Source organism: Sinohyriopsis cumingii, chromosome 15 (genome assembly GCF_028554795.1).
Source record: "Sinohyriopsis cumingii isolate HCF-2022 chromosome 15, ASM2855479v2, whole genome shotgun sequence".
NCBI lineage: Eukaryota > Metazoa > Mollusca > Bivalvia > Unionida > Unionidae > Sinohyriopsis > Sinohyriopsis cumingii.
In genome coordinates, this window is record NC_142975.1 from 94,196,104 (window position 1) to 94,340,282 (window position 144,179).

The 144,179-nt window shown below is 37.8% G+C and overlaps 2 protein-coding genes across 2 annotated transcripts; both read right to left on the bottom strand.

Moving 5' to 3' along the window:
• Nucleotides 1-25,592: 25,592 nt before the first annotated feature.
• LOC149782337 (adenosine receptor A2b-like) lies at nucleotides 25,593-46,681 on the bottom strand. The gene is made up of 2 exons (XM_089933716.1): nucleotides 46,487-46,681; nucleotides 25,593-33,230 (listed from the first exon to the last, which is right to left on the bottom strand). The coding sequence occupies exon 2, from the start codon at nucleotides 33,205-33,207 to the stop codon at nucleotides 32,032-32,034; it is 1,176 nt and encodes a 391-aa protein (XP_089789842.1). The 5' UTR covers nucleotides 33,208-33,230; nucleotides 46,487-46,681; the 3' UTR covers nucleotides 25,593-32,031.
• Nucleotides 46,682-54,617: 7,936 nt separating this feature from the next.
• Nucleotides 54,618-110,161, bottom strand: LOC149782338 (uncharacterized). Its single transcript, XM_089933717.1, has 8 exons — nucleotides 109,786-110,161; nucleotides 106,687-106,894; nucleotides 89,272-89,462; nucleotides 81,889-82,049; nucleotides 75,196-75,378; nucleotides 71,005-71,139; nucleotides 57,901-58,215; nucleotides 54,618-55,426 (listed from the first exon to the last, which is right to left on the bottom strand). The coding sequence occupies exons 1-8, from the start codon at nucleotides 109,973-109,975 to the stop codon at nucleotides 54,923-54,925; spliced, it is 1,887 nt and encodes a 628-aa protein (XP_089789843.1). The 5' UTR covers nucleotides 109,976-110,161; the 3' UTR covers nucleotides 54,618-54,922.
• Between the last annotated feature and the right edge of the window lie 34,018 nt (nucleotides 110,162-144,179).

Consider the following 144,179-nt stretch of genomic DNA (forward strand, 5'->3'; position numbering starts at 1 on the left):
GAAGGAGAATAGTGTAAGCCAAACGGTAACGGTACTTTTAGACATTTTAGGAGAGTTAAGGAGTCTCGAACAAATTTATCTGACTATTTTATTACGATCCAAGAGAAAAAGACCTTCCCGAGCTAAGCAACCCAGCCCTGCTGCTACGCCTGCGATACCACCCCTAGTGATTTCTACCAAATCATCATCGACATGAACCAGTCCAGAAGTAGGCCTTGGCCGTGGCAAACAAATAACCAACGGTCATTTTTAGGGCCACCCACTTCTCTCGAAAAGAACTAGTATTTGAATTGTCAAAATCAATTAAAAACTCAAAAGCCCGTTTTTACCCATGATGTACGTGTGCGAGTGTGCGAGTGCGTGATTGTAGGTCCATATTCTAAAAATCAAAACCAAGAGGCACTTACGTTTTCTGTTTGGTCTCTTCTGGCACAAATTTTACAATACAGTTCACAACACAACACAACACTTTAAAAAGTTTTGTTCTCCTCTTCCTCCTCACTCTACTATTCTTCTTTTCTTCTGATGTTTCTCTTTCTACACGTTTCTGGGTTCTTCCTTTAGGGAGGGCACCTCTTCTTCCTGTTCGGAACCCCTCTCTTCTTCTTGCTTCTGTTGTTTCTTAGAGAATTCTGAAGACCAATGTCCCTTTTCTTGACAATGATAACAGGTATCTTGACTTCTGTCTCTTCTAGTACCTGTTTAGCATTTTTGATGGTCTGGACACTCTGAAGACCAATGTCCTTTCTTCTTACAGATATAGCAAGTATCTTGAATATTATCTCGAAAGGAGGGTGAGTAGTCTGTAGGCTTGTCTGAAGAAAATTTTCTTATGACACTTCGCAAAGCTCTAATCAGAAGTTCGAAATGTGTGGGCTCCTCAATCTTTCTGCTCGGTTTGATAGTGAAATGAATATGGGATGGGAAGATACACACTCTTTATATGTACGTTGGTCTGACATGGATATAAAGTGACCCATGGCCTTTAAAATGTAGTCAATCAAGCTGAAACGATCGCATCATATCGCGGAAACAGGAGAAGAAAGTAAGAGGCAAAAACGTGATTTATCGCCTCGTATAGTAGATGACGTCTTGGCACAAATTCATGCCAGGGATTTTGAAGATGAAATGAGCGAATCAGTACCCAGACCAAGAGATTCTACACGCAACCAAAGTTCACCTCCATTAGTAACCACTGAAAACTGCTATCGCATACAAGATACGGAAACGCGATCCTCTAGAAAATTTAGAACTACGGCTTACCCGTACACAGTGAGGTTTAAAGATTTAAATCCAATATACCTCTGGAAAAAGCGGATGGCTTTATCACCGAGGTGTGGGATTCTTTGCTAACCACACTGAAACGAAAATGTGAAGCCAAAAAGGACAGTCACTTTCCATTCATCACGACAGTTTTTAGTTCCCCGTTTGGATCGAGTTTAGCAACCCATCAGAGGTGACACCTTCCAAAGTCATTGACAGAGATTCAACACATGCAAAAATCCAACGACAGGTTTCACATCATCGACGGAAAAGCGACACTGTTCATGACCCACGTGTCTCTTCCCCAAGGGACAGGACGCAAAAAGGTGTTATTAGTAGCACCAAAACGAATTAGCAATACTGAAGACCAGATGTGTCTAGCCCGTGCCACCGTGGTGGGAAGAACGCATGCCGACAAGAACGACAAGTTAGAATGGAAAAGAGCCTGGAAACCTATTCAACGATCGGACCGAGCAAAACAACGATGAGAACCAGAGCTCCTGTTATAGCAAGCGGGGCTATCCTAACGTTTCCCTTGTGTCGTACTTGTGCCGAAACGTGTAACCATGACCAACCTTGTCAGCACACCTAGGACGAATGCGCCTTGACAGGAACGTGGATCAGCGTATACTTGTTCAAAGCTCTGGACCTGAGATACCAACTGTTAGAAGTGTACGAATTTTACCACTTTCCCTAGACAGAACAGCACCACAAGAGCATCGAGACTCAGGAAGGCATTTTCTCAGACTACGTGGATGTCGTTTTTAAACGGAAACAAGAGGATAGCGGCTCTCCTTCCTGGTACCAATCTCCCGAAGTCCAAACGAAATTCAAAGAAAAATACTGGGAGCCGGGAGGCATCACTTTAGACCACATCGTCGTAAACGAAGGCTGGCGATCGTTTGCCAAAGCGATGCTATATTGTTTGTGGGGCAAAATGGCACAACTACCGTGTTTTCTCAAGACAGAGTATTTGACGGAACCTTCCCAGTACTTCCAGATGATTCACGACAAAACCAAGTACATGAAACACGTGGACGTCGTTCGTGAGGATTTGATCTTAGTCAATTACGAAGAAGATCTGGACTTTGTACAAGCCGACGAATGTGTAAATGCAATTTTTGCGGCTTACGCGACAGCCTAAGCTCGCTTAAAATTGTACGAAACTTTAGAACTGTTAGGAGATCGTGTACTTTGACACAGACAGTTGCATCTACATCGATCGCCCTATCAATCTCACCCTGACATCGAAGGAGACCGTATCGGAGGCTGGACAGACGAACACCCCGACGAGAAGATTTTAAGTTTTGATAGTGGCGGTCCTAAAAAGCGTACCAGAAGCGAGTGTGGCTTCCCAGCTACTTTAATTTGCCATACGGTCACATCGCTATTGGTCAGTATATATAAAAGGGCAACGTCCAAGATCTGTTGTTAATTGTCACTACCAAAACCAAGCGAGAATGATTAATCCTTTTGGACAGACATCATTCAAGTTCGGTGATTCTCAAGTGGAGTGTGATGCAGTGCCTTGAGACGAGACCGATGCAGCAAAGCATATTGGTAACGTTGTTATCACTACTACTACCACTACACATACTATGGAAAGTGATGATGTGTGTGTCAAACCTGACTGATATTAAAGCCATGCCACTCGTTATCGAATACTCATTACTGGTTTTCATTGTCAATGTCAACCTTCACGCGATGCCTACCATCCTACGGATGTCATCCAAAACTGAGCAAACTCCTGTCGATTTCACCCTGCCCTCATCGAAACGAACCTGTAAAAGACGAATATTCGTTCCCTGCGAGTTTGCCTGAATACTGCGACTTTGGAAATCGTTTTCACTCGTTCCAAGGAAAATGGCCTAAATATCTAGGTGGACCTATCCCGACAAATTAGCCAGAGTCTGATTTTTCTACTTGGGTGCAAGGGATAAAGTCAAGTGCTTCAGTTGTGTGTGTCACTACACCAGAGGGAACAGCAAGATTCGGCATACCCGGAACGTGATCGATGGTCCCCTAATTGTCATTACATACCTTTAGTGGAGTTGAGAAAAATGCAAGTGAAACTCAAAATCATTTCTCGATATTTAAATTATGTTTTATTCCAAAGCAAACGAATACTGATTATGGTAGGACGCTACTTCAGTCACAAATATAAACGAGGCTATTGGCCACGACTCAACGATTCTTGATTCTTGGAGGACGTGATCACGGATACTTTACAAGGGAACATTCGTGGTCTGACTGTGGAGTTGAGAGAACGCATTTACCGAGAGCTGGTCAAAATACAAGTGAAACGCAAAGAACAATTGCATCCGTTACGTCACCGATCTTTAAACCATTCGTACATGGATGCTCTAAGAGGACTGATTCATTTGAAACTGTTCCAGCGGTCAGACATTGTTAAACTGGACGAGGATCAGAACACTTTGGTGTCTACTCATCATACTTGTTACATGTTGACCATACTACAACGAGTTCCAGAGGAAGAGTTAGACCATCACCAATATCTTTTGTGTGATCGAATTCTGTCTTTAGATGAAAATTGTATGCAATGTGTAGTGTGTGAACCAGTGACTAAACAATTTATAGTCATCACGGGATCATGTCTGAGCATATGATCATCTCTGTGAAGAACGTACACTTATTACCTAGGCCAAAAGAGGGTATAAAACGGGCTAACATGCCACAACCTTTATCAGAAGTGATACAACAGATTCCGTGGAAGGAAGTGAGACTTTTCAAACAGCGGAAGATTACCAACACTAATTACGCGAGCTGTGTCCATTGAATTGGGGTCGACGTGTGGTGTGTCTTAGTCACTTGTTTTCTAGGAATTCGTTTACCAGCCGATTCCTTGTGGCCTCTTTACGAACAGTACATGCCACCAACATAAAACATGAAAGTGGTCCCTTGAAATGTCCATGATAGTCATTTTTTAAAAGCTTTGCGTTTTCATCTGGATACTTCTCGAGCTCTACGGGATAAAAAGATTTGTCAACCTTTAGGTACCGAAGATGTGTGTAGCTTGTAACTTACACCCTCGTTGGACAGATGTACGTAACTGGAAAAAAGAAAACTTGGGGTTTGGAGGCTTGAACCAAAGAAGCGGCTCCTTATGATCAAGAGTTGTGATTTTCCATTCAAACGTCCAAAGGAAAAAAGTCACTTTTAAATAGGTGTTAGTGACAGTGCTAGAAGAACCCGTCATCGAGGGGTACCACTCTCTTCAGGACATGACTGTCATGGACATTCCCGAAAGACCATTCCGGGAGGACACCTGTGTGACTGTACCCCATGTAGAAACTATAAGAACATTACACACTGTTCCTAGGACATCTTGGTTACCAAAATAATGTTGTACAGAGACTTGATTATATTCCATTTGGATCGTTTTGATGCGTATTTTATCGTTGTACGTAACCATTTGGCTTTTATGTATTTTAGTCTTTCGTGTTGTTCCATTTTAACTTGCAATAAACATGTCCTGAAAAAGTATAAAAACTCTTGTCTTCTCTGTTTTCGTGTCAAACGTGACATTCCTGACATTATGGCTACCTCTCCTGTATATGATCCCTCTTTCTCCATTTTCAAAGTCATCGACGTACACTTAGATCCTGCTAGCAGGGAGGCCTCGTATCTTTCCATCCCTTAAAAATGTTAATTGCTTGGCCAAGCGGTTCAGGCAAAATCGAATTTGTCAAAGGTTTGATCGAACATAAACATCATTTGATCGATCGTCCACCTCAACGGATCGTGTGGCGTTACAAAGAGTGCCATCGGCGCACAGCCTCTTGAGACAAAGTCAAGGCGATTGCATCGTGTTTGCGGAAGGCATTCCTAGCGATGATGACGTAATCGTGTTTGACGCCAGTCAAACCTATCTGGTCATTTTCGACGACATGTTAAGAGAAGACAAAGAAGAAATTAAACTATGGTTTACGCCCGAAGGGCATCATCATAATGCCAGAGTCAGTTACATTATTCAAAATTTGTTTCAGAAAAGTAGTTCCCATAGTACCATCAGTCTCAATACTCATTACGTGGTCTTGTTTAAAAGCCCTAGAGATAAATCGCATGTGCAAGTCTTAGCCAAACAGTTAGGAACGCCTTGGCTGACTTATGCGTAAGACGATGCCACTCAAATCCCACACGCCTATTTACTCGTGGATTTGCGATTTGCGATTTCGTACCCATCTATTTCACCACTGGTGCCGAGAAGGAGGGCCTGTCCTGTACACGTCCATGTCCTCGACTTGACCAAACAAAATCAAGTCACATTGATTCGTGCCTTGTATGGTATCAGTCGTGAGTAATATCTATAAATATGTGCTTGTGTCTTAGAAGCCAGTATCAAAGAATTATTACGATGGGATACGGTGACAGCACGTCAAATACTGCAAGGCATCATTCAGGTTCCTCATCCAATAAAGTTGTGTTTTTTTGACAGAAACAAAGTAGTATTGTCACAACTGGCCGATCTCCGCATCGACACTCAAACCAAAAAGCAAATTATTTTGAAACCTGGAGGGTGCGGTTCTCAAGGAGGTTTCATCATTCGTTCCCTCTTAAAATGGGATCTTAATCCCCCCAAATATCTCCCCAAGAAACAAAAAACACACCCGAAAAAGCCAAATGAAGCCCAAGGAAGAAACAGAGCAGTGATGGCATAAACAGGTCACAGGCACAGAAAATAAATAAAAAACCCACATAAAAAGAAAAAGAAAAGTCCACAGAAAAAGACAAACCCTCAGAAAAGAGCTTCTACGCGCAAAAGAGACTCTTAGGCCAGGACCAAACCTTATATTCGCAAACCACGACCTGCAGCGATGGTGACCGCGTCTCAGGTATCCTCAGTTTCTTTCACTTCTTCGTTGTTGGGGATGACAGCCAAACCCAATTTGGCACCAGTTCTTCCTCATTTGATGAATGGCAACCTGCGTCGCCAAAAGCTTCTCCACCAGCGGTGACACCCTCCACTTCTTTAGCTGCAGTTGCAGCAGTTCACAAAGTACCTGTTCCCAATAGCAAAGTCCAAGAGGGATCGGGCATGTTACACAGTTTACTGGATTTGTCCAGACAAGAACTGTCCCGATTTAGGCCGTCGCGTACCCCTCCACGACGCGTTAAGGCTGTCATCAAGTTGATACGACGTAAAGATAATCAGCGGCCACGCGTTCCAGTGTAAGAAAGGCCTGAGGCAAAGCATGCGTTTCAGTGTTTTCTGTGCTACAAGATCCAAATATGTCACTTCCCAGAAAATATCCCTCTACTAAACCCTAAAGAAAGAAAAAGAAAAGACTGCCTCCTCGTTTAATCAAACATGGGTACATGCTGTCCGTCCTGTCCCAAGACCCTCCACCCATGCAAAAACAACTCTTTCCAACCGCCTCCAAAGATGTCATTGATACTGTGAGTGAATGTTGTTTGAACGTCTTGAAAGGCATGATACTTTAGTCTAAACACCAGAAACAAACATCGTCACATTCTTCGCCAAATCGCTCAAAAGAAAATCCGCATTCGTCAAAAGAAGATGTTCATAAAACGTGGAGGAATTTTGCCTCTGTTGTTAGGACCCTTGATGAAAGAAGTGATTGGACAATGTTGGGAGGCATCGTGGGAGCGAGAAAAAAAAAGCAAGAAGATAAAAGTGACCTCTGGAGTCCACAAATCTCAGACGTGACCCTTGAAATCGAATGGAAGTACGAAAGCTGGCTTTAGTGCCTTTCAAACGATGGATGAAATACCATCGGAGGCAAGAACAACGGACCCCACATTTGCCTCCCATTTCAAATTTGGCCGAGATTTGCCAGTTACAACACGAATTGCAGTGGTTGATCTATCGTCACGAATTGTCCGAAACAGAAAAATCGCAAAAGTATAGTCAACTTTTGCAACTACTACAACTCTTTCACCAGAAAGCTTTAGATGAAACAGCTGTACCCACTCTGAAAGATTTTAAGGCCTTGATGAAAAGTCCATAACTCACACAGCCAGCAGTTAAGACAGATGAAGCCCCACGAATGCCTGAGGAAGAAGAGGCACGGGAAGTATTTCAAAGACCGTCAGCAGCTCCCAGTCCTAGTAAGATTGCAGCGTCCTTGTTAACCCCTACCCCCACACCCCAACGAGAAAAAATGAAAACTTGGGTTAAAAGATGATGTCCACTCCTTCTTCGACAGATATGAAAAAGAAAGAAGGGAAACCAGAAGTCAAAAAAGAAAAGAAGACCAAAGCCATTCATTTACCACCACCTCCACCACTAGCATCGACGTCTACTCCGGTGGCCCATTGGACACGTAACGCCCTTCACAAACCACTCTTTCAACCCATCCAAAGTAGCATCAACGAAGAGCGAGTGACTTATTAAAATATGGAGAATGTGTTAGCCAGCATTTACAATGATCCATCCCATCCTGCGGGTTACGGAGTAGTTCAGAAATTGTATCTTGCTGCCAAAACTCGTCTGAAAAGTCTCCGTTTAGCTCAAATACAACTATGGTTACAAGAACAAGCCGCCTACACTTTACACAAACCCATTCGACAAAACTTTTACAGACATAGCACCCGAGTGGAGGGTATCGATCATCAATGGCAAGCCGATTTAGCCGATGTCTTTCAATCGGCCACCTACAATCGTATCTACAACTATTTGTTTTGTGTCATTGACGTCTTTTCCAAATTTGCCTGGGTCGGGCCATTGACTTCTAAATCGAACAGTGAATTAGTGTGAGCCCTCCCACTGGTGTCGAAACAAAGTGGTCGTCACCCTCTTCGATGGCAAACCGACAAAGGCACCGAATTTATGAACCAAGCTTTCCAAAAAGAATTAAAGAAACCTGACATTCATTTTTGCACCACGAGTATCCCGAAACCAAAACCAGTATCCTGGAACGTTTTCAAAGCACTTTGAAAGAAAGCATGTGGAAATATTTTAGCATCACCACACTCTCAAGTACATGGACTTCTCACCGCACTTGGTCTAAGCGTACAACCTATCTTACCATCGAATCATCGACGTGCCCCACAAGAAGTGACTCCCGACAACGAAGTGCTCGTTTTCGAACGCCTGTTTTGGTACGTTCCCGACAGTGACTATCTCCAAGAAAAGTGGCATGTTGCTAGAAGGAGATTGGGTGCGCACTGGCAAAACCATACACACATTTGAAAAAGGTTACTTACCTAACTGAACCACATAACAGTTTCGTGTTACTAGAGTGCATGGACGTTATCCTGCCATTATAAATTGTTGCAGATGGAAAACGACGTGTCAAAGAAATCAAAGTGCGTTGAAAAGGATATCCTCCCAGTTTTGATTCTTGGATCAACGCTTCGTGACCACCATGCCCTCCCAGACAGAATCAGCTACCGTTACCACTGCAGTGACCACTCCTTCACCCAGTTCTTCTCTGCAAGATATACAAAAGCAACCCTTGAGGGTGTGATGTGTAGAACGTGTGCCTTAAACGCAAATCGTCTTTTCTCTGCTAAATCTTTGTGGCGTATTGTGTTATCGGTGCTGCCATTGTCTATTTTAGCTTTCAACAAGGAGACAAACAATTGTGGACCATTTTATTGAGCAGTTGCATCTATTATCTTCTTCCCAATCCTTCACTGAAATACTCATCGAACTAGAACAACAGGAATCTTGCGTCCAGCTTCAGTCACCACCCCAGCAACAACCACTTTTTGGACAGAGACACTCTTCTGACATCGAGTGACCCAACCGACAGCAGAACTCTGACATTATTAACCACAAAAATTAATTTTACTTGATGCTACCCAGTGACAGTTCGATGAAGGTGTTTCCCCACAATACTTTATGCTGTTACACGGACAAATTACCTCAAGCCATTCAATTAGACCACGGAGCCCGTTGGGAAGTGGCTTTGGTGGAAATGATTCACCCGACACAAATCCAAAACATCACTAAAATGCAAAACACTTTTCACGTTGAAATCATGAACGAACAATTGCAACAAGAGTTGATTGGCGAAGAATTTTTTTTAAAAGACAAAAGAAAACATCACTTGCCAAAGCTACCTTAAGCAACTATAGAATGGAAATTCAGCAGGCTATTATTTTAGTGGTCAACATTTGGTGGACACGATTGTCAGTATTTTCAATGCTCAGTTTGGCAACGCCTTCGACGAATTAAAAAAGGGTCACCAATGAGTACCATAAAGAAGCTCGTCGCTTGCTGATGAAATTTCAGGATGCCAAAACAATGTCCATTGCATTTAGTCATAAATTGTTTGACCGTTTGGGAGAAGACATCATTTGGGCCCCGTATTACATAGCAAGTAACGACAACGATCGATTTTATAAGTATTTTAAATTCCCTGTAGAACTGAACCGAAGATAGAATTTGGTCTTTGTGTATTCCGATGTGTTGGAGTACAACTTGGTGGGACATACCTCCGAACCGTTAATGCGTGTCATTCCTTTCAAAATGGATTCTGCCACGAACGCTGAGGAGAAAGGTGAAAACACCTATCAACGTCACCGCTAATTTGTACATTCTCTTTGTTTACCTGTCAGTAAGTCGTATTTCGACACTGTTGTCATTGCTATAAAAGGAGATCTGTCACTAAATAGTCCATTATCCAAACGGAAAGTCACGGTGAAACTCCATGTTCGAAATAAGATTCTCTAGCGACTTGTAAGTCATGTATCCTGTGTACCGAGGCGTCGCTCGACAGCGATATTTTGGTTCAGGAGATATGTTAAAATCGGCCTTTCGTTCGGTGTCTCCTGTTTTGATACCGATGGTGATACGAGGATAGCTTGCCTTAAAAGATGCTGCACTGACGCAAGGCAAAGAATTTCACAAAAATGTAATCGACAAGCAAAACCCCAAAGAAGCATTCTTGAGAGCAGGCAAAAATGAATTGCTGCAAACAGGCAAAGACATTTTGGGCCGACGATAAACTTCTATAAATACCCTGAACGCTACTGAGTCAGGCATTCAAACTTCCCTAGTGCCACAGCAAGGACAATCAGAAAGAGACGAAGAAGAAAACACCCCATCAGAGGTCTTCATACCCTAAAAGCTAATAAAAGAAGAACCGTCCAAGACTTCGACTTGTTGATTATTAAATCATAGAGACAAGACAAAATGATGCACCGAGAGTTTTGTGGCTGTTCCAAATCGGAACTGGATCTGTTTGACATGCCACACACTATGATACCATCGATGTGAATAGCAGTTACTTGTACCGGAAAGTCAAAGTTCTAGGTAAGGAATGAGGTGATATAGACGGCGATGAGATAGTAGCTCCCGTCAACAACTTTATGCATTCTTTGTGCAGTGGAGTGGACTTGTTCTTGAATAACAAACTAGTTAGCACCAGCATGGATACTTATCGTTACCGTGCCTACCTGGAAAATCTCTTGACGTACGGATAGACACCAAGAACACTCATCTCAGTGCATGTCTGCTAACGGAACCTGACGATGCGAACCAGTTTGACAAATTAGTGAAAGAAAATGATGGATTTGAAGAACGAAGAAACAAAATAAAAGAGTGGAAGAGTTTTTAACTAATGGAACGTTTAAATTTGGACATATGGTAGCAAGAGAAGTTTTTTGTGTGGATGTGTACCTGAGACTGAATCATAAAAATGTCACATTCATTTGATGGCTGATAATGCTGTCAATCCCAAAATCATCGTCCAAAAAGCCAGACTATACGTGCGCCGCGTGGAAGTGTTACTAAAATGCGAAACGACATCAGTCACACTTTGAGCAGTATCCGATACGACGCGTGGAAGTGAAAACCATTCCCAAGGGGCAGAGTTCCATGAACGAAGATCAACTGTTCCAATGACAGTTACTAGAAAGTTTAATCCTTATTATCGTCGAGACTTCAGCCTTCAACGGAACCTTCAATAAAAACACTTTTGCGTGACCAAAACTGAAGTAGGTGTCGATGACAAAACATTGTGTACCAAAGAATTTGAACCTGACTATAAAGAAAAGAATTACTTGAAATCGTATTTGTCCCTGTACGAAGCCACTGGACAGATAGAACCAACACCAGTCACGGCATTACGTACGACGATTATGCAGGAGGCTATGCGTTGTGGGCTTTTGATTTCACACCAGACCAAGACAGCGACAATGGGACATTTCCACCATATAAAATCCGGCCAGATTCGTGTGGAAATTCAGTCTAAAAACCGAGAACCTGATAAAACGATGAACGTCATCATGTATTCCGAATTCGATAATACCATAGAAATCAACAGCTATAGAGAAGTCTTTCAAGACTACTAGAAGCTATGGAAGACTGTTGCATAGTGGAGAATCTAAGGATATGGCATGGGAGGAGACCATGGAAGCAGGACCCCAAGACGAAGACGAAAAGGACATAGCGATGAAGTCCAGATGGCCATAACAAGAATAAATGTATCTCCTGTTTTGCCAAATACCTGGCAGTAAAAATTACGGAATTAATCAAAAAAGATTGCTATGGATGTCATAACGATCATCCCAGTCAAATTCCACAATAAATATCTGATGCTGTGTCGAGAAGAAAAATTGAACGAGTAGCATGACGAAGCTTGGAGTCAAATCTCGGAAGAAGATATGTTGCATTTGTGATATAAAAACTTGTGTGAACATTCCTTTCCTCCATTAATGACTCTAGAGATCCATCGCATCGAAACTCTCTTGGCTCAGACTGGAAAGACAAAACGAAGAAACGGTTACTTGTCAGTCATTTTTAAAGAGAAAGTCAGGATCGAATTGATCACTTTACCTGTGAAGAAAAACAACACAAAAATGGATAACTGGAAACTTTATTACCTTTTGAACCACAGTTCGTACACTGCTTCTTGTAATCCTGTCATGTGTGCTAAATATGAACTTCCTCATCGCAAACCTCAAGATAATCAAGTTTATGTCATCAACATGGACGACAGACATCTCCCAGTAACACACTGAGTAGCCGCCTGCTTTCCTAAAGAAGGTTGTGTGGAGTATTTTGATTCGTACATCATCAACGTGAAGAAATGTTCAGACAACACGATTCAATAATGTGAAATTACAAAGCACAGATTCCATGGTGCATGGAAAACAGTGTGTGCATTTTCTTCATCAACGCAGTCTTGGATATTCTTTAGAAACTTAAGTGACTTATTTTGATCGTCACTTATCTAGAAACGATGACAAAGTAGATCGATGGTTTTGTGACCATTATGGTTATCTTTTGTCTTTAGCTAGAAAACGTAGTGTACATCATTGGCCCAATGACTTCCATCAGTGGAAGTCGAACATGAGTTCACAACGTTGTCACCCTTGTCCAAAAGATATTGTTATTTGAATAGATGTTTGTTGTTTATTGAAATTGTTAATTCAAAAAGTTGTTTATTGTTGTTTATTGTTGTTTATTGTTGGTTGCTAGGTTTTTGAATTAAAATGTGTTTGAAAAAATGAATGTCGTTTGTTTGCCATACATCATAAACAGCAGAGAGAGAGCAGCAGCAACAACAACATCAGCAGCAGGAACCAGACAGAGGTTTTATCTACTGCCTTGGTGACACCAAGGAGTTCTCCTTCTCTTTCCGAAGAAGCAGACTCTATGGGAAAGCCTAACCCAGACGAGGGCGCAATCTTAGACAATGAAAGATTGCCATAGCCCCCCCTTCCACAAAAAACAACCTTTTTCAGGGCTACCTAATACTCTAGAAAAGAGATACTAATTCACTTGCCAATGATATGTTTGTAAGTTAAAAAAATAAAAGAGTGTCTATAAGCATTTCGTTTCTCTAACATTGTTAGAAGTGAGTGTATAAGCACTTCGTTAACAGTAGCTTGTCAAATTTTTAATTAATATTTGTAAGCAAAAAAGTGAGCAAGTGTTTATTTTAAGTGGGTTGATGATATAGTCTTGTACGTTTTGGTATCAGGGGATGTTTTCCTTCATGTCCGTGCTTGTCAAATATAAAGGGAACGCTCGTCGGTCTGGCTACCCTTGTTGATTCGCGAACTACGATGAATGAGTAGCAGAATAGCAAAGATACTGGAATTCCAGATGCAGCTAGAATATGCCAGGCGTTTATTAGATGAGCTGACTGTTGATGCGATTGCAGAGAAAGACAGGAGAGAAGAGGAGGAGAATGAAAAGAAGAAGCCAGAAAAGAGGAAAAGAAAGGAAAATGTTGTCTCACCTATTGCTAAAAGAGAGTTGTGAAATTAAGCGTATGGTGAGGACACCTCCACATGTACTTCCAACACCACAGACACAACCAGCACAGAGGCCTGTCGTCCCATAAATACGGGCCTGCGATCAAGAATTTCAGAGGCAAGAGCGGGAGCCTCAGCATCCACATGAGGAAACAGGCAACATCCACGTGTGCAGAACAGGAGAAGGATGGATGTCTTCGTTTTCCCTCAACGTGAAGACTGGGAGAGTGAAGCCAGTCAACCTCCCTCAGCGTCCAACCAGAAGAATCAATTGGGAGAAAGATTGGAGCCGGAGAAGAGTATGTGGTGCCAGGCCGGGAAGATGTCATCATTAGCCAGGTGTATGTGGAGTTCTAAAAACAGCCATTTTCAGGGCTAACCAAATTTAGTGTCGTAAATTTATGATCAAGTACGCACTCCAAATGTATCCGGGGCGATTTAAAATGAACGCTATTAGGAGATCAGGTATGGTAAGGCGAGGTAGTTCTTATTTTGTTTAAAGAATTACCATATAGGTATATCTCGTCTTTCTTCGTTGCCATCCCAGACAATATGTCAATCACGTTTTTGTCAGGTTCGAACTCGTGAGATCGTTTTCCTTTGTCGATAGTTTATCTGAACGTTTTTACTAATTCCGCTACTATCCCACTTAAGAATATACAAGGAAATACTTTATATGAGCATTCACATACTGAACATACAGAAACATATTTAAATCGTATAATTTAATTCTCAAGTATTTTAAGTTTAACGTAAACATGTATATTTCTCCAGGGAATAGACAATAATCCATTTTCAGCAACTTAGCGTGTAGAACCACGTTAACGGGCAATATATAGATAGATAGGGATTCCAGCGACTTATTTACACGCATAGACATTGCTAGCTCTGTCATGTGATAGCTGGCATGGCTAAAATGTTGAGTTAAATTAAGATCTTTGAGGTTTGCTGTATTTGGAAAAGTAAGTTACGTTGCTGCATCTTCTGATTTAATGATCTGTAATTAAATCCTTGTTGTAATAATAATAATGAGTGACTCTGCACTTACCATGGCATCTCATACAGCTAAATTAACTCTACAGCGACTGGATAGAACCAAGAAGGATCTTCCAAAAACAACTGCAACAAAGCCTGAATACTCATGTGGAATTTACAGAGGGTACAGAACTGTTATTTAAACCAGTAATAAAGCCGTTAACAATCTTCCGTCGTTGGAACGAACAGCTAAATCAACCGGAAAAAATAGTAAAATAGACTACAGAAACCAAAGAATTCTCCGATATCTTCGATGTAAAGTAGCTTATGATCATCCACAATTGCAACAACCCACAGAGGATCTCAAAGCATTTCATAATGAGGATGAGGATGCGTAAGATGAACCAGAATACATCAACATCGACAAAGGTTTGAACTAATATAATATATAAATTTACCGAGAAAGGTATTCAATATATCAAGGATAAAAACAATTGTATTGTTGCGTTTGGATATAGTGTTACAGATAGATACATAAAAAACAAGAATATGTCGGCACTCTAAAATATGACAATTGGGTAAAGGATATATTTCGCGCTAGCATTGATATTCCAAACTATCATCTCTGATGATGATAATGGAAAATTTGAAATCATTAGACAAGCAGTAAAGATACGTGTTAAAGAAGAACAAACAAATAAAGAAAAGGAGATAGATTCACCTTTAAAAAAAGAAGAAAATAAGAGAAAATAGGATACAGAAACTAAATCTGAGAAACGAAACGGGGAAAACCAAGTGAAATGCCCACCTGGCAGCGTTCTTTAGAACCATAACCAGATCCACATGACGAATCACATGAATGATCAGCAGGAAGTGGCCCTGCAACTCGCCATACACCTCGTAGAAAACGAGTGGTAATATGATACCTGAATCACCGGTGATTATAGATGAACTTTGACAAAATAAGATCCTTGCCGACGTTCATACACTAAAAATTCTGATTGGTGGAAAACGAGCAGGCAACGATTCCCACGAAATCATCAATGAAGCAGCTCCTATTTGTCGGTGTTTATTTACCATTGGCGTCATGGATAGTGGCGTGTACCGGGCGCTGATCGATGAAATGAGCAACAATTATTAATGTGAGTGATCAATTAAATCGGCGATAACAAAATAACATGATTATACACGATGCTCAAGGTAGACCAAAAAGCGCCAGTGTGATGAATTCACGATTACCGGTTTATAAAATGATCTACGGACATGGATTCGGTGATGTTGTTAAAGATTTGTTTAGAAAGATAACCCAAAAAGTTATTCCGATTGCAAAACAATTAGGAATAAAAGACATCGAAGTTGTTTGTGATAAGACTAATGGCACTGTAGGTAATTTTGCTGCTAACGCATTTTCTGTGGTCAGAGACAGACTCTCACGGTTAGTACGACGAAAACCACAGCCAGTAAAACTGCCCAGTAATATAATGAATCAAGCAGCAAATGATAGATTGAAAGAATTAGCGAGAGTGACATCACCGACAAAACAAGCCGCATGTAAGATAGAAAAAATCATAACCAAAAACCTGATAGCGGGTAATGGTCCTGCCCGTCATAGTTGGCTATATTGATCAATGTTAGAACGTAGTTTGGGACAGCAGCGAAAATATAAAACAAAATTCAAACGTGTATCAGATCCAGCATTTAACATGGACGCACCGGTATTCGATGAGAAGTCTGTGCGTGATTGCAGAATTATGTACGACATATTATCGACGGCCGAGAAGGCGAGGTGCGTAACGATAACATCGATGTTGCCACGTCGATATTGGGATTCGATGATGTTCGCGAATGATATCATTGATCACGCCGATGGTGAGCCTTACAAATCTCGGCGCCCTAAAAACAAGTTACTTCTGCGGCCGACTGCGCTGATATTGAAATTTTACACTTTGTAGATGCAAAGTTTAATCTGGTATGCTCAGCACGTAAACATTATATTGATTTTCAAGGAAGATCTAGCTGTGCAATACCTCTATCACATATCTTAGGTATCAGGAAAGTTACCATCGGAGCTGAATACACGGTTTTTTTGCGTAAACAACCACGGACTACGATGCTATCTAGCATGCTGAAGGAGTTGATCCAACTGCAAATGTGTCGCTTCATGGAAATGTGACGCAGACAACGCTTTCGTTGTTGATACCAACAATGACAGCATCATTCATTGAAGAACAACGGCTGCTCTCCTTTATGGACAGTGGAGATAAATCAACGTTGTCATGATTGACAATTACCACAGACTCGATTACATGCAAAAATGAAGGTGCATTTGCATGGAAGACTGCATCAAAACATGGAGTTTCATCACCACGACATGTATTTGTAGCTATTCATGATATTAGAAGACAGATTTCTCAATTACGAAATCATTTGGTATATGGCCCACTTGGGATTAATGGGGCTTCGTTGTGAATTAACGGACTTCAAGAACCGTCTGAAGAAGTGAAACTTGATTTAGAAACTAATCATTTTGCTCGTGCGTATCTACGTTCGATGACGTTTATGGGCTGCGATCAGAATATTGATTCTGGTTTGCAGATATCTGAGCGAGATTTCTCAATGCTATAAACGCTCTACTATTTTTTGCTGAAACGCCTAGATTTGTTTATGCAATATGTCGCTGACGTACATTTTCGAGCTTGAGTAGGTGTACTGCCGGCTGTTGTTACTGATTATAAATCAGTCTCTGTTATATTGTCAAATATATTGTCAAACAAAACAATGTGGCTTGAAGGTGTTAGTGGACGAACAAGAGTGACCGATATGACCGTGGAAACCATGTAATTAGATCATTCATAATGTTGTAATGTCATACCATCACAGCCGGTCAGATTAAATAGCTGCAATCGGCTTCAAAGAAGAATTCTGAAACAAACATATATCTGAAATCAGCGGCGTTGCAGGTCCCAAATAAATTATCATTAAACAAACGTCAACTCAGACACTACATTGACGACAAAAAATCAAGAACTGGCTTTTAGATTTGATCTTTCTGCTAATCCGATCAGCGACGCACAAAAAAACGGTGCTTTATTTTCGTTTCTAACGGACTTACCAGCTCTAATTGCTACCGAGGCTGTAGCAGTTGGTATGGCACTGAAAAAAGCAACAGAACATGGCATAAACACCTCCAAAGAAGGGACGCGGTCTAAGATTACTAGGAACGCGGTAGGGTAAAGGTCTGAGTCTGCCGGGGGCGTGGTTTTGCTATAACTCTCCATGAGTACGTTTTATTTGCTTGATGTTGCCCAGAGATTAAACATAAGACAATTCAGAGAACTTGTAATGCGTGACCAATTACCGGTTCAAGCAAATCGTGTTGAAATCGATATCATTAATCTCGATGGACCATCTAGTCCAGTTACTCAGAGGGTTGCATACGCGGTTGATTCACGTGGGGTTGTTTATTTTGATTCGTTGGAGTGGCACCACCAAGAGAATTTGTATGATATAGTGGCGTACCAATTTGGTATTCAACATTACCAACACAGACAACAACGGATCCACCAATATGCGATCCACAAGTGCTTGTGATGCTTAACGCTATGTCAAGGTCATCAGCACCGTCGCATTGAGTCATGCACGAATACGAATATAATGTTAGATATTTACGAATGATCTGCTATGCCTAAGTGCCCTGTTGAAGTTGATGTATCTGAGTATGTGACGCGAGATGAATTTGCTGATGTTATTCGTCTCACCCTGTTAGATCCGGATGAGGTTGTTGTTTTTCAAGATCAGCATGGGCGGCTAAAGACGAGCAATATCAAATGGTTCAATATTATCCTGTGACCTTTAGGCGCAACGGAATATAAAAACCTCAAATATATATATTGCAGGGTTTCTTTGATACGTGTCTATATCCGGTGGCTCAATGACCGATTCACTAGTCATGACTGGAAATATAATTGCTAGTTTGGGAGTACCGAAATTGGTCGATGACACTGGAACGAAGAAGTACGTGGACGACGGTAATGTCAATATGAGGAACTCGTTAACAATAATAAGTGGCAGATTAACCATATTACCGTCTGAGTATGATGGTCATGTAACCAGAATATACCAGCCATCTCAGAAACTCTCAGATTCTTCTTCAGATCACAAACGATTTTTTGGGAAGACCAATACCCGCCAGAAATAACATCGCTGACCTTCGCACACAGCTCCATGATATATTCAGAGTAAAAACTTCACTCGAATCGATTTGATGTCGCTCTCTCGATATCATCATTGGTTGAAATATTTCGAGAAGAGATCGCAAGGATAAAAAATAATATTACAAATACAGATACTAGTATTGTTGAACTGAACACTAAAATGAGTGATGTACGAGACATGATGAAGAGACCATTTATACCAGATTCATTTACCATCATTCCCGAGGGGAGCAACGTTAATTTGTTGAGAACCCCATACGCTGGGCACTTGTTTCAAATGAATATTTTAGAACATATGTCGCACATATTTCTCGCAAAGAAGAGGATATTTATGATCTTCATAGAGCATATATAAATGGCAGTGACGTACATTGAATAGAGGATAATCATCGCGCGATTATTTCATCTCCAAAGGACTCTATTTTGCTCATGATAAACAATGAGAGTGAGATTAGCAGAATGTACAGAACATTACAAGAATTTAGGAAGAGATCTACGTTTCTTAAAGTCATTGTTTTGCTGAGAAATTGTATTTGACCGAGCCACAGTAGATAACACACAACAGTCGTTTTAAACCGGTTTGTATTTTATATTGGTAGATATTTACGAAAGATCTGCTTCGCGCAAAGGCCCCATTGACATTGATTTATCCAAATATGAAATACGAGAAGAACTTACCCGTGTAAAGTGTCTTGACGACATTGAGCCGAATTAGTTCGCTGTTTTTTTTTCAGAATCAGCAAGGACGGATAAAAGTGACCAATATCTCGTTGGCAGATATTATTCTGCGATATTCAGGCGCTACCGAAGATAACTTAGTGACGTTTACTAAAACCGGTAACATTAAACGCTCGGAAGAATGACTTCTAACAAGCATAGGAGAGATTACTGCTAGAAAAAGGGACGTATAATATATGGCGATCTCAACATAAGCAGAACTACAATTACCAATGCAAGAGAACGAAATTCAGAAGATGGCGATGCAACAATAATACGTGGACAACAATAACACAACAATTAGAACTGAGGTAAGTTGCTAAACTCGGCGATACAATGACTGGTTAACGCAACATGGGCAGGAAACAAAATTCGTGGAGAATAGCAACATCCCGATGATGACTTCGTTAATGGCTTCGATGATTAGCTGGCCATATTCAGATATGAACATACTAATCATGTAACCACAGTTGCCAATTTTCATAGAACCATAAAATACCCATAGATGATATTGTTTTTAAATCCAACGGTCGTCGGTATTAAGCTCGCTGAAAGTCGCACACTCCAAGTTGACAGCACCGAAACAATCAAAGACTTTCAAGATCATGTTGCTCACACAACTCCGTATCAGCACCATATATACACAGCAGCGTCTGTATCGGCAACATGCTCCCAACAAAACTACCCCATCAAACATACTGCTCAGAATACCGGCGTGTACAGCCTCTCTGTGGTTAACGGCGCTACATTTAGGATATGTACAACATATATATGGCTTCATTCTACAGACAGATTTTCCTGAACCTTCTCAGTCGTGTTAAATCAAAATGCTGAGGAAATATTGATACCAGATCCTGAAGACTAAACCCTAACCGAGACGACATACTGGTGTTATCTGGAAATCGTCGCAAAAACACCTCAATTAGTAATTTATTATATACCATAATGAATCACAATCAGTCATTTCGGTATAATCAAGCATGGGCGTGGAAGGCATCTCTGAAATAAATCATCGATGGGAATATGATTAGCCAGCACAATATCGCAGACGTATCATCGTCATCAACAATATTGTAGACACGGTTTCATCGCTGGTCGCTGAAGCAACGACTTAAATCGGCACATCATCAGCAATGCACGTGCTACCGCCCTGTGGTTGGAATCGGAGTCATTGTTCTTGGTGTTGTAGCTGGTTTACTCAATATTATCACGAAAAAAATATATATGTACTAGCAAAAAATTGCAAGAGCACACATAAATGACTTTCACTGCGACATATGCGAGCATAACTATATCATCGATACTGTCAGCATGGTTAAACGATGGTTCAATCTCAGATAATTAATGTGCCGCAATTAGGGTTATTTATTATCGATATCACAGCAACGCAAACTAGCCAAAGCCACATTTAGAATCCGCCGAATATATAATATTGACCGCGTATATAACGACAAGACTTTATATTTTGTTCCATGCAGGACAGTAAATGGTACAAAACTTCAGAGAGCAAACACGTTAAAAAAGCACTCACTGGCACCAACAGGTAAATGTGTAAAATGCGGCACAGAAAAATACAAGTTTGTGAGCATTCATGTTGCAACAGCGGGCGGCAATTTTGCTAATGCACTCGAGAATATACCTGGAAAACCATGGGCTAAGTATCCTGAGGAAAAACATCTTCCAGGATATAACTGTTGTGGTCCTGGATCTCGCCTTGAGATTAGACTTGACCAAACAAATCAACGAAACACCAGGAGAATTTCCGGTAAATGCAGTTGATGCAGCGAGCCATGTTCATGATGTCGCAAATAAAAAGCCAGATCTAAAACAACGACATATTGCGGGTGTGAAGTTAATTCACGCACTGAATGCAAATGCAAATGCAATAAAGACGAAAAAACATAAGATAATCAATAACGAATTAGTTGACAATATCGGCGATTAATGATAAATTATTGTTGGGAGCAGGCAATTAAATACTAATAATTACATAATGTAGTGGGTTTATTATATTCCAGTAGGATGTTGGAGAGGTAGAGCAGTAATTAGTAAGCTCGTCGATGAAGCATGTGCCACACGTGCCGTATCTGCATATTGTTTGTCACAATTGGCCTTATGGAAATTTATCTTCCACGTAAGAAACTGACTCAATGTAGACGGTTTGATGTCAGCACACAACGAAGTTCATCAGGCAAATATCATGCTTTTACCACAGCACGTACCTAAACGGCGCACATACAAATACGCGTTGACTGTCGTAGATGTTGCATGTAGATACAAAGAGGCTGCACGGTTATCGCCAAAAACACCAACTGAAGTCTCAGCAGCGTTTGAACGAATTTATTCGCAAGGAAGTGTGCCACATGGTGACCTGCGATGGCCACAACTGCTGAAGGTTGAGCCGGCAAAACATTTCTTGAGTCAGTAACGGCGCTGTTGCAAATACATAACGTTAAAAGAAGACGACAGATCACCGCGATACATCGCATTCAGGCAATCGTTGAACGATTTAATTAAGCATTTGCACAGAGACTCTTTGGACATGAATATGTCCAAGAATTACTGAGCGGAACCCTGAATGTTCGAGACAGATCTCCTGAATGTGTTGCTAAACTACTTCATGTAGTGGCCGTGTTGAACAACGAGGTCACGAGTTGAATTAACATAACACCTGTCCAAGCAATTGCACAAAAACACATACCACGGCTTGAAACACAATCAGCTCCAACAACCAGTGATGGTTAGTAAAGTAACAGAGAAGTATTGTGAACTTGAGAGCGTTGCAGCAAGAGCAACTGATCCCGAGTGGAATGTAACAACACGTAAACGTTTGCAGCGTGGTAAGATATAATGTGGTAATATACAGATTAGATTTAACAAACCTTCAACGTAGATTTGTCCGTAATCAATTATAAGTAATTCCTGAAAACATTCAGTTCCCACCAGCTTGGATACACACCAACTAAAATCACTAATAAGATTCACAAGCTCTGAGGAACGATGCTCCTCTACGTATGTTACATCCAAGTCACGCCAGACAGACATTATCGCGTGTGTGGTCGAGACTACTATAGATTTTGCCCACGGTAAATTGTCGTAGATCATAAGGAACACATTACTACAAAATTAGGAGCAGTGATTATTTTGTCGCTGTTACATGGTCATGACAAATCCCACATTCAGATCACACTGGCGTGATTGATTATGGTCGTGTCTCATAACCTGCTAATTTGTTCTTCACTGCATTGAAAATTCCTGGTGACGCTGTTGGTGTTTGTGACGCTCTTCACAACTCCGATGCGTAGACGACCCTGCCTAACTGAGATGGTATGGCTACTCTAGACACAGCCAGATAAACAAGCTTTGGCCATTTAATGAGGTATTGGTATCTGATATTGTTAATTACTTGGGCCTATGAATTTGTTATTGCATATGCAAGAGTCCAGCACGATGGGTTTGGCTGCTGTCGTGGGGCTAATGCCGTTTGCATCTCAACAACGCCTGTTTCGATAATAAACATCAGGTGCTTTAATACCAGCTGACTCGAGATAATTGCATATTTGTTCGTGTTTTATTGACCATAAACCCCGTTGAAGCCGCATTTTTTTCTCTATTTTTTCAATAAATGACTGAAGAAGTTCCATTTTACAACGAATAATATAAAACGAATCAGTGACGAATCTAACAACATCATAAGGAAATGTGTTGATCATCAATAATTGGTTTATTGATGAGTAGAATAGTATTGATGATCTACAATGAGTAAAATGAGAAGAATTGCAGTCGCAATAGCTAGTGATGATTACAATAATTATTCCATATTGTGTTGTTGCATTTCTCTGTGACACCAATGTACCTTTTGCCGCTGTGTCCTTGATGACAACATCTACATAGAAAAGGGAAGTAAATCTGAGGACCAAACATTCTTTTTTTTTACAGTTTTCACCACCTGGACGAAATCAATCACTTCATTTCAGTGCTAATTAAATCTCAAGCTTAAAATTGTGTCAGTTCTCAAAAGAAACGTTTCTTCTACCAACTACATCAATGTAACAAATGTTTGGAGATTCACCCATTAGAATATCAGGAAATGGCTTGCAAAAATGGATGACGATCAGGTAACAATATCAGGAAATGGTCCGAGAAAATGGATGGCCATTAGGTAATTATAATAAAGAATCAATGAACAGTTATTTTTTTAAGTATCGAAGGCAATATGAAGTGGTCTTTAACCGTGTTTAGTCATCAGACCAATTAAGTGTATGACTACAAAATACGGAAATTGCAAAATGTATAGATAGACTTTTAAATATGGTATGTATTTTATGTCTTCCATAACCTTTAATAATTTTAACCATCTACCTCAACTCTAAATTACAGCGTGATACAAATCAATGCACAAACTAAAACTGTTTAAGTCTTACACAATAAACATGCTATTCTTAAACATTCAAAAGAAGATCACCAATGTGTGGATAAATGAATTTATATGGTTTGCTTTCCACTCTGTATATGGTGTATATACATGTGCCATGAACAGAAGTGTACACTTAAAAAATAATGAACATAACAGATCGGAACAAAGCTTTATTTACAACACATACCTAACAAGAGACATATGAGATTAAGTATAAATGCCAATTATTAATGTTTATTGTATAGGGAATACACGAATCCGAGCGCCATTTGTAGAAGTGGTATATTCTGACCAATAGTGTTTATATGCAAAACAAAATGGGAGCAAAAACATTACAATATCCATAAGTATTTTCAGTGCAGATGGAAACAATGGTTTCAATATTGTTTCCACAAATTTGCTTAATAAGCTAAAATGCACGGTAACATTTCTGTTATTTTACTAAATATGTATGTCTTAATATTTGGTTTAGACAGTTCTTACTTAGATAATATTTTAATATTTCAGCAAAATTTTGACATTGAAAAAGTGAGTGAAATTCATCGCCTAATCTTGTGAGGCTTGACATTCTCATTTCCTACCAGATATATTCAACTTGCCACTTCCCTGTTTCAATGTGATAAAGGGCATCATCAAGTGTTGCATTAACGTTGGTTAAAATTATTCCAACATTGTCTTACATACATGACAAAAAAGGATTCAAAATTAAAACTTTTTAAAATATCCTCAAAAGTTTTGTGTATATTGATAGTTTAGTGTGATTGGCATCGTTTTCCTTAGCCAGTTAACTCAGTTCTTTGCTTGAGATTACTATAATTTATTCAAACGCAAAATGTGTTTGATAACGAAACTATTTTAGAAATTGAACATATTTGCAACAGCATCATTCAACAAAATGTTGTATAATAATTTTGAAACTGCACTCATTTTTCTAGTTACAGATCTACACCAATGAAAAACAGCTCTAGTTTTGATAAAAATCCTCGAAGGATATCAACAAGGTTTCTCCAAACAACATTTATGGCTGGGTAGTTTTATTTAAAATTAAAGATTTTCGTAAAATGTCAGTGTTTATATATTAAATCCTGTAACTAATCAACGTCATGGCCCTATATCATTTATATAGTAACATTCTGATCACTAACTCATTAAAACATCAAGCCCCCACCCACGCCCTCTCTCTCTCTCTCTCTCTCTCTCTCGTGCATTTTATATGGATATAGTAAAACAAATAGTTACTAGAAAACTGCAATATTTTCTGTATATACAAATATGATGATAATTAAAAAATTAATTCATACTCGTTATATTTTGTTTATGTCCCCAATATATAAAACGTTTATATAAAGTATTATTATTTACAAGATTATTTATGCAAAATAAACAGGATCTTTTGATGATTGATATGTATTGGAACGTTAGACACATTATTTACTATATTAATGCTCATGAAAATGATGTTAAGTGCCTTTCCCAAAAGACAAACCGAGACAGCCGACCCGTATTGGCATGGGCGGATATCAAACAGCGACAACTGGATTACGATTCAAGCTCTCTATCAACTGACAAAACGTTGTTTTGTTTTAGGAAAAAGAAAACATTGAAAGTGGGGATGTTCATTTGTAATTGGTGTACAATGTACGTGTGAGAGGTGCATGTGCACAATAACACTCATATACAAGATCAGTATGTCTTGGATTCCACTTCCGGTAGTATTGACAAAATCATATTTTGCACAAAAAGCGCAATTCCTTATAATCCTCACCCTTGAGGAAAAAATAAATAAAAAACAACAAACAAAAAACAAAACATAAAACAAGACAAAATAATTGTTTTTTACAAAAGGAAAAGAGTATTATCGTTCTATGCGAATACAAAGTAGAGTATTTCTAAAGAAAGGATGCAAACGGTGATTATTACACTGGCTTCTGGATGTTGCAAAATATTCGCAGTGTTTTGTGTGTTCAGAAACCTATTCCACGCTCTTTAAATTTGTTCCATAAAATTTTTATTGTTTTCCTTACCTTTTTTAATTAAACTTGAATGAGCTATACTTGAAGACAAATTATACACAATTCACTTAAAATATACGATAAAATTGTTTCATTGAATTACAGCTAACCAGCTTAATACAATTATATAATTTCGGTATTTCAGAATTATAAGCCAAATAAATTGCAATGGTGCAAAAATGCTCAAGAAAACTAATACAAGCCAATAAGAAGGATATTTTCAATTAATGCATTTTTTGAAATCTTAATTCCAAACTAGAATATTTCTCCTGTAATTTCGAAAGTATTTTTGTTTTCTAAATAAATTATTTGTAGAATGAAAGTGGTAGTAAACCATCTGTACAAAAACTAAGCTTAATATTCTAAATTAACACAAGTTCTAAATAAATTTAAACAGTCAAAAAAAAAAACACTGTATTTAAAATGTATAGTGTGATAATATCAGTAATAATAATAATAATAATAATAATATGCTACAAGATTTCTAAAGGCAGATGAAATAATCTATAAATGTGATACAGAGAAAATCGTCTAACTGTAACTAATTACATTAATCTTACTTGGAAAACAGGAAGTCGTGGTCTAAGTGTACGGCAGCAATTCTTGACGAAGCCATGGAAGCATAGCGTATATATATATATATATATATATATATATATATATATATATATATATATATATATATATATATAGTGATTTCAATTCTGCGAGACGTCGGCTTTACCATAATAGGGTATGTCTTACAATCTCCAGCTTCACTTTACCCTTATATCAAGCATGACCTTCATGCTACAGTGATACCTGGCTTGGTCAGAACCTATCAGTGTACACTCGGACCCTGACTAGCTTTTGTTTACACCAATGTCTAGGAATTCGTAAATCGTAGCTTGCAATGGATATAGTTTATTAGATTCAGTACATGTGTTCTATTATAATAAAGCTTGCGTACAGCCACAATATACAGTGAATAATAGCATCTACTTGTTTCACAATGCATTGCTGTAGTACTGATGGCATTGTAAAGCACTCCATATTAGAAACAGATACCAAAATTCTTACAATCATTTTCTTTCTTACATTACAATACCAAAAATCATGCTTTTATTAAAATTATATGAATTAAAATTACAGCTAAAAAGAACATACATTCTGAAAGTTCCTAAACAATTCCATCGTAATAATTCCACTCAGACCTCGACTAGCTATGGTCAACATTGATGTTTTGGAATTCGTAAATCATAGCTTGAAATGGATATAATTGATTAGATACATATGTTGTCTTACAATGAAGCTGGCGTAGAACCACAATATACAGTGAATAATTGCATATACTTGTTTTACAATACATAAATGTAGTACTGATGGCTTTATAGTGCAATCAATTAACACAGAAATTCCAACAGTCATTTTCTTTTTTATGTGAATGTAAATTACGATTCCAAATATCCTTAATTTTTTAAAAATTATATGAATTCAAATTACAACTCTATAAATCATACATTCTAAACATTCTTAAAAATTACATCGTAAGACATGCAGAAATTGTATATGGCCAATCGTAAAATAAAATGATACTCGGTACATTTGTAGTTTAACAATATGTTTATAAATATATAATAGACAATTCTAAAATTGAGTTCTTTCTTGACGACATTATTTACAATTGTAGTTAGGCAACAGCATTGAAGATGGATGTATTCATATGTAACGAGTGTACAATATTTATGAGATGTACGTACAGTGATTCCCATTAAAAAGACAATTTACACAGCTTTGTAAGACCAAACAGACCGTTTCAGTGTTGAATGAAATCTCAAGTCAATCGTTTCATCAAAGGAAGATGAATGTTTGACCAGTGACATCCATCTACCGAATTAGAAAGATAGACCCGTAATACAATTTGCTACATAATAAAAATGGATTAAAATTATATAACAGGACCTATCTAAGTTAATTGCTAATTTATTGAAACAATATACCAAAGTCAGAGATCATATTTAGTGCTCCTTTTTACCTGGTTTAAGAAAATCTGTGAAAACGCATTATTGCGAACAGGGTTTATAATAAAGACCTCTTTTCCTTCCATGACCTTTATGAATTGCGGTATCTAATTATACTCCAAACTACAGAGTTATGCAAATTAGTGATAAAAACATAAAGGACTAAAATTTACGTGAAAGATAAATTATTCTTAAACATTAAAAACATATTAGGTCTAATTTGCACTTAGTACTTCCGCTGCGATAGCGATACAATAACAATTGTATTAGGCTATGGATCCATAAGCATACAATTTATCCTTACGAAGGCTTATAAAAAAATTACCTTATAAACTATTCGTGGAAAGCATCATTGCATCAAAACCACTTGCGCACGTACAGTTGCCGAGCAATTACTGCTTCAAAAATATCGAATAATTTGAAAATCAGTACTAAAAATGAATAGATTAAAATTTCAACAACAAAATTAAACTGACTCCTGAACGTCTTATACTACTGAAAAATGTATTTTAGTTCCCTTGTGAGTATGTATCTAATAGCTTTAATCAATCAAAAATAGTTGCTTTTCTAATAAAATAAACAACAGCAATAATAATAATAATAATAATAATAATGATAATGACGATAATGACTTTGTATAATATGTGTAACAATTAGCTACTTCTTAAACAAACATACCATATCACCATATCACCTTCTATTATTTACATATTTACAAGTTTTGCCATGACACGAATGAAATAGCTCTCTCTCTCTCTCGCTCTTTCTCTCTCTCTCGCTCTCTCTCTCTCTCTCTCTCTCTCTCTTGCAAGCTGATGAGAAAAGTACCATAATATTCATTCATTTCTGCAATCTTATAACAATTCTGAGACTTATTTACAGTCAGCATTATTTACAACATGTAGATGGAGTATTAATCGCAATGGGTTTTAAATGGTACCTTTTTACCTGTAACATATTGACGAAATAGGGGCTGACTGCCTTACCCAAGGATACAATGGGGTAACGGGCCCGCTATGGCCTGGGCGGATATCGAAACAGGAATCACTGGTTTATGAGTTCGACTCTTTACCATCTAGCTACCGTGGCTCCCTCAATATATTTAGGAAAGAAGAATGAAAGGGATGCATTCATATTAAATTGGGGTGCATTGTGTGTCTGTATGTCTGTCTGTGTGAGAGAGAACTTGTGAGTTCATTAGTGGGTACACTGATAGGCGCACTAAAGGGGAAAAAATCTTGGAATCTCTTCTTAACATATTTCAGTATTCACAACTGTTTGAGAAGCCATGCTGTCCAGTTTGGAGTATATGAACTCTCAAGTCTGAAATTTTGTTATCTGTTAGAAGTTGTTTCTTGACCAAGTGCGTCGATGTAACCGACCAGAAACAAAATCACCCATTACAAATCAGGCAAAACTAATGAGATATTTTAAAATTAGAACTTAATTGCTACGTTTCAGATGTGTATTAATAAACTATTTTTTACTATTTTGATCTTCTTCAGGTACGTATACCAGAATGTAACATATTTATTCAGATTTTAGTCCAAAATCAATATTTTTTTCCATAACCTTTAATTATAGTAATATCCTTGTTCTAATTTACAAAGTCGAGAACTGACAGATAGAATTCGAGGGAGAAGTGTTATTAATTGCGCTGCTGACAAAATGCATTACACATGCATTTAATTAACCTACTGGAGTAACATCATTATGCCATTGCTTTTGTACTGCGAGCAAAAGTCTCAAGAACTTGCATTAACAGGTGAAAACATCATACCCCCACCCCGTCTCTCTCTCTCTCTCTCTTTCTCTCTCTCTCTCTCTCTCTCTCTCTCTCTCGCCTATTATCTGGATATAGTGGAACAAGCAGTTACTAGTAATGTGCAAGAAGATATGCTTTACAATCATATAATAATAAATTAAAAAATTATACTGATTACATTTGTTTATGTCCACAATAAAGCAAAAATTACAAACCAAATAATACGCAATAATAAATTATTTACAATATAAATTTAAAAGAATTGCAATAAAGCTAAGTGGTAGCGATATTTTTCTTCTTTTATTGTCTTCTTATAAGGCACATAAATTTAATTTAATTCCAAAGAACGTACTGTTAATGCTCTGCAAAATTAGTACCGTTTCCTGGTAAGGCTAGAAAACAAGGTTACATCCTATGCATCAGCATTGGTAGGGTGAATTTTTAAGACGGCAAAGGTTTGATGCTTACACGTGTCTGTATTTATTTTTTTTCGAGGAAAATTGTAACTGTAGTTGCCTACCATTCAAATCCGGCTCTGAGAGATCCAGTCGTGTATATATGAATTCATGAAATGATTAAATGACAAAAGATAGAAGAGTAATATTTCAGACTGAAACTATTTGATACATGAGACATGAGTTTTCTTATGTATAGGCGATAATCCAGATTCAAAGCTTAGCACACAGCAATAAGACTACTAAAAGGGAGCTAATCTCGGATCGTGACATATACTCCTTATCAATATTTGTTGTCAACATCAGTGGAATCAGCTTTGTGTGACTTTCTTGCCTTAGATAGACTTATTTAGCAATTATTCTATGAGTAACGCGCATTTACAAAACTTGCCCTAGAACCTCAATTAAATTGTGTGTCCCAATTCTACTTCACCTAGTTCACTTTTAAGTATCGAAGAACACCAATACGGTCTATGTCGGTGTTAATCAAACTTTAAAAAGTTTGTATTCTGTCAGTGATCAAATGAATTAGTGTCATCGACCAACATACCCGTTATATCAGAGGCGGAAATAAATCAACCCGTAATAAACTAAGGCAAAGTTTTGAGAAAATGGGTGAAACAGAGGTAGTAATATGATTACACTGCCAAAATTAATCGCTAAGTCACATAAATAAGATACCAAAATTAGCAGGTATTGATAAGATAAAAAATAATTAAAAAACACAAAAACCCCAATCAAATGCAAATTCGTGTATATACAGACTTTCGTTTGAACATTGTACTTTCTTCTTCGATGACCATGAAGCGCATGTAAGAGTCCATATTCACTTTTCGAAGTCGAGAAGTGTTCCTCCTACATTTTCGTATCGACTAAATGACAGATCGAGATTGGATATATGACAGATCGATATGGTGGGGGGGGGGGAACTAATAGTCTTGCCGAAAACGTGCATTACTTCACATTTCCTTAAAATACACAATCATACCGGTTTTAAAAGTTCAGCATGAGACAAAATTGGTGATGTAACCTTACACCAGATACAAAATATTCGTGTGCATTCAAAACAAATTTATTTTAATTTTCCAATGAAAATAGTGAGAAATATCATGTGTACAACTGATCATTTCCCCAGGGTATAAGCCACATACAAAGAATTTAGTTCCAATATACTGTAGTGTCAATGTTTTTCAGAATTGCTAGACGTTCTGGTAATACATTTCTTCTTGATACTTTGCAAATCGTAGTACATTTATATCACCTTTTTCGTTTGAAAAACTCACTATGAAAGTGTTGGAGGCCATTTAGTATTCAGCTTAATCGTATTAAAAAACAAGGAGAAAATATACAATTAAGGCCAAAGAAAAATTCTTATTGATAAATGTTTACTATTTATTTTACTACAAGACAACACTATGACTAGGGCCGGAATGATACTTTGGGACACCCGGGGCAGTTAAGATGGCAGGGCCTAATAGATCAACAAAACACCCTGAAAGAGGTACATAATCTGTAATTTGCATGCTTATAATTAATAAACCATATTATACTGGTTTAGATTCATACATGATTTTATTTAAACACACGTACGTTTATCCGCGGCAACCTGGCGGGCTTTAATGCACGTGCCTTTTGTGACAACTTAAAACGGCTCTGATAAGATTTGAAACGATGAAAGTGATTGTGTCATTCTTTAACCGGTAGAGCATAAATTATGGATTTGTATTCAATGTTGGCTTTAATCTCCTCATCAGCTTAATCTCCGAAGGCATTCTACAATCTGCTTGATATCAGCTTGTAAGGAATGACTCGTGGAAGCGTGAACCAACGAGATAGTTTTGGCTCTTTTTACAGAGCTGTTAAACTGGGTGGTGATTTTATTTTAATCCCTGCTGTGTTACAATCGACATATACAAACCAGCTCTCTGAAACAATGTATCGCTGCTTTTCGCGTATTTTCTGGTAAAGTGTCAGCCAGTGGGGTTTGGAGAGGCCATCCATATTGTGATGACTCGTTCTTATTGGTGAAAACATCTCTGACAACTCCTTATCATCTTGATTACATCTTCTCTAAACATGCGGTTCATTAATGCGTAAATGAACGGATTGGCAACGTTATATACAAAGTACATATGATACAAAACAATGTTACCCTTAACCCATCCGTTGCCGATCAGCCATGAAGGTAAAAACGCAACAATGAAAACAACTGTGACAATGAAAAGTATCATGGCGGTCTTGATATTGGCAAGACGAACGCTCTCCTTTACCACTGTTGTGGATGATATAGACATGCCACGTCTGTTGGATGAGGTAGTTTGTTCCTCTGAATGACCTACTTGTTTATACGTCATTGTTACTGATCCTGTCTCTTGATTCATTTCAATCGTTTCAACCATAACGGAAAAGTCATTAAGTGATCGAGCTCCAGGAATCATGTTATTCAGAGGGACCATGGATTCATCCGTTAGTTTTGAAAGCCTGTCTGTATTCTGTAGCATTTTCTTTGCTCGGTGTTTGAATACTGAGCGGTATATCATTCCATAAAGAACCAGTACAATGAGAAGGGGTATAAGAAATATTGATGAATACAGTCTCTTGTATACATGTACAAAGTTAGAAGTTAATATAGCTGTTGAGGCGTAACACCTTCCAGTGTTATTGACACTAAAACCTAGAGATGCAATGAGTCCCAACACTATGGCAAATGCGGCCAAAATGATGACGATAATTTTTGCTCTCTTGGCAGTCATAATACGAACGAATGGATGACAAATACATAAGTAGCGGTCAACACCTATGGCCACCATAATGAATGCAGATAATGGAACAATAGATGTTATAAGAAATGAGTAGAATTTACAAAGGAAATCGAAGCGAAAGTGAAATGCCAAAATTGTTGCACTGATAACGACAGGCATGACGACTAAACAAGCAATGAAATCCGTTCCTGCAAGAGCAAGGATGAAAATAATCGTGGTATACTGTTCTGCCTTCCTTCTGAAGATATAAAGAACTAAGCCATTTCCTACTGAGCCAAACAGACTGAATACACAGAGAATGCAGATCAATGTTGTGTTCTGCGCAACGAAACGATTCGCTTGGTCAGATGAATACTGACTTCGGTGTGTCTCGTTCTTTATGTCATTAATATAGTACGAGCTGTCATTCGATAATTCGCCGATATTCTCCATTGATGATCTGTTTTGATAGTAACCTGTAAAATTGAAAAAAGGAAAATTTGACATATTTAATAAACTATTAATATTGTTAGATAATTTTACTCACGGATTCGCGTTTGTGTTAAGCAATATAATGTTTATCATATCATACCCGTTAACTGTCTTCCAGGCCTGATATTGTTTGCCGGGCCTGACTAAAGAATTACAAACTATGTGGTACTGTTCATACAGGTGTGTATTTGAATATGTGAATGAATACGATTAGCCTGTCTGGGTGTGTGTGTTGCAATTGCGTATACAATAAACAATATACACAGTCATCATGTGCTGGCAAAAAGTATAAATATATCAATTTTAATGGCACTAGGGGAATCGCGTAACCACAAAATATGTAATTACCCAATCTTCTAACTTTTAAAATATTTGGTAACCACACGTAGCATTGTAGAGAGATAATGGAACAAATTGACCAGTGTGGGAGCCTGTATGGTATTCAAAATACCTGGTAGAAGAGTAATGACAATGTTATAAAGACCCAAATGATTAACACTATGGGACTGTCTGGTCTAAACACACGATCTTATTGACCAACATCTATAACTACTCAACAACACACACTTACAAAAAAAACACAATGTCTTATTGACCAACACCCATATATACTAACCAGCACTGACGCTTACTAACATAGGAGTACGGGTTGGATGTACTATAATGGGATTAAACGGAAACGAAACGGCTATTAATATAACTTAAATCCTACAATCAAATGACCTATTGTCATAAAACCATTTATAAATTCCCTTGAAGTCCCTACAGCTCCATAATGGCAAAGTAGGATATGACAAGGGATGAAGGGTATTGGGGATTTATGTTGTAAATGAAAGAGTTTTGACCATAGTTTAAGTAATATCTCAGTTTCTAATAGCTTTGGTTAGCCACGAAATTAGCCTTGTAATTGTCAACGAAATATTGTTAATGCTAGTAATTCAGCTTCACCTTTCTTCGTCGTTAGTTTCTTTCCCACTGCAGGCCCATAAATTTACACTCTGTTCAAACATCATCGCCTTTCCATGCGCACAGTCTTTTCTGCCGCTTCACGCAGAACACGTCAAGCATCGCAATTTTATATACCATGTAAACCTAAGAGCATCGATAATTGGGTGATTTATTGAACCTCAGTTTTGGGAAGCATTTACTACAATCCTACACATTTAGCTGCTACGGAGGTATTCAGAATTTGTATAATGCAGTCAAAAAAAAATTAAGAGAATACGTTTGCAGAATGCAGAAAATAGAAACAAGTGACGAACACATTACAAAACCCCGTCCGTGCAAACTGCCATTTAGTTAAACGGAATAAGAAAGAATTGATTGTCAATTGCTATTCAAGTTAGCAGATATTTCACATTTAGCTTTCTACAATGGAGCTTATAACTACTATTTTGTGTAATTTCTATGTTTTCAGAACTGATTTGTGAGGATTATGTGTTATTTCAAATAAGTTCAGAGTTAGTGCGAGCTATAACAATAGTCTTGGAACAAGGTGGTCGGCACTCTCAGCAAGACAATTAAATTTCTGAATCAACCCTCTCAAAAAGATTTAAAGAAACGTAACATTCTATTTCTCACCATTTAAAATTCTGGAACCAAAGTCAGTATCGTAGACAATTTTAAGAGAATCACGAGAGAGCGTAATTGGAAATAGGATGCACATCAACATACGCTTCAGTACGTCAACTAATTACTAACTCTGGTGAAAGCTTGAAGTGTATCGTACAATTTCAGCATCGAATGTGCCCCAGAAAGATGCTGGAGGTTTCGCACTGGATAAACAAAACGCACTTTTGACAAACGCTATTTACCGAAATGGACGACATAATTGTTTTATGCAACAGGACAGGTGCTTGAACGTAACCCTTCTATCATTAAGTTGGAAGATATGAACGGCGAAGTGCTAAAAGGAACTCTTGACATGCCAGAGCTACAACAAATGACAAAAAAGGAGGACTGCTTGTATGGTACTGAAAACATTCTTAATCAAAGAACACGAGGGAAAACGTAGTATCCACGAAGTCTATGTTGGTTCGATATGACATCTATCCATTTTCTATTTTCCAATTTCAGCATCATACGTCATTGACTACAAACAAATATGTATAAGTCACGAACATCTTATTAAATACTGCATCCTCTTCTGGGACGAAAACAATCAAACTAATAACTGTCTCAAGGTACAAATCACTGAAATGTGCTGATTGACTACAGTGAATCTACTCATACACAAATTGTAGATGTTTCTGTTGTTGGTTGCTGTCCATTACATTTTCTCCCGGCTTGTTTACTATTTCGGGTGGAATTTTACGCCTCGTATGCGAAAGCAATAGCATTAATGCTTCGATTATTTTCGACACTAAATGAACGAAGGTCTCAGTTTGATGTTCATGTATTCTGATGTGACCGAGCACAACATAGTAGGAAACACAGCCGCTCGGTTGCTGTGAGTCATTCCTTTCAGAATCGATTCTGCCACTTCCGGCGGTGATAACCAAGAGGAATAAATCACGTATCACATACACGGAGAATTTCGGAACACTTATGATCTTAATATCGGTTAAATGTATCTTGACAGTTGCACCATTAGAATCAAACTGAGAACATGACCAAAATAGTCTATTTTCTAATTAGGGGTTGAAAGTGATGGGTGTAAAGAATAAACCGTAGTGTCACGATGGGCAGAGTAATAACAAAATTAGGTATCCAAGTTTGGGCCAAATACGTCAAAAGGAATCTCACTTCAAAACAAAGAATATTGTTATGTCAGATCGACTCGCCTAGTCAGAAACAACATGACCAATATTTGATGAAGAGTCAGAAAGAAACTTTGAAAGATTATTTTGAAGATGCAATGACACTCATCCCAGGAAAGATGATCTTGATAGACCATTCGACAGTTTCACTAAAATCCCTGTAAGACGAAATACATGCAAGGCTTAGCGTTTATAGACTTGTGAGAAATACCTTTTCTTAATCACAAAGTCAAGTTTGAGATCATTGTTATCAAAAAAGAAAATGAATACCGGGGAACTTCAATACTTCCTGACTTACAGTTAGTTGAATCTTCGTTGAATCTCCGCGGTGTATGCTAAGCTGAACTACCTCACACGAAAACAAAAAGCTTATGACATCAATAATGATAACAGTCGTCGACCAGGAACCCGCTGGTTCGTAAGGGCTTCAAAAGTAAAAATGCTGTATCCATTCAGTTAAAAAATGTGAGATTATTACACGGATAACAAAATCTGATGTGTGAACAATATTGTGTGCATTTTCTTCATCAACACTGTCTTGGATTCATAATAGAATATTTACGGAGTTGCTTTGGACAGAAACTTGCTTTAATACGCATTATGGATATCTGTTTTCGTCCAAAATGATGTATTCATCAAAGGCAAGATTACACTTTCTAGATCACTGAATGTCCATTCTTACTACCCAAAGTTTTCAACCTTTTATATAAGCTCCTGTTTCAAGTTGTATCATCTGTATTTGTTATTTTAAAAAAATAATCTACCCGAAGGGGATGGACTGCCTTGGTGTCTAATTCTTCATTCATTATTCGCGTTTCACTAATTGGGATTGAATATGAAATTCTTGATATTGTTGATAATCATGCTGCATTAGTATTTACAAGATGGCCGCTATCGCTTAACAGGCTAAAAGCAGCTGTTCTGTCTTTTGCGCCGTCTACGTTATTGTGTTCATCATGCATTGTCTGTTCAATTCGTATGTGTTTCTTCATCTCCTTGTTTTCGAAACGAGAACAATTAGACTTTTTTTAGAACAGGACGAAGAGTTCCAGTTATCTCCCGTATACCCTTTCCGGCTCACCAATTTAAACATTCGACCTTAATTTAGATGACCTAATTTAAATCCCTATTAAATCTTCAACCTTTGTGTCAACTATCCAAGAGATACCTCTGCGTATTGCATTGTTCAATGCCCAGTCAGTAGGACCACCGGCAAAGCGCACCTAAATAGTTAATTTTATCAACAATCAGAATATCGACGTCTTTTTCCTGACAGAAACATGGCTCAGAACATCAGGCGATGAGCCCAAGTGCGCGGATCTAACACCCACCAGAACAAGTCGATAACTGCCTGTGTTCATTGCTCGACAAACATGCCGCAGCCACCAAGTGCACAGTATCGATTCAAAACTGTTCTTCATGGTATAGCAGTGTTAGGGATTAGTTTCGCACTGCTAAAAGAGACCGCCGTGAAGCTGAGATGCTTTGGCTTTCCACCAGACTCGCTATTCATAAGCAAATCTATGAAGCGGCTACGAAGAACGTCACAAACATAGTCCATGCAGCGAAATCAGCCCACTACAGTACTAAAATCATGGAAGTTCCAGCTGCAAAGAGCTCTTCGAGATTACTAACTAGCTAATTTCAAGCAACAAATGTACACCACTTCCAACTACCTTATCTCTTGTCGACCTTCAGGACCTCTTTGCAAATTTCTTCCGTGACAAAGTACAAACCATTAGAGATAAGCTTGACAACACAATTTCAATTGGCTCTTCGTCACCATACAGTTGGGATACATAATTTCAGCGGCAACCATTAGCATCAATGGAACTTGTCTCTATGGATTTAGTACGTACAATCGTGATGACGAGTGCACCAAATTCATGTGAACTTGATCCATTTCCAACATCACTGTTGCTTGAGTGCAAGGATCCAGTATTGCCTTCACAAATTGATGTTATTAATACCTTTCTCTCATCCGGGGAATTCCCATCATTTTTCAAAACTGCCATTGTAAAGCCTCTGCTGAAGAAACTAGCACTAGACCATAACTAAAAGTAGTCAGTTACATTCTCTCTGCTTTGGATAATGGAAAGATTACAGTCCTCATCCTCCTTGATTTGTCTGCAGCATTTGACACAATCGACCAAGATATATTAATTCACGGTCTCCAACATGTATCTGGCATTCATGATACAGCCTTACTGTCGTTCAAGACCTACTTGGTCAACATGACACGAATTGTGCCTGCAAATGGAATACACGCCAGCCCAGTTGATATATGGTGTGGTGTTCCACATGGGGTATGTTCTTGGACATGTTATTTTCATTCTATACAATCAGCCGCTCTCAAGTGTCATATATCATCATCCAGTGTCTCACCAATTGTATGAAGACGACACCCAAATGTACAAATATAGTCACCCAAACGAAGTTGATGTTACCATCCAAGGTTTGAGAGGTGCATTTCTGATGTGAAATAATGGATGGCATCTAACAAGCTGCATATGAATGATGATAAAACCGAGGCCATTCTGATCACAACACAAAGACTTTCTAAGTCACATCCTTTACCTCATACAATAAATATCAGTAACACCAACATTAAATTCACACAGTCAGTACGAAACCTAGGTGTCACTCTGGACAGTACTCACACGTTGCACCAACATGTCCTGAACATATGTAAGGCTGCATATCTTGAACTGAGACGCATCAGCTCCATTCGCAAATATATTTCAATTGATGCCACTAAAACACTTGTATGATTATTAGTACTTTCAAGACTGGACTATTGTAACTCAATTCTGTCTGATTCATCTCAATATCTACTTCAGAAGTTTCTTAAAGTTCAAAACTCAGCTGCTCGGATCATACTTAATGTACCACGATCAGAGCACACCTGCCCGCCGCTCTTCATTCTACAGTGCCTGTCCATTCGATCCAGAATCAAACACAACATGTATTCTATGTGCTAAGTTTAACTGACGTATTCTAGTCCAACATACCTATCCGACCTCACCCATGTGTACACACCAGCAATATACTTACGCTCCTCTTATGACAATCGTACACTCATTATTCCCACTACGAAAACGAAGTCATATGGACAACGTTCTTTTGCATACCAGAGCCCTACAACGTGGAATGAATTGCCCACTGAACCTAGACACAACGACAGCCATCTCATTCAAGAGTGCTCTTAAACCTCACTTATTGCGACTGCAAGAACAAACTTAAAGACCTAATAATGTTCTCTACCTTAAATATTTTTCATCATATTTGTTATGTTTTATAATTTCATGGTGTTTGTTTGTTTATAATACTATCATTATATATGTTTTTTTTAATTACTGTTTAGTGTGATAGGTGTTGTATAATGTTGTAAAGCGCTTAGATGTTCTAAAGATTAGGCGCTATACAAAATCCCCATTATTAATATTACTATTATTATTTGTATTATTATTGGTGAAGTTTTAAAAGTTATTTTGGATGCTAGTTCATTTATCACTCCAGAATTTGGGTCGTCTTCCTAAATTGGGGATGTTTCTTCTCATGTCAGAGTACTGATGTCAAATGGATGTTTTCATTGACCTTTGCGTCATCCCTTGTTGGACCATCAAGAATATAGACTAATAAGGAGCGACCACGTGAAAGCATGAAAGGTAATGAAGGCGCTCTCGTATCTGGATAAATGGACCACCTCTTGGGCCTAGTAAAAGACAATTATCCCCAACCAAGATATCTGCTGGAGGAAATGATCTCCTTACGGGCGTGGAAAAACCTGATGCTGGAGAGAATAGGAGAAGAAGCGGATCAGATTAAATGTGAATAGGGAGAAGAACAAATCTGAAAGAATGAGAACAACAGATACAAAATTTCATGAGTACGAACGTGCTCAGCGAAGTCTGATGCAAAGACAAGGAGAGGAAAAGGACGGGGATATAAAGCTGGAACTGGAACAGCAATATATGCAGTCTTAATAGCCCCTATCCCTCATGAGAAGTTTGAATTTTACAGGCCCATACTGTTAAACCTATGGGTTAATGCTAAACTAAAATTGTTCCTAAAGTACCACATTTTCAAAATGTCGGCCGTAACATTAACTCCCATTGTCCCCAAACTGGTCAGATTTTCACCACAAAGGCCCCTATTTCTACTCCCAATCATTACACTAGTGAATACTGTAATTCCGCCATTGTCCCTGATAAAAGCCAGCTACCATTGTTTGATTGTTTGTTGAGTTTATTTGTCACATTCCCGTAAAATCATCTGGTGTATGTTATAAATCAACCGTGATCAATGTTTAAATGTGGAATACGGCAAAGGATTAACAGTGTTCATATATGTGTGTATGAATGCATGTATTTGCATATGTATGTATGTATGTATGTATGTATGTATGCATGTATGTGTGTATGTATGTAAAGGTTGCGAAAGAGTGATTTGTGAATATATAATTGCGTATAACACAAAACTTGTAATGAATGAATTATGTTCACTCTTACAAATTAGCCTTGATGTACGCTCTAGCAGCACTGATTTCAATATGATTTTCACATACAAGTTAGAACTTCTGTGTTTCTTCTAATAACACATACCATTGATACTCACATCTAAGATCCAAACTGCACAGAGCCATATTTGCCGTCGCAATATGCGCCGTTAGATCTGAACCTCTATTGTTTGCAGTTTCACCCGATCTATCAGTGAGCATATACGGTATGTTTCTCTTTCAACACCTTAGGATTTCTGCATAATCAATATGAATTAAATATGGTACGTGGTTTATTCTCAAGGATGGCATGCTTTCTATAGTAAATCATCGTAGAAGCTGAACTTTGTATTTCAAAGTGATTATATTTTCGATATCAACTTAACTGCAAAAAATATTTAAGACACCAAAACACATCCCACTTCTACTGCTGCTTATTGCGTCATGCTAAGGCGGTAAGATTTATCTGAGATCGAGGACATCTACATATGGCAGGATGCGATAAGATGATACCATCCAAATTATCATTGCTTAAGTGTTTATCAATTAGGTATTACAAGTAGTTGATTCCGCAACCTATTACATATACGTAGTTCTAATCAAACCATGTTCTGAAAGAGAGGCGAGTCTTCAAATGTAATGTTTAGTCAATCAACAAGGGCTAATTTGCAGTACACGGATCTTGCGACACTTCAATTAGTCATATACAGTACTAAGTTGACGAAGTCAGGAAAGTACGTATCGAAGTCATGAAAGTAGGTCTCGACTAAAAATTGCTCTCTCTCTCTCTCCGCTAATGAAATCATTCTATTTCACGCATGCTACAAAAAACAAAAAAAAACACCCAAACATTACATGCCAAATATAAGAGTTAATTATGTTCCTGCCGGAGATATGTGTGTTACCAATGCAATTTGTATCTGTTAATGAAATTATTTTCTTAAGAAGGATTTTTGCTGTTAATTTAAGGTCAATTTTGTCACTTTGCCAACTATAGCGCACTTGTTGTAAAACATATCTTCACCAATGAACAGAGCATATACATTCACACTATTACATCCGGACCTTGGAACAATCTCTCAATTTCAATTCCAAAGAAATTGAAACGTTTTGTTAAAGAATTGAATTAAACTATATAATGACTATAAAAAGCTTTATTAAAGAACTTTAACAAGCTATATAAGGGATTTTATAAAAGGGAAAATATAATATTTTTACATAAAGTAAGAAGTTAATAATTAAATTATTAAAAAAAAACCATTTTGAACATTCGTTTCTCAAACTACATCAGAAAAGGACGCTTTTCAATATGAAATGCAACATTGCCAATATGATTATTTATAATATTGTATATTATAATGCTATTATTTGTGACTATTTTGCATTATTTTGCTATAGAGAATATTTTTGTTTGCACAGGCAGCGTACAGATCCAGGTAACCAAGATCAATATCCGTCTGGTATGATTGCGCTTGTTCCATCTAATAAAAAATACGAATATGAATTGTCTGCTGCTTCATTGGATATTTCTGTAAATCATTGTCCGTCGACCTGAGTAATGCAATAATGATCATAAATCTGGCGTATATTTGTATCATCTCGACCATTTTAATGCAGGAAACATTTTGTATTCATTTTCTTTCGTCCTGTTCATATTAGCATTATCAACTGTGTTTATTTGTTTTGTTATTAAGACACTCAGCATGGATAACGTCCTCCTGATCAGAGACAGTATGTTATAATTAATTTCAATTTTTTATGTGTTGAGTAATTCATGCAATATGCTATAAATGGACATACCAGCAAAACACACACTACTGCAGACCAGTCTGGTGTAGATTTAACTAAATGGACATACCAGCAAAACACACACTACTGCAGACCAGTCTGGTCTAGATTTAACTAAATTGACATACCAGCAAAACACACTACTGCAGACCATTCTGGTATAAATTTAACTAAATGGACATACCAGCAAAACACACACTACTACAGACCAGTCTGGTCTAGATTTAACTAAATTGACATACCAGCAAAACACGCACTACTGCAGACCAGTCTGGTCTAGATTTAACTAAATAGACATACGACCAAAACACACACTACTACAGACCAGTCTGGTCTAGATTTAACTAAATGGACATACCAGCAAAACACACACTACTGCAGACCAGTCTGGTCTAGATTTAACTAAATAGACATACCAGCAAAACACACACTACTGCAGACCAGTCTGGTCTAGATTTAACTAAATGGACATACCAGCAAAACACACACTACTGCAGACCAGTCTGGTCTAGATTTAACTAAATAGACATACCAGCAAAGCACACACTACTGCAGACCAGTCTGGTCTAGATTTTACTAAATGGACATACCAGCAAAACACGCACTACTGCAGACCAGTCTGGTCTAGATTTAACTAATGGACATACCAGCAAAACACACACTAATACAAACCAGTCTGGTCTAGATTTAACTAAATGGACATACCAGCGAAACACACACAACTGCAGACCAGTCTGGTCTAGATTTAACAAAATGGACATACCACCAAAACAAAAACACCCTACTGCAGGCCATTATGGTCTAGATTTAACTAAATGGACATACCAGCAAAACACACACTACTGCAGACCAGTCTGGTTTAGATTTAACTAAATTGACATACCAGCAAAACACACACTACTACAGACCAGTCTGGTCTAGATTTAACTAAATTGACATACCAGCAAAACACACACTACTACAGACCAGTCTGGTCTAGATTTAACTAAATGGACATACCAGCAAAACACACACTACTGCAGACCAGTCTGGTCTAGATTTAACTAAATAGACATACCAGCAAAACACACACTACTGCAGACCAGTCTGGTCTCGATTTTACTAAATTGACACAAAAGCAAAACATACACTACTGCAGACCAGTCTGGTCTAGATTTTACTAAATGGACATACCAGCAAAACACGCACTACTGCAGACCAGTCTGGTCTAGATTTAACTAAATGGACATACCACCAAAACACACACTACTACATACCAGTCTGGTCTAGATTTAACTAATGGACATACCAGCAAAACACACACTAATACAAACCAGTCTGGTCTAGATTTAACTAAATGGACATACCAGCGAAACACACACTACTGCAGACCAGTCTGGTCTAGATTTAACAAAATGGACATACCACCAAAACAAAAACACCCTACTGCAGGCCATTATGGTCTAGATTTAACTAAATGGACATACCAGCAAAACACACACTACTGCAGACCAGTCTGGTTTAGATTTAACTAAATTGACATACCAGCAAAACACACACTACTACAGACCAGTCTGGTCTAGATTTAACTAAATTGACATACCAGCAAAACACACACTACTACAGACCAGTCTGGTCTAGATTTAACTAAATGGACATACCAGCAAAACACACACTACTGCAGACCAGTCTGGTCTAGATTTAACTAAATAGACATACCAGCAAAATACACACTACTGCAGACCAGTCTGGTCTAGATTTTACTAAATTGACATAAAAGCAAAACATACACTACTGCAGACCAGTCTGGTCTAGATTTTACTAAATGGACATACCTTCAAAACACGCACTACTGCAGACCAGTCTGGTCTAGATTTAACTAAATGGACATACGACCAAAACACACACTACTACATACCAGTCTGGACTAGATTTAACTAAATGGACATACCAGCAAAAAAAAAAACACCCTACTGCAGGCCATTATGGTCTATATTTAACTAACTGGACATAGCAGCAAAACACACACTACTGCAGACCAGTCTGATCTAGATTTAACTAAATGGAAATACCAGCAAAACACACACTACTGCAGACCAGTCTGGTCTAGATTTAACTAAATGGACATACCAGCGAAACACACACTACTACAGACCAGTCTGGTCTAGATTTAACTAAATGGACATACCAGCGAAACACACACTACTACAGACCAGTCTGGTCTAGATTTAACTAAATGGACATACCAGTAAAACAAAATCACCCTACTGCAGGCCATTATGGTCTAGATTGAACTAAATGGACATAGCAGCAAAACATACACTGCTGCAGACCAGTCTTGTCTAGATTTAACTAAATGGACATACCACCAAAACACACTACTGCAGACCAGTCTGGTCTAGATTTGACTAAATGGATATACCAGCGAAACACACACTACTACAGACCAGTCTGGTCTAGATTTAACTAGATGGACATACCAGCAAAACACACACTACTACAGACCAGTCTGGTCTAGATTTAACTAAATGGACATACAGCGAAACACACACTACTACAGACCAGTCTGGTCTAGATTTAACTAAATGGACATACCAGCAAAACACACACTACTACAGACCAGTCTGGTTTAGATTTAACTAAATGGACATACCAGCGAAACACACACTGCTACAGACCAGTCTGGTCTAGATTTAACTAAATGGACATACCAGCGAAACACACACTACTACAGACCAGTCTGGTCTAGATTTAACTAAATGGACATACCAATGAAACACACACTAATACATACCATTTTGGTCGACATATACATGTCATCAGATTGTCAGTAATAAAATTTCACCTCGCATTTCTAAACATGTAACTAATATGTTCGGAGACGTGTAACTTAGCCATGAATGAAAGGCAAACAAGTCAGTATAATGGGAAGGAAGAAACAAGGGCAATTGCACTTTTAGTATTCTCTTAACATGCATTAACATAGTTTGAGCAATTTTAAGGGTTCCAAGACAAAATTTATTGATTAGTAACTTTTTATTTTCTTAGCGATACATGCGGTTACATATTACATCCAAACGCATGACATTCAAAAGTGTTGGGTAGTTAACGTAGCTTTAACAATTTGTGTGACATCGCTGCTATATATGCAATGTGGCATTTTATAGTGAACTGTCTAGCGTTGGGGCAACATGTCGCATACATCTAGCATGATGTCCCACCCAGGCACATTATCTGAAACCAGGTAGATTAGTCGTAACACTAACCTAGTAATGATGATAATACGATGGTTAGAACAACATAACTTTAACATTGTTTTTTTTTAATATAGGCACCTAAGAAGAGACTGATTAAATTAAATTCATAATCTTATCACACTCTATGGGTTTCATATCACTATTACAATCATTCATTAATTAAATATAAGTATTAATACAAATTTCACATGACATTAAGTTGTTTTTTCTTCTGAATAAGACTCCATTTTGAAAATTAATGTTTATAATGTTTTGAAATTAACAAAATGTTTTATCGTAGACAATGGATGATTATAATTTCTTAAAATGACAACAAACACATAATCTGAGTCATCATTTATTTTGCGACCTTGTGTGTATATGCGTGTGTGTGTCTATGTGTGTAGACTAATGTAATTTAATGTGTGTGTTTAGGTACAGAAATACATAATATAATCTTAAACAATATATTAATTTTGAACACGAATAAATCTAACCTCTGACAAATGCATCAAGGACTTTTTGTAAAATTTCCTATACTGATATCCAAACTGAAAACACCCAATGTCATTCCCATGCATAATTTCTTTACGCCTTCCTTAAAAGATATGGTGCTTTTGCAAAGTTGTCGAATGTTTAAATATATTTTGTTTCAACTTAAATTTGCCGTATTCTGGATCCTTTAATGATGGTCAAGACAAAATAATGTAAACATGATTATAGTGGTGGTGGTAGTAGTAGAATCAGCAAGAATCATAGCAGAGGTATCAATAGTAGCAATCGTAATTGTTGTCCTTGTTGATATTATTGCTTTTGTTGTAATGATATGTATGGCAGTAATGGTATAAGGATTAACAGTAACGATGTTCATATTGCTATCCCAACGCACATGATTTTATTCCTATGAACATAAAATTCAACTTAAACATATTTACCAGTTGTTCACGATATCATATTAGAATATGAAACGGTTTACTTACCGACCGAGATTCGAGTGGTAAATTCTTGGAGATAATTAAAACTGTTCACGGTTCAATATTCTGCTTTTCAAAACTATTTCTGCCTGACTTTACTAGAATGTCGTCTATAGTCAGCGCCGAAGAATATAGATGATGCAGTGCGTGATAACCTACTGATGGTAAAGTATAAACTGTTCTTATGATTGATAGCTTTACAATTTTCCGCAAATGACGCATATTGTTATTCAGTTCATGTATACATACTTAATCAAAGTAACAATTAATTCGATTCGATGTTCACTGGATTATATAATACACGCCCAGTCAGGAAATATTAGTATAACTTAACATAAATATTATAGAAGGGGGGGGGGGGGCTGCATGCAATCAGACAGATCAGGCAAAATGATTTACACTGCCAGATATACAGAATCTGCAACCCATCTACACAAAGCTATGAATCATAAAATTTCTCTCTAATAAAATTCTTAAAAGCAAACCATGTTCTAGTTACTGTTACAAATACATCACGAATTTGAGATGAAAATAAAACAAATATTTGCATCATGTTTGATGAATTAGCGTGGGTTATTATATCGCTGGTTCACATTTTGTTGTCTTTTTAACAATGACATTAATACAATATATTGCGTTTGCTATCGATACATTTTTGCCCTTTTAGTATAATCGGCTCTTATTGTTTTATTTTATTCCATATTTTTATCGGGACTAAGATTACCATGACGAGGTGGATATATGGGCATCGGTAGAACCTAAAACAATTAAACTAGTCGTGCGATTAAAAAAATCCCCATCTTTAATTCGGTGGTAGATTCCTCGATGAACGCGAAGTTATTGCATTTGCTTAACTAAACAACTTAGATAAGCCCTGGCTGAATTTGGAATGGATACTCTACACTTGGCAATATCTTTACTGTATAACCAGTAGGTAGCCAACGACGCAATAAAGAGGGCTGGCGATTCTGCTGCTTATTTGTAATCTTTACAAAGGAGATTGAGACGATTCATCTTGCAAACTTATTTCAGTCTGGTATCTACGGGACATGCTCATAATATAAATTCTCGCAGCACTGTATACAAGTTGTCTTTTCAAGTGTACCAATGATCATTCCAACGCTCTTTTATTATAACAAGGGAAGAGTAATCCCATCATTTGTAATATATTTAACGATGACGTGATCTCCTAGCTCCAAACCAACTGGAGGAATTGAATATCCGTAAAACGAGATATTTAAGAAACATTTCTGTAAAAAGGCGTGGATATCTGCAGTCAAAACTGAATAGATTAGAACAATTTTGTGTCAAATTAGGCATGAATCATACGTTTTAACAAAACTGTAATAAAACATGTTTTGGTTCTAAATGGACCCTTTTGCGGTATACTCAAAGTTTATATTGCTAAGGACGTCTTGTCGAAACAATCTTTTATCAATTATATGCATTCGTTCCTAACTCAAACATTACATTGGAATATCTGTAAAACAGAGTTTGGCAACACTAAAAAGATCGTGCTAATTATTTGAAATATACTATGTAAATTGGAAACCTTTTCGCTGTTAGGTTACGGTAAACAGATTCAAAATGTGGTTATTGCAATCGTGGTCGATGGAGCAGAAATGGAGAAAGCACTCACAGCCACTTTTGTAGAAAGATATTGAAACTGTCACAAAATACATTTTATCATGGTTCGATATCTACATTTGTTTCTTAATTTAATGAATGTGCGAAGTATTGCATAAAACCAGAATATAATAAGGCACATATCAGTGTTATATCATCAGTGTTGTATCATCAGTGTTATATCATGCTAAAAGGACTGGATGATCTTGGTAGAATTAAATGTGTGAGAGAAATTAACTTTATCACTTAAAATCTAGTGTTTTGTTTTCGTTTTAGATGTAGTGGTGGTAAAAAAAAAACGTGTTTAATTATTTAAAACTTAAATACTAACGTTGCATTGCTGTTTTATCCTGGCTCTAGCACCCAGTAAAGGGAGAAAATTACCCCATCATTTATCAATTGACGGTCTATAGTAAAAGTGATCACAGTCTTAGATCTTAGTTTACTTCTGAAAATCAGGAAATATGACATTCTTTGACCAACACCGAGACTAAAAAGTAGCCTGGTAATAATGAACTAGGAAAATGGACAATAATAGCCTTTAAATATTACATAATTAAAACAAAAAAGAACAACATTTTAATAGAAGTAATACATTGTCTGTGCCTTGAAAACTTTGAAGAGTGAATTCTTCTTGTAGAGGTATCAGTTGGAACTAAAAAGAATGTTTAAAAAAGGCAGTGGGTTTTACAAACGTCTAACAAGCGAAGCCAGTGTAACTCTTATATAAGGTATAGGACCCAATCATCTTCTGTGAGGTCTAACCTTACTCTGAAAAATGCTCAATCTATCACCTACTAAGAGGCAAACTTGACCTGAAAAGGTATAGAATTCACCCCTGGCCCTTTTGCCCACCTCGTCGTCAGAAAGATATATGAAAAGAAGCTTTAACCTGGGTCTAACGGTTTTGTTGATTCCCGTGCTGCGAACGTTTAGAAGCGGAAGTTGTGAACCATGAGGATGGAGTTCATTTGCATTCTAAGGTAGACCCATAACGTGGATAGGGACCGGTTGATCCGATACGCCTTGTGAGGAAACTCTAGTGATTAGCCCTCAGAATAATTCTTCGGCATCAAAGGTCTGGCTGATAAATATTTTTTGCAGTGCTCCAACAAAACCTTCGATCTCTTCAAGGCGGCATCTCTGCGGAAGTGAAGACGTTCTGCAAGAGTGCCCATGATCATTGGAGCTGGGAGCTTCGATAACGGCTTCCAACACTATATGTAACGTACCCTGATATAACGACTCATCCTTTAACCGATTAAAGTAGGCCTCCGAAAGAAGAATGATATTGGACCCTATGATAACTAGTGTTTGCACCCTGACAGGCTTGACAGACAGGTGGGCCCAGGTCCCTGCTAAAATCTCCATCTGAAAAACACCACATTACAGTGCGGGGTCGGGTTAATGGACTAGAAAGACGAGCGGCAAGTGCATCTTAAGGCTGAAACCAGGGCCCTAAGCGTAAAAAGAAAGGATAGACCACTCACTCTGCTGTCTCACCTCATCCTCGCCGAGTGAAGGAGGAAAACAAGTCCGATTCAGTTTATGCCCCGGACAACCTCTTCAAACTTGTGAGTGTCCTATCGTAAGACAGTCATGGTTCGTACTTCCTACGCTATCACTAAATTCATAAGGCAGGACGAATATAGAAACGTCAAAAGATAAGGACCAGACATAATTGGTTCTTCTTGGAACTCATATATGTCAATCAAAATAAATGTTTTCCGACTCGTCTTTCCTCTTAAGACGAGACATAACTAATGATCTCTTCGCCTTCGCTCGAGAAGGCGACTGCGATTGAAGGTACGTTATCAGGTCTCCTCTCCCGAGAGTTGAGGGTGGGGTGGGGTGGACTACCATGTTGCTTGTCTCTCTCTCTCTCTCTCTCTCTGGAGAAAGCGATTGACATTATATTTTCAAAGCAGGATGTGGAAATCATCGGCCCCCCATCTATAACGGCAACGAAGCCGGCGGAGTCAGTGATGATGTACGGCGCGCCTGGTCTGTACTTAAATGTAGCCATAGCAAAGTGATTTATGGTGTCTGGTTTGGTAAAGGAAACTTGGCCGACTAACCGCCAGATTGTACAGGCTCAACGAGGACATCGAGAAATGACGGGTGTTCACCTAATGCCTTTCCCAAGATGGATCATCAAGCCACAGCGCCCGTTCCGCATAAATAATAAGCAGGAACAGAAAAAGGGGGAAATCGGACCGAACCCTCTCCCTGGAGAAACTCCAATGAGCCTTCTGACAACCAGTGTTTAGTACACATAGCACGATTCCCAGCACTCAGTGCCCAAAGCCGAAAATTTAGACCTGTACCAATCACCATAGCGCCGTGTTATGTGCCCGGTGACAGACATTTCTCTACTGTTGCTTGAGGTATTACCTAGTGTTTGATAACTGGTGAATGGTGTTCAGTATCTGGTGACCAGTGACAAACCTTCTATGACCATGGCGTGACACATGTCCTAGTGACCGGTGACAGACTTTCAGTGACTGTCACTTTACAAAGACTTCCCGATGAGCAGTGACTACTGATCCAGTAAACTGTGTCCGCTAACCATTAGATGATGTAGGTCTTACTGCGAGACTTAATTTATCATTTAGAAACCTAATTCTGAAAAACGAGATTCTATTAAAAAACAGGTCAACTCAAACACGACTGTTCTCTTGTGTAGGAAAGCGGCACTAGCAAATGGTTTCTGTCCAATTTGTTCCTCTGGAAAGTACAAAAGATACATCCCATGAAGATCCTGAAAACTTCATTTTATGTGTATGTGATCCTATCCTTGCAGAAGCAGGACATTTTTTACAGACCAGAAAGAGCCAAGGACCCCTCTCTTACTGGAGCTGGCTGACAACTTGTATAAATCTTGAAACGACAGAGACCCTCACGTGAGAGGTTCTTCCAGTGATGATAACCAAGAAGCAGGTTTGGTGAATGTTTAGCAAGTCCATATTTCATTTGGTGGAAGATGCCAAACAGAACAATCATCCCTTCATACATGCTCAATAAACGCTAAGCAACTGACATCAGTGTGTACCATGCTACCTTTTTATGGTCGCAGGTATCCCATCTAGAGTTAGATTAAATAATGAAAAGAAATAAAAGATATAAACAATGAACTGAAAAAATAATTTGGTTGGTACTAACGACATGAATACTGGTTAATTAACAGAGGGAAAAAAAAACAAATCACCAGTTTTTTAGTGAGATGATCATTGCCTATAAATTCAACGAAAAGAAAGCAAGTTATATTAAAGTTATGCATTGACTGGAGTGAGCATAAATATAACACACAAAAAGATAACAGTTGAAATACTTGTTGGAAGTTGACTAAGTTATCAGACTGAGATCATGTTGCTCTTTGTTCGAGACCTCTTAATAGTTGAAGAAAATAATTTCCTTGGACTTGGGAAAGAATGCTTGGAAAAGAAATAGCAATGCAAAATTCGCAGGTTATGCATTACTGCTATTGAATATGGAGATGTAATGTACATTGTGTTTAGCCCGTATCCATGATTGAGTGTTGAGTTCTGACCTAAGTGACTCATCATTTGTTTCATTCAAGATGTTTACTGGAATTAGAGTTTGCCTTTATAATGACCTTAGAAGTCTCTGGAACAAACTTGTTGACAATATTTGATGGAATTTTTCCATTAGAAAAAACCCACATCAAAGGTATTTTTGCTAGGTTATGGGTTAGGTAGCATTCTTTATATAAAAGACTAGATTAACAATTATTTATTCCCGTTTTAATATCTGTCTGTGAAATCAGTTTTGGTTAAGATATAATTTGAGCAGAATAATTTATTTAAATTATTAACTGGAATTACAAAGTGTTCATTGACATTGTAGAAAATGATATTATTTTGGGATTACTGAAGGCTAATTCAAGACATTCTTGATTTTATCATTGTGATACATCAAGACTATTGGTGCATCGGCACATTAAAGATTATTAGAATTTCTTTGGAGCATTCTATTTTGGACTTGTAATAGAACATCTACAATTACTTGGGATCTAATTCAGGATACTGTATGTTCCTCTTAAATTTTCATTTTTTAACTTAAAGAAACCAATTGTTAAATTTTGCTAAACTTGTTGGTGATACTTTTGGTAACTTAGTTTAAGACTAAAGAGTCATAAAAAGGGCTATGTTTGGATTGCTGAATATGAAGTTGATATAATTGTTTTTTCTTTATACTTTAAACAATGAACCAATGACAATATGCTAAAGTTTGGACATATCAATCGACCTGGCTAAATCCAAGAATGCTTCCAACTGCTGACAGTTTAACTCTTAAATGGTCATTGAACTATACCCCTGACTTGGATGTCAGGATATATACAGACAGGCTTTATCTCAGATAAGGATGTCAGGATATATACAGACAGGCTTTATCTCAGATAAGGATGTCAGGATATATACAGACAGGCTTATCTCAGATAAGGATGTCAGGATATATACAGACAGGCTTTATCTCAGATAAGGATGTCAGGATATATACAGACAGGCTTTATCTCAGATAAGCAGCTCTTATAACCAGCTTCTTATGAAAGCTGATAGAGACACGATTATGCATATAAATCACTGGTACATATTCCTTGTGTGACAGTGTCTTTATGAAGATGAATCTCATATGGTAAGATTGTCAAGCTTGCTGAAAGACAAACTTCTGCACTGCCAATATGTCCAGTATCCATGTCTTGAAATGATTTATTACTTGTTACAGTCAAAACTCTCAATCACAAAATATTTCTAATATTGGACTACCTGTGTTTTGAGCTTTTATTAAAAGGCAATTATTCATATCACAAAAATAGATGTAAATGAACAATACACAAACTACTTCCTTGCAATACTGTATCACATAATATGTCTTAAGTGTGTTCTTCATTCAGAAAATGATGATAAATCATGTCCACGTTATGTATTTTGGGCTGGTGGCCTTGAATTATTAATAAACATCTTCTTGCCACGAATTATCTCCAAAAAATAAGATTCTACCTTTGTTCTAGACATGAATCAGCCTTTCCTGCTATATCCAGTTTCCTTTATGTCTGATAAACTCAGCCACACCAGCAACTGAATTAGCATTTACAATTTATAGACGCTCATTTAGTATTGATGTGGACCCGTTTCAATCATATACATATAAAGTTCGGACATTACAATGGCTCTAGCTGAGCTCAGTCTGGATCCTATAATGGCTAACATTTGCTCAGTCTGGATGCTATGACTCATGTTTGCTCAGTTTGAATGCTATAATGACTCAAGTTTGCTCAGTTTGAATGCTTTAATGACTCAAGTTTGCTCAGTCTGGATGATATAATGGCTCAAGTTTGTTCAGTCTGAATGCTATAATGACTCAAGTTTGTTCAGTTTGAATGCTATAATGACTCACGTTTGCTCAGTCTGAATGCTATAATGGCTCAAGTTTGCTCAGTCTGGATGCTATAATGGCTCAAGATTGCTCAGTCTGAATGCTATAATGGCTCAAGTTTGCCCAGTTTGAACACTATATGGCTCAGTTTGCTCAGTCTGAATGCTATGATGGCTCAAGTTTACTCAGTTTGAATGCTATAATGACTCAAGTTTGCTCAGTCTGGACACTACAGTGATGGCATCTTTGATCAAGTGCATACTTCATTGCTCTGCAGCTTTGTTCAGTCTGCACACTTCAATGACTCCAGCTTTGTTCAGAATGCACACTTCAATGACTCCAGTTTTTTTTCAGTTTGCACACTTCCATGACTCCAGCTTCATCCAGTCCGTACAATACAATAGCTCTAGCACTGTTCAATACAGACACTAATGGCTCTAGCTTTGTTCAGTATGGACAATAATTTTTCATGTTTGATTAAAATGTAACTGATTTTCTGTTACCAAATGTTATATTGTGTACACTGGAAAAGATGACAATAGGGAGTGGCACAGTTCCTACAGTAAGTGCTGCTTTAGAGCTGGATATGATCCCGTTGATTCTACTTTACTTTTCTTGTATAATGCCTATCAAGACAAACAAACATTCTTTTATTATACTTTCATTCCAACATTTTGATCATATTTTTGCATTATAGTACTTGTCAAGTGTTCCGTGGAACCTTGTATCACACATGTGCACATGCCATGTTTTATCCACACCTCTTGTATCAGACTTCCAAAACATTAAAACAAAACTTTGACATTGTGGTCTGAAAGTGGTACCTTTTTCACAAAATGCAAGGCAAGCTGTTGCTGTTGTTGGGTTTAATGCCATTTTGCAGCACATGCTAGGCTATTCATGAAAGCCAGTATATTTGTTAGAGGAAGAACCCAGGAAGACCCTTGAGAGAACCACCAGTTCACATCATGAAGCTACAAACAAGCTTTCTCTCACATTTATTTGGTCAAGCCAAAACGTGAACTCATACAGGCAGAGGTGAGATGTGAGAGTGACAGGCAAGCAACTTAGACAAGTCGGCCACAAGCTGCAAGTCAATGAGAATGAAAACAACTCTTAGTCACACACAATTTTATTTGCATGAAAAAAATGATTTCATCAACCTTGACTTCATATCTCTTTCTCAAATTCTACAGATGTCATAAATTGTCATAAAAAAGTACAAAGTTTTATATATACTGTATTATATCTTCCATTTTCTGTAAATATTTTACACAGTGTACTGAGATTGACCAAAGGATGGAACATGCTGTTTTGTTATGCCATCATTATCTTGATGTCATCTAAAGGATGAAATATGCTGTTTTGTTATGCCATCATTATCTTGATGTCATCTAAAGGATGGAACATGCTGTTTTGTTATGCCATCATTATCTTGATGTCGTCTAAAGGATGCCTAATGTCAACTGGTACAATATGGAATTTTTCTTCCAGAATGCTTCGTACTTTGGGGGTAAGAAATGCTGGTAACACTGGACCAACACGGATATTCTGCACTCCAAGACTAAGCAGACTTAAGAGCACAGCAACAGCTTTTTGCTCAAACCAAGACAAAGTGATTGACAAAGGCAGACTGTTTACATCAGTGTTCAGTGCACCAGCTAATGTCTTAGCTATCAGAACAGCTCCATAACTGTCATTACACTGACCCAAATCCAAAAGCCGAGGGATTCCAGAGTCTCCTAGAAAACCAAATTCTTTATCGTTGAACCTGTACTTTGCACACCCCATTGTGAGAACAAGAGTCTCAGGAGGCAGGGATTCAGCCAAGATGGTGAAATAATTCCGCTTGTTTTCGGACCCGTCACAACCACCTATCACAAATACTCTTTTCAAGGCACCTGTCTCTACAGCTTTCAAAATCTGGAAAGGCAAAAATAAATGTCAACATCAAAGAAAAATCAAATGCAATTAACTTTTTTCTTATACCTACTATACTTCAAGTACATCTCCCTGTACATGTTTGTTGCTACATTTACAATTTGCTCTCAATAAAACTGCATTCCACCATTGATATATTTGCATATTTAAAGCTTTCAAATTCAATAGCAAATGATTATTACTACTTGTACAAAACTTCCAACTTAGTGTGCTACAAAAAGATTCCACTCAATGATGGGCTTCAAAATCATTGATCATTATCATTACAGTGTAGGCTATTCTTGGTCTGCTTTCTTACTTTTGTTCATATACCAGTTTTGTAATTGTTTTTACGATACTAGCAATGTCTTGATATAAATTTAATCATCAAAGTCTCATTTCTGTCATTAAACCTGCTAATCTGGATGTAGCAATTTGAATTATGGGGCATTTTCTCAGTCTTCTAATCTTTGGGTATAATGGATTCATTGAAGATACTAGCACATGCTGTGACATCATAGAATCTCCAAGATGCTTCTTTTACAAGAGTGGATACTCCCATCAGGAGACAGTTCGGAGTGATCGTGCAGGTGGCAGAAGTTTATATATGGCAGTCACTTACCAGGAGCATGTGCAAGTGCCTGTATTGAACTATACCAAGGGAACAAAAATGCACTTATATTAAATGGCAGTAGAGGCACTGAAACATGCTTGCACTGAAAATTTAATAAGGGCCTTTAGATGCATTTATTAGCTGAGAAAGGGCTAAAAAATGAACATAATAATATATTTATTCATGTGTAATAAAAAGAAGTGTCAGGTCATACAGATTTGCAAAGAAAAACTTTAACAAGAGGTCCATGTAAGCCTGACATAATATACTTTATGGAGATTGACCTAAGATCAAATATATCAGCAGTCAGTTAAGTAATCTGGGTTTATGAAATTAATTTAGTAAAATTAAAATTCTTCTTTTTCTCAAACATGAATAAAATGTCTTGATGCCATGATGCCCATTTTCCCGTGAAATCGACTTTTTTTAAACCATTTCATTGAAGTTGCTGTTTCAAAATTTTTTTAAATACATCGGCCTAAATGGACGGCACATGCACAACATCTATTCGATTTCAGACTCTAAGTGGTTCTTGTAAATTTGTTGAAAAGCCTTTTTATTTGTACTGACAACATACATATTTAATGGCAGATTAACATCATTTTAAGTTATCTGATAGCATTAATGCTAGATTTCTTTCTATTAAATTTTGTCAAATTTAGCAGCTATGTTGGCAAGGAAGTTGGAAAAAGAGATCGTTGACTTTAGCAAAGGTAGCCATAATTTTATGGTCGATTAATGAAAATGATACATAACATAAACACTGATAGCATCATGTACTGGACTATTCGGTCCAATTCTACTGGAACGTTTTCTGAGGCAAAGGTTGTTTAAAAATGAGCAGGCATACTGGTAAAATGTGTACAAATTAATAGATCTGAATGACAGGATGCTTCTAACTTCAGGAGAATTCTGCTGAGGAGTTTAAACTTTGTTTTATTTATAACATTGGTGGATTGGTTTCATAAGCAGAAATATCCAAGGCCTTTATTCCACAATGCACTAATATTCTGATAGAAATTGACTGTGTCATTTTGAATAGTTACCTGGCTGCAACTGATTCAGTTATTACTTAGCAAAAGTTTAAAAAAGCAAATTCGGATGGAGATATATGGACAAGTCATGGCAATCAGAGGGCAAGCACAAATGAAACCATAATATATTCATATACTTTAAGTTTGATTTTGAAAGTCAGATGCAGTTTAGCAACTTCATTCCATTGATCTGCCTTTACTTGTTATACATATGTGGTATCTGTCATTTTGGACAAAGCTGGTATCTGTCATTTTGAACACTGGTTGTATCTGTCATTTTGGACATATGTGATATCTGCCTTTACTTGTTAGACATATGTGGTATCTGTCATTTTGGACATAGGTGGTATCTGTCATTTTGGACATAGGTGGTATCTGTCATTTTGGACATAGGTTGTATCTGCCATTTTGAACATAGGTGGTATCTCATGTTGGACATATGTGGTATCCATCATTTTGGACATAGGTGGTATCTGTCATTTTGGACATAGGTGGTACCAGTCATTTTGGACATAGGTGGTATGTCATTTTGGACGTATGTGGTATCTGTCATTTTGGACATAGGTGGTATCTGTCATTTTGGACATAGGTGGTATCTGTCATTTTGGACATAGGTGGTATGCCATTTTTAATGTATGTGGTATCTGTCATTTTGGAAATATGTGGTATCTGTCATTTTGAACATAGGTGGTATGTCATTTTGGACATATGTGATATATGTCAATTTGGACATAGGTGGTATGCCATTTTGGACATATGTGATATCTGTCATTTCAGACATAAGTAGTACAATATATACAGACATATTAGACATTTGTTATTTAGACAACCTTTTCACTTTGCCCAAGAATGGCTTCCCATCCAAACCCAACCATGAGTTGTCTGTCATTTATCCGATCTATCTTCTCCCGAGTGAATCCCTCGAGTCTCTGTGCATGTTCAATTATCTGACTCATGCCTTTTGGGGTGTTTATATCCACGTGCTTGACACCAGGTACCCCACACTCATTTAGTGTGTACAGCCGATCATTGTAGGACTTGAGCGGTTCTATCACACAGTTTGTAGTGACAACAACAGGACCAGGGAATAAGCTAAAGTCTGTCTTCTGGACCTGCCAAGCCCCTCCGAAATGTCCAGCCAAACTCTATGAATGAAAGAAATACAAACTGTAATGACTACATTAATAACATGAATGAAATGAACGACAATGTATATAAGCTGTAGAAAAAAATGCAAAAGAAACCAGTCTTCTATTTGTGGATAATTAAATGGACTGTATAATAAAAATTATAAGATATCTTGAATTCAGTGCTTTCCCTATAAGGTAAGACTAACAGCTGCCTCGCCTGGTGCTCAGCATTAAGAGGTTAGTGTTAGGACTGGTCGGCCTGGTGTCAGAATAATGTGACTGGATGGGACATCATGCTACATGTCTGCAGCATGACAACTCAATGCTAGACATCACTATAGACTGCCACACAGCAGACATCGTAGCGATGTGACTGAAAAATTGTTAAAGCTACGTTAAAAATCCAAATCACACACACTCTATAAGGTAAGCATTTGAGATATACAGGAATAATTTAGTGAAAGCTATTTACAGGGCTAAGGAGCTGGAAATAAAGGACTCTCTCTCATACATATACACAAAGAAGAAATGCACACATTGCAATAACAAACCTTTTCATTAAAAAACATTAGTAACAGTCCTAAAAATGAATGACAACTTGATACCAATTTATTCCATAACTATCAACACTGCATATAATTTGATGACCCTTAACACATTATTATATATCGATTTACTCCATGATTCTCAATATATTAATAAATACCAATTTATCACATGACTCTTAACACATTATTATATATCGATTTACTCCATGATTCTCAATATATTAATAAATACCAATTTATCACATGACTCTCAACACATTATTATATACGTATTTATTCTATAATTCTCAACACATTAATATACACTGATTTATCCCATCATTTTCAGCACATTAATTCATAAAATTTGACAACTCTCAACACATTAATATAATCCATTTGGGGATTTTAAAAATATTAAACTTTACAAAGAAAGTTGGCTTTTGATGTTTAAATAACATGAACTATGACCTCCAAAGTTATTGATGGCATAAACTTGAACAATCTTTTCACTCTGAGCTTAAACTGGTGTAAAATCTTTTTTATTTACAATTAGTTCATATACAATTCAAGTATTCATGAAATGTAAACAAACAAGGCACTGTAAAATACATTTCCCAAGTAAAATGGCAACATCTGTAATCCTCGTTTAAGCTTTGCAAAGCCACATCGATCCTTTCAGTAATCAAGTAAAAATGTATGTCAATAGTGAAATTGTTGCTAAACTGTGAGTGGTAAGTGACCAAGTAAAAAACACAAGCTCGTGTTAGTATACTTGTAATTGATAATGATTTTGATTTATACACCTAAATTCTAACACCTGAAGATGAACTCTTCCCTCTCTATTTCCTCTGGACACAAACAGCTTCCCAACTGCAAATACATAGCTAGTTTATCCGTTTATCTCTGAAGTTCAATAGCTTCTGCTCCAATTTACTTTTTTTCTTCAAATGCATTTGTAAATGAATTCTGCTTCTTGACCTTGCTTATCTTAAAAACACTGACAATGTCAGTGCTTTGTTAAAGCCTCTTTTGTATATATATTTTTGAGAACCCCAACCTACTCCATGGTGTATTTCCTATTACATTGGTCTAAGCCTCAAAACCAGACGCTTCAGACAGCTTGGGCTCGTTAACCTTGGGTGGTCTAACAACTAGGAGAAGGTAAACTCTGATTTCAAACCTTCGCTGCCTTGTGACTATAACCTCTCATGGGAAAGGCTAAAGGTGTAAACCCCAACAAAAAATCTGTAGACGAAGTCCCTAAGGTGAATCTGAACTTTATTCCCTCTCATGGGCAACAGCTGATTCTCCATTATCACCCTGCCCAGGCTTGCGCCCTGGAGAGGACACTCCAGCTTTGCTCCACAGTATCGACACAACATGGGAAGCAGCAGTTTACTAGTTATGTCACTGCTCAATAGGTGTAGATTCCGATGCCAGTGGTTGCTTCCGGTGGTGGGAAAGATCAACAGGTCTCACTGGACAGCTACTGCCCACCTCAAGCTGGGCAGCACCCAGACAATAAGGTGCCATCCCACCACAGGTCATCTGTCTTGCTGGGTGCGTAAGGCTGAAGGTACGCGAGTACCTGACAAGTGGACTGCAACTACTGCACCAAGAAATAGCAAAAGAAAACCAATAAGGAAACCTCCTATCCTCAAGCTAGGTACGTGGAATGTCCGGACCATGCTGACTGGGCTCTCAGATGATCTTGAGACAATCAGAGATGTTCAAAAGACATAAGTCATCAGCGACGAACTTGCAAGTCTCCAGGTTGGCATCACCTCACTACAGGAGACATGACTACCAAATTATGGGTCGCTCAGAGAAAAGAACTGCACATTCTTCTGGCAAGGAAAGAGCGCCGACAAAGCCAGAAAGTTTGGTGTTGGATTCACCATCAGGAACACTCTGCTGAGGAAGATAGAATCCTGTAAAGTAAAACGGAAGACTGCTAATCCCTCTGACTCCACACCACAACCAGGTCTGTAAACCTGATCAGCGTTTATGCTCCCACACTAAGCGCCATCGCAGATACCAAGGATGAGTTATACAATGAGTTATACTCACTCATCGACAACTGGACACACTCTAAAATGTAACTGCCATTTCATGCGCATTGTAGCAACTCACTCATCGACAAAAAAGAGAACTTGATATTACTGGGCGACTTCAATGCTAGAGTTGGTGCCTACCATGACTCTTGGCCTTCCTGTCTTGGCAAGTTTGGTGTTGGAAAGATGAATGAGAATGGGCAGCGTCTCCTAGAAATGTGCTCATACCATGAACTCAGCATCACCAATTCATTCTTTCAGAAAAAGCCACAGCATAAAATGTCTTGGAGGCATCCCCAGTCCAAACACTGACACCAGTTGGACTTGATCATTATAAGACGGTCTGCCATGAAGGGCGTGCTTCTTAATTGTACCTACCACATTGCTGACTGACACCGACCACTCGCTGGTATGCTGCAAAATGAAGTTTCAACCAAAGATCCACCACTCTAGACAAGACAGTAAACCACGCATTGATGTGAGCAAAATGTCATATCCAGACAAGGCTGAAGTATTCACCTATGCCCTCTTCAAGAAGTTTGATTCAGAACCCCCAACAGCAGTGCCAAAGAGAGATGGAATCACATCAGAGAGACTGTGTACAACACAGCCACAGCGATCATTGTTAAGAAGCAATCAAAGAATAATGACTGGTTTGAGGCTAACTGTCACACTCATGTCAGCCAAAGAAGAGCGCCACAGTGCTCACTTTCAATACAAACGATCCCCTGCCAGAAGACACTACAGGCATACAGGTCTACCAGAAGCAAAGTGCAGAGGTTAGCATGGCAGTGCGCCAATGAATATTGGCTTCAGCTCTGTGAGAGCATCCAGCCAGCAGCAGATATTGGAAACATCAGAGTCATGTATGATGGCATAAAGAAAGCAATGGGTCCCACAAAGAATTTAGTGACAGCACCACTTATGACTGCCACAGGTGATACCATCCACATCAAGCGCAACAAGGGCAAGCAGATGGAGCATTGGGTGGTGTACTACTCAAAATTGTACTCCAGAGATAACCATGTGACCAATGATGCCCTCAGTGCCACTGAAAACTTCCCTCTCATGGCAGAACTGGGATGAGGGTGCAGAGCCTCAGGACATGAGAGATGCCAACATCATAACCGTGTACAAGAACCAGGGCGATAGAAGTGAATGCAACAACTACAGGGGCATATCCCTTCTCAGCATTTTGGGTAAAGTCTTCGTATGCATCATCCTGAACAGACTGCAGAAGCATGCTGACAGAGTGTATCCAGAGTCGCAGTGCAGGTTACGCGCAGAGAGGTCCACAATTGACATGATCTTCTCCGTCAGGCAACTGCAGGAGAAATGCAGTGAACAACACAGACCCATCTTCCTGGCCTTTATAGACCTCACCAAGGTATTCGATCTGGTCAGCACAGACAGACTCTTCAAAATCCTGTTAAAGACTGGATGCCCTCCAAAGCTGCTAAGCATGATACAGTCCTTCCATGATGACATGAAAGGCACAGTGCAGAGTGAAACAGGGCTGTGTCCTTGCCCCCATGCTCTTCGGCATCTTCTTCATTCTCCTCCTCAAGCCCGCCTTTGGGATGTCTACAGAAGGGATCTATCTGCACATGCAATCAGAGGGCAGACTGTTTAACCTGGCACGACTGAAGGCAAAGACCAAAGTGTGTGAAGCAACCATCAGAGACATGCTCTTCGCAGATGATGCTTCTCTAGCAACTCACACAGAAGCTGAGCTACAGTGCATGATGGATTGCTTTGCTAAAGCATGCGATGTGTTTGGGCTGACAATCAGCCTACAGAAAACAAACGTGATGGATCAGGATGCGGCCCATCCAAGCATCATCATCGGCAACTACAAACTTGAGGTAGTCAGTCACTTCATGTACCTTTGCTCTACTATCACCAACAACCATCTCGCTCGATGCTGAGCTCAACAAGCAGATTGGAAATGTATCAACAACTCTCGCCAGGTTGTTGCAGAGAGTGTGGAACAACAGTATGCTGACCTTTGAACACTAAGATCTTGTGTACATGGCTCTGTACAATTCACAAGAAAAAAGACTGAGCACCTTTTACATGCCATGCCTCCGACACATACTTGGGATCACCTGGAGTGATCGAGTAACAAACAACAAGATGCTTGAATGTGCCAAGATTCCCAGCATGGTCACACTGCTCCACCAATCTCAATATCGCATCAGATGACTGTGCCATGTATGTCGGATGGAAGATGGATGGATCCCCAAAGACATTCTTTATTCAAAACTTGCCTCTGTCAAAAGGATGATCAGACGGTCACATCTCCACTTCAAGGATATCTGCAAACGCGACATGAAAGCCCTTGACATCAATGTCAATACCTGGGAAGAGCTTGCTCTAGACAGGTTCAGCTGGTGACATGCTCTGATCACTGGTCTGAAAGCCGGTGAGGAAAAGCTATGCTTGCTAGCTGATGAAAAGCAATCACAAGGAAGAAGCAGCAGCTCCAACCCACGCAAAACTCATCCTTCAAGTGCAGCAAGGACTGTCACTCCCATGTTGGGCTACATAGCCACAGCAGATGCTGTGCAACCACCAACTGGGACATCTTTCATGGGTGCATATCAATGTCTCTTGAGACTAATGGATGCCAACTGGTAGTAAGCACTTCAAGTTTTGTCAAGAACATTTTTCTTTTATTTTTAATAATTTCTTTTTTTCTTTTTTACTTGAGGAAAAAGTGCTAGGGTTGGCAACTTAAACAGCGATGGTTGGCTGACCGAGAACTTTTATTTGTTTTGCCTGATATGACATTTTCGGTGTGCGGACAATCAGAATCTGGGAGATAATGTTATCTCATAGAATTTTTTTTAGATAATTGAAGGACTCTACATAATGCTCATAGCAGGTGCTTATCTACTTACTGCTTTAACATTTAAAAAATGCTTAAGTTATGGAAAGTTCTGGGAAATATTTCTTTTGCATTCTTCCATTGGTTGCTGAGCATGGAATTATCCAATCACAGCAGCCGATTCATCAAACAATCTTGTATGCACCAAAATAATAAATTTGAAAGTGGTCCATTGAAAGCAAACTGGTCTGTGAATACTTACATTATAAAGGAGTGGGTTCATCAATTGCCATAACTTGTTGTGTTATGCATATGATAATCCTATTCGCGGAAATGTTCGTAACCTCCTAAATATTGTTCAGCCAAGAAGGCAATCAAATATTACAATGTTGAAGATTTGGTGTCTGCAAGGTTGCCGAATTTTGGGATTACAGAAGAAATTATTTAAATGGATAAGAAGTTTGTTTCTCTTTTTATTATTTTACATTAAATTTGAAAAAGATAACATTTATTAGCTCTTGTTTCATAGGCCAGCTGTACATTGCATCAGTTTTTCAGTCAACTGCATATGCTTTTGGTGGGAATGGGGTTGTTTGGCAAACCATAAATACTGTATGATGTCATTTACCCACTAGGCGTTGCGCCATCAGCCATATTGTTTTCGGACAAACATGTAGGCGTTCAGTAAATCTTATTGTTGTTTTCATTTTTATCTCAATGTGATAGATTGTGTGTGTTGTAGAAGAGTGATTTTTAAAAAATAATTTTCGTGAAATAATGGTATGGAAATTGGACTGAGTGTTCCTGCTTCTATGTTTACTCCTTATAGATATATGATAATAGTCATAATAATAATAATAATAATAATAATAATGATAATAATAATAATCTCTTATTATTGTTGTTGTTTTTCTAATTTAATCTTTGTACGATTCAGATGTAATTCTTTGGAAGTGAATTACAAGACTATAGTACATTTTAATGACGAAAATTATTTAACTACGCTCATTTTGAATAGAGCAGAGCAAACTAACCCATTAACATTAGTTGAATTTAGAAGAAAAGAATTAATGGTTTTATTTATTTCTTATGATTATTAAACATGAAAATGAAGTCATGTTTAAAATCGTGGAAAGAACAATAACATCTGAAAAATATTTAAGGATTCGAAACTGGATCTTGGAATAACTGTGTACATAATTATTATAGTGCACTGAATCAGAATAATCGGTTTATAAATAGGGTTAAAGACATGTAAGAATAGAACAGAACATCCATGTGTATAGATTGTTAGGCAGGCAGCAAGACAATCTACAAAGCAAGCAATCAGATTCATTACTGCTGAAGTACACTGATGAAAAGCTATATTACTTTATCCATTTTCTTTAAGTACAGTAGTTTATAATTTAAATAACTACACTGGCCTGACATATTATATTATCATGTGTTTGTCGGAAATTATTGCTGCATTCTACTTTGAGATATGAGGTAGTGATTCGTGACATCACATGATGGCCACTGTTTAACAACCTTATAGACCTTGCAAACCCAGATAGTATATGCCCGTCATTTTGGGTGTAAATTTATGCACTATGTTCAAATGATTAATGCTCATGCATGTCATATGTTGATGATATTAAATAGTACTTAAACTGGATTTCTTTTGTTTGTCTAACTGAAAAGGAAATATAGCGTCCATGACACGAATCTCATGCTCTGTTTTACCTGTTGCATACAAATTTGCAAAAGGCAAGCATCACTGATCTCTTAACTTTATAAAGGATGTCAGGTTACATAGTTAAAAGGATTATTATTTTTATTTTTAAAGGCCATCATGCCAAACCACTTTTTTCTTCAGCAATAAATCAGGATATATGTATTTTTTCCCGCAAGTAATCAATTCCAATCACTAGTAAATGGCACATAATGTATACTATTTGAAAAATTTTCACTTTTTTTAAATTTAGGGTTAAAACAAGTAAAGATGCAAATCCACACTCACCAAAACCACCAATAGCATAGGCAACATCAAAACAAACTAAGATGGTAACGCCAAAACAAACTAAGACCGTAACGCCAAAACAAACTAAGACAGTAACGCCAAAACAAACTAAGACGGTAACGCCAAAACAAACTAAGACGGTAACGCCAAAACAAACTAAGACAGTAATGCCAAAACAAACTAGGACAGTAATGCCATAAATGTCCAAGGTAAGATAAGGACGAAGCAATTTCAAACTTTCTAAAAACTTTATATGCTACATGCATTGTGTCGTATCTTTAAGGGTTGATTACAGTAGCCTGGAACGCTGTATTATCGCTGTACTTAATGCTTTCCTATTTGTGTAAGATAAGTAGGATCATAAGCAATATTTTGTCAATTTTGGTCCATACTGGTTACCATGGGATGAAATTCCAAGCCTAACCGTGCAAGGACATGTGTGTCACTATCAGCATGTGACTTATAATCATCAACCATCAGACGATACACTGAATATATCTCATAATCAAAGCCAATGCAGGTATAGCAAGTTTGACTGGAGTTTTGTATGATAAACATCATAGCATGCACTTTACAAAAAAGTGATGTTGCACAAAAACATATTTGTGTCCTTACTAGCTTACTAACTTTACTTCTGTAAACAACCGATAGACGGCATGTATACAAAAATTAATCGGAAAATCCTGTTTGCCGTGATAATATAGAGCTTGCAATAATACTGCATTGGAGTATTCAGTGAACTAATGATACATTAATTTGAACTTTTCTGGCATTGAGCCAGGAAGAGAAAATAATCTTGACTGTATTTGTTATAAAATGTTTAGAATGATGGTCAAAATTTCAAAGAACAGTCAGTTATGGAAATATAGTATTTTCAGGTTTAATATCTTGTTTTCAACTAAAGGATTCAAAACATTATTTGTAAATTTAAGGCTGCCAATAACAGTTATGTTATATGTGTATTGTTTGATTTATTAGTTCATCACATTTCATATTTTCAACCAATATTGCTTTTTTACAGAACTGATCCAAACAAATGTCAGAATATCAAAGAGGTGATGATAAAGAAGAAAATCAGTGAAGTGCTAAAACCATCATGAAATCAGTATATAGATGGATGGATTTTCAAAATTAAATGGATAATAAAAGAACCTTATGGGGATTCTTAATATTTGGACCTTTTAGAAATTGTATTCTTTGAACAAATTAAAAATAAAATGTATTCTTATATTCCGTAATATTTACTTCATTATTGTTGGTCTGATGTTTTATGCCAGGGAGGTGTCCAAGGAATCCTTTGACGACACATCCTAGGAATCCTCAGACAATATGTCGTAGGAATCGTCGGACAATATGTCCTAGGAATCCTCAGACAATATGTCATATGAATCGTCAGACGATATGTCTTAGGGATCCTCGGACAATATATCCATGGAATTCTCAGAATGTTTGAAAACCATGGACATGTCCAAGGATTCCTAGGAAACCTCAGAGTCTTGACAATAAAAACCTTGGACACTGGTTTTAAAAAAATTTGTCCTTGGACTATTACCTTGGAAAGTCAGAAACCAATACTCTTAGGTTTTTCCTAGGAGTCACCAACCAATACTCCAAGGTTTTTCCTAGGAACATTTGTCTGAGGTTTCCTAGGAAACCTTGGAATATGTACAGCCAGGCTATTCCCTGCATACAAAATTGGGAGGGGGAGGTATGTTTGCAGATGCCATTCAAAAATTTTTGAGATAATTGTAAGAATTTGTTCAACATTCTTTTAATCAAAGATCAACCCTTACTTTCTACAAAATTGGGTAAAATGGCTCCGTAACCTATTTTTACTAATCTTTCAAATATTTTTAACAACTGGACACAATCTAAAATGTAACTGCCATTTCATGTGCGTTGTAGCAAGGCAACCATCAACCAAGCAAGCCAATCACAAAAAAAACTGCCATTATTATGTTTATTGTGTCAAGGCAAACATCAGCCAAGCAAGCCAGCAACAAAAAAACCTGCCATTATTATGTCTATTGTGTCAAGGCAAACATCAGTCAATCAAGCCAGCAACAAAAAAAACTGCCATTATTATGTTTATTGTGTCAAGGTAAACATCAGTCAATCAAGCCAGCAACAAAAAAACCTGCCATTATCATGTTTATTGTGTCAAGGCAAACATCAGCCAAGCAAGCCAGCAACAAAAAAACCTGCCATTATTATGTTTATTGTGTCAAGGCAAACATCAGCCAAGCAAGCCAGTAACAAAAAAAACTGCCATTATTATGTTTATTGTGTCAAGGCAAACATCAGTCAATCAAGCCAGCAACAAAAAAACCTGTCATTATCATGTTTATTGTGTCAAGGCAACATCAGCCAAGCAAGCCAGCAACAAAAAAAACCTGCCATTATCATGTTTATTGTGTCAAGGCAACATCAGCCAAGCAAACCAGCAACAAAAATACCTGCCATTATCATGTTTATTGTGTCAAGGCAAACATCAGCCAAACAAGACAGCAACAAAAAAAATAAACACATATAATGTTCATTTTGATAAGGTTAACACCAGCCAACAACAAACACATAACTGCCATATCATGTGCATTAAGACAAGGTAAACATCAGCCTAGGGAAAAACTTAAAACTTTATGTATGGATACATACTGTATATGGTCAAAGACATGATTTGTGAATGCATACTGTATATGGTCAAAGACATGATGTGTGGACACATACTGTATATGGTCAAAGACAATTGATGTGTGGATACATACTGTATATGGCAAAGACTTGATGTGTGGATACATACTGTATATGGTCAAAAACTCGATGTGTGGATACATACTGTATATGGTCAAAGACTTGATGTGTGGATACATACTGTATATGGTCAAAGACTTGATGTGTGGATACATACTGTATATGGCAAAGACTTGATGTGTGGATACATACTGTATATGGTCAAAGACTTGATGTGTGGATACATACTGTATATGGTCAAAGACTTGATGTGTGGATATATACTGTATATGGTCAAAGACTTGATGTGTGGATACATACTGTATATGGTCAAAGACTTGATGTGTGGATACATACTGTATATGGTCAAAGATTTTATGTATGGATGCACACTGTATATGGTCAAAGACATATCATACTTTGACGATTCAAACATTGGTACAAAACAGGGTCAACAGCTTATCAATTTGACAAAAATGAATTCATACACATTTCTTATGAGAACAGGAACATTGGTACAAAACAGGATCTACAGCTTATCAATCAACACAAATGAATTCCTACAGTTTTCTTACAAGAACAGGAACATTGGTACAAAACAGGATTTACAGCTTATCAATTCAACACAAATGAATTCCTAGTTTTCTTACAAGAACAGGAACATTGGTACAAAACAGGATCTACAGCTTATCAATTCAATACAAATGAATTCCTACAGTTTTCTTACAAGAACAGGAACATTGGTACAAAACAGGATCTACAGCTTATCAATCAACACAAATGAATTCCCCCAGTTTTCTTACAAGAACAGGAACATTTCGTTTAAAATTTCAGAAGTACAATACTGTACTATGGCACTAACTATGTACTATCACAAATACATATTTAGTGTTTTCAGTAAATTTATGAACTGCTGCTATTTAGCTTAGTATGGTGTTCTTAATATTTACAATATCTGGTTTTCCATGAATTAAATATTACATTTTTATTTAGTTGCCAGTAAGAAATATTAGTTGTACTTTTTTATGATATGTATTAATTCTTTGAGAACTTTAATATAATACCCATAATTTTAGGAAGCACTTAAAAACTGTTCTTGTGATAATAAATATCACATGGTTCCAGGTTTGTTTTCCATGGCTGCTACCAAAATACTGCTGTTAAGAACTAAAATCAGTGAAAAGTTCCATTGTCTAAAATTACCAATAGCATCATCTCTTGAATTAGGCTTGCTTACATTGTCCAAAATACCAACTGCCTTACCTGTTGAATTAGGCTTGCTACACATTGTCCAAAATACCACCTGCCTTACCTGTTGAATTAGACTTGGTTTGATGATGTTTGTGATCTCATTCCAAAATGAAGTATCATCCATTACTGTAGCAGTGAAATGATAGGAGCATGAAGTTAATAAATTTTAGCAGGCATCATACTGCCATACCTTGCAATCAAAAGCAGCAAAAAGGGCCATTGCTGTTTGATTTTTTTTTAAATTTGTAAAGGAATTAAGATGCAGAATATACAAATGAAAGAATTATATTGTATAACTGAGAGGTACCCTATACACTGAACCAAAAACTGCACAGACCAAGGCCTTTCATTGCACAATGTACTGACAGATCTGGGTCTATGCATTTATGAGTAATCAAAGCACATACAACATACACAATCATCTGACAGTTCATTATGCAATGGCAGATCAGGATCTATGCTGCTTGCAGTTGGATTTGACTTACAAGCAAGTATATATGGTATTTAATAGAGCTCTCCAAACTCATTACAAGTGACAATGTAATCACAATATCTTTAAATGATCAAAGTATAATTTAAAACATATTTAGGTAACAAATGCCAGCTTACTCTAGTGGTTTTGGGGTAAACTGCAGATAGATGTAAAAAATGAGAGAGAGAGAGATATAGCATAATAAGTCATAACCTCTCATAAGATGCGGAAATTTGAAATGAAAGTACTTTTCTCATTTTAACTTTCCCCTTGCTGAATAATAAAGAGAAATGAAAACAAAAACATGGCAAAACATTATTACGGCCAAATGGTGAAATTTAAATGCCATCTTAAAATCTCATGATTTTTCTTATTAATTAAATAGTTAAACTTGATAATTATTTTAAAACATTGGTATATTTGCTTATTTTCCCACTCTGATTTGTATGACAGCAATGTTAGTTAAAATGACATTACAAAAGCTGAAAATGTGCTAATGAACTGAAAACCACATTACAGTTCTTTGCAACTAATTTGTTTATTTAATTTTTTTAAAGCCATTGCTTTCTGAAAAAGTATCAGATATCATTTCAATTTCTTAAATTTCCACAAGAGTAATGAGCATTTCACAACACCTCATTGTACCAAGTTACTATATTCTGCAAATTAGCAAGTTCTGTTTCTTCACACATACACACACACATATGCACACTGTCAACCAAGCAGGGAGAGGAGACAAGGAAGATAGATGGAGATATGATTTCCCATTCAAAATAAGCTAATGTCTGGATCGAATAATAGTCAAGTTACACTCTACTGATGCAAACATCAAACTGTTAGTAATTCAATACATGTATAAAGTTTGCTTTTTCAAACAGCATTGAAAGCAAGTCTAATGAAATGTGCATGGTGATGGAGAATGTACCAATACTTACTTTAAATTGCCTCATATTAGGATATCCATGTGCTGGCAAAAGTTCTCCATGGGTGTACACATTAATTCCAGCACTTTCTGCTACCTTAAGAATGGTTGCAAGGTCCCTCATGTCATGTCCCGATACCAGAATAGCCTAAATAATAATAATAACAATAATAATAATAATGTATTACGATGATTAGATGCAGTAGTATTTCTCTCGTCCACAACAGTCTGTATTGATTTTATTTCTATCTGGTATTTTTCTCTTGGGATAAAAACTTGACCTCTTGCCTTTGACCTAAATAGATTCCTGTGGTACTCAAGCTATTCCCAGGAGTTAGGTAGTAGATCCAGTTAAAGTGCTATTCCTCATATATGTAGGTTGTCCCCTAGCTTGTGAGATATTACTCCCAGTGCTTCCATCATAATTGGTACAATCTTTGTCTAAATCTGTATACCTGTCTCAAATATTCTGGCCAAGTCACTGTACATTATTACCTTTACCATATCCTTGCCAAATCATTGGACATTGTTACCTTTACCTTATTCTTGCCAAATCATTGGACATTGTTACCTTTACCTTATTCTTGCCAAATCATTGGACATTGTTACCTTTACCTTATTCTTGCCAAATCACTGGACATTGTTACCTTTACCTTATACGGGCCAAACCACCATACTTTGTCACTTTTACCTTATTCAGGCCATGTCACTGTATTTTATTAGCTTATTCTTTGTTTACAACATAATTCTTCTTCTTCTTCTTCTTCTAGATCATGATGACTAATTTTTTTATATCCATAGCATAGTTGACTGGTATATAAAGGCATATCTGATTGAGATGTATAGGCATAGTTGACTGATATGTAAAGGCATAGTTGACTGGTATGTAAAGACATAGTTGACTGGTATATAAAGGCATATCTGATTGAGATGTATAGGCATAGTTGACTGGTATGTAAAGGCATAGTTGACTGGTATATAAAGGCATATCTGATTGAGATGTAAAGGCATAGTTGACCGATATGTAAAGGCATAGTTGACTGGTATATAAAGGCATATCTGATTGAGATGTATAGGCATAGTTGACTGGTATGTAAAGGCATAGTTGACTGGTATATAAAGGCATATCTGATTGAGATGTATAGGCATAGTTGACTGGTATATAAAGGCATAGTTGACTGGTATATAAAGGCATATCTGATTGAGATGTATAGGCATAGTTGACCGATATGTAAAGGCATAGTTGACTGGTATATAAAGGCATATCTGATTGAGATGTAAAGGCATAGTTGACCGATATGTAAAGGCATAGATGAAAGGTATATAAAGGCATAGTTGAGTGATATGTAAAGACATAGTTGACTGATATGTGAAGGCATAATTGACTGATAGGTAAAGGCATAGTTGACTGATATCTAAAGGCATAGTTGACTTTGATGTCACCAATATTCTAAAGCATATTTGCATTCGACTTGCTATGTTACATATATTTTCAAGAGTATCATAAACAGTATTGCAATGTTATAATCGATGTGACTAATCCATATTTTGACACTATGATTACCTTGCAAGTTGGATTTTGAACTTTCAGTGATTTAGCTGGTTTTAAGATGTTCCCTTGTAAACTAACTCAGCTTCACCTAATTTACATTTCATCTTGATTCTTTTACAAAATGGTGCCAAACTCCCTGGGTTAACAAACTAACATTTAAATACCAATTTTCTATTAAAATATTTCCAAAACAATATTCTAATCTGAATGTTAGTATATTTGTTTCACCTCTAATATTATCCATACACTTACTACACACAGACCAAGGGGCCCTGAGTGGCTGAGTGGTCTAAAGCGCTCTCCGTTATGGATCACTGTCATCTCACCTCCTTCTGTGTGGGTTAAAGTCTCGAATTCAGCCAATGTGGGTATGTGAGAAAGCTTGCCAGTAACTTCTCGTGGGTCAGTGGCTCTTTCCATCATTTTCCCTGGATCTTCCTCCACCAATAATAATGGCTGCCATGTATAGCCTATCGTGTGCTGAAAAATGGCGCTAAATCCTACAACAACAACGACGTCAACACAAAGACCAAGCATACACTGGAGATCTGTATGTCCATACACTTAATACACACTGACCAAGCATACACTGGAGATCGTATGTCCATACACTTACTACACACAGACCAAGCATACACTGGAGATCTGTATGTCCATACACTTACTACACACAGACCAAGCATACACTGGAGATCGTATGTCCATACACTTACTACACACAGACTAACTATACACTGGTGATTTAAATATATCCATACACTTACTACACACAGACCAAGCATACACTGCAGATCATATGTCCATACACTTACTACACACAGACCAACCATACACTGGTGATTTAAATATATCCATACACTTACTACACACAGACCATGCATACACTGGAGATCTGTATGTCCATACACTTAATACACACAATTATGAGCATAAACTGGAGATTTGTATGTCCATACATTTATTACACACAAATCTTTGCATACACTGGAGATCTATGTGTCCATACATTTATTACACACAAATCTTTGCATAAACTGGAGATCTGTATGTCCATACACTTAATACACACAAATCTGAGCATACACTGGATATATGTATGTCCATACACTTATTACATACAAATCTGAGCATACACTGGATATATGTATGTCCATACACTTATTACATACAAATCTGAGCATACACTGGATATATGTATGTCCATACACTTAATACACACAAATCTGAGCATACACTGGATATATGTTATGTCCATACACTTATTACATACAAATCTGAGCATACACTGGAGATCTGTAGGTCCATACACTTATTACATACAAATCTGAGCATACACTGGAGATCTGTATGTCCATGTGCTTATTACACAAAAATCTGCATATACACTGGAGATCTGTATATCCATACGCTTACTACACAAGAATCTAAGCATAAACTGGAGATATGTAGGTCAATACACTCATTACATACAAGTCTAAGCATATGCTGGAGATCTATGTCCATACACTTATTACACACAAATAAGTGCATACACTGGAGATCTGTATGTCCATACACTTATTACACACAAATAAGTGCATACACTGGAGATCTGTATATCCACACACTTATTACACACAAATCTGAACATACACTGGAGATCTCTATGTCCATACACTTGTTTACACGTAAGTCCAAGCATACACTGGAGATATGTTTGTCCATGAACTTATTACACACAGTCCAAGTGTATAATGGAGATCTGTAAGTCAATATAATTATTACATATGTTTCCAAACATAAATTGGAGATTCTCTCATTCATCTGATCTTAATTACTCTGTGGTAAAAAAGGATCAGCAATATTGCATACAAAAAGAACGAAATATCTCAAATGCCTCTAAACTCTCAATTATTTTTAATATATGAAAGAAAGTTCAACTCTCTGTGACCTATAATTTATGAAAAAATATGTCAAGCCAAGAATTTTCAACTGTCTTTGATCTATAGCGTATGAAAGAAACATTTGTCAAGCCAATAATTTCAACTGTCAGTGCTCTATAACATATGAAAGAACATTTGTCAAGCCAATAGTTTTCAACTGTCAGTGATCTATAATGTATCAATGAAACATCTGTCTTACCAATTTTCAACTGTCAATGATAGATTGTGTATGAAATAAACATTTGTCAAGCCATGAATCTCAAAAGGGAGTAATCAGTTATCTGGAATTTAAAAAGGGAGCAACCAGTTATTTGGGATGTCAGATAAAAGAGTTCTGGTAATGTAATATAAAATACATATATTTTCTAGGAGGAATATATCTCTTTTTGTTTGAAAATTCCTTCTGTGAACACAACAATGTACAAATATTATGGATTTCTGGACATCACTCATGAAGTAACTGTCAGCATCTGATGCAGCTTAATTGGCCAAATGTGAGGTCAAAACCTAATATGGAATGTTGTGGGGTTCTAGTACAGCATAACAATATCTGATTTTATCAAACTGATGAAACAAATAATTACAAGTCATCACTTTTCAGTCAGTATTTTGGTCATTCTTTTAACCCTAATTTTTAGACTTTTAAAACAACAAACAAAATGGCTCCTAGCTGACTTGAATACAAGGCTACAGTCTTAACATCTACGAAGAAGAAATCTCCCATTGTTACCTTTCCTTCTTTAGGCTTAGTGCTGACTCTGGTAGGGGAAGGAATACCAAACTGCTTTCTGTGACCATTGTCCAGTAGCTCCAATACACGCATATTTGTCTCCCCTACTCTGAGAGCCATTTCCAGATTCTTACCCAGATCCATTTTATCAACGATACTGCCAGTCTCCAGAAAGTCAAAAGCCTGCCCATATATAACACAAAGCTATAACAATTGACACAAAATTGTTTGGTATAACATGAGGAAACAAATTAGCAGAAAAAAAGCACTAACCTGATTTGTTTAATTCAATGAACAAAACAGAATCACAATCATTTATTGGGCAAAATCTGATAATTTTTATCAAAAAAGTAGCTCTCTAAAAGAGAATATTTTTTTACAATCAAACAGAATGATGAGGCACAACAGAATCGTTAGACATAACATAATGGTTAGACACAACAGAATGCTTAGACACAACAGAATGGTTAGACACAACATAATGGTTAGACATAACAGATAGCTTAGACACAACAGAATGCTTAGACATAACAGAATGGTTAAACATAACAGAATGATTATCCACATCACAATGATTAGATACAATGCAATGCTTAGACACAAAAGTATGGTTAGACATAACAGAATTAGACTCAACATAATGATGACACAACACAATGCTTAGACAACATAATGATGACACAACACAATGCTTAGACAACACAATGCTTAGACAACACAATGCTTAGACACAACATGATGATTAAACATAACAGAAAGCTTGGACACAACAGAATGGTTAAGATATAAAATTATGCTTAGACACAACAGAATGATTAAACACAACAGAATGGTAAGATATAACAGAATAGGTAGACATAACATAATGATTAGACACAACTGAATGATTAGAAACAACACAATACTTAGACACAACAGAATGGTTAGACGCAACACAACCATTACACACAACACAATGCTTAGACACAACAGAATGGTTAGACTTAACAGAAAGATTAAACACAACATAAAGATTAGACACAACACAATGCTTAGACACAACAGAATGGTTATGTGTGTGTGTGTGATTAGGTTTTTAACGTAGCTTTAACAATTTTTCAGTCATATCGCTACGATGTCTGCAGTGTGGCAATTTAGAGTGATGTCTAGCACTAAGGCACCACAGACATGTAGCATGATGTCCCACCCAGTCACATTATCCTAACACCAGGCCAACCAGTCCTAACACTAACCTCTTAATCATGAGTGCCTAGCAAGGCAGTTATTAGTATCATTTTTGTAAGTCTTTGGTATGAATCGGCTGGGGTTTGAACCCACGACCTCCCACTTCCAAGGCAGATGCTCTAACCACTAGGCCACCCGAGTGGTAACACATAATGGTTAGACAAAACAGAATGATTAGACCCAACACAATGACTAACACAACACAATGCTTAGACACAAAAGAATGGTTAGGCACAACACAATGCTCAGACACAACAGAATGATCAGACACAACACAATGATTAGACACAGCACAATGCTTAGACATAACAGAATGGTTAGACACAACACAGTGCTTAGACACAACAGAATGATTAGGCACAACACAATGATTAGACACAAAATAATGGTTAGACATAACAGAATGTCTGGACGTAACAGTATTATTAGACACAACAGAATGGTTAGACACAACAGAATGGCTAGATATAACAGAATGTTTAGACACAACATAATTATTTGACACAACAGAATGATAGAAACAATATGATACTTTATCTGAAAGAGAACTTGGTGCTTATTTACATAAATTATGTGCAAGATAGGCTGCAGGCTATAAGACTGATCATTGCTTTAAGACTGACCATGGCTATTAGACCGAGCATGGCAATCAGACTGACATGTTTATCAGACTAACCATGGCTATCAGATTAACCATGGCTATAGTTTTTTCAGGATTATGAATAAGAAACCTGCTGCATATGCATTTTTTATTTTCAGCCCGTAAAATTTTTTTGGCCATGTTCCACCTGATTTTAGGTTGATTCAGGGTGCATTCCACTTTAAAAAAAAACAAATTTCAGACGGACTTAGGTGGACTGGGAATACTCCTATAGTGATAAACTGAATCCGTCTAATTCTTAAGCATACTATTTCTCTTTTTCATCCTAAAGGATCATTGTTTGATGGAAAAGTTCTGATTGTTCAGTTCATTTTCCTACTGTAAGATGGATTTTGAACTTTACCAAATGAACTACCAACATAAATGAATCTTTGGACTTATAAAATTTGGTGCAAGGCAGGTTTTCAACTTGATCTGATGTTTACTCTGAGAAACAAGTTTTTTTGCATCCTATTAAAATATGCTCTACAAAAATCATACCCTAGTGAAAATGTGACTGAAATTTCAGTGAAACTGCATTGAACATTCAGTGGCATCTCAAATGTCCTTTTTTAACCAAAATTATGATATTTCACCACATTTTAGATTCTGCCAAAGTTTCTGAAAATATATTTGAGATTTTGTAATTGAAATTTCACTGACTGCCAAAATTCCTGAAAATATCAGTGAGAATTTGTGATTGAAATTTCACAGAGATATTGCCAAAATGTCTGAAAATATAGTGATATTTTGTGATTGTAATATGACTGACATTTAATAAAAAATATAAGAAACATTACTGTAAAGATATATAAAAAAATATTCATTCTATTTTAATAATTTAATTTTTGTTTCTTGTACAATTTCATTGAATTCAGCAACATTTATATTTCATGTTTCTGAGAGCTGTAATTTTATTGTTCATTTTGAGAACAATAACTTCTTTTCACATCTTTGTTATATTTCTTTTTCAAATTTTTCTTGTTGTTGTTGTTGTATTTCTGTTTAATTTCAATTCAATTTAATGGCCCTAAAACAAGATTATTTTCATGTTTTCTGTTTTAAAGCAGAATTTGACTTTTCTCCAGATCTGAATCTGATTTTCCTTGATATGGACCATTTTAAAAAAAATATAAATCTCTGTCCTGTCCAATTCCACAATGATCATTTGAATAAGTATTTGTTCCATATACTATTTAACAGATTATCGCTATAAAGAGTGTTCTGATTGGTCAAAAGTTGGTATTTGCCCATTGTATCTTCACGTAATGGAAACTTATAGGATGAGCATGCAGGCCAAACATGGCATTTCATATTTTCAAGCGGGATACAAGACTGAATAACAATTTGAAAAATGTGCAGCAAGGAGAACAGTTTGAATGCAAAGTTGGTGAGAATGAATGAGGTCAATCTGTATGAAAACTGAATGCCAGGACAAGCATTCTGCGATCTGTGCCATAAGGAATTTAACAACAATTAATGGCTTTACAATAGCGACTAACATGCTATATATGACAAGGAATTGACCCTGGATGATCTCGAAGTAATACACCTCCAAAATGAATCATTTCCAGAATTTAAGAAGGGACAGAGTATAGATCACCAGTGGGGAATGGTTGATATTGTTGCCAGATACCCATGTCTAACAAAGATATCTTTGAAGAGTTTTTCTTAACCCACAATAAGAATAACCCTTCAATAACGTGAGTGGTATTATTGTATATATTATCAAATATTCTAGTTGTATTAGAATTCAGAGTAAAATAACAGTAATTGTATCGTGATAAACATTTGTCAGGGCTGCTTATGGAACAAGGACTCATTCAAGCAACCACAACAGCATCATAGATTGTAAATTCAAAAGTCAAGTCTGCAGCACAACTTCCATATCTCTTTTATGTCATATAATTAAAACAGCTGTATAACTGTGTTTCATGTACACTGAAATATTACCCTGGCTAATAAATTCCTGTTTAATTTATGTCCATTGTTTATTCGAAACCTTTAGAAATATATGAGAAAATTTAATGAAACTTCAGTAAAATACTATAACATGGTCAATTTAACTTTGGTGAAATCTCAACAATATTTTAGCAAGCTCTCACCAAACTTTCAATGAATTGTATGCAAGATCTCCAGAATTTCAGTGAAATGAAAAAGACATGAATGATGCCATCACGGAACAGATTTTGTATGCAAGAAAGAAAATGAGGACATAAAAACTTAAATCTTAATTGATAATGTCTGTCAAAATAAACTTTATGATCCATTTTAAAATTTATTGCGATAACCTATCATTGATTCCCAATAATTTCTAAGCATTAATAGGCTGTTTAATAGAAATCTGGAGCAGACTGTTTTATTGGATGATATTTATGTAAACAATTTAGGCAGCTTTTCTTTAGACAGAAATCTTAGACAAATTTTTAGTTAAGGAGGAATTTTTTTCAGGTGTATTTTTATTTCAGGTGGAAATTTTAGATGGAATTTTTTTGTTTAAGCGCAATCTTGGGACATTTAAGTTTTAGATTTCGTCTAAAATTCCATCCTGAATCAACCTAAAGTCTGCTTGAAATGTGTATGAGCTTCTTTAAGTTTCTGATTTAGGCAGAAAATGCTAACAAAAAAATCTGAAATCCACCTCTGGTAGAAATCCATTTCAGTTAATGAAAACTCTGGTAGAAATCCATTTCAGTTAACGAAAACTCTGGTAGAAATCCATTTCAGTTAATAAAAACTCTGGTAGAAATCCATTTCGGTTAATGAAAACTCTGGTAGAAATCCATTTCAGTTTCCATTTCAGTTAACGAAAACTCTGGTAGAAATCCATTTCAGTAAACTCTGGTAGAAATCCATTTCAGTTAACGAAAACTCTGGTAGAAATCCATTTTGGTTAATGAAAACTCTGGTAGAAATCCATTTCAGTAAGTCCAATCCACATTATTTGTATTAAGCTCACTGAAGAACCAACAAAAATCTAAATGACCTTTGACTTAACCTTAAGTCAGGTAGGTCTGATTTTAAAGATAGCTGCCAAGCTTCAGTCTCTATTGTGTGGCCATTTTTGTGGGATGATTTGCATCATTTTCATTAGGAATGACAATAAATTATAAGAAGATTTTATGACAACCTTTTTTGTGTGACCATCTATTCAAAGGAACAGTGATAACAAGATTTTCAAGATGGCAAACTTAATGGTTACCATGTTGTATCTCAGAGGGTGCCACTTTCATTAAGGACTCACTACCTGTTACAAAAAGTCTTTTAGTGAAAATTCAAGGCTGATGCAGTCGGTGTATGAGAAATAGCCATTACAATATTTTAAAGATGGCCACAAAATTGCTCATTTTGGAGACTGGATTATCATGTATTTGATGTGAAACCTAAGGTAAACAAATATTGCGTCTGAAGGAAAACTGCAGAATAATATAACCAATAATTCATTATGAGTAACCATAACATGATTTGTAAGATGCCCACTATGGTGGCTTTGTTTTGGAAGTCATGTTTGCCCCATTTTCATTTAGAACCTAGTACAAGAAATGCTTTAGTAAACAGGAATATGACCATCTATCCAAGCAGTCATAATATATGCATGATGGCTGCCATGGTAACCTTCTCGGTGATAAAATCAGCATTTTCTTTATTTAGGCTAGGCTATATATCATAAAACCTTTTTTCTTTCAGAAACACTACATCAATGCAACCATCCATTCCAGAGATGTCATCATAACAACCAATCATTCAGGAGAATTCACCATAAAAAGTTTTTTTACAATGACTTCCATAACATTCAATTTGAAGGATGAATCAGCACCATTTCATTCAGAACCAATTATACAGCATATGAACTGTTTCAGTGCATTGGATGGTGTCAACATAATCATCCATGTATGGTGAAAATATATATCATGATTTTCAAGAGGTAGATGTTGTGGCCTATTTGAAATCAAATAAGCACTGTTTTCTGATTTATTACAATACCATAAGAAGTATTTAAGTGCAAACTCAGTGCCAAAAGGAGCATCTTCACAGACTGAATCGTTATAACATGACTGTCAAGATAGCAATGCCAATAAAACTTGTCAGTAACGGTGTAACTATTACTGTTTCCAAATAATACCTAAAGACCATGCTAAACCAAAATCAAACCTTAAACTGGATCTACGAATAGTTTCCAAATCACACTGAAAGGACCATGCTAAATCAAAATGAAATGTTAAATCAAGTCTATGAATGGTTTCCAAATAATACCTAAAAGATCATGCTAAACCAAAATGAAAACTTAAATCGAGTCTATAAATGGTTTCCAAATAATACCTAAAAGACCATGATAAATTACAAAGAAATTTTAAATCGATTTGATGAATGGTTTCCAAATAATACCTAAAAGACCATGCTAAACCACAAAGAAATGTTAAATCGATTCTATGAATGGTTTCCAAATCACAACTAAAGGACCATGCTAAACCACAAAGAAATATTAAATCAATTCTATGAATGGTTTCCAACTAATACCTAAAAGACCATGCTAAACCAAAATGAAAAGTTATATCAAGTCTATGAATGGCTTTATTATTACTAACAGCTAGAATAATAGTTTAAATACTTCATACCTATGCACAACCCCTTAACATGTTTGATACTTGTAACATTATTGTCTAGCAAACATAAACACAAAAGTCATGTTAACATACAGTCACTGAAACAATGTCAGACTGTAGTGACCCATATTTGGTACGTGTAATATGACATTAAATTAAATGAAGTTTATCTGCTTTACATTTAAAAGAATGTTCAACTGTCAGAATTGAATTTTAACCCCATACCTCGAAGATGAATTTTGACACTGTTGGATCAAATTCTCCCAGCGCTGCTGCATGACTAGCATACGCAGCCAGTCCCTTAATACCATACAGTACCATGTGACGCACACCAGCTACATCGGCCCCATAAAAATCCCGCTCTGCCTCCACACCAAACTTTCTCCCTTAAAAATACAAATTCAATATTCCATTAAAGAACTCAGCAGAAAAGCCAGCAAAAGGTCACATAACTTAGGGGGAAACTTGTCCTCTTTTGAGGGCATGAAAATGGTGTACAAGCAATATATCACATGATTATAAGGCAGTGAATGTTGCATGCAAAAACCAAACACTTATGATGTATAAATGCATATACAGTGCCGTAATCACTAATTACATTGCTCATCTCTGTGCAATTCATAATTACCTGTTGCCACTTAATTAAATATCATGCAGAAAATTTAAATAATCCGACTAAAATGATTCTATGAAACGTTGACCATTGTGATGGGGGATACAGAATAAATAAAAAAAATTAAAAACATGACCATTTTATATGGCATCAGAACACAGATACTCAAAAGCGTTAATCAAAGACCAATATATACTTGTTTTGTTTTACATTTTTTAAAACCAATGTTTATTAAATCTACTTTAGAAATAATATCAATGTCCATCAGAAAACGCCTAATTAGAACATCAAAGGCTTGGAATAATCTTGAAATTAGTAGTCATGATTAGAAGGATAGTTTATTCATTAATAATTACCTTGATTAAGCATAGACTAGTCCTCATGAAAATCTTCATTTTCACTCACCCAATTCCAATAATCATTTCCATGTACATTACATAGGTGAACCTGCTGCTGGTAATGTATTACAATATATGGTAAATAATATAGAAAGTGTGTTCCTAAATAAACATATTTAAGTACAGCATGGGCAAATCTGTAGTAAGGAACTAAGCATAAACACATAACCAATGTTTATACAGTATACAATATAAGTCACAGTGACCAACATTTGTTGAAAAGATGTAGTAATAACTTAGATGCATCCCAAATTCAAGTCTATTGACTCTAACATAAACAGCAACCAATAGAGAGGTTCCTTAGACATGATAATTTCAACCAAGTCACTGAAACACAACATGTAGGTCACAGAGACACATTTATGCAGTAAGAGTATAACAATTAAGCTGCATCATCTCATTAAGTTTCTGCATGTGAAGTAGGAATGTGTGTGTGAGTGTGTGTGTGGATTTTAATGTAGCTTTAACAATTTTTCAGTCATGTGTTTGATTTGGATTTTTAATGTAGCTTTAAAACAAATTCAGTCATATCACTACGATGTTTGCAGTGTGGCAGTTTATAGTGATGTCTAGCACTGAAGCATCATGCTGCAGACATGTAACATGATGTTCCACCCAGCCAAATTATCCTGACACCAGGCCGACCAGTCCTAATACTAACCTCATAATACTGAGCACCTAGCGAGGCAGCTGCAAATCATCAGCCTCATCTTGCTAGCATAAACTGATCCTGAGAAATGAACACAAACCTAAATAAATGATGCACAGAGTATGATCCACAATGACCTACATTTTATGCAATGAGAGGGTAGTACTCATCAGGATGAGTTTCCTCAGCAAATTACATGCTTCTTTTGTGCAAAGATTTGATACAAAATAAAGATGCACACAATAGTACAAGTTAATGATTCAAGCTGGAACAAAGCTTGAGAAATAAGCTTAAAACACAAAATTTAACCAAAACTGGTGAGACATTAAAAATGGGTCAGGGTGACCTATCTTCATTTGTAATAAAGCTGTAGTACTCGTCAAGTTGCATTCCTGCACAAGGTTCATGATTCCAGGTATAAGAGTATATAACAGATGGTACAAACCACCTGGTCGAAATGCAAATGCTTAACAAAGAATGTACTGTACAACAGATGTACATATGTGTAAAAAGTTGTCCTAGCTCTTCAAATATAGGTGCGATAAAAAACTCTCCAAGTTGGATCAGAAAAAGAGTGGTTAAGACAGTGAGGCTTGTACACATTTATATGTCTTGTAGATATGAGTTAAATTTATCCATATTTGTCAAAGGTTTACAACAGCTCTGTGGCAATTATCATAATTGATGTTTCTCATTTAAAATAAATTCATCACAAACTGGTTTGAAAACAAAATCAATTAATATCAACAGAAATACCTTGATCACCAAAAAAAAAATATTTAACCAGTTTTGTATGTGTATTTTAACTGAACCAATCAAAAGACTTTCATTTTAAAGATCATCTAGTATGTTCCATATGCTGTACCAGGAGTCTTCAGTCATCAACACACATGTACAAAAGAATACCTGCTGAGTTACTTCCCCTTATCTTGATAACCAACCACAAACGAGTTACTTCCCTTTATCTTGATATTAAAAGGACATGTCAACTGTACAACTCCAGATGGGTGGAGCTTAACATATAGGGAACACTGTATTCAGAAATAAACAAAACTTGCTGTCATTGGTGCATTATGTCAGAGCTGTAGTTTCTGTCAGGCTTAAAAAAGAGTTGATTATCTTGGCAACATGAGTTTATGTTAATTCATATATCTATCATATTTTTTATTTTTAAGATTTTCAAAACATGTGATACAGATCACTGAAAATGCATCTGTTGTGACCGAATAACATTTACCCTTGTTTAATTCCTGCAGAGTTATCTCTCTTAACTGCAAATGAGTACATGGTTTTGTATTTGTCAAATTGACACTATAACTTTTTTCTGTATGGCGATGAATGACGTGCATGCTGGGATTGGACGGAAGTATATTTATTTCACAAAACACCAACATTAAGGTCTATGGAAAAACAATTGGTACCATGATACCATAAGTGCACACAAGATCAGACAAAAAATGTATCTAATGTAATTTGTTTTACCATGTGCTACATGTTTTCCAAGATATATATACACATATATATATATATATATATATATATATATATATATATATATATATATATATATATATATATATATATATACTGTTTTGAAGGCAGTTGCCCAGTTACATATCATATTTCTTAATCACTGTGACCACTGACCGTTCACAAGAAGCCAGTATTATGCACATTCATTTGGATTCTACATTAATCGTATTTATTTTCTTGAAATAGTAATATCAACAGCAAATTTTAGCAAAACAGAAAGTATTAATCACAATTGCAATAAACATATATACATACATATATACATACATATCTACAACATATATACTAAATTTTACTTTTTCCCACACCATGTTTGAAAAGATGTATAACTTGTATGTTATTTGTGACTTTCAAAGTCTAAAATTGATAAACATATAAACCAATACAAAAATGTAATGCTAGGTCCAGAATTATTTTGTACACATAGTATATACCATATGGTTATCGCTTAGTTTAGTTTACACCTCTAAAACTTTACAAAATCATGTAACAAACATGGGCATTGATATCCTGATGATGGAACTACCCATTCCAATTCATTTCATTCATTCAATTTCATTTCCACATCTCTGATTGCATAAGACTGATATTCATTCAATTTTTCTGTCATATAGATGATTTTCACATCCACTAGGAAAAAGCCAAAATAGTCATACCACAAACTATAAAACTTTATACAACAGGGCTGATTTACTAACCTTGCAGACAATTTTTTCAAACTAAATTATTTACCTTTTGAAAAAATATGTTCATTACCAAAACCTACAATTAGTAACAATGTCAAAATACTGTCTGAAGCCACTGCAGTTTCTTACTGTTGATCATTCTAATGCATCTTTAAACACTGTGTCCATCACTTTGACATTATTACTTCCAGTAATTATATATAGCAATATGACTGTGTCCATCACTTTGACATTATTATTTCCAGTAATTATACATAGCAATATGATTGTGTCCATCACTTTGACATTATTACTTCCAGTAATTATACACAGCAGTATGACTGTGTCCATCATTTTGACATTATTACTTCCAGTAATTATACACAGCAGTATGACTGTGTCCATCACTTTGACATTATTACTTCCAGTAATTATACACAGCAGTATGACTGTGTCCATCACTTTGACATTATTATTTCCAGTAATTATACACAGCAGTATGACTGTGTCCAACACTTTGACATTATTACTTCCAGTAATTATACACTGCAGTATGACTGTGTCCAACACTTTGACATTATTACTTCCAGTAATTATATATAGCAGCATGACTGTGTCCATCACTTTGACATTATTACTTCCAGTAATTATACATAGCAGTATGACTGTGTCCAACACTTTGACATTATTACTTCCAGTAATTCTACATAGCAGTATGACTGTGTCCATCACTTTGACATTATTACTTCCAGTAATTATACACAGCAGTATGACTGTGTCCATCACTTTGACATTATTACTTCCAGTAATTATACATAGCAGTATGATCGTGTCCATCACTTTGACATTATTACTTCCAGTAATTCTACATAGCAGTATGACTGTGTCCATCACTTTGACATTATTACTTCCAGCAATTATACACAGCAGTATGACTGTGTCCAGCACTTTGACATTATTACTTCCAGTAATTATACACAGCAGTATGACTGTGTCCATCACTTTGACATTATTACTTCCAGTAATTCTACATAGCAAGATGACTGTGTCCATCACTTTGACATTATTACTTCCAGTAATTATACACTGCAGTATGACTGTGTCCATCACTTTGACATTATTACTTCCAGTAATTCTACATAGCAAGATGACTGTGTCCATCACTTTGACATTATTACTTCCAGTAATTATACACTGCAGTATGACTGTGTCCATCACTTTGACATTATTACTTCCAGTAATTATACATTGCAATATGAATGTGTCCATCACTTTGACATTATTACTTCCAGTAATTATACATAGCAATATGACTGTGTCCATCACTTTGACATTATTACTTCCAGTAATTATACATAGCAATATGACTGTGTCCATCATTTTGACATTATTACTTCCAGTAATTATACATTGCAGTATGACTGTGTCCATCACTTTGACATTATTACTTCCAGTAATTATACATAGCAGTATGACTGTGTCCATCACTTTGACATTATTACTTCCAGTAATTATACATAGCAGTATGACTGTGTCCAACACTTTGACATTATTACTTCCAGTAATTATACACAGCAGTATGACTGTGTCCATCACTTTGACATTATTACTTCCAGTAATTCTACATAGCAAGATGACTGTGTCCATCACTTTGACATTATTACTTCCAGTAATTATACACTGCAGTATGACTGTGTCCATCACTTTGACATTATTACTTCCAGTAATTCTACATTGCAAGATGACTGTGTCCATCACTTTGACATTATTACTTCCAGTAATTATACACTGCAGTATGACTGTGTCCATCACTTTGACATTATTACTTCCAGTAATTATACATTGCAATATGAATGTGTCCATCACTTTGACATTATTACTTCCAGTAATTATACATAGCAATATGACTGTGTCCATCACTTTGACATTATTACTTCCAGTAATTATACATAGCAATATGACTGTGTCCATCATTTTGACATTATTACTTCCAGTAATTATACATTGCAGTATGACTGTGTCCATCACTTTGACATTATTACTTCCAGTAATTATACATAGCAGTATGACTGTGTCCATCACTTTGACATTATTACTTCCAGTAATTATACATAGCAGTATGACTGTGTCCAACACTTTGACATTATTACTTCCAGTAATTATAAACAGCAGTATGACTGTGTCCAACACTTTGACATTATTACTTCCAGTAATTATACATTGCAGTATGACTGTGTCCATCACTTTGACATTATTACTTTCAGTAATTATACACAGCAGTATGACTGTGTCCATCACTTTGACATTATTACTTCCAGTAATTATACATAGCAGTATGAAATAATATCCGATCATTCAAAGTATGTGTAACCTAACTTGTCACGTATATTCAACAATATTGTTTCGAAAACACTGGATCATGTCATAACACAAGGCAGAAAATTACTACAGCAACAAACAATGACTTTTAGTTATGTTGATCATTCATTATTAAGAAGGGCTTACATATAAATAGTTGTTAACTGTAAGTGGATCAGAATTACAAGGTTCATTTTCAAAATATTTTCATTAAATCGCATTGTTTCAGTTAAAGTACACAAAGTACACTTTTATAAATTGTTATAAATATTAAGGCCATTGATGATTTTAATAATTTATTTTTCAGTAAATGACTGGTGGATCCACTGCCTGATAGTACATTTTGAATCATGTGTGTGTATTGCTTAACAGCAGCTATAGATCTCAAAAAAAGAAAACTCCACAGTGGGTTAATATAGGTCACAAATAATTGATTTATATACAAGTGATCGTGTAAACTTTGTTTCTCAAAAGTGTGAAAAAATTGGTAATTTTATAATAACTAGTGCTGCAATCTTCACTGTCTCAATGGGTAACAAAAATTTTCCTTTGAGCGTAACTTTGAAAGATTGTGCCAATCATGCCTTCCAATCTAACTTTGAAAGATTGTGCCAATCATGCCTTCCAACCTAACTTTGAAAGACTAGGCCAATCATGCCTTCCAACCTAACTTTGAAAGACTAGGCCAATCATGCCTTTAAACCTAACTTTAAAAGACTAGGCCAATCATGCCTTCCAGCCTAACTTTGAAAGACTGGGCCAATCATGCCTTCCAACCTTAACTTTGAAAGACTAGGCCAATCATTCCTTCCAACCTAACTTTGAAAGACTAGGCCAATCATGCCTTCCAGCCTAACTTTGAAAGACTGAACCAATCATGCATTCCAACCTAACTTTGAAAGACTGGGCCAATCATGCCTTCCAACCTAACTTTGAAAGATTGTGCCAATCATGCCTTCCAACCTAACTCTGAAAGACTAGGCCAATCATGCCTTCCAGCCTAACTTTGAAAGATTTTACCAATCATGCCTTTCAGCCTAACTTTGGAATACTTTACCAATCATGCCTTCCAGCCTAACTTGGAAAGACTGTGTCAATTATGCCTTCCATCCTAAATTTGGAAGACTGTGTTGGTATGGTAAATTTACAGAAAAATCATACATTTTTTGGCTGAAATTTTTTATGAAATAATAAAAAAATGAACCCATCATGACCACCTTGGCTAGTTCTGCATGTGGATTAATTATATGACTGACCAAGATGCTATGAATGAAACAACAGTTTGATCGATCATAAGTTCTCTGTTGATCCGTGTTTCATTAACAGTCAGAGTGATCCAAATGGAAACTCTCCACATATATTCAAGGTGTGATTTGAATTTAAAAGCCATACCTGCATTTTCCAGTGTAGTAGCCTCTAGGAATTTCATGTCAGGTGTCCATGTAGTTACCCCTGACATCAAGATCTTTGAGTTTGCATCTTCAGTTGCTGATAACTGCTTCCGTAGTGCATCACGGTGGCCAATGGCCTCCTTAATGTACATCAAGAATCTACTCGCATCAAAGTTGACGTTAGTAAGGGTACTGAAAAACATGTACGATTGATTGTTACAATACTTTTATGTAGCAAAAAAATCTTACACATAGTCTGTGTGTGTGCTTTTTGATTTTTAATATAGCTTTTTACAAAATTCATTTATATTGCTACAGTATCTGCAGTGTGGCAGTTTAGAGTGATGTCTAACACTGGGGCATCATACCACAGACATATAGCATGATGTCCCCCAGTCACATTATCCTGACACCAGACCAACCAATCATAACACTAACCTCCTAATGCTGAGCGCCAATTGAGGCAGCTGTTAGTACCATTTTTATGTCTTTGGTATGACTCGGCTGGGGATCAAACCAATGACCTCCTGCATCCGAGATGGACTGTAAGGATTATTAAGTCTACTCTCACTTTTAAGTCAACAGATACGACAGTCAGGAAAGGGAAACATGATCTTTACATCCCAGAATCTACAGGTATTTTATTACCTTAAATGTCATCAACAAAGTCGGATCAAGGAAACTGTACAAGACCCAAAATTGTTCAGGTAAACAATTATTTTCTTTAAGCCACACAGACCCAGACCATTGACCATTTCACACCAAAATCAGTAGGCCTCTTTCGTAACTTAAGTGCAAACCCTCTACAAATTCTGCTCAAATGTAAAAAGTCCCGAACATCAGTTATTACACAAGAACCATATTCTTCTTTAGTCACAGTAACTCTGACCTTTGGCCTATTGACCCTAACATCAATAGCCTTCTTTCTTATACAACACACAAGCCATCAACAAACTTTGGTGAAGGTATATCATCACTAACTGAATCTTTTGTCCCCAGATCATATCAACCTTGACCTTTGACCTTCTAAATCCCAAATCAATATCTTCCTAACTCAGATTTATTGCCTAAAATCAATATAATTTCTTCCATACTTTAAGTGCAAATCATCCACAAAACTTCCTGCCAGGTTTGATGACTCTAGATGGTGGTCAAATTGTGTTAGTATGCATATACAGTTTTTCTTTTTTTCCGTAATAGTAACCTTAACCATCCCCCTTTAAATTCCAAAACTGATAGGGTTTTTTATTGATCCAAGTACAATCCACCCTTAAAGTTTTGAAACTCTAGATGGTGGATTAACTTAAGTTATTGTGCAGAAACAAACATAGTGATAGATAGAGTGAGCGAAATAACTCTTCACTAAATATCTTTTGAGAAGAAATATGTAAGGGATTACCTTTCATGAACATTTTCTACTGAATTAATGACATGCTCGAAGCAACTATATCGAGGAAGGTAACCAGTCTAATAGTTTAGTCGGGGGTAACACTAGACAGTTTCTAATTCTGGCTCATAGGATACTTTTTATTATAAACATGCATACATACATTTTGTATTTTGTTTAATATTTTGGTCAGTGCAAGTTTTTATGTTTTTTCGTACTTTTAAGAAAGATTTTTTGTGTACAAGAAAAATACATGTATATTAAATTCTGGGAGCCACACTAAACCGTGTTATATCCGAATTCGTGTTATCACGGAGTGCGCTATAGTGGGGTCACACTGTATTTTCAAAAACAAAAACAAAAGGTGCAATAAAACAGCTCCATTGTAAAGATATTAATGCTACTTCCAAAGCAATGACAGAAATAAATTAGTCATCTACAAAAAGAAAAAAATATTCAGAGACCATTTGCCTACAGCTCTTAGTCTAAAATGTCATGTTCAATTTAATTTTAAAAAAATATAATTTATTAAATTTTTATATTTTACATACAGGGGCTGTGTTGTTTTAGTCTATATCTCTGCTCAGATCTCACTTATTCCATCCATTAATTTCATATTTTATGTTATTATTGACTCGATCTGTCCAATAACACCGAGGCTGATCATCTACTAGATAAAACTGACCAAACCAATGCCCACATAACAAGTGAGAAAATCCCTAACACATATAATACTGTAACTTAAATGTGAACTGCAGAGAAGGAAAATAATTGTCATACTTTTTTCATTCCTATATTTTCTCCAGTAGTATAGGAAATGGAAGTGCTGGCTCACCTAGCTCCATGAGCTAGACAAGCCTTCCCCCCCCCTTCCCCCCCGGATCTTTACTACTGGGATGTGGGGTTTCTGCCTTACTTTTATCATTCTGGGTCACAGTGGTTGGGGTTCAGGCTCACTTTTGTTTTTGAGAAATGCTTTAAGTATAGTGAAGATGTCACTTCCATGTTATACCTGGCATGTGGACAAGTTAGGTTTGAGTGATAAGATCCCTAATCGTAGGTGGGAATTAAGTGAGGAGAAGTCTCAAGAATGGTTGATTCATGTGAAGGAGTTTAATAGCGTATGCCAATAAGGATCTAAGCTATGTGCTAGAGACGATTTATTGTGAGGAGAGTGATAAGGAGGAAGAGGATGAGGAGTGTGTGAAGCGGAATCACCATCATCAGCATCATGTCAAGCAGTCATGTCCAGCAGTACAATCAGAAGTATTATATCTGTAATAAGATAAGTGTTTTAATTTGTCCAACTCCTAATGAAATGAGATTAATTACTGGTTGAATAATAGGACTCGAGTGCAGCTGATGGATAGTGAAAAAATTTTAAAATATGAATATGTGTTTAAATGTTTATTTGTGAAAATGGATCTTCACGAGCATGCAGCAAAATACAAGACTGTTTCTGGAAATAGTTTAATGGAGAAGTATGATCAGATTATTTTGGAGGTGTTATCATAGTAAGTGGAGCAGTAAGAATCCATGAGTTGAATCATTCAGGACAGCCAAACCACCTGACAAGCAATTTGTTTTCTTCCTTTGATAGAGATAACTTTTTGAATTCTGAAGACATCACGTCTCGTTTTTTTGTAATTCCTGCTCATAGAAGGACCCTTGCATAGGTTCCCCTGAGGAATCTTTGAGGGAATAGGTAATGGGAATATTATTTTTAATGTCATCGACAGCAAAAACTTCTGTCCAGTCTGGAGTGTATCCCTTTTTTGAAGGAGGCTTTTTCTCTGCTAATTCTTACCCGATCCCCTACGTTGAATCTGGATCTAAAAGATAAGGCCTATGTGATATTTAGAGGAGGGTGATACTAATCCCAAAGGAAAACGTACAGATCCACCCATGGCGTCTCAGGAGCTGATGGATAAAATAAATGATCAAGAAACCTACATGCGCAAGTACATGCCTGTATTGGTATCAACTAGTCTGTTTGAAAATATGGCTCCAGAAATAATAACTTACGAAAAAGTAAATAGAGATGTGGAAAATATAGCTGCTTCTTTTTATCGTCTTTACAAGTATCACCATGATATCAAATATGATAATCCAGATTTCTCTGCTGTGCATGCGGATTATGAGATCTTAAAGGTATTTAGAGCAAGTGAATGTGCAAGTGACTCCTTACATGTTATTGGATCTTGTGAAATTAAACCAGACGGTAACAATAAAAAAGATTTAGTGATCATGGCTCCACTTCAACCAGATCAACTAAAGGGGTTTGAGAAATGAACAATAAAGGTAGATCATCCACATATCAAATTCTTACGGGATAAGCTCAAGATAATGCTGCAGAGTTTAGTGGACGCTGAGGCATAGAGAAATTAAACCAAGACTTTAACGACATGGACGAAAACTTACCGGAAGATCAGCGTCGCGAACTAGATGCGTATTATCGCTATTATCATCAGCAAGCTTATGTCTATAAACACGCATACCGACGTTACAGGCGCATTCTGAGAGTCACTTCAATGATTCCGATTATCGCGACGTCTACGGAGTAATTTCTAAGGAGACACTAGCTAATCCGATGATGCTATCAGGCGCTGTACTTACCCTGCCAACGCTAACAAAATGTGTCGAGCCACGCCGGGAAGCCACAAAAATTAGCGCCAAACAAGCTATGCTGACCTATCAGAAAATGTTGAATAAACTCCAATTGTACTTGCACGGAGTTCCTTTTGATATGGAATTGCTGATCACCAAAATGAGAACCACAGACGACCTCATCTTGGACATGGCTGGAAATCAACGAGTGCCCATCAGGCGATTCGAAAAAATCTACGATACAAATAATAGAGAGAATTTCTGTCGAAGTGGTCTTTGTGACAGACATGATCTTGCATCATCTCGAACCGATCTACGAAGACATCACTACAGTTTTACGAAATCACGTGGCTGTGTATCTGGTATTGACTGACTAAAGTGCAAGGAGCATCGCGTGGTCAGGTCTTACTGATGAGAGAGAGCAACGATCAGACTTGGCTCACAATGGTGTAGTCAAAATCTGCTATGATGAACATCTGATCTGTCAGCAGCACATGCAATGTCTGAGCAAAGAAACGCTGAAGAAAATTATACAATTATCTTATTATAGAATACCTTGTATTCCAGATTACCAAGGGGGACGTAGAGATGACGGAGAGCAACTCTGTGGATCACACAAGATACACGACCTATGTTATCGTGGAAAATAAGGAAGATCTCGAGTAACTATCGTCAATGCTTTCCATTTTAGTATCGACCAAAAATGTGGGCATAGAAAATTATATTGTCTTGCTCATGGCAGCTCAGTAGAAAACACTCTACAAAATGTGGACAATCAACATCAACTACGATAAAGAACTCCTGTCCAGTCCCTATCATGTCCCTCTCTTCATCACAACTGCTACAACATAAGTCAGCTCAGGAGTGTCACATGTGCAAAGAGTACTTTAAACCCCATAACAACAAAGTAAGAGACCACTGCCACATCACATGACATTACCGAGGAGCTGCTCACACCAACTGCAACTTACGCTTCAAGGATCCTTCCAGTCACTGCTCATAATCTACGAGAATATGATGCACAGTGTATCGTAGCCGCTTTCAATCATCCACACATCAAGCAGATTCTAGCCGAAGTGGGAACTAAGCTTAAATGTATCCCCAACAATTTTGAAAAGTACATGTCGATCACCATTGGAACTTTACAATGCATCAACTCATTCCTGGTTATGTCCACATCGCTGGAAGAACTCACTGTCCTCAATTCAATCATCTCAACAAAGAATTTGGTCAACAAGCTGATCTTCTCAAACAAAAAGGAATTTATCCCTATGAGTACATCCATGCTCATTCACGCTTCGTCGAAACTTCGCTACCACTCCAAAAAGACTTTTATTTTCATCTCAGCTTGACAGAAATCACTGATGAGAAATATCAGCATGCATGCAAAATATGGAACGAATTCGGATGTCACATTCTAGGAGATTATCACGATGTTTATCTCAAAAACAGATGTGCTTTTACTCGCAGATATCAACTCGATCCACTCTGGTATTTCTCCTCACAAGGACTCTTACTGGGACGGCATCCTCAAACAATCTGGAATGACCATATAACTCTCCACTGATTCAGACATAAGTATGTTCGCTGAGCAAATGGTACGTGGAGGCATCTGTGTCATCAGCAAACAACATGTCGCCGCCAACCATAAATACATGACACAATGCGACCCACACCAATTATCCATCTACATTCGCCATCTCGACTACAATAATCTATATGATGGGCTATGTCACAACCCCAACCCAAGGAAAGATATTCACTGGATCTCCGAAGAACAGCTTATCCAAGACAGTCGAGCTGGAGTACACATCACATCTGCATGATGCTCATAACGATTATCCATTATGCGATGAATCTATTCTCGTCGACTACTCGGTGCTCTGTCTTGAACATCTAAAACAAAAGAAGCAGTTCCGACTCGGATATGCTAATGTAAATAAAAATCGTACCCAATCTCCATCACAAAACACACCACAAAATGCATTATCGACATCTAGAACAAGCCCTTCGGTACGGTCTCGTTCTTCAACAAGTTCACGGAACACTCAAATCTAAAAAAATAGCCAGGGATGAAGTCCTACATCGACTTCAACACAACATTACTAACCAAATTTACCAACACCTTCGATATAGACTTCTTCAAGCTCATGAATAATAGTGTCTTTGGAAAGAGCATGGAAAACGTCAGACACAGGAAGAAAATCGATATCGCGAAGAGATAATCTCATGGTCAATGAATCTTTTCTCAGCAATAGAAATCTTTCATGAAGAACTCGTTGCCATCGAGTCTAAACAAAAACAAATCTCTTGCTAGACAAGCCCATTTACGTCCGAGCAGTTGCTCTCAACTCTCCAAAATGCTTACGCTCGAGTTTCATTACGACTTCATCAAACGAACCTATGGAGACAGAGCCACGCTACTCATGACCAATACGACAAACTGTTCGACCTCAGCGATTATCCAGAAACAAGTCCATTCCACTGCGACGACAATAAAAAAAAGTCCTAGGAAAGTTCAAGCATGAAACTTATGGCATGACCATCACAGAATTCATAGGACATCCATCCAAAATGTACTGCATTACTCGTGACGATGACATCCCCATGAAAAAGCCAAGGAGTCACAAAACATGTCACCGCCAAAGTAGCAACACACAAGCAGTATACACAAGCACTGCAGGGATACACGAATCACTACTCCATGAGAACTTTCCGTTTACAACGATACCAGATCTCTATCACACTTATTAACAAAAACGAAATTTTGCCCCCTCGATGATAAACGATACTGCATCTATGGCAATAATAGACTCGCTCACTGACACAAAGCATAAGAAAAACAAAGTGAGCCAGAACCCACATCACAGTGACCCATAAGGAAAAATGTGAACCAGAAACCCCACACCTACGTAGCAAAGATCCATGAGCGTATAGGCTCGCCTAGCACATAGAGCTAGGCGAGCCAGAACCCCTATTTTCCATTTCAAAATTCTCCTGTGAAAAATATATCCTTATATTTTCACATGCGAACATATAAGGTTTCTCCATCATGACATGCGACACTTGTTTTGTGTGCCTACAAAAGTTGTACCTGTAACAAAACAAACGAATACTTTGTGGCGAAAACAAACAGAAACTGCCTTACGTTTCAGACATGGAAATTAATCTTTGATAAATAAATCTGACCAGAAGCCGTTGGCGTCTCTATACTCTTATTACAACTTACTGCCTTGACAAAATCGACAACCTGATGCATTGAAAATCTGATGCATTGCTGAATCTGACTTGCATTATTTTCAGATGCGGTAAAATAATTTACAAAATGGTTACAATTTAATTTATTGCGACAGATCAGGAAAACCATTCCCAGCACTTTCTTAAGTTACTGATATTTATGTGACCAGGCAATAAAAGTGAGGCGAATTTACGAAAAGGTGTTTGAGGTCAGCGTATTGTGCCGAAGAATATTTTTAATTCTCTGAATTTCGATTCTGCGTCGCGTTTACCTATCAGGTAGTTATGTGTTACTTTACTCGCTAGAACACGTTTATCTGTCAGGTAGCTATATTCTACTTTACATTCGGAACAAGTTTACCTGTCAGTTAGCTTCATGCTACTTTACATTCGGAACAAGTTTACCTGTCAGGAATCTACATATTACTTTACACTTGGCGAAACGTTTACCTGACGGGGAAGTTATATATTGCTTTACATTCGCGAATATGTTTATATCTCATGTCTCTCTATATTCTACTTTACTCTTGACTACAAGTTTACCTGTCAGGGTAACTATATATTGCTTTACGGCCAGAAAGTTAAAATTTGTAGACAATTATGTGCTCATTCTTTTCTCACATGTTGCATTGATGAATTACAGCCTAACTTTTGCTGGCAATTAGTATTTGTCAAATAAAATACAAAACAAAAAAGAACACGTCATACTAATACATCCTTTCAATTAATGCGACGTTACTTAAATTGTTGTAACTTTCGTAGCAGGTATAAACAAGTTACTCTAGATAAATCACGTTTAAGTATAGACAATGGTAATCGAAACCTAAATTGATTGGCTTTCCAATTCATTACACGAGTGCTCGTTTTAAATGAAATTTACAAAACGGGTTGAATAATTCCTAACTTTTGCGAGCGTTGGAGAGCAAACCATTGATTTTTATATATATAAATTTTTCTTTCTTTTTTCTTTTTTTTTTTCTTCTTTTTAGCACGAATGTAATATTTTATTCATATGATATAAATACAATTGATTTTACTTTTACCACACAACACAATAATGTAGTGAAATGATTGTGATACATTTGGATACTTCAGTCGCAACAACTTTCATTTGCTTGTCGTTATGACGTCATATATATCGGTATAAGGTGTTATGTTACGTTCTACATGAGCATAAGTTATATGGATTTATTAACAGAAATCACGCATTCATCGTATGATAACAGATCTTAATACACACCGATTTAATGTTACATGCTTTATATGGGGTTTTATACCGCTGTTCAATCAGTAATTATCTATCATACATTACTTCCAGCCAGAAGCGAAGGGAAACACGGACAGCGGAAGCAATATGCGAGGAAGACGTTAGCCGAGGCACCTTCCCGCCTGGGGAGAAATAACAGCCCTTCTTAGGGCTACAAATTGCCATTTATCTAAGGGGACCAGTTTGGCTTGGTTTCCCAATTCGATAAAACCACACACAACTGACTTGATCGTTTCGGTTGCCTGCATCAAAATTTAAACCCAATTACCTAACAGTGACTAAACTTTTATTTGTCGCTTAGACAATTAGAAAAGCAAAATTGTTAGGGTATCTCACTATGTACACATGTACTAGTACTATTTCAATTGTTAGGAGTTAGGAAAATTATCAGACTCATTTGAATTTGACTCGATGCACAGGTGGCTCACACAATATTGGTTGTTAGGGTTCATTTACAAACAATTGGACATAATTTGGCTAAGTACGGGCGGGTAGTCTGATGCCGGAACTCCCCTCCACTTCCCACCACTTCCCACGTCCCGACATTCGTACAATGGGCAGAGATGTGGAACGATTTCCACCCGCCTAAAATTGGTGTCCCAGTGTGACGTCATTGTCACCAACCAATCGCGACTAACGTTAAACTGCATTGGTCGACACCAGAGTGATTGGTAAACAGAAAATTTATTTTAGTATCATGAGTGCCTGGGTCCATTCCCACTCATGAAACGGCCCTCCAATCAGACCGCAATGGGAACCAAAAAGATCCGCGGCTGAAGGCTATAATTACTAGTGTACCTTGTACACAAACGCCTGGGAGATGAGGCTCTTTTTCCTTCCCCCATGATCAATTATCAGGTTGCTGTGCGACCATTAACAGTGGTACATGCACAACGTGCGCATACCACTATAATTCAACTAATCAATCAATTACTTAGCTGTATTCTTTGACGTCCACGCGAAGATATTTTTAGACGCAACATATAAAACTTTCATTATTTCCTATTCGTTTTCAGTTTCATTTCTACAGTCAAGCTAAACTATTCACAATGTGTAAAAACATTCGTGTTGTCTTCCAAGTCGGTGAAAAACTCGTTTGAAACGGCCTTTGAATACGTCTCAGCCTGACGACCTTGACGTTACGCTACACTGTATCGAATCGTTTTCTACACTGACTCAGAACAAAACACAAATGAAGAATTATGTTTATCTCAGTCTAGTCGCCCGTAATGAAAGATCATTCGCAACTTCTCGGTCATTTCAACGTTGTGGTATTCTGAATGCATGCCAATTGCCGGTATAGCTGCCATTAGGACTACCACAGCTATTTACGACACCAGGATTTGCAGAGAACTTGTAAATACATGGAGAAGAAGAAAAAATTAACTTGCAACTTCTCGGTCAATCCCAAGGTCAATACAGTCCTAGAAATAGCCGAGGCGGTCCAAATATATTGCAGTTTCTTTTTCCGCCAAGAAAGTACCAGTTGCTTCTCAGAAATAGGCATTCCAATCCAAATTATAGCGTGATGAACGAGCTCATCATATCATTGGTAAACAAGACTCATGTTTATGCAATGGCATCTACTGTCGTGCTTACACTGTCTTTTCTTGATCATTTGCGGACATAACAGAGCAAGTAGTGACTGGGTCATGGCTGGCATAATACTGATAATTTACATCAACACTTAATACGGCGTAGTCACTTATTTGTTTATAATTGATCAATTTAGGCAATGCATATGAAATAGAAGGAAACAAAAATCCATGTAGACCTTTAGCATAAACGTTCATAAATCTGAAAGACTGGTTCTCAGTTCAATATGTATTCTGAATGGAGAGACACTATTTAAATGTATATATGTATGCACGGTATCCAAATTTTATTAAAGTATATATGAGCTCAGCATTATATAACTGTAAATACTGAAACATGTCATATAACAACTGAATAAGAGTTCTCACTCGTGCGCCACCTGGTGACTCATTTAATGGAGGCAACATTTTACAACTAATTACGGCACTGGCGCATGCACGCAGGGGCATTGAGGGAAGCATATATCTACATGACTTCTGATAGAAGTAATCAGTTTCAGGCGAGTGTAATATATACATTGCTGCTAGACAGGCTCAATATACAGGTATATATATATATATATATATATATATATATATATATATATATATATATATATAATAAAAATGTTTGTGAATTGTCCCGTTTAAAATTAGTTAAGAATATTTGTATATTATTCTAATTTACAGAATAACTTAACTAGTGAAAGTATAAACTAATATCATAAAAATAAGTTTACTAATTCTTTCAAAATGAAGGGGCATTTTAAAATTAAATCTCAATATATTATGATGATTTATAAAATATTTGATTATAAGTATTATGTACACCATATTTTTATTATATAAATCAAGTTTTGATGAAATAGTAAACATTCATCAATAACATATCAAGATATAATATATTAATTTTGTTATATTATTTTTTTTCTATTTCTCTTTTTTTGTTTAATTGTTTCTTTTTTATTTTTTTTTAAAATGTGCATTATTTATAATAAAAATATCAATACAACTTTATACCTCTTTATTCATAAATTTTTTAGATAGTTATCAATACAGATATATTTATCTTTACGATCCAGTTTTATGTATTCTTATGTATTAAAATATCATTAATCTGTGTCGTAAATGCATATTTCCTTGTTAATTATTCATTAAAGAATAAGACAACTAGTTTAAAAATGTAAGTTATGACGTCATCTTATTAATGCCATATTGTTTATATCATTGATCAATTAGAAACAGAAAATATTTAATATCGTAAGCAATGATATTGAATTCAGTTTGAATTTAGTCTCATGAAGAATTGAAGTGAAACCGACCACACATTCTACGTGTTGGTGTTGTTTATTTTATAATTTATCAATAAAACCTCGACAACGCCATGGCATCAACATATAATCCAAGGATTAGCAATATAACGACGTATTTAAAAGCCACAATGGAAAAATTAGCGGAGAAACAGATGAAAAATGGATTACACGCACGCTTTCTTGAAAATTATCTGGAAGACAATCATGTGCCAAGGGGATTACGTTTAAAATTAAAATTTATATTGGGAATGATACAGCATCAAATAAGTTTCAAGAATCTATTGACTCCCTATTGCAAAAAAGTATCGTTGGAAATATGTGATAGACCAAAAGAAGAACATCAGAGAAGAGTGATCAAAATAGGCGAAGAACTAGAAGAACGAACTAAAAACTTTGATAAAAGGCAATGCTGACATTTTTTATGAATAACTTTTTTTTAAAAAACGGAATCTAAAAAAGAGAACTATTGTCAAGTCCACTTAAAAAGTTACAAAATTTAAAAAGAGAGAAAAATAATTGTCCAGGACAACCAGAAACATCCTGATTGAAAATTACTAGAGAGAAATCACAAAGATATAATCAACAACCAAATGAATCAGCAGATGAAATTAACTTCAGTCTTCATCAATGTCAAAAATAAATGTGCAGTAACTAAGAATCACACACAGAATAAACAACGACCAAGAATTGAAAATGAAATGGAACGTTCATCACCAACAGCAAGAATAACCTATCAACCAAATGACACAGAAAAAATAATAGACTCATTCAAAACAATTCAATGAATGGTTAAGCAAAAAACTTAAAAGCCCCAGGCATACAAAAAGGCAAGCTACGAAGATGAAGTTAAAAAATGGGCGAAGAAAGTTACACAGGAGTCCATCATAACTGTAATACAACAATACAATGGAAACCCTCAAGGATATGTTGCAGACAACACAAACAGCAGAAAGAATAGGAGATTTATTAGAATACACAACAAGAACAGATGGAAGAAAGAAAAGAAAAGAAAAAAGGAGATCGAAAGAGGAAAAGAATCTGTATTAAACCTTTCTAAGCAAATTCTAACTAATAGTGATTACATTGTTCTAGGTAAGGGGTTAATATCTTTCCTGATAACCAAAGTGCATGATAATATTAATATAGCAGAAGCATTTTTCAAATACACAATATCGTTAAAATCATGTACATATTCACAATATTAAAGTAGGTTTCATCTACAAAAAAAGTCCTTTTTCAATACAAAAAGAATCATCATTTACACCTTCTAGTGGATGAGATATTTATCTCAATTTTTATACTGAAGCAACTAAACAAGAAATTTTGAATAGCAGTCCTAAAAGAAAACATTTTACAAACATATCTAAAGAAGAACTAAATTCTTTACGTACCTTGTCACAAGACGAAAGTATTATTATTAAAAAAGCTGATAAGCCTTGCACCATAGTAATAATGAATAAGGAGGATTATATTAAAGAAGTTGAAAGACAATTAAATGAAGAATATTATATAAAACTTTCCTGTAATCCTTCTTAAGAAATTAAAGAAAAAGTAAACAAATGTATTAATCAAATCTCTGTACACAATTAAATGAAGAATATTATATAAAACTTTCCTGTAATCCTTCTTAAGAAATTAAAGAAAAAGTAAACAAATGTATTAATCAAATCTCTGTACACAATTGATCCATATATGATGAACTAGATATCTTCACACAAAAAATACGCACAACTCAGTTTTCTATTTTACCCAAAATACATAAAACGGTTGAGAAGTTACTATCTTTAGGATATTTAGGTAGCCCCATTATTTATATATGTAACTCAGTTAAAATAATACATCGCAATATATTGATCATATTTTACAACCACTGACGAAATCACTACCTTTATATGTCAAAGATACTTTTGATTTCATTATCAAACTGAAATCTTTACCGAAACTAACTGAAACTTCATTCCTAGTTGCGCCTGATGTGGTTTCACTCTGCACGAATATACCACACAATGATGGTATCGAAGAGTGTAAATATTATCTTGAAGAAAACGAATATACATGTAAACTATCAAAAGAACCTGTTTGTGATTTGATAAAACTTGTGCTCGAAAATAACTTTTTTCAATTTGGCAATATAAACTATCTCCAAAAGTTGGGAACAGCAATTGGTAGTCCTCTGCCGTCTTCTTATTCATCTTTATTTATGGGGAAATTAGAAAATAGTTTCGTAAATAAATGCCTCTTAAAACCAGGTGTGGTTAAGGTTTTTAGAGGATATCTTTATGGTTTGGATTCAGTCTTTAGAAGACCTTTATTCTTTTATAGACTGTTTAAACAAATTACATCCAACAATAAAATTTACATTCAATGTGTCTGAAACGAAAGTGTCATTTTTGGACGTAGAAGTCGTAAAGAATGAAAATAATGATATCACTACCATGGTTCATGTTAAAAACACAAATATTCAGCTGATAGTTGAATATTCTTCAATGCCATCCTAAATCATATAAAAACAGGATACCATATAGTCAAGCAAAAATATATATATAACTATTTCAGCTGACATTGTTTTTAAATCATCTTTGACAGAGTTAGGTCAGCATTTTCTTAAGTAGAAATTACCCTATTGACATCATTAATACTGCTTTCCAAAAAGTATCTTCTCTTACAAAACACAAATCTTTATAATGTAAAATCAAAAATAGAAATGAACATATCATTCCTTTTGTTACTGAATATAATCCAATTTGCCTAATATATTTAAGATTATCGAACAATATTGGAATTTACTAAAATTATCATGTAAAATAAGTGTTAAATCGCTACACGAAAGCAAAATCAAGCTTGCTTATAAAAGGACTAAAAATCAATTCTAAACTAGAAAAACACTATATAAAAAGGTATCATCTACTAAGTGTAATATACCTAGATGTTCGCACTGTTCTTTTATTAATGAAAATACGTCTTTCAATAGTAATAAAACGAAAGAAAATATGCGTTGTGATCCTAATTGTGCAACATCAAATGTTATTTATTTGATCACATGCAAAAAATGTGGCATCCAATATACTGGACAAACCAGTCAACAAATATCGAAACGTATGAACCAACATAGATCAGACATAAAACATTATAATCGACCAATCATTTTCATCTCATATTGCCGCACATTTTAACAAGAGTTCCCATACTTTGCAAGATTTCTCCTTTCAACCTATTTCAACAAACTGCTTCTGAGATGAACATCTGTTAAAGTAGCAACAGGGGATGATTTTTTCATAATTACAGAATATATAAAAATGTTTTCTGCATAATTTGAGTGTGCAGATTTCAAAAATGATCCCATCTTTATGATATCTTTTCAAATAAATTCCCAGGAAGCATTCAAACACATGTACCGTCCACCATTTTTAATATTGGTCTTTGGCAATTTTTTAAAATTCTTGACCTCATGTTATATCAAGCTGAAATTTTCATATTTCTTACATATATTTTATATAGAAATGTTTTGTGAACATTCAGCTTTAAGAATAAATTGACTTTTTTATGTTCCAGGTAATTCAGGAGCCCCCCTGTGCCTTTTAATCATCCCATCCCCCAACATGTTTGCATGAAATACTATATTTTTGAGTCATACACAAGTTGAATTGATATGTTGCTTTTAAAATAGAATATTTTCCGCTTAATTTGAGTGTGCAGATTTCAAAACTGAGCCAATCTTTATGATATCTCTTCAAATAAATTCACAGGAAGCATTCAAACACATGTACCATCCACCAATTTTAATACTGGTCTTTGGTCACTTTTTGAAAATTCTTGACCTCATGTTACTTCATGCTGAAAGTTGCATATTTTTTACGTATGGTTATATATAAATGTTTGTAAACATTCAGCTTCAAGAATAAATTCACTTTTTCTATGTTCCAGGTACTTCTGAAGACTTTCTGTGCCTTTTTATCACACGCCTGCTAACATTTTTGCATGAAATAGCATAATCATGAGTCATACCAAGTTGAAATTGTATGTTACTCTTAAAACCAATAGTGCATATTCGTTACAGTGTTCTTGTACATATATACATTTTTCTGAAATCACAATTTAGTAAATAACAATTGCTATTTTAGAATTTAGTTATCATAAGATATATTTGGTCAGTTTTCATATCTATAAAATAAAATCAATGTCAAAAGGTTTTCCACTAAGTTTTCAATACAGTAAGTCAGGATTTCTATAGTGTCAGCTTAGGATGGTGCAACATTAAATTTTGGATGTCCTAACTTTGCGATATTTTCATAATAATTATGGCCATTGTTTTGAGCAATATTACATAGTTCATGAAGTAAATACAATTGTGGTATCAGAGATAGAGAAGAAACTGGCACTGAGTTGGTTCTCAAGAAATATTTATAATTATGTATTTGTTTAAATGGAGAAATACTACAGATCGATTCTTGGCTTATGACGACAATATTCATATTGATATTCACAAACAATGGCATGATAATTTTAAATGAATTTGTTTTCATTCTTCAAAAATCTGAAAAATAGTTAACTTTTACCTCTTTTCCATCCCTACTAAACATGAACATTTTAATTTTAATACCAGTGTCTCTAGATAAGAATCGTACGTAGAACAGAGGACATGACATTGATAATATCTCAGTGATCACAATCACATAATATTATCAATACGTGTAGTATCACTGAGTCGGTGAGTGATACTCCCGTCGAGTCTCTAACCTCGAAAATATATTACACAACAAAAATTGTACAAATATTTTGTAATAAGCTTGATATAATGAAAGACAGTACGTCTGTATAATCCGATTCCCTGCTATAAACGTCTGCCTTGTAATACAATCAAAATTTTCGTGTGTTTTTTAACCCAAATTATGTCGTATTGTTGTCATTGTTTACATTTTGTACGTACCCATGTGCCGGGAAGAGTTACCGTTCTTGCTGGCATGGATGACCTTTGAAAAAGACGTAATTCGTGGGTTTTCCGCAAATATTCGCACACATTTTACCATTATTCTCGTAAAAATAACTCCAACGTATTTAAAAAGTAGGCGTAGGTGAGAGTATATGTTCGTTTATTTAGTTTTTCAGCGTTTTGGAAGATTCGTTTTTCGTTTTCTTCCGCTGAATAAGGTGTAGAAATGGCCCAGTGTTTTATACGCTAAATATAGACAATTGACCTTTCAACCATTAAAACAGTCGGATGTAATAATGTCGGCTTTTTGCATACTAAAGCGGAGAAAGTACCGGATGTAATGAGGTTGACATTTTGAGAAAACGTTAATCTTGATCGCCAGTGCCCTCTAGCGGTGTCCCCTGTTGCTAGTTAAAGGAAACCTGTTCGATTTACCGTCTCTAAATTCCAAAACACTTTACGACATTAATTACTCAAGTCTGTTTCTGAGTTCTGATGAAATATTGAACATTTGTCAATAATATATCAAGATATAATATATTGTTTTTATTGTTCTTTTTAATGTGCATTATACATAATACAAATATTAATAAGAGTGTTTATCTCTATTTATTCATAAATGTTTCAGATAGTCATCAATTATATAATATATATCACCCAATTTGTCTGAATTGCGTTAGGTGGTAAACCAGTGTAAAAAAATATTTTCTTTGGTGCTTTATTGCACTGCAACACAAGTATGTCATTTAGTGCCGAGGCAAATATTGCCCCAAAAAACATCATGATAGTTAATCTAGACTATTATCCGATGTTAGGGTTCGAACCCACACCCTTTCATTCGTGTCTGGCACGCCAACCACTGAGCCACCACGGTTCCCGTTGAAATATTTACATGATGCTATTGTTCTTAATATTTATCTTAACACGATCAAGACTAAACATAACCCGATTGCCAAGCTCACATTTTCAAAAGCCACCTTTTCGTGAATTTCAAAAGCAAAAGGAAGAGGAATAAAACGTTTTCAACAAAATAAACACACACCCCTCCCCACCCAAAAAAACAACAAAAACACGAGCTTGTATAATCAGTTTTCTAATTACCTAAAAAGAGCTTTAAACACGAATTCGCTGACGTCTCGCGGTACATCTATCCCATTCTTTGCGGCCATGTTAGCACACACAGATAGTCCTTTTACGACATAGATCAGCAGGTCCTGAAGTGCCGTCACTTGTGGGCTTTTACCGCAGACTCCTACTTTTGTACAGCCCTTTCTGAACTGCGCCTGCTCGCACTGATAGCAGAACATGTCTGATATAAAGAAAACAGAAAGATATACTTAACACAGTCTCTCTCTCTCTCTCTATATATATATATATATATATATATTCTCTCTCTCTCTCTCTCTCTCTCTCTCTCTCTCTCTCTCTCTCTATATATATATATATATATATATATATATATATATATATATATGTGTGTGTGTGTGTGTGTGTGTGTGCAGCTTACGGCACCTATCACTTCGCCTGCAAGCACTAAACCATATACCACCATCGAAGATAGGTACACAGCGATGGATTCCGAAACCCGCGAGCCCAGGTTCTAAACTCCTTAGAGTATGAATTAAAATTATCTAATCTGTATGGTGATATCATTTATTAGTATTTAAAATGATCGCTACGATGTCTACAGAGTGGCTGTTAATGGCGATGTCTAGCATTGGGGCATCGTGCCGCAGACACGTGGCATCATGTCTCACCCCTTCACATTATCCTGACACCAGACTGACCAGTGCTAACACTAACCTCTTAATGCTGAGTGCCAAAAGAGGCAGCCGTTGGTACCATTTTTATGTCGTTGGTATGGCACGACCGAGGTTCGAACCCGCTACATACATTTATGTCATGTTTAGTGCAGGTTTTGCTGATGTAAAGTGATCCCTAATGAAGAGCTCGATTAGTTCGAAACAATCGTTACGAAATTATTAAAACTTTATTATAACTACTGAAGTGGTGTATTGTTCATGTGAACTTGTCTGTAGTAATATACAGTTCGAACTATCAGTTGCTACCAACGATCAGACAGTTGCAGTTCGCTCCACGCTCATTTGTAACCCTAAATGCCGTATGATAACATTAGTGTCAGAAACTAGTTGGAGTGTTTTCTCTGGTTGAGTCAGCTGTAACGTAAACATTAACAAATGGTTAGATCAAACCTTTGTGTTGTGTTATCCCGGAAGACGTACAATTTCCCATATATATATATATATATATATATATATATATATATATATATATATATATATATATATATATATATATATATAGCCTAGCTAGAAGTTGGAGGTGGGGACGCTGTGTATCTAAAGGAGTATCCATGTTAAAAGAGGCTTAGAAATGTTAAAAAGGAATTGGGTGCGATTATCGCTCCTGATGGTTTAATTTCTAACCCGAACACATGAAAACATAGAGCGGACTACATAGAGAACAAGCTTCGTGTTACGTACGCTTCGTTGCTTTTAAACACGCCTATTTTATTCAGGATAGTCGATCCACTCTTTAGAAAACTCGACCAGAATTAGTCATGAGGACCATCTATGATATATATGGGGCCGTCCATTTAGTACGTACGCATGGATGAGGTGGGGGTAACCCAAATGCATACGCTTGCGTATGTGGAGGGTGTCTATTGATAATGTACGTACGAATAGGAAACGGGGGTGGAGTTAAACCTCGATAATATTTTGTCTACATTGTTCTTCAAATGAGCCACAGTTACGCAGCTTATTTCTTTGATGCAGCCAGACAGTCAACGTAGTTGGACTATCTGTTTTATTAAACACGTTAATATTATTAATCCTTGGTCGTTTCTGCGTGGATTAAATATAGGCCGTTATATAGAATTGGGGGGGGGGGGTGCGTCAAGCGTACGTACACAGGTGGGGGTGTAAAAATGTACGCATGTGTACAGGAGAAAGGGTTCAAGATCTGCCAGATTTGTGCGTACGTACTAAATGGATGGCCCCTATCATACTTTATTATAACCGCTGATGTGGTATATTTTTCACGTGAACTTGTCTGTAGTAATATACGGTTCGACCTATCAGATGCTGCCAACGATCTGACAGTTACATCTCTCTCTCCCTCGCTCTCTCTCTCTCTCATGACTGCTTAAAAGTAGCGTTAAAACCTTCCTTCCTTCAACAATATGAAAGTAATATCAAGTCTAGTCATATAGCTTCATTTAATTGTTACGTCTTTTCTTGGCGGTAAGAATACTTCCAATACTGGTGACATCCCAATTCGTATGTGTTTAATAAGCTTAAAGTGCGATCCATGAAATTATCCCCAATTAAAAACAAGCGTTTGAAATTAGATCCATTAATCGGTCGAATGGCTGATATAGAACAAATTCTTTTTTTTTTTAAATGACGACGCTCAGCTAGATTGGTCACGGATGGATAACCAGCATTTAGGAGGCAGGGTTCGATGAGGTTGAGTTATGGCCATGAACAAAATGTTGATTACTCCATGGAGACTTACGAGTTAGCATTAGGTTAGATGTTATTAGGGCCTTTATGGGTAAAAATATGTTATGCATCAGAAGAAGAAAAGAAAAAACCTGAAACGGTCATAATGTGCTAAGATTTGTTTTCAATTCACAGCAGACAAACGTTTCCATTAGATAGCTAAACTACATCTTCAAGTAAGCGAGCAATTGCCAACATCATTTCCAAACGCAAACACTATTATCAAACACTCTAGTTCTATCTGCTCACATACAATTAGCAACTACACTACCACCACCCTCCGCGATTTAGCTTATTAGGCACAATGATCTTACTTGTGATGATATATAAATACGTGTGTGTGTGTGTGTGTGTGTGTGAGTGTACTAACATCAGGTCTCTTACTAGTAGTATCCACCGCCGAGTGGTCTAAAGCGCTCACCGTTACGGATCACTGCCATCTCACCTGTCTGCGTGACTTCGAGTCTCGGATTCGGCTAATGTGGTTAGGTGAGAAAGCTTGCCAGTAGCTTCTCGTGGGTAGGTGGTTCTTTCCGGGGGTTTCCCGGGTTCTTCCTCCACCATTTATACTGGCCGCCATGTATAGCCTATCTTGTGCTGAAAAATGGCGTTAAACCCTACAACAACAACTATTATCCACCACCTCCCAAACTAAATAAAACAATTAACTTACCTGTGTTACGGTTGGCAGCTGCACTAGTCATGCTCCGTACATGGGGGGCCCATCTGACAACGAGGGAAGTTTCAGATGGACCATGATTATTTGTCCCCAAAACTTTTGTTAAAGATGCTAGTGGTGTGAGACCATATCTGATCCGATGTAGTGACCGGTGTAACTCGAGAGCTACTGCACGCCAAATCATCTTCTATTTCATTCGCAAATAATTTTCTTCAGTGAAATTTACAGCTCATAACATGTCTTCCTAACCGAAGTGGATTTAAAACCAATATAGCTTGCACTTGTTCGTAGCACGCAACTGATATTTATAACATCCGTGAAGTCTAACAAGGGCGACTATGTGATAAACAACACGTAAGCGCTATTGAACAAGAAAAAAAAAATTACTTAAATTCACGCATGCGCATTTGAGTGACCACTAATATTGCAATCAAGCCAAATGCTAGTCTGGTTCCCTTCTTAATATGCTCCCTGCGTTGCACTCCGCTAGTAAAAGTAGCGTTAAACTGTTAAAGCCTTCGGAGTGCAACGCAGAGAGCATACTAAGCAGGGAACCAGACTAGCCAAGTGCCTTAGATTTTCCTTGGCTACAGCCATCGTTTCGTAAAATATAAAATAAAATAAAAAAACTTTATACGTAGAAGAATTGAACGACTTCTTACTTTTATAATACTGTATCACATATCTGATTGTTGTTGTCAATAAAGAAAATAATGAATGGCGTATATTTTGAGGTTTTCTTTGCTGCACAGCAAGCACACGTTTTCACGATGTTGATGTGAAGTGTGTGTGTGATTTGGATTTTTAAAGTAGCTTTAACAGTTGTTGTGCGGTTATGATTTGATTACTTGGGTATGTGACGTTGTAGCAACGTTGCTAAAACATATACATGAATATAATCTTAATAGTCCGCTGATATAAACGATATTAAATATTAAAAAAATAACGGGACCTGTATTGATTCTAACATCATCTACAACAATACGAAAGGTGTTTACAGTGTTGTACCAATGTTGTGTTTAACTTTGCACTATTAGGGGGAACAATCATTGTGTTTGTGTGTGTACGTGCGTGTGTGTGTGCGTGTGTGGGTGTGTGTGTGTTAAATTTTTAACGTAGCTTTAAAAAAAATTTTAGTCATATCGCTAAAAAAAAAGTTGAAGTGTGGCGGTTCATAATGATGTCTAGCACTGAGACATCATGCCGCAGACATGTGACATCCTGTCCTACCCAGTCACATTATCCTGACACCAGATCAACGTGTCCTAACACTAACCTTTTAATGTTGAGCGCCAAGCGAGGCAGTTGCTAGTATAATTTTCTGTATAACTCTTTGGCATGACTCGGCCGGGGTTCGAACCCGCGACCTCCCGCATCCGAGGCGGCTGCTTTAACCACTTAGGCCACCCAAGCGGTCCGAACAATCACTTACAACTTTCCTAGCTCTTTTCATTTTTAGTTTAAAAAGAAATAACTGAACGAAGTTTACAATATTTGTCATAAAATATTTTATTCGGGTGCTTTTAAATTATATGCATGACTTGCTATATTATGGTTTTTCAATCTTTTTACGAACATGCAAACCGAAGTTTCCGTGCCGGCCGAATAACATTGGTGGCTGAGATCATGATAGTCTGCTTTTTTCAACGATCAAGGTATGCAAATTAATTAATTAATCTATAATTCGAATATTTAGTTGAAGTATCGTTTCTATTGTGATACTGAGATTCTTCTTTGCTGATTGTTTTATCATATATGTTGAGGCATTCATGCACATGTCAACACGATTCTACCAGGCGGTGCCATTTCCAAAGAAAGAAAATGTGGTCTCTCGGCCAATATGTTCAATCTATACATACAATGACATAATTTGTTTTGGCGTATTTATGTGACCTTTCATTTGACCCGTATTAAATAAATTATGTTGATACACTTTGGGTTGGTGGTGGGCGGGGTTTTAGAGAATAACAATGAGGATGGGGATGGGTTAACGCAATTAAATGCTTCGATTTAGTGGGTATTTTAAGTACGCATGCGCTTAGCTCACGAAAATAAGATTTATCGTTCTTGACCAAACTATGTTTAAAAATTCGAGTATAATAAAATTAAATAAATTACAACCGAAATTTAAAGAAATGTAAGTTTGCACCGATGTATACATGCTAATAGGCATAGATGCAAACTAGGATATGTATATTAAAAGGTAATGAAATTTGGATATTTACAGGCCTAAATGAATCATATAAATTTGATATTATTATTATTATTATTATTATTATTATTATTATTATTATTTTGGTTTTAAACAATTTAATACTGTCATTGTTTCTGTGATTTGTATGTACATGAGGTTTTTGTGAGTAATAAACATAGCACACGTAAATAACATATTTTATTATCTATACAATGTATTTGATAAGCAATAAGATGGATAATCTAAACATGAAAGAACTTGTAAAGTTGGGAATGGGTATAGGTGTGGGTATGGGTAAAAAAGCATGTTTGCTGGATACACACACTTTTCTATGGATGTGTGTGGAATATTCAGCCAAATGTGCCAACATCTGTGTATTATTTCTGAATGCCATATCATTATTTCAGCTTTGCTAAATTTCTTATACTGTCTGACAGGATTATTGTGTTCATGGAAACAAGTTAAGCTACAGAACTATAATAACGAGAAACAAATACGTTTAAAGTAATGCTTGAAGTTGACTTAAAAATTTAACCTCTTTCCAACATTCTTTTGTTTTAGTACGTCAACTTTAATCTTACATATGTAAGCAGTGATGAGACGATATCGCTTTGTTCAAGCATTAAAATTATATTTTCAGTTTTGCAGGGGCATGAGCAGAAGAAGACAAAGATTGACTTTGCTCTGGGTGATACTGGGTTTGATTGTTGACAAAGACTGACTTTGCTCTGGGGATACTGAGTTTGATTGTTGAAAAAGATTGACTTTTCTCTTGGGGATACTGAGTTTGATTTTCGACAAAGATTGACTTTGCTCTGGGGGATACTGAGTTTGATTTTTGACAAATATTGACTTTGCTCGGGGGATACTTAGTTTGATTTTCGATAAAGAATGAGTTTGCTCTGAGAGATACTGAGTTTGATTTTTGACAAAGATTGACTTTGCTCGGGGGGATACTTAGTTTGATTTTCGACAAAGATTGACTTTGCTCTTGGGGATACTGAGTTTGATTTTTGACAACGATTGACTTTGCTCTGTGGGATACTGAGTTTGATTTTCGACAAAGATTGACTTTGCTCGGGGAGATACTGAGTTTGATTGTTGACAAAGATTGACTTTGCTCTGTGGGATACTGAGTTTGATTTTTGACAAAGATTGACTTTGCTCGGAGGGATACTTAGTTTGATTTTCGACAAAGATTGACTTTGCTCTGGGGGATACTGAGTTGGATTGTTGAAAAAGATTGACTTTGCTCGGGGGGATGCTTAGTTTGATTTTCGACAAAGATTGACTTTGCTCTGTGGGATACTGAGTTGGATTGTTGAAAAAGATTGACTTTGCTCTTGGGGATACTGAGTTTGATTTTTGACAAAGATTGACTTTGCTCTGTGGGATACTGAGTTTGATTGTTGAAAAAGATTGACTTTGCTCTTGGGGATACTGAGTTTGATTTTTGACAAAGATTGACTTTGCTCGGGGGATACTTAGTTTGATTTCTGATAAAGAATGAGTTTTCTCTGAGGGATACTGAGTTTGATTTTTGACAAAGATTGACTTTGCTCGGAGGGATACTTAGTTTGATTTTCGACAAAGATTGACTTTGCACTTGGGAATACTGAGTTTGATTGTTGAAAAAGATTGACTTTGCTCTGGGGAATACTGAGTTTGATTTTTGACAAAGATTGACTTTGCTCCGGGGGATACTTAGTTTGATTTTTGACAAAGATTGACTTTGCTCTGTGGGATACTGAGTTTGATTGCTGAAAAAGATTGACTTTGCTCTGTGGGATACTGAGTTTGATTTTTGACAACGATTGACTTTGCTCTGTGGGATACTGAGTTTGATTTTCGACAAAGATTGACTTTGCTCTGTGGGATACTGAGTTTGATTTTTGACAAAGATTGACTTTGCTCTGTGGGATACTGAGTTTGATTTTCGACAAAGATTGACTTTGCTCGGGGGGATACTGAGTTTGATTGTTGACAAAGATTGACTTTGCTCTGTGGGATACTGAGTTTGATTTTTGACAAAGATTGACTTTGCTCGGGGGGATACTTAGTTTGATTTTTGACAAAGATTGACTTTGCTCTTCGGGATACTGAGTTTGATTGTTGAAAAAGATTGACTTTTCTCTTGGCGATACTGAGTTTGATTTTCGACAAAGATTGACTTTGCTCTGTGGGATACTGAGTTTGATTGTTGAAAAAGATTGACTTTGCTCTTGGGGATACTGAGTTTGATTTTTGACAAAGATTGACTTTGCTCGGGGGATACTTAGTTTGATTTTTGATAAAGAATGAGTTTTCTCTGAGGGATACTGAGTTTGATTTTTGACAAAGATTGACTTTGCTCGGAGGGATACTTAGTTTGATTTTCGACAAAGATTGACTTTGCACTTGGGAATACTGAGTTTGATTGTTGAAAAAGATTGACTTTGCTCTGGGGAATACTGAGTTTGATTTTTGACAAAGATTGACTTTGCTCGGGGGGATACTTAGTTTGATTTTCGACAAAGATTGACTTTGCTCTGTGGGATACTGAGTTTGATTGTTGAAAAAGATTGACTTTGCTCTGTGGGATACTGAGTTTGATTTTTGACAACGATTGACTTTGCTCTGTGGGATACTGAGTTTGATTTTTGACAAAGTTTGACTTTGCTCTGTGGGATACTGAGTTTGATTTTCGACAAAGATTGACTTTGCTCTGTGGGATACTGAGTTTGATTTTTGACAAAGTTTGACTTTGCTCTGTGGGATACTGAGTTTGATTTTCGACAAAGATTGACTTTGCTCTGGGTGATACTGAGTTTGATTTTTGACAAAGATTGACTTTGCTCGGGGGAATACTTAGTTTGATTTTCGACAAAGATTGACTTTGCTCTTGGGGATACTGAGTCTGATTGTTGAAAAAGATTGACTTTGCTCTGTGGGATACTGAGTTTGATTTTTGACAACGATTGACTTTGCTCTGGGGGATACTGAGTTTGAGTTTTGACAACGATTGATTTTGCTCTGGGGGATCCTTAGTTTGATTTTCGACAAAGATTGACTTTGCCCGGGGGGATACTGAGTTTGATTGTTGAAAAATATTGACTTTGCTCGTGGGATACTGAGTTTGATCGTTGACAGCGATTGACTTTGCTCTGTGGGATACTGAGTTTGATTTTCGACAAAGATTGACTTTGCTCTGTGGGATACTGAGTTTGATTTTCGACAAAGATTGACTTTGCTCTGGGCAATACTTAGTTTGATTTTCGACAAAGATTGACTTTGCTCAGGGGATGCTGAGTTTGATTTTTGACAAAGATTGACTTTGCTCTCAGGGGATACTTAGTTTGATTTTCGACAAAGATTGACTTTGCTCTGGGGAATACTTAGTTTGGTTTTCGACAAAGATTGGCTTTGCTCGGGGGGGGGGGATACTTAGTTTGATTTTTGACAACGATTGACTCTGCTCGGGGGGATACTGAGTTTGAGTTTTAATTTAGATACAATACAGAAAATCATCGTAAAAATGGTGATGGTAAAATATATGTTATGTTGAAATGTTTTCTTTTTTAAAACCCACTTGTCTCTCCTTAATTAAGTACCCTTGCTGTTTAACCGTTTTGTATTATGATTCAGTTTATCTTATCAATGAAATTAAACTTATATACAGTGCCGAGTGCATTTTTAGATATGCGAGTTTGAGCTAATTTGCAGGAAGCATCACACATCATTGACTAAAGCGAGCAAATTTGTACAATGTTTGCATGATTTGTGTACTCGTGTGACCTTGCATCTTAAATATACTCCTTCTATTATGGTCAAATGACTGATGTTATGTTTGCTTCAGATGACCACTGTGTAACAGATCTGACATCCAATATGCTGGCATTGGCCGACTTCTTGAAAATCCTGCTATCTCTCCTACCCCTTCATGGATGCTAATGTTTAAATTTCTGTAAAGTTTAATTGAAGTTTTGGACTTCTTGCCAGCGGTAGGACATACGGGTTTCAAAAACACAAGCAATTTTCAATTTTCACTTAAATATAGGTTTTGAATGTTGGAGGACTATTACCTTGTGACGTCAAACAACAAGGTTGTAGCAACATCGCAGCAAGTTCACCAAATCACGTTGCCACAACGTTATATGGCCACGTTGCCACAACTAAAGTGCAGTGTCGCTGCAACAACGTTGAATTGTTAGCTGGGTGTACGCCTGCCATATGATGTTATGATGTCCATCAGTTCTTCTCTTACCATTGTCGCTCGGCGAAATATTTCGAGTTATCAGCCATGAACAGGTAGCAAACTTCTTGGATGGCTTGGACTTGGAGGAAAAATGTATCCTATCTTGCGTTTTCCACCATATACAGTTACGAAACTTTGTGGATGGGTTTCAGCTCTAGTAAGAAAAAATTCCATTGACTTCGGGCCGGAAGGTTGTAAAGCTGCAAAATTTTGTACATGTTTGTCGCAGCACATTTTGTCGTGGTCAGTGTGATACGTAACCATTCAAATTGACGTATGGGACAGGTTCGCCATAAATTGATAGCTTGCTATGGTTAACCTCTCTTGCTTGGAGGCATTCTTGGATTTTAATTAGGACCGGCTTGGATAACTGTCCGACAAATGGGTCAGTGTAATGTTGAGTGGAGGAATTTACAAAGTTTATACAAGACAGAGACAAATTTAGGAAAATCTTAAGCCATAAGTCATAAAATGATATTTTCTAGAATAGTTATTAAAAAAGCAAACTAGATAGAATTATTTTCACTTCGATGGGAGTGTTCAACGTTTGGCGATTGTAGAATGTTAAGCCTCGTTGGCTAAGCTAAACGAGGTTGTGTGTTCCCAGAAGAAACTCAAGGTTTTAATTAATTTCCCTCGCGAAATTAACCAGTCAAAGTTTTTTCTGAAGTCTGAGGGACATTTAGGAAATTAATAAATTTTCTCGTTAAATAAATCATTCATGGGACGGTGGTCTGGAAGAATTTGAGAGACATGGAACCATGGAGAGATTAGACTTCATATAAAAGGGAGCGAGTCTCGGAAAAGCACAAGGAAAAATAGCTCCATGCCTGTAAACCACGTAGTGGGAAAAGATTACAACCATGTTACGGTTGACGACCCAAAAAAGTTAGAGAGAGAGAGAGAGAGAGAGAGAGAGAGAGAGAGAGAGAGAGACATATGGCAATGATGGCCTGTCGTCAACAGTGATTCGGAAAGGACCAGAAGTAACCAGATTATGCTGACATGCTGGCAATTTAAGTTCGACCAGTCACTCGATTTAACTCGATTATATGACGAACTTTGCATTTATTGGTATCACAGTACGGCTAATTGCGTTTCTCATAAATTCTGTAATTCTATTTCAATGAGAAAGTGCATAATTCAAATTTTATTTTCAGTTTCATTTTCTTTATGTGATTGATTGACTTGTTATATTTTACATACGGGGGCTCGTGTTGTTGTTATTATGTCTTTGCTCAAATATCTGTTATTCCATACATTAAAGTCATATAATATGTTATTACTTACACGATCTGGGTAATAACACCGACGTCGATCATCTCCTAGATAACGATAACCAAAGCACAATAACAGGTGTGGGATCACATATTATATCACCCAAGTCCTTGACAAAGGTCAAATGTCAAGGTCATTCTGATTCAAATCAGAGAAATGGTTCTGCACGCTAACTTGAGTTCTCCTCCATCCATATTTACCAAGCTTTGGAAATGGCTTACACGTTTGGTATGTAGAACTTGTTTCATTTCGGCGTTGAAAGGTCAAATGTCAGATTATACGTGGCTGGAAGAAGAAAAAGGGATTCCGTATAACATTATTAGTTCTTTATGATAGACTCACACTTTGTGAATGGATTGCACATTTGGTAAGGAAGATGACTATCGAGTTAGAATTCAAAGATAAAAGATTAGGTCACTTTGGATGAAAGAATAAAAACTGTTTTTTTGTACCAATACTCCAGTCAAGGGACATAGACATTTACAAAAGTTTTTAATTTACGTACGGACGAACGGATTAAAATCAAAATATCCAGTGAGGGGGTCTGATAATGAAAACTCATTTAATGTCTGCTAGTTGTGTGCATGTAAATTGAATTAGTAGTAATTAACTGCATGCACAGTTGGAGCATCTGATACCAAAATATGACAACATCAAAACTACCTAGGTCAACTACACTTAATAGTGCAGGATATGTTTAAGATTCAGTGATTCACGTTTGGCACGTTTAAAGTGATTCAACTAAATGTATGCCGAACCCTGTATCATTTATCCAAAAACTTATATTTGTCAACGCTTCAAAGCTTTTGATCAATAGGAATCATTAACGTGGCTAGAAACCTATACTAAGGTGACTAAGTGCAATTTTATTACAGTGCTTGTAACCATTATTCAGAATATGCGTACAAATATCGAATTAAGGTGTATGTGAGTAGTGAAGTGGGGCACCCTAGCGACAATGGGAATTAGCATTACAGAGACCCCTGGGTCACTCTAGCGACAATGGAAATTTAACATGGAGAAAAATCGTGGGTCACTCTAGCGACAAGGGGAATTTAACATGGGAATAAATCGTGGGTCACTCTAGCGACAAGGGGGAATTTAACATGGAGAAAAAATCGTGGGACTGTCTAGCGTCAAGGGAAATTGAATATAGGATTTTTGTTTTAAAAAATAAAAAAATAAAAAAATTTTTTTAAAAAAAGGGGTAGGCAATTCAAAGACTATCTCTTTTCGAGAAATATGGCTGGCCCTGAAAAGGGCCTTTGGGTTTATGTTAATATGCCCTTAACATAAAGGGCATCTGCAACATCTTCTTCTTCTTCTTAGGCTTCGTCGAATGGTAGGTCCATAAACTAAAACTCTTTTCAGGCATCCTTGCCTCTCTACGTAAATTCTACGTATCCATAGGCTCGTGTCGGTCCTGTTGACAACGGTCCACTTGGATCGGACATACATGAGCATGTCCGTCCTGAACATCATCGTTGACACAAGGGTTGAAGATTCAACGTCTGTCCACATGTTGAGGCTCCTAGAATAGGTGAATCAATGCAGTCAACGGCGCTTATTTATAGGGACGGAAAGGATTGAAACGGATTGAGTTCATTCACCAATCCGAACACGCGTTACAAAATTCAGTCAGCTCGCATCCAATCCGAAGAGAGCAGTCTGTGACGTCACGTAGTCAATATAGATTCGCTAGCGCTTGTGTGCAGTCAATCTATGCGACAGTGATTCAACATGACGGAAACTCAGAAAACGATCCAGTGGGGTGAACCAGCAGGGGAGACTGCCCAAGGGAACCCGGACTTACTTTCAGAAGAGGTGAATTGGGATTTTGTGGATTTTCTCTCCTCGCAAGAATTTGTTCCGGAACCTTCGTTACTTTCTTCATTACCGCAAGTGGAGAATTTTAGACAGAGACAGAAAGAAGAATTGGAGAAATTTATACAACGACAAAAGGAAGCGGAACAGACTTTTCTCCTACAGCAACAGCAACAAGAAGAAGAGGTAAGAAAAAAACAACAGCAACAACAGCAAGAAGAAGTAGCAGCAAAGAAACAAGAGGGTGAAAATCAAACGGTCACGGTACTGTTGGACATTTTAGCGGAGTTAAGAAGTCTGAAACAAATGTATCAGACTTCTTTATCACGACCGAAGAGAATACGACCTTCCCGAGCCAAACATGTCAACCCTGTGACTAAGCCTACCGTACCACCCTTAGTGATTTCAACCCAATCATTATCATCATCAACATTACGCAGTCCAGAAGTAGGCCTTGGCCGTGGCAAAGGCTTAAGGCAGTTAAAATTGATTGCTTAAACTCACCCCTACACCATGAAGAAAAAAGGCCCTTTTCAGGGCCACCCACATTTCTCGAAAAGAAATACAATTTCAATTTGCCAATAACTCAAAAAAAAAAAAACTCACCCATGTTACCCTTTTAATACGTGTCTGTGTATGAGTGCGTGAGTGTAGCTTCTTATTTTAAAATCACAACTCAAAGACACTTACCTTATATCATTCATTTATTCTTTTCTCCATTTTTTACAATCCAATTCACAATTTATAACTCAACACTTTAATAAAAAGTTCATTAATTTCTTCTTTTCTCCTTGTTTAGTCTCTCTGTTTTTTGAATTTCTTCACCGTCACACTCTTTTCCTCTTCTTCCTCCTCGCTTTCTTCCCTTCTTCTTTTTTTCTCCTGTTTCTTTTTCTTCACCTGTCTTCTTTCTTCCTCAGAAGAATCCCTCTCTTCCTCTGAAGAATCCCTCTCTTCTTCTGAAGAATTCCTCTCTTCTTCTGACTCCTCTTGTTTCTTTTTTGGGCAATCTGGAGACCAATGTCCTTTTTCTTTACAATAATAACAGGTATCTTGACTTTTGTCTCTTTTATCCCCTGTTTTTTTTCTTTTTTGACGGTCTGGACACTCTGAAGACCAATGCCCTTTCTTCTGACAGATATAGCAAGTATCTTGACTTTTATCTCTAAAGGAAGGAGAGTAGTCCGTAGGCTGGTCTGAAGAGAATTTTCTAATGACCCCTCGCAAAGCTCTGACGAAACGTTCCATCTGGTCAGTCTCTTCCATCGTTGTGCTCGGCTCGAGAGTGAAATGAATAGTGAAAGGACAAGACACACACCCTTTTATATACGCTGGTCTGCTATGACTATAAAGTAGTTTATGGTGTTTGAACTTGAGTCATTTGACTTTTTGCTTTCAAGATGAAACGATCCCATTCATTCGAGAAGAAAGAAGAAGAAAGTAAGAGGCAGAAACGTGATCTATCGCCTCGTACCAGGGCTGAGATCTTGGCACAAATTCATGCCAGTGATTTTGAAGAGGACATGAGTGAACCAGAATCCGAACCCTCTAAACCAAGTTCATCACCCTTAGTTAACCCTGAAAATTACTATTCCATTCGAGAGACGGAAAAGCGCTCCTCTAGAAAATTTAGAACCACGGCTTACAAATACACGGTGAAGTTTAAAGATTTCAAGGCTGAAGTGCCGTTAGAGAAAGCAGAAGGGTTCATCACTGAGGTGTGGGATTCTTTGCTCACTGCACTCAAGCGACAATGTCAACCCAAAGAAGACGATCGCTTGAGACTTTCCATACAACACGACGGTTTGAAATCCCCTGTTTGGATCGAGTTTAGCACCCCTGCAGAATTAACTGCTTCCAAAGTCATGGACAAGATTCAACACGTACAACAATCTAATGATCAGTTTGACATCACCGATGGTAAAGCCACACTGGACATGACCCACGTCTCTCCTCCTCAAGGGACTGGACGCAAAAAGATGTTATTGGTGGACGACCTTCGCAACACCAAAACAAGTCTCGTCCGAATTAACAACCCTCAAGACCAGATGTGTTTAGCCCGTGCCATCGTGGTGGGACGAACCTATGCCAACAAGAACGACACGGCAGAATGGAAAAGAACCTGGAAAACTATTCAACGTTCCGACCGAGCCAAACAACGAAACGAAGCAGAACTCCTGTTACAACAAGCCGGACTGCCCAAAGACACACCTTGTGGCATTCCCGAGATGCAAAAATTGCAAGATGTCCTAGCTCCACGATACACCTTGAAAGTGCACCCTCAAGAAATGCGCGGGCCTCTATTGTTTCGAGGCCAAAATTTTAAGGACGGAAAATACATTCACCTTTATCATCACGATGACCATTTCGATACCATTACCAGTATCACTGGATTCCTGGGATATGTTTATTATTGTGAGAAATGTGACTATGGTTATAATAATCGAGAGCAACACAAACATTGTGGATGGAAATGCTCAGGATGTTTGGCCTCTCCACCCTGTCTGAGCGAAGAACCAGTGCCTTGTTCAACTTGTCTGCGCACGTTTGTCAGCCCTACCTGTTACCAACAACATCTGAAGACGCAAGGTTCACAGAAGAAATGCGCTTGTCAACTGCTGAGATTGTGCCCTACGTGTGGACAAGGCATACTTACCAATAATGCCAAGGCACACGTATGTCGAGGAAAGAAAAAATGTCACATTTGTCACCACATCGTGGACTTGGAACACCAATGCTACGTGCAAAAATACCAACCCTCACCAGAGAAAGAGGACGGTCACAAGAAGAAAGGCAATTTCATCTTTTTCGATTTCGAATGCATGCAAGAGACCGGCATTCACATTCCTAATTTTTGCGTGGCTCATCGAGCGTGCGAGAAGTGCATTCAAGAACCTATCTTCAGTCATTGCCCTCACTGCAGCAAGATTCCTGGAGGACGTGAAAAAATCTTTCGGGGACCGAACACGTTAGCCGATTTTGCACAATGGGTCTTAGACCCCATCGACAAGACGTGGAGCCAAGAGGACATCGAACGTTACGGAAATTGTCATCGTCATGCCACGGTGATGGCTCACAATTTCTCCGGATACGATGGACAGTTTCTTTTGAGGTACTATACGGAACAAGGCACCGAGCGTCCTAAAGTGACTTTGAACGGAGCCAAAATCATTTTCATGCAAGTGGGACAAGTACAGTTTAAAGATTCGATGAGCTATTTGGCCATGCCTTTGAGTCGAATGCCTAAAACGTTTGGAATGACAGAAATGGCTAAAGGGTACTTTCCACACTTTTTCAATACGGAAGCCAATCAACACGCCGTTCTACCCCATTTACCTGAGGCTCACTATTACGACCCCGACAACATGCGCACCGAACAACGAGAAGCTTTCTACGCTTGGTACCAGGCTCACGCTTCGGACCCTTTCGACTTTCAGGAAGAAATGCTAAAGTATTGTCGTTCCGACGTGGACATTTTACGGCGTTGCTGTGGAAAATTTCGAGAACTGTTCATGGAACACGGAGGGGTCGATCCTTTGAAAGAAGCTTGCACCATTGCCAAAGCGTGTTCCTTAGTGTATCGACAACGATTCATGCCTGAAAACACCGTGGCTGTCATCAGTCCTCAAACGACCCACTTTGTCAAACGTCAATACTCGGTCAAAGCCCTACGTTGGTTACATTACTTGTGCGACAAGGAAGACAAGTGGATTCAGCATGCCCGCAACGGAGGGGGCGAAAAGACCATCGGAACGTATTCAGTAGATGGCTGGGACTTAGAAAACCCCAAGATCGTGTACGAGTTTAACGGTTGCTTATTTCACGGATGTCCCGTCTGTTACCCTGACCGTGGTACTAAAAATCAGTTTTTGCAACGAACCATGGAAGACTTGTACCAGGACACTTGTCAGCGACGCCTAAAGTTAGAACAGGAAGGATACCAAGTGGTGGAAATGTGGGAACACGAGTACGATCACCGTATGAAAACCGATCCCGAGTTTAAACGTCTCGTGGAAAGTTACCAGTTCATGGACCCGCTGAACCCGAGGGATAGTTTGTACGGAGGAAGGACCAATGCCACCTGTTTGCTGTACCAAGCCGACGAAGAGAAAGGAGAAGAAATCAAATACTTGGACGTGTGTTCGCTGTATCCCTACGTGTGCAAATATTGTCGCTTTCCTGTAGGGCACCCGCAATTGCTGACGGAACACATCGACCTGAAAAACATTCGACAATACGAAGGCTTGATCAAGTGCAAAGTTTTGCCTCCCACGAACCTCTACCATCCCGTCTTACCTCACCATTGTCAAGGCAAACTGATGTTTCCCTTGTGCCGTACTTGTGCCGAAACGTGCAACCAAGACCAACCTTGTCAGCACACCCAGGAAGAACGGGCCTTGACGGGAACCTGGGTCAGCGTAGAATTGTTCAAAGCTCTGGACATGGGATACCAACTGTTAGAAGTGTACGAAATTTGCCACTTTCCCAAGACACAACAATACCACAAGGGTGACCCTACTCAGAAAGGCATTTTCGCAGACTACGTGGATGCCTTTTTGAAACTGAAGCAAGAAGCCAGCGGCTATCCTTCCTGGTGTCACACTCCCGAAGACCAAATACAATTCAAAGAGAAATACCGAGAACAAGAAGGCATCACTTTAGACCACATCGAGAAAAACGAAGGCAGGCGATCGTTTGCCAAAGTGATGTTAAATTGCTTGTGGGGTAAAATGGCACAACGACCGTGTTTACCCAAGACGGAATATTTGACAGAACCTTCCCGCTACTTCCAGATGATTCACGATAAAACCAAATACATGAAACACGTGGATATCGTTCGAGAGAATTTGATCTTGGTCAATTACGAAGAAGATCTGGACTTTGTACAAGACGACCCTTTTGGAAATGTCATCATTGCGGCTTACGTGACAGCCCATGCTCGCTTAAAATTGTACGAAGCTTTAGAACTGTTAGAAGAACGCGTCCTGTACTTTGACACGGACAGTTGCATTTACATCCATCACCCGATTCAACATCACCCTAGCATCGAAGGAGACCGTTTAGGAGCCTGGACAGACGAGCATCCCGACGACAAGATTCTAAGTTTTGTCAGTGGCGGTCCCAAAAATTACGGCTACCAATACCGTGACAAACAAGGAGAAGTGCACACGACGTGCAAAGTGAAAGGACTGACTCTGAATTATCGTACCAGTCGAGTGGTCAACTTTGGGGTATTGAAAGAAGCCTTGCAATCGGGAGAGGATGGAAACTTTAAAGTGACCACCTTTCAACCGAACAAGATTGTACGTTTACCCACTCACCACATCGTCAGTCGACCCTTGGAAAAAGTCTATCAAATCGTGTACCAGAAGCGAGTTCGACTTCCCAATCATTTCACCTTACCGTATGGACACGTTGGTATAAAACATTGGTTGTAAGATAGTTACCCCACCAGAAAGATGACTTCGCCACAGCAAGAATCGAGTGAGAAACCCGATGAGAACTCCAAGTTCAAACCCTACCATTTTCCAGTCTTCTTACCTGACTATTGTGATTGTGCCCGTCGATTGGACACGTTTCAGAAATGGCCTACGGATAGGGAAGGATTACCTTCTTCGCATGTTTTAGCTAGAACAGGATTTGTCTACTTGGGACCTGAGTCAGGATTGGGATACGAGGTACAGTGTTTTGCTTGCGGACTGAAGTTACGAATGGATCTATGTATCTATAAAGATTCAGCTATTCTGGAACATACTCGATGGTCTCCGCACTGCCCTTACCTTTCTATGGCCTTTCCACCCATCACACTACGGTACAATGTTGACGGTACCTTAGAGACGGTACCTTCCGAAACAAGACATAAAAAACGTAAAAAAGGAAAGATGTACAAGCTGGAGACTGCATTGCGACTAGTATAAAAAGGGGGCTATGGTCAAGATCGATAGTTCATTGTGACTACCAAGACCGAGCGAACAAGATGAATACTTTGAAAAAGACATCGTTTCAGTTTGGGGATTGTAAAAAAGTTGTATCTTCCTCTAGTGTGACTAATATTGGATGGATAAGACCCATGCATTGCGACGGAAAATGTCCGGAAGGAAACTGCGATTGTCCATGTGGTTACCATTGTAATTGCGTAACGGAGTTTGCAGACGAGTGCGATTGTGAGCCTTGCGATGGGACCGATGCTGTACCTTGTGACCTGAGCGATGCCGTAAAGCATCATGGGAACTTTAGTGCCCCTACCCCTGTCATGGAAAGTGATGCTGTGCGTGTCAAACCTGTGGGATGCGAAAGCGATGCTGCTCGTCCTCTTGGACATTTTACTGGGTTTCGTTTTAAAAGGGAATGTTCACCTTCACGTCTACCCCCCTACGGATGTCATCCAGCCCTGAGCAAACTCCTACCCATGTCACTCAACCCTCATCGAAACGAACCTGTGAAAGACGAATATTCGTTTCCTGTGCGTTTGTCGGAATACTGCGACTTTGAAAATCGTCTTCAATCGTTCAAAGGAAAATGGCCAAAGTATCTGGGAGGACCGACCCCCGAAGAATTAGCCAGAGCCGGATTTTTCTACTTGGGCGAAGGAGATAAAGTCAAGTGCTTCAGTTGCGGTGTGTCACTTCACCACTGGGAACCGCAAGATTCGGCCTACGTAGAACATGCTCGATGGTCACCGAATTGTCATTACTTACCTTTAGTGGGACCGAGACATTGAAGTAACTTCTTACCATAATCATCTGTTCATGGATACTTTACAAGAGAACATTTGTGCTTTGCCTGTGGAGTTGAGAGAACGCATTTACCGAGAGCTGGTCAAAATACAAGTGAAACGTAAAGAACAATTGCATCCGATACGTCACCGGTGTTTGAACCACTGGTACCTGAAGGCTATACAAGGACTGATTCAATTGAAAGTGTTCCATTGGACAGACATTGATCAACGACCTCCTGGTTATAAAAAGGAATGGTTTGGTATTGACGATTCTATCTACTACATTGTAAACGTATTGCATCGAATTCCAGAGGAAGAGTTAACGAATTACCAACATCTTTCACACAATGTCAACTTGGTGAAAGAGGAAACTTCTGAACGAATTGTAATGTGTAGATTAGTGACTCAACGATTTAAATTCGACACTGAAGTGAAACCATGTTTGTGCAAAGAGTACATTTCTTGTGTCAGACCAAAGAGGATTTAGTATGACCTATTCATGGATACTTTACAAGAGAACATTCGTGCTTTCCCTGTGGAGTTGAGAGAACGCATTTACCGAGAGCTGGTGAAAATACAAGTGAAACGTAAAGAACAATTGCATCCGATACGTCACCAGATCTTTAACCACTGGTACTTGAATGGTATAAGAGAACTGATTCGTCAGAAATTCTTTCAATGGTCAGACATTGTTCAAAACTTTGAGGTCGCTAATGATCGACATGTTCATAATTATGGTTACTTCGAGATTCACCTACAGCAATACATTGAGGAAGACAAGTTAAAGGATTACCAACATATTTTACGTGGAATCTACTTAGAGGAAGAGGAAACACCTAAACGAACTCTGACGTTTCGGTTACAGTATGCAAGATTTAGATTCCCTACTGGAGAACGAAGATCTCTGGCTAGAAAGTACGTCTATTGCATCCGAAAAAAAGAGAATATAAAAACAGGCTGCCATGCCACGGTTTATGTCACATGTCATCCAACAGATTCCGTGGAAGGAACTCAATGACCATATTCAAACCGTGGATCATTACCATCAATTATTACAAGAACTGTATCCATTCAATTTTGGACGACAAGTGGTGTGTGTCTTAGTGACTTGTTTTCTGGGATTTCGTTTACCAGTCGATTCTTTGTGGACTCTTTACGATCAGTACTTACCACCTCCATGGCCTTAAATGGTCACGAAAAACTCCTTTTGCTCAAAGCCTTGCGTTTTCATCTGGATACTTCTCGACCTCAACAGGAAAAAAAGATTCGTCAACTTTTAGCGACCCAAGACGTGTATGACGATGTGTGTGTAGCTTGTGACTTACACCCTCATTGGACAGATGTTCGTGATTGGAAAAAGGGGGGTTTTGAGGCTTGGACCCAAGAAGTGGCCCAGTATGCACAAGAGTTGTTCAAGGAAAAAAGTTACTTTTCAACCTGTGTTAGTGACGGTGCCAGAAGAACCCGTCACCGAGAACAACCACTCGCTTCAGGACAGGACTGTCATGGACATGCCTGAAAGGTCATTCCGGGAGGACACTTGTGTGACAATACCTCATGTAGAGACTGTAAGAACATTACACACTGTCCCTAGGACATCTTGGTTAACCAAAACATGTTGTACAGACACTTGTTTATATTCCACTTTGATCGCTTTGCTGTGTTTTATATTCCTGTACATCACTATTTGGGTTGTATGTATTTTTGTCTTTCGTGTTCATATTTGAAACATTCAATAAACGTGTTCTGAAAAAGTATATAAACTCTTGTCTTGTTTGTTTTTTCGTGTCACAAGTGACATTTCTCATACCATGGCTACCTCTGCTGTCTCTGCTCCCTCTTCCTCTACTGTCAAAGTCATCGACGAACACTTAGATCGTGCCAGTTGGGAGGCTTTGTATCTTCGCCATCCCTTTAACATGCTCATTGCTGGACCTAGCGGTTCAGGCAAAACCGAATTCGTCAAACGTTTGATCGAACATAAACATCATTTGATCGATCGGCCCCCTCAACGGATCGTGTGGTGTTACAAAGAGTGGCAATCGGCGTACAGCCTCTTGCGAGAAAGTCAAGGCGATTCCATCGTGTTTGTGGAAGGCATTCCTAAAGAAGACGACGGCATCGTCTCTGACTCCCGTCTAACCCATTTGGTCATTTTCGACGACATGTTAGGAGAAGACGAAGAAGAAATTAAATTGTGGTTTACGCGAAAAGGGCATCACCGTAATGCCAGTGTCGTTTACATCACCCAAAATTTGTTTCAACAAAGTAAAGCCCATCGCACCATCAGTCTCAATGCGCATTACGTGGTCTTGTTTAAAAGCCCTCGAGATAAATCGCAAGTGCAAGTCTTAGCCAAACAGTTAGGAACGCCTTGGCTGACTCAGGCGTACGACGATGCCACTCAAACGCCACACGCCTATTTACTCGTCGATTTGAAACCTACGACTCCCGAGGATTTGCGATTTCGTACCCACTTGTTTCACCACTGGTGCCAAGACGGAGGGCCTGTCCTGTACACGTCTCCGTCCTCGACTTCATTTCACTCCCCATAAAAAAAATCTATAAAAACCTCAGACCCTTTTTCGTCTGTCTCACACAGTGTGAACATGACGTCCCTTCAGTCGCATCTTCCCGTCAAATTGATTCGTGCCTTGTATGGCATCAGTCGAGAAAAAGATCCACAAACACGAGCCCGTGTCTTAGAAGCTAGTCTCAAAGAAGTCTTACGATGGTTCACGGTGACGGCACGTCAATTACTCCAAGGAATCATTCAGATTCCTCATCAAACCCAACGCTTTTTCGATCGAAACAAAGTCGCTTTGGTCCAACTGGCCGATCCCCGCATCGACACTCAAACCAAAAAACAAATCATTTTGAAACCTGGAGGGAGCGGTACTCTAGGAGGGGTCATCATTCGCTCACTCTTAAGATGGGATCCTAATGCCCCCAAAGTTATCCCCAAGACAAAAGTCCAACGAAGCCCCAAGAAGAAAAAGAAAAAGACCAGGTCCCCAAGAAGAATAACTTCTCCAGTGGCAGGACCCTCCTCTTACCAGACACCACCACCATCACCCCGGAAAAAGAAAAGAAGCCCCCAGAAAAAGAAACAGAGAAAAAGTCCCCAGAAAAAGAAAAGTCCACAGAAGAAGAAGAAAACTAGTCGCAAGAGAGGCACTTCGGCCAGGACGCAACCTTACACTCGCAAGCCACGACCTGCCACAGCGTCTCCGGCAGCCTCACGTTTGTCCACTTCTCCGTTGATGTCACCAGGAACTGAAGAGTACTTGGAGACGTTGATCACACCAAGAACTTCTCCGTTGATGACCCCCAAAAGAACTTCCCCAGTGGCAGGACCTTCCAATTTAGCGGCAGTGGCTGCTGCTCACAAAGTACCTTCTCCCAAAATCAAAGTCCATGAAAGATCGGGCATGTTACAAAGTTTACTGGATTTGTCCAAGCAAGAACTGGCTCGATTTAGTCCGTTACGTACCCCTGCACGACGTGTCATGCCTGTCCTCAAACTGATAAAACGTAAAGACAATCAGTGGCGACGAGTTCCAGTATAAAAAGACCTGTGACCAAGTCGGAGGTATCAGTGAACTTGTAAAAGATGTCACCTCCAAGAAGCCACAAAAGAAAGAGACAAAGGCAGACGCGTCATCCGACAAAGCGCTTAGCCAAGCATCGACGTTACCCTAAAAAAAGACACAGTCGTTCCAAGAAAAAGAGGCGTCAACAAAGGGGAGGATTCCTTGGCGATTTTCGGAAAAACATTGTCACCTTTATGACAAAGCGATAGTCCCAGAAAAAAAAGATAAAAGGGTGTGCGTTAAGTCATCGACGTTAGTGTCTGTTCGGTGAATGTCCCGGAACCCACAAGCAAAAATGTCACCCTCCAGAAAACCCCAAGGAAAAAAAAGGAAAGGACTGCCACCACGTTTAGCCAAACATGGGGACCTGTTATCTGTCCTGTCCAAAGCTTCTCCACCCCTACGAAAAAAACTCATTCAAACGGCCTCCAAAGAGGTCATCGATACCGTGTGCGAATGTTGTTTGAACGTTTTGAAAGGCACGATCCCTTTGTCCAAACACCAGAAACAATGCTTAGGCAAACATCGTCACGTTCTTCGGAAAATGGTTCAAAAGAAAATTCCCATTCGTCAAAAAAAGAAGATGTTGGTCCAACGTGGAGGCATTTTACCTCTCTTGTTAGGTCCCATACTAAAAGGAGTCTTGGGAACCATGTTGGGAGGACTGATGGGAGCAAGATAAAAAGGCCTTCGGAAGTCCCAAGATCTCAGAATTCATCCCTGACAACCCCATGGAAGGACGAAAACTAGCTTTAGTGCCTTACAAACGATGGATGGAATACCATCGGTGGCAAGAACAACGCACCCCGCATTTACCTCCCAATCCCAATTTGAGCGAGATGTCCCAGTTACAACACGAATTGCAATCCTTGATGGATCGCCAAGATTTGTCCGAAACAGAAAAATCGCAAAAGTATGGTCAACTCTTGCAAAGACTGCAACTCTTTCACCAGAAAGCTTTAGACGAAACAGCTTTACCCACTCTAAAAGATTTTAAGACCTTGATGAAAAGTCCAGCACCATCACCAGTACCAGTACCAGTACCACCAGTACCCGTGACCAAGACAGAAATAGGAGAAGAAGAGGAAGGGTTTCAAACTCCACCAGAAAAAGTACGCAAGTTAACAACACCACCTACCTCCAGAATTGGATGGATTAAAAAGATGATGGCCACCCCTTCTTCCTCACAAGAGAAAAAGAAAGTGAAGACAGAAGTGAAGACAGAAGTGAAACAAGAACCGATATCCCCCGCTCAGACATCCTTCTCCTCTTCGACACCTATTGCCGGTCGCACACGCAAAGCCTTGCAATCCAAGAAAATACCCCAAGAGAAAAAGAGTAGCCTCTTCCAAGAGTGGGTGCCTTATTAACACACAAACACAAAAAATGGAAAAAGTCTTAGCCAGCATTTACTACGATCCCTCCCATCCTGGAGGTTACGCAGGAGTTCAAAAATTGTATCGTGCTGCCAAAACTCGACTGAAAAGTCTCCGTTTACCTCAAGTGCAACGATGGTTACAAGAACAAGCTACCTACACTTTACACAAACCCATTCGACGCAAGTTTGCCAGAAGTCGCACCCGAGTGGAAGGCATCGATCATCAATGGCAAGCCGATTTAGCCGATGTCTCTCATTTGGCCAGCTATAATCGCGGCTACAAATATTTGTTTTGTGTCATCGACGTCTTTTCCAAATTTGCCTGGGTCGTGCCCTTGACTTCCAAATCGAGCAGCGAGTTAGTGCGAGCCCTGCAACGGGTGTTGAAACAAAGCGGTCGTCACCCTCTTCGATGGCAAACGGACAAAGGTACCGAATTTCTGAACCAAGCTTTCCAAAAAGAATTAAAAAAACGTGACATTCATTTTTTTACCACCGAGAATCCCGAAACCAAAGCCAGCATCGTGGAACGTTTTCAACGCACTTTGAAAGAACGCATGTGGAAATATTTTACGCATCACCACACTCTGAAGTACATCGACATCTTACCGCACCTGGTGCAAGCTTACAACCAATCTTACCATCGAAGCATCGGACGTGCCCCGCAAGACGTGACTCCCGACAACGAAGTGCTGGTGTTTGAGCGCCTGTTCGGTACGTCCCCGACGAGGGCTGTCCCCAAGAAAAGTGGAGAGTTGGCCGTAGGAGATTGGGTGCGCATTGGTAAAACCAAACGCACTTTCGACAAAGGTTACTTACCTAACTGGACGACCGAACTGTTTCGCGTCACTGGACGAGTACATGGCCGTCATCCTGCCGTCTATAAATTGGAAGACATGAACGGAGAAGTACTCAAAGGAACGTTTTATTTGCCCGAGTTACAACGTGTCACCAAAAAAGAAGACGACGTGTACGACATCGAAAGCATTCTCGAACGCAGAACCCGTAAAGTGGGCAAACGACGTGTCAAAGAAGTCAAAGTACGTTGGAAAGGATATCCACCCAGTTTCGATTCTTGGATCGAAGCTTCGCAAGTCATCGACTATAAAAAGAAGAAGTGACCATCATGCCCTTTCACACATCAGACGCAGCTACGTCGACCAGTCCTTCTTCCCCTAGTTCTTCTGTGCAAGATTTACAAAAACAACCCTTGTGGGTGTGGTGCGGAGAACGTGTGCCTAAAACGCAAATCGTCTTTTTCTGCCAAATCTTCGTGGTGTATTGTGTCATCGGGGCAGCCATTGCCAATTTGAGTTTGCAACAAGGAGACAAACAATTGTGGACCATTTTATTGAGCAGTTGCATCGGTTACCTACTTCCCAATCCCTCCCTGAAATTCTCCTCGAACGGGAACGTTGTGTCCAGTGCCAGTGCCAGTCACCAGTCCAACCACAATCAGAACCCCATTTTGGGCGGAGACACACCTCTGACATCCACTAATATTCCCTCGGACAGCCACAGAACTCTGGAATTATGAGTCACCAAAACCAATTTTACTTAACCTTACCCAGTGACAGTTCCATGGAGGTGTTTCCCAACAACACGTTGTGCTGTTACACGGCCAAATTACCTCAAGCCATCCCCTTAGATCACGAAGCCCATTGGGAAGTGGCTTTAGTAGAAATGATTCACCCGACCCAAGTCCTCAATGTCCTTCCCAATCAAAATAAATTTGATGTGGAAGTTCATGACGAACAAATGCAACAGTACTTGGATACCCATGGCAAATATGACAAGAAAACCCGTAACACACAAAATCCAAAGTGGACCACCTATCACTTGTTCATTCCCCCAGGCTATTATTTTAGTGGTCAACATTTGGTCAGCACCATAGCCACCAGGTTTAATGGTGTGTTTCTGAAAGCTTTGGAAAGTGTCAAAAAAAGTGTCACCCTGGAGTACCACAAAACAGCTCGTCGCTTCCTGATAAAATTTCCTGAGGGGCCTAAAATCATGTCTTTCTTATTTTGTCCTGAATTGTTTGACATGTTGGGCGGGGACATGGAGATGAAGAAGAAAGTAGAACAACAAAAAGGCGAATTACTAGTCATTTCTGACAACGATACTTTTGCCAAGTATTTTCGTACCCCGGTAGAACTGAACCAAGGACTGAATTTGATGTTCGTGTACTCCGATGTGGTGGAATACAACGTGGTGGGACACACCTCCGTACCGTTACTGCGTGTCATTCCTTTCAAAGTGGATTCTGCCGCAAACGCTGACGAGGAAGGTGGAAACACTTACCATGTCCACCGCGAATTTGTCCATCCTCACTATTTGCCGGTCAGCAAGTCGTATTTGGACACGGTCAACATTACTATAAAAGGAGATTTGGGACAAAATATTCCATTCACCAAAGGAAAAGTCACGGTGAAACTCCATTTTCGAAAACGGTTCTCTCACGATTCGTAAGTAAGTCATGTATCCAGTGTACCGAGGGGTGGCTCGACAGCGAGGACACGGTTTAGGAGACATGTTAAAATCGGCCTTTCGTTCGGTGGCCCCGGTGTTGAAACCGATGGTGACACGCGGATTGCACGCCTTGAAAGATGCGGCACTGACGCAAGGCAAAGAATTTCTCCAAAATGTCATCATCGACAAACAAAACCCTAAAGAAGCCTTCATGAGGGCAGGCAAAAATGTCTTGCTGCAAACGGGTAAAGACATTTTGGGCCGACGAGACACACCTATAAATGCCCTGCACGATACCGAGTCAAGCATTCAGCAAGGACAAGGCAGAAAGAGACGAAGAAGAAAACACCCCTTCACCAGACTTCAAGCGAGAAAGGCCAAGAAAAGAAGAACCGTACGAGACTTAGACGTTTTCGATTATTGAGAAAAGAGACAAAAAATGATGCACCGAGAGTCTTGCGCTTGTTCCAAGACGGAACTGGATCTGTTTGCCATGCCCCCCACCATGATGACGATGCAAGAATCCCAATGGGTGGAATTTCACCCCGTCTCCTCATTGACAGCCTCAGCTCCCATCGAGTTTGAAATCAAAGGACAGCCCGAAGATTACATCGATCTGAATAGCAGTTACTTGTACTTGAAAGTCAAACTTGTCGATGAGGACAATTCGACCCTAGATGGCGATGAGGTAATAGCTCCCGTCAACAATTTCATGCATTCCTTGTTTAGCGGAGTGGACTTGTACTTGAACAACAAACTGGTCAGCAGCAGCATGGATACTTACCCTTATCGAGCGTACCTGGAAAATCTCTTGACGTACGGAATAGACGCCAAGAACACTCATCTCAATGCCTGTGTGGTATGGGAAGCTGACGAAGCTGATAAGTTTGAAAATTTCGAAACTGATGAAAAAAAAGAAAACAATGACGGATTTGTAGAACGAAGAGACAAAATCAAAAACGGACAAAGTTTAGAACTAATGGATCGTTTGCATTTGGACATGTGGTTGCAAGAGAAATATTTGCTGAACGGGGTGAATGTCCGCCTGAGACTGAATCGGAGCAGTGCCGCTTTCCATTTGATAGGTACTACTGTTTGCAAAACTGTCATCGAGGAAGCCAGACTCTACGTACGTCGTGTGGAAGTGTTACCTAAAGTGGGAAACGACATCAGTCAAACGTTGAGCAGAACGACAGCCAAGTATCCCATACGACGCGTGGAAGTGAAAACCTTCACCATTCCCAAGGGACAACGATCCATGATCGAAGATCATCTGTTCCAAGGACAGCTACCCAAGCGTTTGATCGTTGGTATCGTCGAAAATGAAGCCTTCAACGGAGCTTTGGCTAAAAATCCTTTCTACTTTCAACACTTTGGCGTGTCCAAGATCGAAGTCAGTCGCGATGGCAAGACCTTGTGTACCCGACCCTTTGAGCCTGACTTTGAGAAGAAGAATTACTTGAGATCGTACTTGTCCCTGTACGAAGCCACCGGTCAGTTAGGAACCAACACCAGTCACGGTATTACGTACGAGGATTATGTAGGAGGCTATGCTTTGTGGGCTTTCGATTTCACTCCAGACCAAGGCAGCGACGAGGGACATTTCCACCCTATAAAATCAGGCCAGATTCGTGTGGAAATTCAGTTTGCAAACCGAGACCCTGATGTAACGGTGAACGTCATCCTGTATGCAGAATTCGATAATACCATAGAAATCAACAGTTTGAGAGAAGTCATCCTAGATTACTAGAAAGCCATGGAAGACTGTTGTCCCTCTTTACCTAGTGAAGAAACTTTGGAGATGGAATGTAAGGAGACCGTGGAAGGAGAAGAAGATATCATGATGAAGTCGAGATGGCCAGAACAAGAAGCCCATTTAGTCTCCTGTTTTGCCAAACACTTGGTCGACAAAATAACAGAATTGATTAAGAAAAATTGCTATGGATGTCAAAACGATCATCCCAGTCAAATTCAACACGATAAATGCCTGATGTTGAGTCAAGAAGAAAAATTGGACGAGTATCTGGACGAAGCTTGGAGTCTCATCTCGAACGAAGACGTGTTGCACCAGTGGTATAAAGACTTGCGTGAACATTCTTGTCCAGCATTAACCACTCAAGAGATCCATCGCATCGAAGCTCTCCTGAATCAAAGTGAGGAAACAGAACGAATAACCGTTTATTCGTCAGACATTTTCAAGCAAAAAGTCAGGATCGAATTGACCACTTATTATTACCTGTGAAGAAGAAAACAAACACAAAAAACAATGGATACCTGGGAACTTTATTACCTTTTGAACCACAGTTCGTATACGTCTTCTTGGAATCCTGTCGTCTGTGCTAAAGATGAACTCCCTCATCGCAAACCTAAAGACCATCAAGCTTACGTGATCAACACGGACGATAGTCATCTCCCAGGAACCCACTGGGTAGCCGTCTACTTTCCTCAAGAAGGCTGTGTGGAATATTTCGATTCGTACGGATTGCCCCCTTTGGAAGACGATATCATCGACTTTATGAGAAGAAATGCTCAAACCACCCGATTCAATAACGTGAAATTACAAGGCACAGATTCCTTGGTGTGTGGACAATATTGTGTGTATTTTCTGCATCATCGCAGCCTGGGCTATTCCTTAGAACATTTAGTGACTCATTTTGATCCTCGTTCTTCTGCTAGAAACGATGTGAAAGTAGATCGATGGTTTTGTGACCATTATGCTTATCTTTTGTCTCAAGCTAGGAAACGTAGTGTCCATCAATGGCCTAATGATTTCCAACAGTGGAAATCACAATTTCATTCACAACGTTGTCAGCCCTGTTTAAAGTAGATAGTCCATTGAGAAAAAAGTTTGTGATTTGAAAAAATTATTTGATGTTATAGTGTTGGATTATTGTTAAAAATGTTGTTGTTTAGTGTTAAGTGATTTTTTGAATAAAAAATGTTGTGTTTAGAAAAAAATGCCTTTGTCTTTTGTTTAGCTATAAGAATGTTGGATTGATGCTCTTTCATTTCTTACTATCCCTCTCATGACAATCACTGAACGTTGCGAATCGAAAACCGTGTGGGGGGATGTTTTCCTTCACGTCCGCGCTTTCACTTTAAGAACCGGGGTTGTTTCCAGTCTAACCATCCATTGTCGACTCATCCTCCTACGAAGATGTGCTCCAAACTAGCTAAGCTCAACGAAGCCTACGTGAATTTGCATAGGGTCAGACACAGTCTGATACCGAAGCCAGAAGAAATAGAGAATGTGAGAATGTTAAAAATCACTGAAGACCTGATAGAAGAGCTCTTCAGAGAAGAAGTGAACAGGGAGAAAGAAGAATGGACGGAGAAGTACAGACTTCAAAAACAGCAACAACAACAACAACAACAACAGCAGCAGCAACCTGAACCTGACAGAGGCTTTGTCGATTGTCGTATCGACACCAAAGAGTTCTTCTTCTCTTTCCGAAGAAGCAGACCTATCGCCAGAAAGTCTATCCTCAGAGGACATCGCATTCTTAGAAACTAAAAAAGAATGCCATAGCAAACAAAAACAACAAAAAAACAGCCCTTTTCAGGGCTACCCCAATACTCTAGAAAAGAAGTAACGATCGATTTGCCAATGTGTGTGTAGGTAGAGTAGTGTGAAAATAAACACTAACTCTTTCTTAAAAATTTTGAGGGTATGTGTTGGTGTGTTTGTGTTTGTAAGTGATAAAGTAGGTTGGTGTGGATAGTAGATTAAAATGATGTTAGTTTGTTTTTTTTGGGCTGCTTGAGGTGTATAATTGGGGTTAGATTGGATTGCTTTGAGTATGTGGATAGTCTATTGAAGTGATGGGTAGCATAAAAAAGTGAGCGAGTGTTTCTTTTAGGTCCGCGCGTTGTTGTTGTTTTTTTTGGTCATGATCTAGGTAAGATGAATTTTATGTTTTTAGGGGGATGTTTTCCTTCACGTACGCGCTTTCAGTATAAATTGAAACTCGTTCGGCAGTCCAGCTACCCTTGTTGATTGATCAACACAGCCAGAAGAATGACTAGCAGAATAGTGAAACTGTTAGAACTCCAGATGCACCTGGAATATGCCAGGCGGATAGTAAACGAACTATCAGCGGAGGCTATAGTAGAAGAAGCAAGAATAAAGAAGGAAGAAGAGGAGAGAAGACAGAGGGAAGAGGAGGAAAAGAAAAGAGAAGAGATGATGTCGTTTAATATTCCTGAAACAGAGGATTGGGGTGCTGAAGCGAATCATCCTCCCTCTGCGCTCCCCAGAAGAAAGGTGAAAGAAGACTGGGGAAGAAGATGCGTGTGCGGCGCCAGGCCAGGAAGGTGCAACCATTAGATAGGTGCATCTGGAGTTTAAAAAACAGCCCTTTTCAGGGCTACCCAATAGTCTAGAAAAGAAATAACTATTAATTTGCCAATGTGAGTAGGTAGAGTAGTGTGAAAATAAACACTAACTCTTTTTTAAGATAGTGTGAGGGTATGCGTTTGTGTGTTTGTGTGTTTTAGTTTGTAAGAGCTCAGGTATGTTAGTGTGAATAGTAGATTATGGGTTTCTTAGCGTATGTGAAGAGTATAGTTAGGGTTTTATTATATGAAATGAGAAAGTAGGGGGATGTTTTCCTTCACGTTCGCGCGATGTTGGGTCATCATCTAGGTAAGATCCATTTTATGTTTTAGGGGGATGTTTTCCTTCACGTTCGCGCTTTTCGTATAAGAAGCCACAGTGCTCGTTGTTCAAACCATTCTGCAAAGAATACAAAGAAGATGGCTTCTAACCAAATGGACAAAATGGAAAAATTGCAAAACGTCCTCGACAATTTAGGAATGATAGAGCAAATGTTGGTTAACCTAAACGAGGATCACTATTCATATAGTCCCCATCGAGTGAAGATGGAGATAAACAATTTACGAAAAATGAAGGTAATCATCAGTGATCTGTTGAAAGAAATAAAGGAGGAGAAGGAGGATGAAGAGGAAAAGATAAGAATAAGAACATGGAACGAAAAAATTGAAAAAGAAGAGGAAAATGAGAAGAGGAAGAAAGAAGAGGAGGAGGAAGAGAAGAAAGAAGGGAAGGAGAAAAAAAAGAAGAGAAAGAGTGTTGGAGATAAAATAAGAAGTTGGTGGAGGAAAAGAAGAAATTAGAAGAAGAAAACCCAAAGGCCCTTTTCAGGGCCCCCCCATATATCTCGAAAAGAGATAGTCTTTGAATTGCCTACCCCTTTTTTAAAAAAAAATTTTTTTAAAATTTAAAAAAAATCCTATATTCAATTTCCCTTGACGCTAGATTGACCCACGATTTATTCCCATGTTAAATTCCCCTTGTCGCTAGAGTGACCCACGATTTATTCCCATGTTAAATTCCCCTTGTCGCTAGAGTGACCCACGATTTTTCTCCATGTTAAATTTCCATTGTCGCTAGAGTGACCCAGGGGTCTCTGTAATGCTAATTCCCATTGTCGCTAGGGTGCCCCACTTCACTACTTATGTGTCGTAAAAATATAAATATGTGGCACATCCTTGTCATCCAATCTGTTAATATATAGTTTTGAAAAGAAGCTATATTTTGTCTACGAAAACAGTTTACCTTATTGACATATTTATAGTCTTATCAACCACACCTACCCTAAATAGAACAGTTTATCTTATTGACATATTTATACTCCTATCAACCTAACCTACCCTAAATAGAACAGTTTACCTTATTGACATATTTATACTCCTATCAACCTAACCTACCCTAAATAGAACAGTTTACCTTATTGACATATTTATACTCCTATCAACCACACCTACCCTAAATAGAACAGTTTACCTTATTGACATATTTGTACTCCTATCAACCACACCTACCCTAAATAGAACAGTTTATCTTTTTGACATATTTATACTCTTGTCAGCCACACATACCTTTAATAGAACAATGACTTTAGACAGTATTGTACCGTGTCAAACAATCAAACATGCTTGACATTTTGTGAAGACTGTTGATTCGTTCAAGCCCTCACGTTTGGATATATTATTGTGATTGGTCATATCCATCTGCAAGTCCGTCAGTAAGTTCGTGTGTCTGTGCCTCGGTCCGTCCATCACTACATTTTTCGTGAAACCTGGACTCCCCTTATATATGTCGAGGGTGGGTGATTTTATTTGGTAGGTTCTAACTTGTGACTGCTCGACATTCCATATTTGATTAAATACGGCCACTTCTGTCTTTTAAAAAATTGTATGTGCGGGTATCGAATGCCATCGTGCATATACTTGGAATAGGACGAAGAACGTCGCATGCCGTAAAATGCTACTAACGGGGTAGGAGCCACGGTGCGTCAGTGGTTCAAGTCCTGGACTCGAGTACAAAAGGCATTTTGTTCCAATCTTACCATCGGATCAACGTGGATCTGTTAGAGTGGTGTGCCCTTGTGCAAGTCACTTTCTTCCAAATGCCTCAGCATTAACTTACATAATGCTGTCGTTGTACCGTAAAATGTCCTTACGAAACTAAATCTAATGCCTCCGTCTACACGCTTCATTGAAAAACAGGGCAAAAGAATATCGATGTACAATCGTAACAAGTGAAAAGTTTTTTACATGATACGTGTCAATTGTAATGCCCTCGACTTATAAGCAAATTCCGTTTTTGGTTCATGACACTAATAACACTGAAAAACAGACGCCTGCCTAGAAATAGTGGACATACAAGTATATATACGTTGGGTTGGGGGTTGGCATGCTTGTTTGATAATGCAGAATAACATTGTAGTGAAAAAAAAATCTTTTGAGACCTTACCCTATATGTAGCTAAAAATAAAAACATTTTATTTTGATACAATTTCTGTCTTGGTACAGACGTGACTTAGGAACACTTCACTGAAATAAGTACTTTATTCTTAGGTGAGGAATTTGAAACACGTGTAGATAAAACGAATGCCATACTTTGCATGGTCTTCTCCATGCAGCTGCATGCATCTGGTAATGGGTCTGCATAAGGAGATATCGGTTGGATCACGACTATTTAGAAATTTGAAGTTACTGACTTTTTGATATTATAATGTTTTCCCGATGTTAGGCATACTATGGGATTTTATTTAGTACCGCGAATACCTCAACGCACGCCTCAAGAGGTTGGGGTGGGGGGTGGGGGGCAAATATCTGGGGTTAAACTGTTTGTGATGTAACGACTGTACGTCTATTATGAGTCATTGGTGAAAAGCAGGGCCGGCCTTAAACCGATTGGACTGATTTGGCCCAATAGGGCCTTTCCGCGCTCACATGGGTCCCGCGCGTTGGTAATTTTTAGAAATATATCTATAGAGAGAAAGCAACTTTAAAGCGGGGCCCCGAGTGGCCGAGTGGTCTGAAGCGCTATCCGTTACGGATCACTGCCATCTCACCTCTGTCTGCGTGGGTTCGAGTCTCGGATTCGGCCAATGTGGGTATATGAGAAAGCTTGCCAGTAGCTTTTCGTGGGTCGGTGGTTCTTTCTGGGGTTTTCCCAGGTTCTTCCTCCACCATTAATACTGGCCGCCATGTATAGCCTATCGTGTTAAAAAATGGCGTTAAACCCAACAACAACAACAACAACAACTTTAAAGCGGGGCCCCGAGTGGCCGAGTGGTTTAAAGCGCTCTCCGTTACTGCCATCTCACCTCTGTCTGCGTGGGTTCGAGTCTCCGATTCGGCCAGTGTGGGTATGTGAGAAAGCTTGCCAGTAGCTTCTCGTGGGTCGGTGGTTCTTTCCGAGGTTTGCTCGGGTTCTTCCTCCACCATTAATACTGGCCGCCATGTATAGCCTATCGTGTGCTGAAACATTGCGTTAAACCCTTCAACAACAACAACTTTAAAGCAATGGAAGAACATTTTAAGTTCAATATCATATAAGACTTGTTTAAAAGTTTATTTCCAAATACCGTGCTGACACGCGCGTAAATCCAGGGGGTCCCGCCAAAATTATCCAAATCGGGCGTTTGTTAAGTCGGTTCCTGGCGGCAAGTCTATTTCACTCACGGTCTGTGCATCAAGAACTTCAACAGAAGTCACAAACGCACAAACACTTTGTCAAACACAATACATCTATCATAATTAAAAAAGGGAAATACATCTAAGGTCCTAACCTCTGAATTGGGTGGATATCAGCGGTTGTAGAAGATGCTATGGTTATACTATCTAACAGCTTTCAGGTCAGTCCATAGTCGAGGATATCACACATACCATCGGCCCATTTATTTTATTTAGTACAACGTTGATTAAATATATACATGCGATGATGACAATATTTCCCAAGTTTCACATGTATTCATCACAAGCCTTTAGTATGCTTAGCGTTATATATCCCACTAAAACTTAGGGGCCCGTAAAATTACTGAAATATGTAATGGTCAGCAAGTGCCCATTTCCCCTTGCCCCTATGTAGAGGCGCATATATAGGAAACATTAGGTATCCATTCAATGCCTAAATTTTATTTTAGCAGTACTTTTCAAGATACTTGGTTGGTGGGAGATAAGAAAAACAAATTGTCATGAAGGCCAATGACTCTTTAGGACACACGGTACTAATGCTATGGAAAAATGGGAACCAGCTTGGAAATGGGGGAACCTAAAATAGAGTATATATGAGTTTGGCTGACCAAGATTGGTTAATAGTGTAAGTTATGTTTTAGGAAAAATAATCTTTTGAGAGCTTATCCTAGTTGTAAGTGAAAAAAAGTGCGAAAAAATAGAGACATTGTTTTATTGATGGAATTTCAGTCCTTTAACATTTTTGAGTTTGGAACACTTATTACTAAATTTAGCACCTGACTCTTTGGTGTGGAATTGAAAGCACGTGTTTCAAACACATGCAGGTCCAGAAAATGCCGCGGCTCATATCCTTTCCTCAACACTGAAGCTGACATCCAGGCTTCATCTATACTGATAAATATAGGTTTGATTATAAGCACTAAAATATTTAAGTTATTGAATTTTTAATATCATAGTGTTTGCATAGGTTTAATATGGGAACTAAATTAGTAGCGTGAGTCCTTTAGTGGCTTTCTGCCAAGTTCTATTATTTAGACGCTGACGTGCAATGCTTATGGTAATGGTACCGATCTAATCCAACTAGACTTTAATATCAATAGTCTTCTTTATCTTCAGAGCTGGATGGGGGGGGGGGGGGACTGGAGTTTCCGGACCTTTCCCCCGGCTTAAAAAAAAAAAAAACAAAACACCAACGTACAGCCAATTATTACTTGAAATGTGACGATCCTTTAAATCTTGCACACTTATATCGGGTATTATGCACATTTATTCCAAATAGGCAAATAAAACTATTGATTTTCTGCCCTTTTGAGGAAAGTCAGGGCCTCATTTGAATTATGGACTACCCCACCCAAATAAAAAACATGACCTGATCCGTCCCTGATCTTTACACATTAGAACAAATCTCTTAAAATCTCAGTACTTGTAATACTTACTTCAAAAATACGTCTTGATACATGTAATATAATAAACACTACTATTCTATCAAATAATACATACTACAGGGTGCCCGCCGAATAGTTTTTGGAGGGTGGATTGGTGGGTGTGGTAAGCATTTGATGGTCGGCTATTTCGATTTAAGGAGGTAGGCCAAAATATGTTTAGGTTTGAATAGGTGGGGGTTGTTCACATCCCTCAACCTTGCCCCTATGTGCGGGCGCCTATGTACATGCATGTCCCATAATCTTGTCCAACGATTATGTAGCCATCATCGATATGATGCGAACAATATATGTATGATTCAGTAATGACATTTGAACGCATGCGGACAGTTGATATCTATAAACTAGGTCCCATAGTCACGGACCTGTCTGACTACCAAATTATGCTCTGAATAAAAATTGTATTATCTTCTCTACCTTTGCTCCAAGAGAGATTAGGGTCAAGTAGTGTAAAGCGTTCACCTTCACTATTCACTGCCACCACATTTTTCTCCGCGTGGGTCCGAGTCTCGGACACGGTCATTGTAGGTATCATTGTAGATATATGAGAAAGCTTTCCTGTAGCTACCCGCGGGTTAACGAGTCTTACGATTTCCCGTATGTTGAAAATGGCGTCAAGCCCAAAACAACAACAACAAATGTTTGCTCAGAAACTTTTGTCAGTGAGGCCAGATATACAGTCCTTACACGGCACGAGACTAAGAATGACTGTCAATTATTTGCCCGTGTCACGATATGATGACTACATTAGCCACTTCTTCTGGGCGAATCAACTTCATATCTCCAAGCGCTTCGGCATTTATCCTAATAAGATATAGAAATTATTTGTGGGAAAAAATTATATCGCTACCTGTTCTTCAGACCCGTATTTCCATACTTAAGCCTATTTCTCTCTCTCTCTCTCTCTCTCTCTCTCTCTCTCTCTCTCAGGATGATCTTACAATCAGGCCCAGCCCTAGGGCAAGGCGCACGAGGCAACTGCCTTGGGCCATGCGATTTCAGACATAGCAGTTTCTTTTTCTTGGGGCCCTGTGCTCATCGCAAGCTGTCTTGGTCCTCGCACATCCTAGGGCCGTGCTTACTTACCATGGATCAAGGCTGTGAACATTCTACGTTCTTATATTTGTTATTCTCACTGACAACGGTAGGCAACTGAAGAAAAACTCTTAATTACACATAATAATACTATGGTTTATTTAGCGATTTTATTGTCATCACAATCATAATCACGTATAAAAAGGATGGAAA

What these genes read in the sequence shown, in the direction of transcription:
- LOC149782337 (XM_089933716.1), bottom strand. Translation starts at nt 33,207, where the DNA reads ATGGAGAATATCGGCGAATTATCGAATGACAGCTCGTACTATATTAAT.
- LOC149782338 (XM_089933717.1), bottom strand. Translation starts at nt 109,975, where the DNA reads ATGATTTGGCGTGCAGTAGCTCTCGAGTTACACCGGTCACTACATCGG. An exon ending in CTAAGCCTAAAGAAGGAAAG is followed by an intron (nt 71,140 to 75,195) that starts GTAACAATGGGA and finishes ATTATTATTTAG; the next exon opens with GCTATTCTGGTATCGGGACA. An exon ending in TTCTTGGGCAAAGTGAAAAG is followed by an intron (nt 55,427 to 57,900) that starts GTTGTCTAAATA and finishes TTGCCTTTCCAG; the next exon opens with ATTTTGAAAGCTGTAGAGAC.